Source organism: Malania oleifera, chromosome 2, assembly GCF_029873635.1.
Source record: "Malania oleifera isolate guangnan ecotype guangnan chromosome 2, ASM2987363v1, whole genome shotgun sequence".
Classification (NCBI taxonomy): Eukaryota; Viridiplantae; Streptophyta; class Magnoliopsida; order Santalales; family Ximeniaceae; genus Malania; species Malania oleifera.
In genome coordinates, this window is record NC_080418.1 from 101,511,925 (window position 1) to 101,656,103 (window position 144,179).

At 36.0% G+C, this 144,179-nt stretch overlaps 2 protein-coding genes across 7 annotated transcripts; one reads left to right on the forward strand and one right to left on the reverse strand.

Moving 5' to 3' along the window:
* The first annotated feature begins 15,388 nt into the window (after window positions 1-15,388).
* On the forward strand, window positions 15,389-53,513 carry LOC131149925 (WRKY transcription factor 1-like). 6 transcript variants are annotated; one of them, XM_058100725.1, is made up of 5 exons: window positions 15,389-15,676; window positions 17,617-18,437; window positions 18,580-18,748; window positions 18,891-19,049; window positions 52,833-53,513. In XM_058100725.1, the coding sequence occupies exons 2-5, from the start codon at window positions 17,696-17,698 to the stop codon at window positions 53,116-53,118; spliced, it is 1,356 nt and encodes a 451-aa protein (XP_057956708.1). In that variant the 5' UTR covers window positions 15,389-15,676; window positions 17,617-17,695; the 3' UTR covers window positions 53,119-53,513. The 6 variants fall into 6 exon arrangements, with proteins under 6 accessions (XP_057956708.1, XP_057956705.1, XP_057956709.1 ...); XM_058100722.1 differs by having other exon boundaries at window positions 15,419-15,676; window positions 18,888-19,049; XM_058100726.1 differs by having other exon boundaries at window positions 15,421-15,643.
* A 540-nt stretch (window positions 53,514-54,053) lies between these two features.
* LOC131149923 (scarecrow-like protein 21) lies at window positions 54,054-58,637 on the reverse strand. The gene is made up of 2 exons (XM_058100719.1): window positions 58,514-58,637; window positions 54,054-56,165 (listed from the first exon to the last, which is right to left on the reverse strand). The coding sequence occupies exon 2, from the start codon at window positions 55,862-55,864 to the stop codon at window positions 54,230-54,232; it is 1,635 nt and encodes a 544-aa protein (XP_057956702.1). The 5' UTR covers window positions 55,865-56,165; window positions 58,514-58,637; the 3' UTR covers window positions 54,054-54,229.
* Window positions 58,638-144,179: the final 85,542 nt, after the last annotated feature.

Here is a 144,179-nt window from a genome sequence, read left to right on the forward strand (position 1 = left end):
ACATGCACGTAGCATATTCTCCAATATCTGTATCATCCTTTCCGTCTATCCTTCTGTTTGAGGATGAAATGTCGTGTTAAATGAAAATTAAGAACCCATGGCTCCTTGCAAACTTTTCCAAAAACGGGATGTTAATCGTGGGTTTCGGTTTGAAACTATGGACACTGGCATGCCACGCATTCTCACTATCTCTTGAATGTATAAATCTGCCAATCTGTTTAAGGATTAGTTAACTCTAATAGGTAGAAAATGGGCTATCTTCGTAAGTTGATCCACCAATACCCAAATGACGTCCTGTCCATGTAGACAGCAATCCTGTGGCAAAATCCATCGTTATATGTTCCCACTTCCACTCAGGAATATACAGTGGCTGCAATGACCCCACCGGTCTCTGATGCTTAGCTTTCACCTGCTGGCATGTCAAACATTGTTCTACAAACTTGACAATCTCTCTTTTCATTCTGCTCCACCAAAAATACTCTCAAAGATCCCTATACATTTTAGTGCTACCAGGATGTACCGTATACAGGGATCGATGCGCTTCTTCTAGAATCACTTTCTTAATCTCAGGGTCAATAGGTACACACAACTTGGTACGGAACCTCAAGGCTCCATCATCTAAGATACTGAAATCCTGCCCTAGACCATCTTGTACTTTTCTTATAAGCTGCACTAACTCTGCCTCACTCCTCTTTGCTGCTTTGATTCTTTCCTATAGAGTCGGTTACAACACTAGATTGGCAATAAATGTCTGATGATCACCCTCTACGAGTTTTATCCCCAATCTCTCCAGATACATCTGAACCGGATGCTGTATCGCCACTGTAAATACTGATGCACCCACTGATTTCCGGCTCAAGGCATCAGTCACCACATTAGCCTTTCCCGAGTGGTAACTAATGGTGTAGTCATAATCTTTTATCAGCTCCAACCACCTCCTCTACCTCATGTTCAATTCTTTTTGTGTGAAAAAGTATTTTAAACTCTTATGATTAGTAAAAATTTCACACCTACCCCCATAAAGATAATGTCTCCAGATCTTTAGCGCGTACACCACCACTGCTAATTCCAAATCATGGGTAGGGTAATTCTTCACATACTCTTTCAACTGTCATGAGGCATAAGCTATCACTCTCTCTTGCTGCATCAGAACACAACCAAGCCTTTTATGCGATGCATCACTGTAAATCACAAAACCCTCTTCACCTAAAGAAATTGTCAATACTGGTGCAATAATGAGCCGCTGCTTCAACTCCTGGAAGCTCTACTCACATTCATTAGTCCACTCGAATTTCATCCTTTTCCTGGTCATTCTAGTCAACGAACCCAACAATTTAGAAAAAAACCATCAATAAACTTGCAGTAGTATCTAGCCAATCCTAGGAAACTTCTGATTTCCTGCATATTCTTCGATCGTACCCAATCTACTACCACCTCAATCTTACTCAGGTCTTCTAAGATACCACCCCTGGAGATCACATATCCAATGAAGGTAACGTGCTCTAGCCAAAACTCGCACTTTTTAAGTTTCGCAAACAGTTTCCTTTCCCTCAGTACCTGAAGTACTATCCTCTAGTCCAGATACTGGTGAAAGACCCTGTTCATCAAATCCATAAATATTGCAGGAGCATTTGTCAGTCTAAACAATAAAACCAAGAATTCGTAGTGGCCATACCGAGTCCTGAATGCCGTCTTTGAAACATCCTCTACTCTGACCTTTACCTAATGATACCCAAATCGTAAATTTATCTTTGAGAAAACCCGTGTCCCCTGTACCTGATCAAACAAATCATCGATGTGGGGAAGCAGGTGTTTATTCTTACTAGTCACTTTGTTAATTTCTCGATAGTTGATGCACATTGTCATCAACCTAACTTTCTTTTTCACAAATAATACTGGTGCTCCACAGGGTGACACACTGGGCCAAATAAATTCCTTGTCTAACAATTCCAGCAACTGGTCCTTCAATTCCTTTAATTCTGTCAGTGCCATTCTGTATGACGCTTTTGAAATAGGCACTGTCCTTGGTACTAAATCAATAGAAAACTCAACCTCGCGATCAGGAGGTAGTCCCAGCAAATCCTCGAAGAAAACATCAGGAAATTCCCTCACCACTAGAATATCCTCTATCCTCAACTCTCCTTCTGATACCGCCTTTACACAGGCTAAATAACCCTGACAACCCTCTAGCAACAATCATCTCGCTTGTATGGCGAACAACAACTATGGTGGGGTGCGCACACAAGACCCCACAAACCTGTACTCTTGTCCCCCTAGAGGTCTAAACACTACCTCCTTCTGATGACAATCTATACTGGCATAGTGAGCAACTAGTTAGTCCATACCCAATATCGCCTCAAACCCATGCTTATCCAAGACCACCATATCAGCTAATAAAATCCTCCCCTAAATGCATACCAGACAGTTACTAAGTACTTTGCCACGTATCCCCACAGCCCCTATCGGTGTAGCCACTGACAAATTGACACCCAATGTAATGATTCGGAAAATTAAAATGATTGAAATAATTAGGAAAAATAATAATAAATAAAATAATAAATGAACAGGTAAAGGGAATAGTATAAAATAAAAAAATAAAAAAATAAAATAAAAAAATAAATTAAATTATTAATTGATTAATTGATTAAATATTATCTAGTTGAGTTAATAAATTAATTAAATGTTATTTAATTGAATTAATTAAATTAAGTATATGATATTTATATGTTTATATATATGTGTATATAAGGATGAAGGAATATATATATATATATATATATATATGTTATATAATAAGATATAATATTATAATATATTATATTATATTATAAATTTGGATTGGATCTGGATGCTTCTCAGCATCCAGATTGAATTCTCAAATTCAACAAAGAATTCTCATGGCCGCCCCACGCTCGCCTTCGTCTCCTTCTCTCTTTCTCTCAATTTCTCGACGGGTTTGCATCGAATCGGGAAACGGAAGGTGTTGCTGGATTCTTGGTTCCGCTGCTGACATTTCTATTGGAGCAGATTTGTCATGGGAACGACTTAGGCACTGCTTCTAGGGAAAGGTAAATTTTTCCCATTTTCTCAATTTTTCTGTAAATATGTTGTTAAATCGACAATTAGACACCACCACAGGGTCCTAGTCGTCGTCGTCATCATTTTGACGTAACTAATTTTCCAATTGGGATTTTCTAGGCCCCACTCCAAAGCGAGAGTGAAATTTGGAAAATTTGGCAAATTAGTTAAATTTGTGGGTATAACTGTTAATTTGAAAATTATGACACTAGAAAATATTTAAATAATATTTTATTTATGAATAATTTAATAGAATTAGGAATTTAATTTCAGGGTCCGGGTGAGCGCCGCAGACATTTTTTCGGGGTCCCTGTTGGCGTAGTTCAAGAAATCAGGTAAGGGAAAATTATATATTAAATCAGATTTTATGAAATTAAAGGCAATAATTTATGTTATATTATATGTATGTTTTGGTGTGAATTATTAAAATGTCAGCTATGAAATTTATGTTTTCTGAGCCTAGAATTGTTGATATAGTTATGTATATGTGAAAGTGAACGAATGAAAGTGAAAAGAATTTTCTGATGAATTAAATAAGAAATGAAATGTATTTTGAGCATATAAATGTTAAATGTGAATTGACTTATTTTATAAGAAATATGTATGAATTTTACTACTAAATTGTGTGACATGAGAACCTGTGCAAATTATATGTTAAATGTATGAGATGCAAGTTAAGTAAGTAAAGTAATGAGAATAAAATATGATATGGACAATGTTGTCTGTATATGTTAAATGCAACCATGTAAAGGTACGACAGATGAAAGCCGGGTTAGCAGATTTTAGCGCATTTCTATGTGGACTAACTATAGCAGATTCTAGCGCATTTCTATGTGGACTAACAAATGACGGCTAAAGAGTGGCTGTAGTACAAAGGAATGAAATGAAAATGTTATGAAATGAAATGACAAGGAATGACAATGCAATGAAATGAAATGTGAAATGTGAATGGTACAAATGGGAAAGAGTTACTTAAAGTGAAACACAAGGAAATGTTAAGTTATGAACATGAAAGAATGTGAATGATTGAATAACGATGGAAATAATGATGTATTATGATATTAGAAGTATCTATGTATGTAAAACATGTTACGATTGGGCGAGGCATACTCTTCGCCTGTGGGCTTGCTGAGCAAGGCGAGTGCACTAGTAGCTTCAGATGTGGCAGTAGCTGTATAACGCATTAGGGCAAAGGGAACCTACTTGTATGGGCGGGTAGAATTCCTTATCCTTAGGGCCTTTTCTGGTAAACTGTTGTTGAATGCGTGAGTACGAGATTGAGTTAACACTTGAGGGCTTACTGAGTAGGGTGCGTGCTTTGGTATGCTTCAGTAGTGACCTTCGGGTTACCTAAGTATCAAAGCAGAGGGGTTTTACTTGTATGGACGGGTAATCACCCCTATCCTTGGGTAATCTCGTGGGTAAACCTTTGCATGTGATTGTTAGGTTCAGAAAATGACTTTTAGTATTATGTTAATGATTTGCAAATATTATAAAATGATATGTATAATCTCATGATGGCCACGTGTTGAGTTTAATATATTATTTCTTCCCTTACTGAGATGTGTCTCACCCGAATATAAATGTATTTCTTTTCAGGACATCCTCGAGGTCGAGCTTTGAGAGCTCGAGGTTTTTATACCATTATTGGGAAATAGAAAAAGAAAAGGGTATATTTCTATGTTAATTTTAGGGAATGTAGATATTTATATTTTATGTCTTTATGTTTTAAGGCTGTTGAGTAAGGAATGATTGTGAAAATACTGAATTGTTTTGGGAGTTATGTAGATTTATGGAAATGCAGGTGATGGATGATTTATTATAGATTATAGTTAGAATTAGTAAACTCTGGTATTATGTTATATGAAGATTATGTTTATGTTATCCGCTGCGTATATATTGGTTTATGGATTATCAGAGATTTTATCAAGTATAATGCGTCAGACCCGGGTTTAAGGGTTCGGGGCGTTACACCCAACTGCTGTGTTTCTAACCCATAAAACTTAACAAACTCCCAGGAGATAAAAGAATAAGTCGTCCTTGAATCAAATAAAGCAGTAGCTGTAAATGACAGAATTGAAACTATACTTGTCACAACATCTCCTGCTGCCTCTGCATCCCTCTGTGTCAGTGCGTAGACTCGAGCTGGGGAAAATTGGCTTTTCAAGATGATAAATAATATAGCATCCAACACTCTTCCCAAAATTCAGATTTCAAATAAACTTTCAGTTAATAGGTTTTGGGTGTTAACCAATCAACGTACTCCTTTATGGTTTCTACAATTTACATTGATCAATCAACGTACTTCCTTTTGGTTTTTGCAAGTCCCAAAAATAAATTAATCTTTAGTCTTTTAAAAATCCAATCTACATAGTATTTATGATCAAGAAATTTAAATCAACCACGCCGTTAATAAGTATGCTAGAAATCAGAGAGTAAGGGAAAGAGAGTGAGACCAAGTTTTTTACAAGGTTCGACTTATACCTAGCCTATGTCCTCACCTTAGGCAACAACCTAAGGATTCTACTAACACGTTCCTTTATGGGCGGAACACACTATTACAATCCCTCCTTCAATAGGGTGGAACTCCCTCTCCAAGCGATACCCCACGCTCGATTACAACAATCCAATAGCCCTGAACCGTCAAGAAATAAGAAACAAGAAGAAGAGTTTGTGTACAAGAATCACTCTCAGATAGAGCAAGTTAGTACAAGCATAAGCACAAAATATACTTCAACGTAAATCTCAATATAATGAAATTGAAGCTCAATGTAAATCTATCACCGGTATAATCTTTCTATGATTGAAAGATTCAAACTTGATGCTTAATTTTGGTGTGATAAGTTCAGCAAAAACTCAGTTGAAAGATCAGCAAGATGTGAACAAGATAGCCTTTGAGAATTGAGAGCACTTGAGAGTGTGTTGATTGCTAAAAATATTTCTTGGTAATAAAAATCTTTGCCTTGGGGGCTATATATAAAGTTTAAAAAGTTAATTCCTTGTTTCCCAATATTACTTGGAGTTTTTCTCAAGTTTTCACAAAGTTTGGAGCTCAAGAAACCAATTTTTGAAACTTTCCCATTTGTAATTTTTAAAAGACTCTTGAATGGTAGTCGCCTGTCCCTGGTCAGGCGCCTGTCTTGGTTTAATTTTTAAAGTCAGTGTACTGCCAGGCTCCTATCAAAACACAGTCAGTCGCCTCAATTGACAAGGTAGGCGCCTGTCTAGCTATATTGAGGCGCGTGTCACCATTTTATCTACCTCGAGCACCTTTCAGTATTTTGGTCATAACTTTTTCTATACAACTTCAAATTTGACTTCTTGGCATCAACAATAAGCTAAGAGAAAATCTAACAACTTTCATGTTGAACACCTTTCAATATAAGGAGTGTTTGATAGAAAAAAATGCTCATCAATGCAAATATGGAAAAAAATACCATAATTTGGAAAATCCTGTTTTGGTGTTTTTCATTCCAAAAATAATTTTAACCTTTTTGAAATAACTTTTGGCCTTATAAAGATATTTTCCAAGTATTTTAAAAAGTATCTAGGTCCAAGTAATTAACTTAAGAGGTTCAATGCATTTATATTGACTTTTACTCGAAGTACTCACACAAGACTTCCTTAAGACTCTAAATCCTTCAATTCTTGAAGTCTTCATGTATGCACTTGCTTTGAGTCCATCTTGTCTTGAGCTTCAACATTATTTGAGCTTCCATGATATTTGTCAAAATTTGAGCTTTGTAACACATTGATTTGATCTTTGCTTGAATAACTTGTTTGTATGTTTTCATTGTACTCTTGTGATTACTTGATCTTGAGCTTTCTAATATTTGATTCTTGAAACATTGCAACTTTGAAACATGTTAAATAACATTTTATTTGTTATCATCGAAACAAGATTAGTAAGTCATGTTAGGCTAACAATCTCCCCCTTTTTAATGATGACAAATAAGGAGCAAAAAAATGAGTAAGCCTTAAAAAGGCTCCTCCTTACAATTAAGCATCAACTTAATAATATTTGCAATATCATGATTAATTTCAATATCATGCTCAATTTTTTGCCCAAAACTTCTTCCCCTTTTAACATCAATCAAAAAGAGTAAGATATCAAGAAAAATATATAAATACCAAGACAATGAGCATATACATTAAATGTTTGAAACATAGACGATAAATTTAGAAAGCATAATTGGTATCAAATATGAATGTATTAAATTCAAAGGGAGTATTATGACTCATAACTTGTTTATGTTTCTCCCTATTTTTTTTTGGTATCATGAATTATTTTTTTTATTGGTATCATAAATTTTCAATTGGTATCATAAATTTTCAATTTGAGTTTGATATTAAAATTTCAAAAGTTCAATTGGAATTAGAATTAATGAAAATCTAAATTGGTATCATATACTTGATATGCATGATTGATATTCATATGCTAAAAAATATGATTTATTTTGATTATATTCTACTCTTTTTGATTGATGTCAAAAGCAGGAGAAGTTTTGAGCAAAAATTGAAAATTAAGTTTGGTATTGAAAACATGAATTATATTTCAAAGGGAGAGAAGTATTTGACAAATGGGAGAAGTACATGACATTGAATGACCTTGAAATTGGTATTGATATGCATGATATTGAATGATCTTAAAATTGGTGTTGATAGTAATCTTGATCTCACAAATATGTTGAAGATAATGCTTATTGAAAGAGGGAGTCTTTTTAGATCTTAAAAATATGTTGAAGATGATGCTTATTGAAAGGGGGAGTCTTTTTAAGGCTTACTCATATTTTTCTCATTATTTGTCATCATCAAAAAAGAGAAGATTGTTGGTCTTAAAAGGTTTAACATCTTATTTTGATGCTAACAAACAAAGTAAAACTTAAAATATTTGTTGAGTAATGATATTTTAGCGTTTAAGAAAGAGAATGTACTAAAAACTTATATTTCAAAGAAGGATGATCATATGAAGCTCAAATGGCATGAATTCAAAGACTAAAGCTTGAAGATAATGAGAACCTGGATATTAAAGAGAATCTTAAAGCTTGAAGATGAGAAGAAAACCAAAACATGAAGACTTAAGTGTTTAAGAATGACAAATTGCTTAGAAGTCTTTATGTAAGTGCTTTAATATTTAAATATCTTTTGAAATATTGTTGAAGCTTTTTAGAGGAAATACATGGACTTAGAGATTTATTTTAGAACCCTGAAAAATGTTTTATGAAAGACAAAAATAAGAAAGCAAAATTAAATTTGAAAACCAAAAATGAAAAATTAGAAAAAGGTCTGGTTAGCCGACTGACCAGAAATACTTTGGGTTTAGTCAGCTGACTGACAGATAAACAACAGCAAAATTAACTGTCCAGCCGACTGACTTAGTAAACTAAAACCACCCAGCCGACTGACCCATTTTGAACCGTGTCACACTAGCCGACTAATTATTTCCTGATTTTAATTTCTAGAAGACAGAAGGGTGTCAGCCGCCTGTCCAGCCGATTGACCCTGTGGAAATACACTACCCAGTTGCCTAGTCAGCCGACTGACTCCACAAGTTTTGATTTTTTAAACTCCAACGGAAAAATTTCAAAAATTGGTTTTTCAAATATGAACATTATAAAAACTTGGTGGACACTCCAAGTTACTTGGGGAATAAGGAAACTAATCCTAAAATGCCTATAAATACTCCTTTAATCCCAAGAATTCAAACACACAAGCAATCGCACAACATACTTGCATCAAATCTTTCAATTTCTCTTAAAGTTTCATATTGCTCATACTCTTGCTGGAGGGAAATCATCTGAATTGCTGAAACACCAACCTAAGGTTCTCATACTGAGCTTTCTCAAATCACAAAAGAACCCTTGGTGAATTCTACACTTGAGCTTCAATTCTATTTCTTATTGGTATTTAAATTGTTAAAGTACAAAGAGCTAAAATTGTACTAATCTACTCTGTTTTGAGAGTGCTATTGTACGTAGAGATTACTTCATATCCTTTGTAGTTTTGGGATGATTCGAGGTGTTCGGATCGTTGGCTAAGCGAGTGGATATCACTTAGAGAGGTGCTGCTCTAACCTAATTGAACGAGTGATAGAACGAGGGTATATCGTTGGAGAGGCGGGCTTTAGCCTACTGAAGGAGTGTGTAAACGGTGTTGTTCTGCCCGAAAAAGGAACTGATTTTAGTGAATCCTTTGGTGGTTTTCCAAAGGTGAGGATGTAGGCTCGGTATAAGCCGAACCTCGTAAAAATCTCGGTCTCACTCTCTCTTTCCCTTACTTTTTATTTTCAACATATATAAATTGCGTGAATGATTTAATTTTTAATCATATATACTACGTATATTTGGAAATTAAGTAAACTTAAAGTCTAATTTTGATTTGGGTTGTGGAAACCAAAAGGGAGTACGTTGGTTAAACCATACTTTCCGAAAATCATAAGGGGGTACGTTACTTGGTTAGCACCCAAAGATAAATTAACTAAGAGTTTATTTGAATTTTGAATTTTGGGAAGAGTGTGAATGTTTTGTTGAAAATCACTTTGAGAAAGCTAATTCATTATCAAAGGGATTGCATTAACAATAGGGCTGCAAACAAACAAAACATGAAATCTATATCTTATATATCTTGGTTTAGATATTGTGTTTGATTGGATAATTGGTTTGGTTGATTGATTAGTTACTTGATTGTTTAAATAGTTGTGTTGTTGATTGTATAAAAAGAACTAAGTTCTTGTGTGGTTGATAAATCAAACAAACAAGTCAAGAATTGGTTAAAAGAAATAAAAGAGGTTAAGAAGTCTTAAAAGGAATTAAGAGAAAATTTTTAAATTCAATTCACCCCCCTCTTGGGACTACGTCTTAGTTTTCATACTTGTTGATTCTTACCAATAAAAACTCATGGTCTTAAGAGATCTTCTCATGTACATTTAGTACATTTCATAGTCAATGATATAACACAAACACAAATACACAAGAGGCTTCTAAAACCATGGTGCAATTCATAAGGGTGACAATAAAATATTATATATGTTCTAATGATTCCACTCCTCCCCCTACCTCTATATATACATATGCATGTACTTGAAGAGTCTTAACAACAAAAATTTGATGGTCTTTGATCAAGACTATGTATGTGTGTGCATGTATCGATGGAATCATGTGTGCAAATTAGTCTAGAACTAATTCATTGCCCAAGTGATTGTGGTGGCAAGAATACAATGGTCGATACATATATTAAAACATATGGTGGGCATGAAAAATCAAAAGAAATTTTTTTAAAAGGAAAAAAAATAGAGCTCTAGCTTGACAAAATTACAATAGCATAAACCATCAAAATATTTATGTATTAATTACCAGTGCAATAAGACTAGGGACCAATCAAATTAAGCTCATGCTTTACGTTAAAACTTGAAGAGGCCAGAGTCCTACAAGAATATAATAGTAGACATATATTAAAGTAGGTCATGAGCATGAAATCATAAAATATATTTTCAAAAAAAAGAGATTCCACATCACAAAATTACTACAAAAGTTGAAGCTTTGAAAGTACTGTGAAACATGTGCATGCATGCACATCGAAAAGAGGGAAAATGCTGGTTGTTGACATGACAATTCACTCACTATAAGTTGCACATGGCAGGACATCTCAAGCTCTCAAATTAGAAATCTTAATTTTTTCTTTTATATTGTAGGATAGTGTTGTGTAGCTGGAGCTAGGAGACGCAAGCTGGAGACGTGGTAGCTGGAGCTAGGAGATGCAAGCTGGAGATGCGTCCGCAGCTGTAATCCGCGACCATTTATTGTAGATGAATGTAATTCCTCAAATTTTATTTATTGTGATTTACTCCAGCTATCTATAAATAGAGGAGCTATTGAGGGGTAGATACAGAATAGAGAGGAAAAGGAGAGAGCGTAGAGGAGTGAGGAAGAAAGAAGAGAGCTGCGTCTGAGAGATTGTATTTTTTTTCCCGGTTGTATAGTGAAATTGTGGTGTGCTCCGTGGACGTAGGTCGATCTTAGCTGAATCACGTAAATTTCTGGTGTCTCTCCATTTCTAGTGCTTGTTTAATGCTCATAAGGTCCTAACAGATAGAAGTTTAAGAGCATATAATTGAAATCTTGAATGTGAAATTGTGCAACTTTTTTTTTTCTTTCTCCCTTTTGGCTTGTTGAAATTGTGTCAATTTGTCAAGTTTAAATGAATCTAAAAAAATAATGAATCCTATAAAAATTCACGCAATTTTGAATCCCACCCTCAAACTTTATATTTCTAATGGCAAATTCCAATATCTATTCAATTTGAATATTATTTGTAAATATCCTAATATATTTAAAAAAAGAGCTTCGGCACTACAAAATCACTACAAATTTGAAGCTTCCAAACTTTAAAATATGTGCATGCATGCATACTAAAGAGAAAGAAAAGCTACATCCTTAGTTGTGGTCATGACAATTCTAAGCTCATCATAAGAGAAAGAAAAGGCTATACTAGTTGTTGACATGACAACTCGAAGCTCCCAAGGCCGACCTAACCATTAGGCGGCCAAGGTGTTCGCCTAGGGTCCCAAAAATTTTGGGGTCCCCAAGTTTTTTTTAATATAATAATATATTTTTGGGATCCTAATTTTTTTTAATTAAATAATGTTAACATTATTTATTATGCTTTCTTCCCATACATTGACTTTCCAACTAACAATTAAATGAAATTGTATTTTAAAATGTAAAATAAATGCAATTTAATTTTTTTTTTCAAGTCTCACTGATTTCCCAACTAACAACTTTATTATGTTTCTAACTATCTATTACTCTCATCTCTTTCTCTTAGTTTCTCTAAAAAATCTTTCCATCTCTCACACTCTCACTCTCATCTCTTGATCTCTTTATGATTTTTGCTCCGGCTCTTATGTTCATCATTTTCGGGCCTCCGATTCTCTGTAATTTTTATCAATCCTAATTTTGATTTCAATGTCTGTGCATTATTTTTATATTATTTTCACTCTGATATTTTTTTTTTCTATTTTTTCTTAGATTTTGGAAGTTTTGAGGCTAGGGCGTTGTATCCGGCAAAAATCTGATATCTCTAAAGCCTCGCTCACCGATCGATTTGCAATAATAATAATAATCAGGTTATATTGTTTCAATCTATTATTTTTATAGATTTATTAAATTTATTTTTATTTGTTTACATAATTTGCCAATTTATAGTTAGTGTTAATTTTAAAATTTAATTATGTCAACGAGAAAATATGAATCCGGATATGAAAAACGAAGAAAGAAAAAGAAAATAGAAGAATTAGTGTCATCTCAAAAGGGAGCTCTTGATAAATTTATTTTTAGTTCTAAATAAAATATAAATGAGCAAGATGAAATTTCTCTAAGAAACGAGCAATCAATTCTAAGATTGAATTAGAATCTAATAATAATAATAATAATAATAATAATAGTGATAAAGATAACATTGATATACAAGAAATGCTAACTAATGATATTTCTTTTGAAAGACATTTGAAAAATATAGAAGAAGAAAAAATAAATAATGTTGATAATATTTATAATCCAAAATATTGGGAAAATATAGATACCAAATTATAAAATTTATTAGTTGAAAAAGGTCCTATTAGGGATATTGATTTAATTTTTCTAAAAGATGAAAATTCAAGACATTTTTCAAATATATATTATATTCGAAAATTATCAAATGGAGAGAAACATGATAGAAAATGACTTATATATTCTAAAGATTTAGATAGAGTAATTTTTTTTTGTTGTAAGTTATTTGACCAAAAATTAAATAACCAACAACTAGCTAATGAAGGGTGTAAAGATTGGAAAAATCTTAGTATTAAGCTTAAAAGTTATGAAATTAGTGAAGAACGTATTTTCAATTCAATATAAGTAAATAGGCTGATTTAGAGTTAAGATTGTTCAAAAATACAACAATTGATAAAAATATGGAAGAAGAAATTAACAAAGAAAAAGAACACTGGAAAAAAGTATTATTGAGAATTATTTCTGTTGTGAAAACTCTTGCTAAAAATAATTTGACATTTCATAAGAAAAATGAACGAATTTATCAAAAGAATAGTGAGATTTTTTTTAAGTTTAATTGAAATGATAGCAGAATTTGATCCAATAATGAAAGAACATATTTGACGTTATCAACATGGTGAAATTCATAATCATTATCTTGGCCATAATATGCAAAATGAATTGATAAATTTGTTAACTCTTAATATTAAAAAGAAAATTATGAAGCAAATCAATGAAGCAAAATATTATTCAGTCATACTCGATTGCACTCCGGATGTAAGTCATTAAGAACAAATGTCCTTAATAATACGATATTTGAATCTTTGTACAAGTCCAATTAAAATAGAAGAACATTTTATAGAATTTATAAAAGTAGATGATACGTCAGGAGATGAATTTTTTAATGAATTAATAAATGTCATACAAATATTTAAACTTGGTATTGAGAATATAAGAGGGCAAGGATATAATAATGGATTTAATATGAAAGGAAAACAACAAGGTGTACAATAGAGACTATTAGATATAAATCCTAGAGCATTTTACACTTCATGTGGTTGTCATAGTCTTAATCTAATACTTTGTGATATGACTAATTGTTGTTCTAAAGTTATAACTTTTTTTGGAATAGTACAACGAATATATACATTATTTTCTTCTTCTACGAAATGATGAAAAATTTTAACCAAATATATACCAAATTTAACTGTAAAATCATTATCACAAACACATTGGGAAAGTCGAATAGAGAGTGTTAAAACAATAAAGTTTCAAACTTCTCAAATTAGAGATGTTTTACTTTAATTAGAAAAAACTAGCAATGATCCAAAAACAAAGAGTGAATCTTATTGTTTAGCAATTTATGAAATGGAAAATTTTGAATTCTTACTAGGAATGATTATTTGGTATGACATACTATTCGCTGTTAATTGTGTTAGTAAAAATTTACAATCAAAAGATATGCGTATTGATGTCGTCATTAATCAATGAAAAAGTTTTATTATTTTTCTAAAAAATTATAGGGAGAATGAATTTATATCTTCTATGATTTCAGTAAAAAAGATTACACTTGAAATGAATATTGAACCTATATTTTGTAAAAAAATATGTAATTTGTAGGAAAAAAATAATTTGATGATAATGCTAATGATGATACAACACTCTCAATTGAAGAATCTTTTAAGATTAATTTTTTCTCATATACAATAGATCAAACTATTTTTTCACTTGAGAGTAGATTTGAATAATTTCAAACATATGAGAATATTTTTGGTTTTTTATATGATTTAAAAATATTAAAATTATTAGATGAGAATACTTTAAAATGTGGAACATATTCAAATATTAATGGTTTTGATTTATTTTCAAAATTGAGAATTTTAAAAGAAAGTTTGGAAGAAACGAGTACACTAATTAAAATATTGAATTTTATAAAAAAGATAAGTTGTTTTCCAAATACATTTATTGCTTATAGAATTTTATTAACGATACCTGTGACAGTAGCTTCTGCAGAAATAAATTTTTCAAAACTTAAACTTATAAAAAATTATTTGTGATCAACTATGTCACAACAAAGATTAAATAGATTGACTATGTTATCAGTAGAAAAAGAAATGCTTGAAAATCTTGAATATAACACTTTAATTAGCGATTTTGTATCTCAAAAAGTTGGAAAAACTAGTTTTAAATAAAAATAAAAATTAAACAAAATATTAAGGGACTCTGATTCAATTATTTGCCTAAGACCCCATATTGTTAAGAGCTAGCCCTAAAAGTTCCAATAGAAATCTAATTTTTATATAAGCTTAAGAGCAAAGAAATGAAATCTTGGTTTCCTTTATATTTGTAGAAACAAATTCCAATTTCTATTCAATTTAAATATTGTTGGTAAGTATCCAATTCACACTCCCCAAAAGGCAATGAATTATTACCCATATCATGAGTTATTGTGGTTAACAATGTATCTCTTCCCGTTTATTTAAGTAAACTGAAATGCTTATCAATAATAAAAAATGAAGATATTTTTCGAAAGCTCTTAAAATATAAAAGACATCCCCATTGCCCATTGGACAAGGGCGGATATCCATTTAAATGGTGACAAATGGTACCAACTGATTTGCGGTTTTTAAAAACTAGTACATATCGACCACACCGAATCTTTCTCTCCCCCCACGCCCGAGGGCGGGAGCACATCAGTCACTGAGCTGGTCAATCTGTTTTACAAGTCAACACTTCAGAAGCATCGAACGGCTAAGATCTAAGGGGAACTTACACGCTAGAGTGAACTGATCACTGCCTCAACCAACAAAAACACAACAGATTCCTCTCTATTCTTCACCGCACACAACACCAACCTCGCTGGCAGCTCCTGCTCTTCTTCTTCATCCTGTTCCTCCTATTCGACTTGACTATGGTTGCCAGTGGCAAGCTTGAGCTTTCGCGCTCTTAGAGGCACTACCGAAGCTTGGAAGCCTTTTTCACCCACTCGAACAGATGCACCGGTGTGATCTATGGCGCTGATTCGCTTCGCGATGTCGGTAATCGGAGAATCTTCTGTCCCCTGGGAAATTGTGGGTCATAGGATCCTATGGTTTATAATTAGTGTTCTCTCTATCTTTATCTGCGACTGGAATATGTGGAAAATGTAGTCTATGAAATGGATAATTTCTCTCTCGTTCTATCCATCAATATTTTTGTTTTAGTACTAGCTATTTTTGTTGTTGTTGTTCCGGTCGTTTTTTTTTTTTTAATGCTTTGATTACTATGATTTCGATAATTTTAATACTTAGTTTGAATAATTACGTTTCAATTGGGCGAATGAACATGCTGCAGTATTTTATTTATCGCATGGTTGACTGGGAATGCTAGGGGAAGTTAGATGATTTATGAGAAGGTTTTCGAAATTCTAAATTTCAATTAAATTTCAAATATAACTTTCAAGCAAAGCTGTTCCTTGATTTTTCGCCTCTGTTTTGTATTTAATTTTTGGCTTTGAGCATTTTGTGGAAATCCAAGTTCATCATTTGCTTATTATAATCTCAATTCATATCTCGCTACCTGTTAAGATCCTTAAATTATTCTACCTCTATTCAATATTCAGAATAAACCTGTTACAGTGAATCATTGAACTTGATTTGACGAGTTGTTTAAGTTTTGAAAATTTGTTGGAGAAAGCTATGTTATATTAGCTACTTTAGATGTGAAAGCTACAGAGAAAACAATAGAGGGAAAGGAAGGTAAGAGAAGAAAAGAGATAATTTTGTTACTTTGTTTTCTTTTTCATGTTGGGAAAGTTGAAGAAATTAGAAGAGAAAAACACATAATATTTGAATTATTTTGATAACTCTATGCCTCTGAAGTTTAGTTACATAGCTGAGCTGCCAACTGTTTCTTTGGGTAAAAATGGGTACACCACAACAACTTTATGCTTGAGTTGTTGTTGTTGTTGTTGTTTTTTTGTTTTGTTTTGTTTTGTTTTTTGTTTTTTTTTTTTGTTTTTTTTTTCATGCTGAAAGTGGAATTAGCTTCATTGAAGCTAATGAAAAGTTCTGTAATAGGATTAGAGGTTTCTCAATGTTCTAGGTTCATGAGATATTAATATTTTAAAAGGCTTAATCAAGGCTCGCCTCAAGGCAAGGCATCCCTAAAATGCCTTGAGCCTCATTCTACACTACCAAATCCAAAAAGGCTGAACTATTATATGCTGAGGTTTATGCATTTGTAAAAACAAGTACCCCTTCTGCACCTTTTTATTCAAGGCTTACACATTTTGGGTGAGTGATTTTCAAGTTAGATTTGCCTTGAAAATTTTTACTCTATGTTTATAAGAAAAGAACGTCATAATATGAGTTTATTTTCTAAACTCTTGAACCTCACCCATTCCAAAATAATTGAGAGCTGAATCTTAGATCTTGAAAAATAATTTGAACTTTGTTAAGTTATAACTATTTCTTGTCATAATTTGTGCAATAAATTCAAGTTAGCAATTTTTTAATGGCCAACAAGTAGTTTGCAACTTATATTTTAGTTTTGTACATTATATTTGTGATTTTCTTCATTTTTCTTTATTTTTAAAATACATATAATTTATTTACATTTTTTTAAAATTTAAAAACAAAATTCTGAAAAGGCTTATGCTTCAACGCCTTAAGGTGTGGCTTACACCCCGACGCCTTAAGGCTTACGCCCCTACTCCTTAAGGTTTACGCCCCGACACCTTAAGGCTTACGCTTCACCTTATAAGGGTTAAAGCACCTTGCCTTATGCCTTCACTTTTTAAAACATTGATATATATATATATATGCATATAGTGATACTTTGTCTATGAGGATGTGTTGTGGGGGATAAAACAACACTCTTTGTCTAGTATCAGCTTTTTTTTGGTTAATTCTGTCATCAGTTTTGAGAAAAACTAATTTTAATGAACTGATTCTTGGAGCAAGCAGCAACAACTGCCATTAGTTTGATGCCGAGGTGAGTTCCAGCATTAATAATTTGTATCCTGACTTAGGTTAAATAATGGGAAGACTGTGTGCACCTGGGATGATGTGCTGAATTGACCCATCACCAATCGAGTCTTGTAAGTCCACATGGGTACTTCAAGTGATGGTGTGTTGGATGATGCTGCTTCTGATAGATTGGAGCAGATTCAAAACCCTGATTCCAGTGTCCATGAAGCAAAATCCAATTTAGAAGGAATCACTTGCATGGTTTACTCAGGGGATGGTGTTTTGAATGGAGTTGCTTCTGATAGACAGGAGCCGAGTCAGAGCTCTGATTCTACCATTCATGAAGCACAATCCAATCAAAAAGGAGTAAGTTGCATGTTTTCAAAAGATGTTGTGTCAGATGGGCCTGCTTCTGATGGATTAAAACAGAGTCAGACTCTTGATCCCAGGACCCATGAAAAAGAATTCAATCAGAGAGGAGCCGCTGATATTATTACATCAAGGGAGGGTGTATCAAATGCAGTTGGTTCTGATCAACTGAAGGAGGCTTGGAGCCCCAAGGCTGGGGTCCATGAAGCTCAGCCAAGTCAAGAAGCAGTCACTCCTGTAATAATCGAGAAAGCATCAGAAGATGGATATAACTGGCGAAAGTATGGGCAAAAACATGTTAAAGGAAATGAATTTATACGTAGCTATTACAAATGTACACATCCTAACTGCCAAGTCAAAAAGCACTTGGAACGTTCACATGATGGGCAGCTTACAGATACCCTATACTTTGGCAAGCATGATCATCCTAAACCTCAATTTATCTCAGTAGCCAGTGGCTCCATTCTGTCCATTCAAGAAGAAAGATCAGATGAGCTGTCAACTCATGCTGAAGGTAAGATTAATTGTGTCTCTCTTCCATACATGGAACGGTGGTGCCAGAAATATTTTGTGGGGGTGAGGCGACTACCACTCTTAGCTCCCACCAAACATACTCTCTAAATTGCTTATTTGATTGACCATCTTCGTGTTTGTAGACAAATCATCCGATGCACATGGCCAGCCATCTCATTGTATTGATCCAGCAGATAATCCTAAGCTTTCTATTGTCATAGCTAGTGATACTGATTTAGAAGGTGTGCGTTTGCAACCAAATAGGATCAGAGAGGAGGTTGATAACGATGAAGATCCCGAACCAAAGCGGCGGTATGTTAATACATGCTGATTGAATTTTCTTTATTCTGATGCATCTACATACAAACCTTCACTCAATTGCATCTCCCCCATCCCCTTTCTTCCTGCCCAACTGAACCTGCATAAAATGAAATAAAAAAATGAATTGAAGCAGGAAGAAAGACTATTATACTGTTGATGCAACTCAGGCAGATAAGCAGGCTGCTGAACCCCGTGTTGTTGTTCAGACTGAGAGTAAGGTTGACATAGTGAATGATGGGTACCGCTGGCGCAAATATGGGCAGAAGTTAGTGAAAGGCAATCCAAACCCAAGGTAATTATACACGTGTGCATGCGTCGGCACACACATATTATTTTCATAGAAACTATGGGTGTCTTTAATCAACAGTCATTATTGTTAAAGCTTGATATACATTGTTGGCCCACAACCTAATAGCTTAAGCTTTTAGGTAAAGTGGTAATCTAACATGGTATCAGAGTTGGTTACCAGGAGTTCTAGGGTTTTAGTCTCATTATGCATGTTTAAATGAAAAAATTATTGTATTCCTTTTAATGAGTGTTATCTATCGTGTGTTTTCATGTGTTTATATTTTCATGTGCTGTCCAGCTATATGTGTGGGGGAGTGTTAAAGTTTGATATACATTCTTGTCCTAGAACCTAATAGCTAAGCTTTTAGGTAAAGTGGTATCATCATCATTTTTAAATTTTAGCCTATACCTTCATTGCATGTAATCTGCTTGTGTGTCTTGGAAACTCATAATATGTGGGGGACATCTTGGGAAAGCATCCCTAATTGGATGAGCTTCTAGGCTTAGGTTTCATTTGAAGTTTTTTGGCTATGAAGTGATTGCCATGATGATCTATAGAGGTTAACCCACTATTTTTGCTTATTGTTTCCTAATCTAAAAACGTAAAATCTGTTGATGAAACAGTTGGTTATCATAGTGCTTTGTTTGCACCACACCAAAATCCTTTTCATTGTTATAGTTCATCAAAAACTCAAGTTTGTTGCATGATGATTTGGTTAGACCAGCTGCAAATTGAGCTCCAATTTTTTAAGCTAAGCCTGTGCTGGTAAATGTGCGTAAAGAAAGTCGAATAGCAAGTAAGAGAGTGAAGAAAGAGAGGCTATCCTCGCATTAGATCTCCAAGAAGCACTCAATTCACTCCAAAGTTCCACTTTAATTAAAAATTGTGCCTTAAATTGCGTATATAGGCCTCTGCCCTAGGGTTATCAATCTGAGGACCAAATTATCTGTTAGATTGCTAGTTTACCTAAAATCTTAAGCTGTTAGGTTGCAGGGCAACAATATATATCAAGTCTTAAGTCTTAAAACCCTGTTTGCATGTTGTCACGGACTCATATTAGATGTGTAGTAGGGAAATTATGCTGACGAGGATGTCAGAGATTGGACTAGAAAGCTTGTCACAGTCTCACATCGGATTTGTACTAGGAAGATCTTGGACTTATAAGGAGGGTTTGGGTTCCAACTAAGTGAAGTGCCTTTTATGGGACAAATCCATGAGGCCAGTGGGCCAAAGCGGACAATACCTCATTGAAGTTGAGCCCATGACCGTTGCATTTGGTATCAGAGCCACCTTGGGGGTATTATCATGTGAGTGGATTTGCCTTGGGGGTACTATCATGTGAGTGGATTCTACATAGAGGTGTAAGCCACTTTGACGAGGATATCAGATATTGGACGAGAGAGCTTGTCATGGTCGCATATCGGATGTGTACTAGGGAGATCACATTGACGAGGATGTCAGAAATTGGATGGGGGAGTCTATCATGGTCTCACATCGGATGTGTACTAGGGAAATCATGCTAACGAGGATGTCAAAGATTGGACGAGAGAGCTTGTCATAGTCCCACATCGAATGTGTACTAGGGAGATCTTGGGCTTATAAGGAGGGTTTAGGTTCGGGTTCCAACTAAGTGAGGTGCCTTTTATAGTACAAACTCATGAGGCCAATGGAGCAAAGTGGATAATACTTCACTAGGGTTGGGCCCAAGACTGCTGCACATGTGCAGCCCAATTGCAGATGGAGAGAGTGAAAAAACAAATGATAAACAACACTTGTTATGGGGAATGTGATAATTCTTAACAAACAAATAATAAACGCAAGGAACAAGACAAAACCTAGGACCTCTTGATAAATATAGCTTAGATACCATGTTGGATTACCACTTTACCTACAATCTTAAGCTATTAAGTTGTGGGCCAACAATATATATCAAGCCTTAACACTATTCAAAGATCATTGACTAAATAAATATAAAAAATGAAAATAAATAACTAAATATTATTCCTAAGTTAACAGCCCGCCCCCCCCCCCCCCCCGGGTGGACTTGGGACCTATGGTATTTGGTATAGGCTTCCAAAGCCCATCATAGTGTTCTACCCAGGCTATTCATTCTTTATCAGTTCTATCTCATTTGAAAGAACTTGACTTCGGTGATCTAGGAGCATACTTAGGAACACCATTACCAAAGACCTTTGAAATTAAGAGAGCTATTCTTTAGCTTCATGATCTTCATATTTGTAAGACAAGTGAGAGTGTACTTCCCTCCATCAATACAGGGAATACTTGTTTGCATATACCGCAGGGTCTACATCACAACTTGAAATCCTTGGTCTTCTTCGAAGTTTACGACAAAAGCTTTGGGGCCATAATATTACGTGACTTTCTCTTTTAGGGCTCCCAAAATAGTAAACATGAGTGGGGATCACTTATGAACCTTCTATTTTGTATTTGTAATCCCGACCGCCATATGTGGGCCATTCTTGAGATGTGGCTTATTCTTCGGTCCTGGCTTCTTATAGCATCCTCAGATATCACATTAGCACAATTCCTTGTATCAATTATTAATGAACAAATCTGTTCTCCATTTTTAACTCTAATCTGAAAAATTGTTGTTCTAGCCTCTATGAGTAAATGTGTGCTCTAGCCTCTATGAGTAAATGTGTCATCATTTTGCCCTGACTTTGTTATAGGAGGCCACATAATAGCTAGAGTCATTCAGTCTTTGAGTATCTTCTGGAGTGAGAGGATCAAAAGTTTCACATTAGATGATCGTTAGTTGTCATCCTAATGATAGAATCAAAGTTGTGACACAATTTTACAAATCTAAACCGAAGATCTCCCACATGTAGTACATGAACTCAACCAAATAAAGGTTGAGAATTATTTCATAACCCTCCAAAAGCTCACATGTAATGCTTTGCTTCCTATTCGAGGTTAACCACCTAGAGGAAGTGATTGCCTCCTTGCTATAGAACTAACATTGATTCAAAATCTGATTCACTCTATTTTCCTAGCCATCTTCATCTTTGAAGTTTCCTAAAACCCTAGTTATAGGCAATCTGGGGCTGGTTAAGGAGAAAGCATGGCATGAGGATCTTTTTGAGCCTCTCATATTTGGTGAATCAATAACATTATACTTGATCTTGTAAAGTCATCATGCATGAATTTCAGCACATTCATAGTTGATTAAATTCATTATTCAAGTATCTTGATGATTCTTATCATGCATCTTTTATTATTATAAATGAATATGAAACTCTTATACACTAGTCCTTTCTTAATTTGATAATTGCAATCTTGCCCACCAATAAATTGTAATTTTTTAGCCAAAGGATAAAGGAGATATCAAAAAGTGAAGGAGATGGTCAGAGAGAGATCTTGCAAGTGTGAGTCATTGAGAGGATTGGTGGTAGTGGCAAGGGGAAAAGCAAGATTGGTGGAAGAGTAAAGTGTCATCTAGAGGCTTTAGGAGGGACTATCGCGCGTTGATATGCTCAGGAAGCTGATGGTGTTGGATTTGGACTTTTCTGGCAATGCTGTGATTTGTCATTGTAGGGATTCTGAGAGAATTCAAAATCTAGGGAATCAGGATTTCCTATTTTAATTGAGAAGTTCAAAATTTAAGTCAAATGGCCCTAGCCTTGTTTAGGCTACCCGGTTCTACCGTGAGGGGTATGCCTGCTTGTATGTGGAAGGTGGGCAATAAATTAGTTATATTGAATTGGAGAGTTCCACATCTGATAAATTTGAGCAGTGCAGTGTGGCCCTGATTTAAGCCAACCAGGCAGGGGATGTTTGCAGTTTGAATAGAAGAGCTTTTGATGCAGATTTTGAAATGAAGCTTGACGATGCTGCCGATTGTCATGTCAAAGAAGGGTGCAGAGCAGGAACCTGAGAAACAGAACTTCGTAACTACTAACAGAATCCAGAGTTCAGTGCTAATCACAAACAGGATATTGTGGCTGAATCTGGCATGGTGTCAGCGCTTTGATATGGTAATTCCTTCACAACAAGTCCTCCCTTATCATATAAGTGCTATGAGGGGATTGAAAATATTGTCTTCTGACTAGAGGAAGAGGAAGCCTAATGTGGATAACAATAAGAGGAATCTTCTTCATAATCTGGTAAGCTAGAAGAATATGATGAGTTAGGCATCATGTTTGAATTGGAGAAAGGATTGCTGATTGATTAACTGATGGCAGCGGACCAAAAATTGGAATTGAGGATGATATTGATATTTCTAAAGACCCACAGCTGAATAATGATATTACTTCAGAGCTTCTGGTAGATTTGGTTATTATTTCTTGTTTGGACTGCAGGAGAGGGGGATTATTGATCCATGAGGTCCTTTGAGAATGCTCTGGTTGGTGTTCACTATTTGAAGGATGACGATCAATTTGGTGCGTCAAAGAGGGGTCTTTGGCCATCATTCGTTCTCTGTTGTTTCTTTTGCTGATTCCAATCCTAATATTGTCTTGACTTTGCCTTCAAACCTGCCAAGCATGATCACAAGAGCTCTGTATTCATTAAAAGTATCCTTCCTATTCCAAAACACCTGTCTAAATTTACTTATTTTTCTCTCCCATGGGGAGGAAGTTAAATAAAGGAGGAGTTATTTCTATCAGCCCACATTTTTTTTTTGTTGGGGGGTGGGTGGGGGAGAGATATGTTTGACCCTCAAGCTCTTGTAGAGGGGACGAGTATTAATTTGGTTAGTCCTCTTGAGAAATAGATTAAAGTGGGAGTTATGCCTAAGCTGTATGAGAGAAGGAAAGAAAAGATTTCGAAGAGTTGTTGAAAAACTTATCAACATTTCTTAACTATTGGGCATGGGGGTGGGGGGCGGGGGAAGAGGGAAGGTGGGTAAAGTCGTCAATATATGAAGGTGACTGGCTGGAATCTGGCAGGACTAGGTGAGGTTTAGGAAGAGAGGGTTAATCAGGGAGGTTTTTGATAATGTAGTCCTTTACAAGAAACCAACTTAAGTGTGGATGGGGGTGTTGTTAGGGGTATTTTGAGTGGTAGGTTTAAGGCTTGGGAGTTTCCCCCTTCTTAGGTAGCAGATGAGGGTATCTAATTATGTGAGTTACTCAGACTATTTAGTATTACTCTACTTGATTGATTACTGGGTTTCTTTTCACTTACTATTTATTTTCATTTTCTATTTTGCTTGAAGTTAGGGAGGGGTGAATGGTGGTTTACCCTCAGTTTATGGTCCTACCAGGCCTACTCTTCATTCATACTTTTGGGATGAATAATGCTGTTTTTGGATTTTGTTCTCCTTGGTGGTTCATAGGAAGTTATCTCAATGTAGTCAGATTAACTGCAGAGGAAAAAAGTTTTCAAATCTATTTGAGCATGCAGAATTTAGAGATTGCTTTGTTTTATTGGCCTAGGGGAGAGGGTGGTAACTGGTAACTAGTCATTCAGACTGGTTAATGGTTTGTGTGGTGAGTGAGAGGATGTATTTTCATTTTTTAATTCATGGTACTTTTATTAGGACTTTATCTTTGAGATTTTAGGTTATTATCATTTAGGTTTCTTAATTTATTTTTCCTATCTTCCTAGCATTGTGAGCCTATAAAAGGCCCCTATGTAATGTTTTTGTTCATGGTGGAATCGAGAATTAAAATCGTTGGATGTTGGTCCGCCTTCAAGTGGTATCAGAGTAAACTCTTGGTCTGACATGACAATGTTTTTGACAAGGTTCCATTTCAACTCAAGTGGCCATGGCTGTGTTTGATAGGGTTGTTGGCAAGTTTTCACTTAAAACTTGCAGGGTTCACAATTTTAACTTAAATTGCCCTGCACCAGTTCCTTGCGCCATCTCCACTCAATCTATCTTCCACAACTGTAGGAGCCACCAGAAAGAAATCATGCATCCCAAATCAGATCTCTTGATTTTCAGATCTGATTGTGCAGTCTCGAGAAAATTCATTGCGGATCCTTTCGCCATATTGAACTTTAGCTGTAGCCTATCTAATGCCCAATCGAAGACCTTCCATCTTCTTCATTTGATTGTTAATCATTGTTGTTGATGTCAGATCAAGCACAGGGAGTTTCCATAACTGCCTTTAGCAACTTCATGGAACTTCTCGGTCAATGGAGTGGAACCATGCCAGTTGTCGACCTTCATTCTTGCTGCCAACGAGCCTCACCCATCGGATTGGAGCTTTGCTCTGCAGTCAAGCTTCATCTTGGCGTTTCTGTCACCATTATGCCATGGCATCTCCGCTGGATCGTCCTAAATAGTCATAGAGACTGAGGCCCTACGGTGTCACAGTTGTTGAGTTCATCACTTCATCCCATAGCCTTACTGCCTTCGAGTGATCCCTGACTCTTATTTATTGTGATCAATGTGCCTTGGTTGAAGTGCTGTCATCATTGTTGTTGCTGTTTGTTGAAGGCCGCCTTGCTGTTTCTTGCTCGTAAGCTCAGTCGTTAAGGATCCACACCAGCTGGTTCATTTTAAGTCAGCCAGAGCCAATATAATCAGACCAAGCTGAACTGGTTCAGCACAATGGGATCAAACCTGAAAAAAAAAAAAGCAGAAGAAATATGGTTACAGAGGACAAGTTTAATCCCGTTTCTCACAAAGTAAAAAAATGCAAGTGGAAAGAACGAGTAAAAAAGCAAACCTTGGAATTGACTGCTCATGCATATTCCCTCAATTCTCAAATTGTTACTTTCCAAAATCAAATTGTCTCCAAATTCGTGCAGAAGTTTTATTCTCTTGAGTCTATGATTTCTGCTCTCTTGTCCCTTTGAACTAGATAGCGGTCTACTTGTGCCCATAATTGGCTGAATTATGGAATTAGGGTCACTTTGCTAGAGTCCATTGGAGAGGGTGATCCAGAGCTACTACCAAATTGAAAATATCTTTACCTATCAGTGTGCCTCATGAGGGAAAAATTAGTACGGCCATTCTCTGTCTCAAGGGCCTTGCTTGTACTTGGTGGCAGAGTCTTGTTCATGAGTGGTAACTTTGAAGGCAAGCCCCAATTACCAAGTGGAACCTTATGCCACATATGATGGATCCATGGAGGAAAAATTCATTCCGATCAATTATTTGTGTGAGATGCGATTCAAGTTGGGCGCCTTGACCCAACAGAATAAAAATGATGCATACATGCTTGCGTTTCAGAAATTAGTTGTCTGATGTTCTTTTGATGAAGAAGAACATGAAAGCATTATTGTATACCTTGGGGGATTTCGTCATGGATTATGTTTTGAGCTGCAATCCAACAACTTTAATTTTGCCTGATCAAGCCACTGCCTTTGCTCGAAGTTCTAAGAAATAGAGTAACATTGGAAGGATACTTGTAAGAAAACATTTGTTTCACATGAGCCACCACTTGTCTCTACCAAGCCATATGATTTGAAGCATGCCAAATCCTTCCCTATTGATTGCTATAATTTTGGGCAAGGGACATTCTTATTGCCATTGTTGTACAAAGACTCATCTTGCTATAGTAGAGACTATTGCATATCTAGACACTGGGCTTGTGTGTGGTGAGAACTCCATTGATTGTGAATGCACTTGAGAATTCTATGAAAAATGAGGAGGGAAATGTTAACTAGACTGCTAAAGGATTTGTCGAGCCAAATTCGAGGTTGAGTTCTTTTTTCCACTAGGGGGGATATTTGTTAAATAAACTGTTAGCCTTGGTGGCTACACCATCATTGTTTTTAGTGTTTTGATGATATTAACCCATATATTGTTCCTAATGTTTTCATATCTTTGTAGATCATGTTTAGTACATGTACTCGTACATGAAGTACTGGATTAAAGGCAAAGATCGGACCGAGTTGACGTGCGAATAGGAAGATCAAAAGAACACGTACTCGGAAGGACCCAAGCACAACCGGAAGATTAATTGTTAATTTATATGTAATAAGGGTTGTGTGAGTTAGGAACATTTTGTAACTTTTGCGGGTGTGCTTCTTGCATGATTTCTGAGCAAGTTGAGCCAATGCATGTATACTAGGACACTTGAGTTTATAGGATTGTACTAAGAGTCACAAACTCAATTCATAGTTTTCAAAGTTAAAATTAAAGAGTTTGTTAAAAGAATCCTAAACTCAAATATGTTTTTCAAAGGGACAAGTTTTCAACAGAAATGCTTTCCATAGACACCAGGATCGTCTTATTTGGACTTTTCTAGCAAAAGTTATGCCGTAAATACTGACAGGTGTTCAGGACTCGAGGCTGCACTACGTTAAATAACGATTGCTCGGTTTTTCCTTGCCAAAAAGCCTTTTGATGACTTAAAACATTCTTGGACAAAAGTATATGAAATATATTAAGTCTAATAAAGTTTAATACTTGTCCAAATGAGTTTCTCCTTGAATATAAGATATCTTGTTTGATAAAACACATTTGAAAGCTCGTTTTGATATCTTATATGTCAATATGCTCTTTAATGAAAATATGCTTGACTTTTTGAAGCTTTTGGACATAAGACTCGTTTTGATAAAACCGGGACTAAGTATGAAGATTTTCAAAATAACAAGATGTTGAAAACTTGTCCCTTTTAAAAACATATTTGAGTTTAGGATTCTTTTAACTAACTCTTTGATTTTAACTTTGAAAACTATAAATTGAGTTTGTGACTTTTAGTGCAATCCTATAAACTCAAGTGTCCTAATATGCATGGATTGGCTCAACTCTTACTCAGAAATCATGCAAGAAACACACCCGCAAGAGTTACAAAATGCTCCTAACTCACAAAACCCTTATTACATATAAATTAACAATTAATCTTCCGGTTGTGCTTGGGTCCTTCCGAGTACGTGTTCTTTTGATCTTCCTATTCGCACGTCAACTCGGTCTAATCTTTGCCTTTGATCCAGTACTTCATGTACGAGTACCTGTACTAAACATGATTTGCAAAGATAGGAAAACACTAGGAACCATATATAGGTTAATATCATCAAAACACTTAAAACAATGATGGTGTAGCCATTAAGGCTAACATTCTCCCCTTTTTGATGATGTCTAACTTATTACTAATTTACTTAATCTTTGCATTCGTATTTATATTTTCTATGGCTTGATATGCAAAGATAAGCTAACCTAGAACCACTAATGGGTTGTTATCATCAAAACAAGAAAATTAAGCTCACGTAGCCTCTAAGGCTAACATTCTCCCCCTTTTTTATGATGGTTTTGATGATATTAACCTATATATTGTTCCTAGTATTTTCCTATCTTTGCAGATCATGTTTAGTACAGGTACTCGTACATGAAGTACTGGATCAAAGGCAAAGATCGGACCAAGTTGACGTGCGAATAGGAAGATCAAAAGAACACGTACTCGGAAGGACCCAAGCACAACTGAAAGATTAATTGTTAATTTATATGTAATAAGGGTTGTGTGAGTTAGGAACATTTTGTAACTCTTGCGGGTGCGTTTCTTGCATGATTTCTGAGCAAGTTGAGCCAATGCATGCATACTAGGACACTTGAGTTTATAGGATTGCACTAAAAGTCACAAACTCAATTCATAGTTTTCAAAGTTAAAATCAGAGAGTTTGTTAAAAGAATCCTAAACTCAAATATGTTTTTCAAAGGGACAAGTTTTCAACATCTTGGTATTTTGAACATCTTCATACTTACTCCCGGTTTTATCAAAACGAGTCTTATGTTCAAAAGCTTCAAGAAGTCAATCATATTTTCATTAAAGGACATATTGACATATTAGATATCGAAATGAGCTTTCAAATATGTTTTATCAAATAAGATATCTTAAATTCAAGGAGAAACTCATTTGGACGAGTATTAAACTTTATTAGACTTAATATATTTCATATACTTTTGTCCAAGAATGTTTTAAGTCATCAAAAGGCTTTTTGACAAGGAAAAACTGAGCAATCGTCATTTAACATTGTGCAACCTCTAAGGCTAGCATAAACGACTAGGGAAATGTTAAATAAATTTGAAAATGAGTGGATTTTTGGGTTGAAAATTGGTTTGGGGAAGAGTGGGATTGAGACTATTAATCTTAGTTCTGATAGGGTTTTGGGGTTGACTTCCTTAGTTGGGTGTGGTATTTTAGATTGGCCTTAACCCATTTAGGAGTTTCTCTTGGTGGTAATCCTAGATCTTTAACTTTGTGGGAGCCTTTGGTAACTAAGGTAGCTCATCAACTAGATGTGTGGAAGGGCGTCTTTTATTCTCTCTAGGTGGTCATATCACCCTTATTTAGGCTTGTGTTTCTACAATTCTTTTGTATTACTTGTCTATGTTTCAAATTATTGTTGGGGCACTAATAGGATTGAGAAAATTATGGGGGATTTTCTTTGTTTAGGGATAGGGAAAGATGTATTGTTTGTGTTACTTTGCAGGTTGTTTGTCTAAGGAGAGAAAAGGGAGGGGGGGGGGGGGTGCAGGCAGTGCTTTGGTCTTGGAAAGTTGGTGTCTGAAAACATGACTTTATTGGGCAAATTTTTATTGTGGTTTCCCTTAGAGATGAACTCCCTATGGGACAAAGTTATAGAAATAAATTGGGCTTGCAAGTGAATGGTTGTTATGCAAATTTAGGTATAATTATTTAATTTTCTTCTGATAGCCCTCAGAAGGTTTATTTTTAGTAAGTGTAATAAAGTTTATATCGGTTTGAGAGAGAAATTATGTGTGTATGTGTGTGTGTGTCTGAAACTTTTCATTAATCATAATGAAACACAATACATTAGCTTATAATATGATACATTCCATTAGTCTATTACACACAAATAATAAAAACATACAATAAATTAAATGAGTTCTACTATTTTATTACTTGAAGTAACATAAATCTAATAAATGTAGACCAACAAGACATAAGCGTTAAAATGACTATATTATTATCATAAAATCTATCAATTAAAAGAAAAGTATTAACAACTTTAACAAGACAAAAATTTAGGAAGGACAGGGATAATATAGGAAGTAAATATCAAATTACCTATGCTCTTAAAATAATTAAATTTTTTTAAAACAACATTTTTCATATCAAACTGTTTATTGATGCATATCTTGTCATTTTTTTTAGAAAAATTCTGTAAGTATATAAGAAAAATTTGCTGTAACAGTCCTGTAACAATCACAGCAGCAGTGTTGTTACTGGCGTAGCAGTTGTTCCACAATGGTAGGTGGTAGCAGTACATAACAGCTGCTACAGTAGCGATTTTTTTCTCACTGATTTAGTGCTGTGTAAAGGTATTGAATGCTGTCACATATGGGCTGTGACTACTAACTAAAACCATGTTCTTGGAGGATTGTTTCCCTTCAAACATGAGGGATGTTCGGGCTTGGGATTTGGATTCATGAGTTTTTTCTTGTAAATACTTCTTAGATATCTGATTAGACCCAGTATATTTTTTCTGATACATTGTGGTATTAGGAAGGCAGAAGTTTCCTCTAAGATTGAAGGATTCATTTGGTTGATAGTTGTTAATAAAGTTAACACTAACAATCTGCTGCAGAGTAGGTGGGTCTTCTAGGGTGCATTTGCAGGCTAGGCTAAGGACCCTTAGATCATGTTTGGTGCAACGCACCAGTAAATAGGACTGGCTGAAAAGGGTGGCATAGGCCATACATGTGCACTGGGCGTGGGGGACAAAAAAAAAGGGCAATTCCTCTACACATGCTGACTTCTCTCTTATTCATGCTTGTTGTTTGTCTTCTCTGGCAAGCTCAGGCCTTCAGCAGCGGTTTCATTCTTTGTCATGAGCAGCTTGCTAGCTATCCTCCACACTTGCTCCTGAAAGATCGAGACATCTGATTCAACTCTTTGTGATCATCCCCTTCACACCATGACAAGTTGGGAAAGAAAAAGGATCTCTTCCTTCTCTCTCTTGTCTGTACTAAAAAGCCATGCACAGGTAGGTACTCTTCCATTCCCAATTCAACTCCAAATCCGCCCTTGTCCCTTCAAATGTTCGAATCATAAACACCGTCACTGAAAAAAGCACTTGATTGAATGCGTTCTTTTGCTTGTCATAAATCTCAGTCATGACAAGACCTGATATATCTGTTGGGTTTTTTTGAAACCAAAGAAGGATAATAAGAGAAGCTAATTTAGAGACTGCAGAAAACTAAATTTTATTGAGCAACAAACCATCTATTTATACAGCATAATGAAAACCTAATTGCAGAAAAATCTGCTGCATGTTGAGCATAATGGCTAAGTGCCTAAAAATTAGCATGACGAAATGGTCATAATCCTAAAGAATAGCAACAAATAAAACTGATTCAGCTTCATGAGTCACGCCAGTCAACACTCCTCCTCGACTCTGGAGCTACATATACCAAACTTCTGCCTTAAGAATTCATATCTAATCTTCGGAAGTGCCTTTGTTAGGATGTCAGCCCTTTGATTTTCTGTTTTGCAGTAGATCAACTGCACTTCTCCTTCCCTTTGTACCTCTCTTAGAAGATAAAATTTTATTTTGAAGTGTTTTGTTTTGCTATGGAACACTGGATTATTAGCAATTGAAATTGCAGCTTGGTTGTCCACAAATAATTGTGTGCCTTCTTGTTGTTCCATATGCAAGTCTGTCAAAAGTTTCCTGATCCAAAGGGCTTGATTCACAGCAGCAGCAGCAGCTACATATTCTGCTTCTGCTTTGGATTGAGCTATGATTACTTGCTTCTTAGAATACTGAAAAAATTCCAGAACCAAAGCTAAAACAATAACCTGAGGTGCTTCTCATATCATCATCACATCCAGCCCAATCACTATCAGAATAACCATGGAGACTGAAGTTTTTAACTTGACTGAATCTTATTCCATAATCAATTGTGCCCTTAACATAACTAAGAATTCTTTTTGTTGCTTGAAAATGAATTTCACTAGCACAGTGCATATACCTTGATAGCAAACTCACTGCATGCATGATATTTGGCCTGGTTGCAGTTAAATACATTAGGCAGCCTGTTAGGCTCCTGTACAAGCTTTCATCTACCTTTTTCAGCTCTAGCTTCTCTGCAAAACTTCTCCTTTTGATTCATTGGAGTTGCAGTTGGCTTGCATTCTTCCATGTTGAATTTCTTGAGGACTTCCTTTGCATATTTATGCTGCCACAGAAATATTTCATTTTGCTTTTGATGTTCCTGCATACCAAGGAAGAATGTCATCCTCCCAAGGTTAGTCATTTCAAAGACATCTTTCATTTCTTCTTTAAACTTGTCAATCAACTCCTTGCTACTTCCTGTAATGAGTAGATCATCAACATATAGAGATACAACAAGTATTTCATCATTAGTCTTCTTGATATATAAAGTAGATCCACTCGGACTTTTTTCAAAGCCTAAGTTCACTAAGTGTGCATCAATTTTGCTATACCAGGACCATGTTGCCTGTTTTAAATCATACATGGCTTTTTTCAGTCGATATACCTTCTCCTCGTGTCTTTGAAAAACAAACCCTTCAGGTTGCTCCACAAAAATTTCTTCCTCCAAGCATCCATTCAAAAAGGTTGACTTGACATCCATTTGGTGTATAACCCAGCCTTTTTGTGCAGCAAGAGCCAGCAACATCCTTATGGTATCTAACCTAGCAATTGGGCAAAATTTTCAAAAAAATCTATCCAAACATCTAAGCATATCTTTTGACAAGAAGTCTTGCCAGCTTGGTCCTAGAAACCCACTTGACTCCTGTAGCTTTCTTGTTTTTAGGTTTGTTTACCAACTCCCATGTCTGGTTCTTTTCAATCATCTTTAGCTCCTCCTTCATTGCAACTATCCACTTCTGATCAGTTGCAGGTTCTTCATACCCTGCAGGCTCCATTACAACAACATTACACCTCTGATACATGTCACAGAGTAATCTGGTTCCTCTAGCAGGTTCATCATCCATATCATCATTCTCCTCCTGAACCTCAAGCTTGTTGTCATTCTCCCAACTCCAGTTATCTAACTCAAGGAATTGAACATCCTTGCTGACAATTACTTTGTTGCTTTGTGGTATGTAGATCCTATAGGCCTTTGTATCTGAGCTATAGCCTATAAAAATCCCAGATTCTGCTTTTTTGTCCAATTTGTCTTTCTTAACTTGAGGGATGTAAGAGAAACATAGGTAACCAAATGTCTTCAGATTAAGCAGCTTTGGTTTATAGCCATACCATACTTCAAATGGAGTCTTTTTCAGCAAAGCTTTTGTTGGCAATCTGTTTAGCAGAAAAATTGTTGTATTTACAGCCTCGACCCAAAATTTATTTGGTTGCCCTTTGTCATGAAGCAAACGTTGTCATCTCCATAATTGTCCGATTTTTCCTCTCCACAACACTGTTCTGTTGAGGAGTGTAAGGTGTTGACAACTGATGTTCGATGTCTGTATCTTCACAAAACTTGTTAAATTTTTCAGAGGTATATTCAGTTCCATTATCAGACTTGATCATCTGCATTTTGCATTCGCTTTGAGTTTCAACCCAAGCTAAAAACTTCCCGAAGATGTCAATAACCTCAGATTTAAGCTTCATAAAATAAATTTAGCACATTCTTGAGTAATCATCAATGAAAGCAATATAATACTTACTTTCATTCAATGATGGTGTTTTCATTGGTCCTCCCTCATTTGTGTGTATTAATTGTAGCCTCTGTGTAGCCCTCCAAGCCTTGTTTTGTTGAAAAGGAAGCCTGGTTTGCTTCCCATACTGACAGGTAGCACATTTAGGAGGCTCCTCCTCTAATTCAGGCAAGCCTTTCACCAGATTGTTCTTCTTCATGAAAAGTAGAGCGGCATGATGGAATTGCCCCAATCTCTTGTGACAAAGCACTGTATTGCTATCTTCTTTGTGTACAACAGTTTGCTCCTCTTTCATCAAATTCAAGGCAAAGCTTTTGCCTTTCATTTGAACTTTGAACACCTCTATGCCTTTTGTATCTTTAGTCACACAGTTTTTGTCTTCAAACAACACATTACAGCCTTTCTACAACAACTGAGTAACACTAAAAATGTTTTGATTAATTTTAGGAACATATAAAACATAAAAAATTAATTTCAGACCTGTGTGGCCTTCAATCGCTACTGTTCCTTTTCCTTTTACTGCAATGTGTGCTCCATTTCCAATTCTGACTTTAGAAATAGCAGGCTTGTTAAGCTCTCTGAAGAGCTCTTGATCATAAGTCATGTGGTTTGTACAACCACTATCTATAAGCCAACTTTCTGTGGTGTTGTTGGTGGCAAAGCATGATACCACAAACAACTGCTCCTCTTGAGGTTGATCCTCAGCAGCCTTGGATTATTGTTGTTGCTATTGAGTCTTGCATATCCTTTCCATGTGCCCTAATTGACCACACTTGTGACATCTTGCATCTGGCCTCCACCAACACTTATTTTGTGGATGATTGGTTTTTTTGCAGTAGGAGCAAGGTGGATAGACTTGAGTGTTGCTGCTTTGGATATTTTTGTTGTTGCTTGCATAACTTCCAGGCTTGTTGTTTTTGTTGTTTTTTATTTTTTTATTTTTTATTTTTTGTTTTTGCCAACATTGTTGTTCTGTGATTTGGTTTGAAAAGCACCCTTCATAGATCCTTCTTGGCTCATAAGCCTCCTTTGTTTTTGTGCCTGCCATGCGTTCAACAATTCTGCCAAGGTAATGCTTGACAGATCTTTTGAGTTTTCCAAAGATGAAATTGTAGCCTCAAACTTTTCAGGAATTGTGACTAGGACCTTTTGAACAATTCTAGAATCAGAAAAATCAATACCAAGGAGTCTTACTTTGTTAACAATGTCAAGAAGTCTGTCAGAATATTCCTTGATTGTTTCTGATTATTTCATCTTTTGCATCTCAAGTTCTCGGATCAAATTTAGCACGTGCATCCCTTTGACCCTTTCATTTCCTTCGTATTCTTGCTTCAAAAAATCCCAAATTTCCTTGGCTGTTTTCAGTGTCATTATTTTGGTAAAAATGGTGGATGATTTGCCGCAAACAAGGTTGTTCTTGCTTTTGATTTTCTTTGCTTCCTTTCCTTTTGATTTTTGATTTGTGAAGAGTTGGATTGTCTGGCGGGGGAGGAACTTCATATACTTGTTCAGTAGCTTCCCATAGATCATTAGCATCAAGATAGACTTCCTTTCCAAAAGCCCGCATCTGATAATTTGTTCCATCAAACACTAGAGGTGCAATTGTAGTGAATGGATTTTCTGAATTCATTCTGAATAGGTTGTTGTGTTTGAGCTCTCTTAATCTCATAAGTCTCTCAAGACTATGGCTTTGATACCAATCTGTTGGATTTTTTTGAAACCAAAGACTATGGATAATAAGAGAAGCTAATTTAGAGACTGCAGAAAACTAAATTTTATTAAGCAACAAACTATCTATTTATACAGCATAATGAAAACCAAATTGCAGAAAAATCTGCTACATGTTGAGCATAACGGCTAAGTGCCTAAAAATTAGCTGAAGAAATGGTCATAATCCTAAAGAATAGCAACAAATAAAACTGATTCAGCTTCATGAGTCACGCCAGTTAACAATATCTATCCAATTAATTTTTCCTAAGTTCACAATATTGTATGTGTTTTTGTAATCCAACTTCATTTGGCAATTTTGATGATTTTCTTTGCAATAATGTGTGATTTTTATTAATTAATTTTTCTTGTCATGCTCTGTTTTCTAAACATTTGATTTAATGTGTTCCTTTCCTTATCATAATCTTTGTAATTGGTCAAACCCATAATTTCTGTTGGTATCAATCTGTCCAGCTCTACTGCCATTGATTTGCATTTTTCAAGCACAATCTAAGTATGGGTTTTTACAATATGAGTTCATTTGACAATCTGACCATGATTTCAGATTTGTCATCCTGAATAATTGAGCCTTCTAAGTTTTGTGAATTGTGATCATGGAAGGGTATTTTGGTCTTCTGAATTGTTGAGATTTTGATTAAATGAATGACATAACTTCAAGATAGGTCTCTCCCTCTATTTATAATACAAATTAAATACATTCTAATGACCATAATACCCTTACTAACTCTCACTAATTAACATACTAGCACACTTAATAATAATACTAAAAGACTAAAATAACCTGTAACATTCCCTCTCAAGCTAAAGCATAAGTATCATATAGTCCTAGCTTTTTACAAATAAATTTAACATGAGCAAGGTTTGGTAAACAAATCAGCGAGTTGCATATTGGACTTCACATAAGTGATATTAACGAGCGGAGGCAATATGAAGAGCATCTTGATTATTACACATCAACTCCATGGACTGAGAATGTGGAAAACCCAATTCTTCCAACATGTTCTTCAACTAAACAAGTTCACAATTAGTATGAACCACAGCTCTATGCTCTGATTCAGCACTTGACCTGGCCATCATAGTTTGTTTTTTTACTCTTCCAAGAAACCAAATTACTAGTACTTAGTTGTGGATCTTCATTCGGAAGGCGACCCGGCCCCATCTGCATCTATATATCCCTGAATATAAGTGTGACCTTGATCTCAGTATAGAAGACCTCTCCCTGGTGCACCTTTGAGATATCTCAAGATGCGAATTACAACATCCTGTGAGTTGTCCTCGGAGAATCCAAAAATTGACTCACAACACTTGTTGCAAAAGATGTGTTTGGCCAAGTGAAAAATACAGCACTTGGGTTAGAGAAAACTAGCCCCATTCACACCACCTAATTACTAAAATAACATATTCTCTTCTAACACTCCCTACTCAAGCTGGAGGTGTATAGATATCACCTAACCCCCGCTTGTAACAACAATTAGACAAGGTAGATTTAAATAAATCCTTGATGAAAACATCTGTAGATCGATATATTTGACAAATGGAGTCCTCACTTCTTCTCCAACACAGCATCCCTTACAAATAGTTGCTCCAAAACTTCAAAAGTCCCAAAATTCGTGAGGCAGCTACAGCCACAAAGCTGAAGTTGCACTAACCTAGGAGGAAGCAAAAAGGTTGATAGTTTCTGACTAGTCATGCCAAAATTGGCTTTGACAATGCAGGATGGTGCAGACAACAACTAAATACTGCAGGCACTTGAAAAGCGTGCGGACTCTCAATAATAATGAATTTGGTTGCAGCTAGAAGCATATGCAGGCATGACTAGATCATGTACACACCCAACATCATAACAATATCATCGCTGAACAATCGGTCAGAGGAAGCACCAGAACAGTCGCGTGGGTACACTAGAAACAATATATCACTGCTTTTTTTACATTAGCAAACTACATGAGCATCACAACACCCCCAAGATTTGGTCATGGCTGAGACGAGAAGAAGATGGAAACCTAAATGACTCAAACCAGAAAAGAGATTTCTGTTTTTAGAATTGACGAGGAAGAGAGAAGGAAGAGAAGTGGCTGCAACAAAATCCGAATAATCAAGTTTGGATAAGTGATAGTTCCCCACTTTAATAAAAAGTTATGTAATGTCAAAAATATTGAACTAAAACTTTGGGTAACTAGATTTTGTATTTCGGAACAAAAATGTTCCATGTTTTTGAATGTTCGTACCAATGTGGGTTGCTAGGGCTTTGGCGTCTTTTGTTAACTATGTGCTGAGCCATTTCAACCTCATTTTCCACCTTTTTTTAACCCTCTTTGTACAATGACATTTTCGTAAATTGATCCTTTTTCCAATGGCATTTTTGTGAATTGATTCTTGGATTTTTTACAACACTGCCCCAGCCTTTCTCATTAGGATCTCTAGATCTCATTCTCAAGTCCGTCTTCTTGCTTCCAATTCCCATTGCAAGTTTGCTGTTGCATTACAAGGTAAGATATATTCCCATTGCAAGTGTGCTGTTGCATTACAAGGTAAGATTTATATCCACACACACCCACCCACCCACACACACATAGACAGACACATACATACATACATCCATACAATTTTACAATCAAATCTACTGGGAAAAGAGAACTAAAAACAATTACCATAAGAATTTCATATCTGTTCTACTCAGTTCCAACCCAAAACATGTTGGCCTTTGTTGTTCCGTGCTACTATATTTGGTGGATGACCACCCATCAACAAAGTAGATTTGAAGAAGAAGAGATATTTGCCTTTTGGAATAGAAAAAGACACTGAACTTGGTTTAGTTTGATCTGTCTTGGTCTTCCGGTTTACTGATTTTATTTGGGTTTGACGATGGTCAATATTGCTCTTCAACTTGGATCAGAAAGAAGTCCGATTCTCAGTTCAACCAGTTGAACCAACCGATTTGGTTTGGTTCTGACAACACTGATTATTTGAAAATATATTTATGGGCTTCATTTCCAAGAATCCATTCTCTGATGTAAGAGACCTGAACCACATAAGCTTATTCACAATTCTGCTTTGGCACTAGATATTTCTATAGTATGTTGCTTCCTACACTAGGTAACAAGGTTTCCTCCACAAATCTACAGTCTAGTAGTAGAGCTTCGATCATTAACAGAGCCAACCTAGTCAGCGTCAAAGTCTCACATGATCTTAGAGTCTCTATTACGTTTATATATCACACTTCAGAAGAACCTTTGCGAAACAGCATCTTATGTGCTTGTTTGAGGTTTTACATAAATTGATTCACTACCCCATGACAAGGGTATGTTAGGTCTACCGATAGTCAAGTAGATCAACTTGCCGACCAAGTTCCTATATGTCATCACTTGTCATCAAAGTCCAGTCTAACATCTCTAGAAAACTTCACATCGAGATGCATATGAGTATCAACTCGTTTAGCCCTCAACATACCAGTCTCAGTAAGCAAGTCCAGGGTATATTTTGGCTGAGATTGATTCAACCCTTATTGAAGATTGATTTAATTTTTTTTTTTTTGAATCCTTTGATTGTCATTTGCAAATCTGCTTTGGTCACTGTTAATGGTAATGATATCATTAACATAAACTACTAGAAGTATCACATCTGTCTTCTATTTTTCGCAGATAAAGAAAGAGGGATAAATTTGTCAAATAAAGCTCGAGGGTATTACTTAAAACCATAAACGGCCTTACGCAGCTTACATACATTACCATCCTCCCCCTTGAGCAACTTATTTGAGAGGTTGCTCCATGCATACCTCTTCCTATGAATCTTCATACACATCCCATTGGTATAGACACCAATCAAAATAAACTGCCAGTGTGATCAATGCACGAATATAAGCATTCAACATTCTTGTCCTTGATTCAGATCTCAACCTGCGCTCATACTTACCCTTCTCTTTTGTTATCCCTCTCCTATATTTGGCCTTGGCAACCAGCCTATTGGTTCATGGTCTTCCTTGTTGAGTTTCTTTTTGGCATCTTTTGACTTGGATAACCCTAGAGACCACTTTATGGAAAAAGGACTTTGCATAGAGCAGATTTGTAAACAGGTTTTCAAATAAAACAGGAAAGGGGGATAAAATCATTAGTGCCTTATTATCGTCTTTGACCTTCACATCCTTTTTGACAAAAGTGTTGAAGATCTAACTAAATTGATTCATATGCTGATTCAGATATCCACTCTCCACCCTCTATCTAGAATCAACAATTACTTGAAGAGTAGTTTACTGGTATTGCACTTTTCCATATACAAGCTCTTCAGTTTCACGTATACATCCTTTGCCTTTCCCCTTCCTTCTTCTCAAATATGAAAGATTCTGTGGAACAAGACCAAAAGGTGATCTGTTCTGGTTCCCTCCAATCGTCTTCATCCATCTACTCTTTATATATAATTGTCTTCATCCATCTTGCTAGCTTTACCAATCATCTTCATCCTTCTTATACGATTTCTCTCCGATTAATGCCCTATGAACTTTAAATAAACTGTATACATATTTATATGTATTAGATATTTTTTTATAAAAATTATTTCTAAGATTGTACCAGCTAGTTTTGAATCAAATACATAAGAAACATGATTAGAGCAATGCATTGCTTATCAAATGTTTACAGATCTTCATGCATTCTTCATGTGTGACCTAATGTTTGTATATAGATTCCAATTAGGCATAACTCAAACTGCAAAGCTCCCACATGCAGCCTTACCTTGTATTTTTGCAAGAGTCTATTTCCACATCTTGAACTTGTAAACTCCAAGTCACACAGAAACAACACTACTGCTGCGCCAAGGCTCCCCTTCCCAATTAGGCATAATCGACTAACATTATTAAAGTTGCACAAATTCTACAGAAGACCATTCTTAGTACAATTACTCTTTGTTTTGACAAAGTTGAGTCCACACTCCACAGAGTATTCTATTAGTGACTTGTGAATATTTTTTGTAATTTCATCTTACAAATAGTCACGTGTTTACTAAGATTCTCCACTCTAGCATCGGGACACAGTCTCCTTATCATTGGTAGACAACCAATAATAAGCATTTATTTCGTATAAGCTTATAAGTTATAAAAATCTTTTTGAGAATGGGTAATGATGTAATTTGTGTAATCCCAAGAGAGGGGGGGGGGGGTGAATTGGAAATTTATAAAATTCTAGGTCAATCAAACCAGAAACGGTATACCACAACCTAAGGTTTGTCTAGACAAGTAAGAATTCAGCATATATATGAAAGGTTAGATAATTTGCACAAGTAAAAACAGTTCCAATATTTCCCAACCAAACACAATTTAATATTCAAATTCACAAGCAATAATATCCACAGGAAAGATAAGCTAGCAAATATAGTAAAGTAAAACGTGTAGGGATAGAGTGACACAAGATATGTTATCGAGGTTCGGTCAACAATGCCTATGTCCCCACCTCAAGCTCATAAGAAAGAGGATTCACTAAATGCTTGCTTAATGGGCGGAGCGACGCCGATTAAAACCCTCCGCCGATTAAAACCTCTCCTTACGGGGCAAGGTAAACCCCAGCTCAAATTTTGGGGCTGAGCCACAACCAACTACAACACCTTACAGGACGGTGCTTCTAGTTCTCCTAATCGGGTCTGAACCAATCCGGTGCACGTTACAGGCCAGTGCAATCCTCTTCCGACCACATGCCGGGAATACAACAATATTCAAAGATTTGTGTACAAAGATAATGCTGCTTAATGGAGATAATGTTAAACTATATGTCAACTCTCAAAAAATATATGAATAAATATGTGTGTGAGAGTAAGATATTTGATTCAAGATATTATATTCACTAAGTATATTTATCAAAAGATCTTTAAAGCCCTAAGAAAATATCTCACAAGATGTTTTTCAGATATTAAGCAAAGGAGATATTAGAGTTTAAGCTTGCAAAAACGTATTTGTCAAAAGCACAATGCAAGCTTTTGAATCTTGCAATAAGGATGCAAAGATTCACAAGAATATGGAGAGTTTTTCCCAAGAAATATTTATGAATAAAATATAATGGGAAGAACTCAAGCTTTCTCTCTAAAAATCAATATTCAATAATGCAAAGAGAGAGAGAGAGAGAGAGAGAGAGAGAGAGAGAGAGAGAGAGAGAGAGAGAGAGTTTAGCTTAAAGATGAATGTAAGAATGCCCACAAGATAAAGTATTCAATCAATCCTAAAGTTGCAATAACTTTGCAAATGAAGATGAAAAACACAATGCTCTCTTTCTAAGAAATATATAATCAATAGAATGCAAGAAAGAGAATCAATAATAAGCTTGTAAATGTGGGAGTATAGAAGCTGTAGCATAATAAAAAATTTCAGAGAATTTCTATGTTAATTCAAGGTGCTAATCCAACTTTGGAATGGAGTATATATAGATTCCCCAAAAATTATAACCGTTAGGGACACGGCCGGTATTTGAAAATGTTTAATTGCAAAATTAAATGTGTTTAGTGCTTAAAAATATCGGCAACCCAAGAGGGTCGGTCGACTGACATAGGCGTCGGTCGGCTGATCATGCAAAAAATTAATGCCAAATTGAGAGGGTCGGTTGGCCGAGCAAAAGGCCGGTTGGCTGACCTCTCAATGATTTTCAAAATATATTGAGGCTCGGTCGGCTGAGCACTTTGCCGGTCGGCCGGCCGTGTTAAGAGCGATTTCCAAACTTTAGTAGTTTCGGTCGCCCAGGACTGTCTTTAGGTCATTTTAGCTGGTTGGCTGAGAATGCTGAAAAAGCAAAGTCTAATGGTCGGTCGACTGAGGAAGATGTGTTTATTTTTGGTCAGTCGGCCGAGGCTTTGTAAATAGCCCAGCTATGAAGGGTCGGACAACGGAGGCATATATAACATGTTGTGGTCGGTCGACCGAGGTCTTTTAGAAACAAGGTATGCCCTAATTTTGACCTTAAAAGGATGTATCCTTGTTTGTGTAAGTATGACTTTTTAGATTAGGGGACCTAAGGTCAGTCTAAGGTCTTTGTTTGAGCTGTCATTCCTATCATGCATGAATGCATCATTATAGACCCAAAAATAAATGCATTTACAAGACAAATGAAATTGTCTTCATCCTTTGCTCTTTATGTTGCTATGCCATATCCTAGGTGACGTAGTCCTTTAGCTCCTCATGGCTTTGATAGTACCTTGACTCTGCGTGCCATCTAAGAGAAATATCTATTCAAGCACTTGATGCACAAGTGAGATACCTTGGATTTGTCATAATCAAAACGGGATATGACTCATAAAGTCAATGGGGAATTTAGGCCTTAGAGTAACATGTCATCTTGTTAATGATCCACATTAACATGATCAGTATACAATGTAAATTACTGAAATATTAGATTATACCATAGTACGCATTTGATAAAAATAGACTTCAATTTATTAATATTAGCTTTTTAGGTCATACATATCTTTTGAGGATCATGTACTTAGTAATTTTGGATGCCTTACTCTACTTGGAAGCTGCCTTTTTCAACCACAACTAGAAATTTGCTAGGGCTTTAGAAAGAAGAGAATGTACATGACCTTGGCAAGTAATACACCATGTCTTACAATTAGAACTGGTGCTTGCCCGAGATGAGGAATGAAGAACACTATGAGACTAGGAGACTGCTTGCTGGAATTGGGCACCCTGTTCAGATCATGTTCCATATGGTGGCCCACTTGGATTGCATCTCCCTTTTTATATAGTCAGAAGACAGCTAAACTGATGAAATCTGTCAGTTCAGTCCCCATCATTACATAGAGATAATCCGATCCACCCTCCATGGAAATTGGCATCTTGTCGACAAGCCATGGAATCTAGTGGTGTATTCTTCAACGGACATGGCTAACAAAATTTAGGTGAGCTTGCTGTTTGTAATAGTGGGGACCAAATATCAGATCATAGCACTTTTCACCTCTTCCCATGGTCTACTGGCAGCACCGCGTGTTTGATGGTGCTTGGCCCACTAAACTTGAGCCATGCGCTTTAATTTCTCCTATATAAACAACTTTTTCAGCTTCTCATTCAATCCATACCACCTAGAGAAACTCTCAATATTGTTTACCTGGTCAAAGAAAGCCTCTGGGTAACTCTCCATAGAAATCCCAAACATAGTCTTGCAACTCTATCCGCTTTAGCTGGTACTTGAAACAATGCTAATGATAGTAGAGTCTACTCAATAACATGTCAATGAATAGGAGGTAGGTAGTGCTTGAACACTGGAAGGTTTGAATTCTATGGTACATTTGTTTAGGCCTTTTGCTGAAAGTAGTAGCATCAATCTTCTTAGCTATGGTGATTGATTCGTCCACTTTGTTTTTCAAACTTGACATTCTTCCCGCATTCCGCACATTGGATTCATAATCTGCTGAGAAACTTTTGAACTGAGGTATCAATTCCGCATTGGAACCATTTTTACAAGATAAAAAACTGTAACTAAGGTATCTCAGTTGTCCCCTTTCTGACTCTCTCTTGCTTGCTGCCTCTTTTCTTGTGTTGTCTGCCTTTTTTTTTCGACTGCATTTTATTTTTGAATTTTTTTTCGGTCTTTAAAAAAAAAAAAAAAGAAATGTAAGAATCTAGAAAGCAGAACCAAAAGATTGGATTGTGTGTCTGATTTGGAATGGCTTGTGGTTTCGAGTAAAACTGCATCTGGATTTAGAGTGCCTTTCCTCCAGCATTGGGAGTGGCTTGATCTGACTTGGGAGCTTTTGAGAACCAACTAGGTAGTGGTGAGGGCCTGCCTTTGTGTGAATTTATACACTTGTGCATAGAACTTATGTGCAGTCAATGAAGTAGTGCTTGTAGGAATGTCAATGAGCTTCAGTGGGGAGTTTTTCCAGATAAATCTTTTGGTGATTTTCAGGGTGTTGCTTGTGGACAAAATGACAAGAGGATAGAAAATTCATGTGATACAGCAGGTGTAGTAGCATGTGGAGTTTTGGTTGGATGTGAACTTTAGGCATGAGGTCAAGCAGCACTGTCTTATTGCAATAGTGGTGTTTATTTATTGAGTTGAGTGCTGGAAATGGTGGCAGTGACTGGCAGTATGTGGACTCAGAGAGAAGGCATGAAAGGTAACAATGAATCAATGACATGCATCAGGTTTGCTGTGGTGGGAGTTGTTAGAATTGTATGATTCTCAACTTGAATTGTATGATTCATATTGTTTTAGGACAATCAATTCAAATTTTATACATGAATCGGAAAACACCATGAATCGTATGAATTGATCGATTGATCTGGGTGAATCTTAGAATCGAATTGTCCAATTCTCACTATTCAGTTCTGTCGGGTTCCAGGTGGTTCCGGTTGCTTTTAAACCCATTTAAAAAGATTTTTAACTTCTATATTTTGCACGATGACACTCTTAGAACCTTTTACATGAGTTCTGTCCTGGAAAAACAGAAAAGAAAAGACTTTTGGTTTTTATTCTGCCTCTTCTCCTCCCTCTCTTCGTTTCTGCATTATGTGAGTGCCAGTTGTGTCTACTACCATTGAGAAGGTTAGAAGGGACTTTGGAGAAGAAAACTAAAATCTGAAGATAAGAACCAGAGGACTAGACTCCAGAGTTGATGTACTATAGGTGCTTGAGCTGATTTCCCTTCAAAGTTTTATTTATTTATTTATTATTATTATTTTAATCTGTTTTGTTATTTTTGTTTATGTTTCTAATTTACTTTTTCTTCTTGTTTTAGTTGTTAGAGAAAGCCTATGCATTAAAAATGATATATATATATATATGTGTGTGTGTGTGTGTGTGTGTGTATTATTGTTATTATTAAAACCATAAAATTCATTTTTTTATTTCTTGATCCCTCCCCATAGCTTTTTTAAAGAAAGCATGACTGGTTTTTATTTTAATTGTGTTGCACTCTTATACTTACTCCATAAACATATATTTAATTTTTTACAATTTTTCTTGACATATTTTTCAGTGTATTTTAAACTTTTAAACTTATTGCTTTATTATTACATTATATTGTATAAACTATTCACCTATCAACTATTCATGGTATATCTTTTTGTATATGGCTAGTTGTTCCTTTAAGTGAATGTAGGTTTTTGAGTTAAATAGGTCATGGTAGGATTCAAGACATACAAAACTTGCTTCAAAGCAAGTGCCATTCCACTTTGCAACATGGTTGATCCATATTTGTTGAAATTTCGATGCGCTTTGCTATTTTATTTTGTTATACATGCATGTTATTTGGAAATGATTTTTCAAAATTTGTACTAAATCTTGTGATTCAATTTGATTCTCGATTCATGATTCTTTCGATTCATGATTTGAATCTCGATTTGACAACTACTGGTGGCCAATCCAGAGAGAGAGAGAGAGAGTAATCTCATGAAGGATGGGGCAAAGAAACAATTTGTTATAAAAATTTTACTCTAATTAAAAATGAAGCCTAATAATCGCTTTTATAGGAGCGAACCAACCTAAAAATAAAATTACGCAAAATCTCTAAAATAAACTGAATATCAACAATAAATAAATAAATAACTTTTTCTTTATACTAAAATTTATCCTTCTTGGACCCATGGTCTTAAATTTCCACGAAACTGTCAAAATTTTCATCGAAATTTCCGATTTCCGTCACCCTCAAAATCGAAATGGCAGTCAATTTCCGTCTTGCATAATTTCCGTCGAAATCTCAACGAATCATCCGAAATTTATTGAAACCTTGAAATTTTAGTGAAATTTGTCGAAATTTATCGAAACCTCGAGAGTGAAGTGAAAAATTTCTTTTAATTTAATTTATTTATTTTATTGAAACAAAAGGTTATCACTAGTGCTTTTGAAATTATATGAAAAAATAAACTATTCATGTCTAAATTATCAATATTTGTATAATAAATAATATTTAAATGATTTATGAATTTCATTTGCATTAACTGAATATGTTTAATGTACATTATCTTACAAACATGTTTGATACACATACTATTTTACAACTTTTCCACCTCATACAAAACATAGATGTATTTAATTTGTAATATATTAGTCTTAAAACTTATATTTTTATGTTTGTTAACCATTTCTAAAGTTTCACAAAGAATTCCATGCTTTACTACTAGTTTCCTTTATTTTTTCAAATTGAAATCAAAATCTACATCGAAATCTAAATTTCCGTCGAAATTTCCGTACTTTTGGAGCTTCGAAATTTTAGTCGAAATTGAAATTTAAGACCTTGCTTGGACCTAGGACCTGAAGTCTAGGACTAAAATTTTGGTTTTGATAGAAATTTTGACAGTCTCAATCTATGGAAAATTCTTGCTGGATAGAATTGTTGATTTTGATTTTGATTTAAAGAATTATAAAAAAATCATAATAAATATTGAATGAAACTGTGGGAAATATTAAAGTAGATGACTATGTATAATTTAGAAACAAAATAAAAAACCTCATTTTTGCTCTTTTTCTTAAATTTTTATTTCAAATATCCAAAATTTTGGTTGAAATTTTTTAATTTTCTTGAATTTCATATGAAATTTTGGGAATGCTTGAAACTTCAGCCAAAATTTTGCAAAAATGAGATTGAAACTCAATTTCATTTTGAACCCTTTTGAAATCCAAAAATTCGATGGAGATTTCATCAAAATTACCAAATTTTAAGTTTATGCTTGTGGTCAGGGATGAAGCAAGAATCTTTTTCCTGGTGGGTTGGACAAAATAAACTCTAGAAAAGATAAACTATGTGAGGAAAATTAGGCGAAGGACCAAAAGCTGTTAATAGATATAAGTCAATTGTTCAAAAAGCAAATGTGTATAACCCTCATGAAAAATTTATGTCACATATTTTTATATATCATTGTTAAGTAATTACTTTCATAAGTGCATCACTAAAGTCGTGTTTGGAAGCATGAATTATGGCCATTTTAATTTGGATTTAGTGGGTTGACTTTTGACGAAATTCAATACAATTTGGAATTGCATTAAATTTTATCCAAATCCATACGAGTCCAAACCAAGGTCCGAATTCCAAGTTCCCATAACACATGGGTTAGTATGTAATATTAAATATTTATGTTGTCAAATACAAAGTCTTCTCTACGAAAATTTCTTCTCTACGAAAATTTTGCAAGGTATCGATATTTTTATAGTAATATATTAAAATAATAAATGAGAAGATTAGTGAGTTAAAAAATAACAAGCTAAAAAATACACACTCATATATATATATATATATATATATATATTAGTGTGGGGTTGGGGAGCCTCCACATAGCTTTGTCCGTGCCTGCAGCCTTCAGCCCAGGCTTCCAAAGCCTATAAAAAACAGATTCATCGAGGCTAGTTGTTCTGCATCAGTTGTTGAATGGAGACTGGTGGTGTGAATCAGTATGCATGATTTCTCTATGTCTCTATGTTGTCTTCTTCATGAAGCTGTATGCTTTGTGTCAACTGTCAATTATCTCTATTGAAGTGTTGCAATTAAGAGGTCCATGAGATGCAGCGATTTTTCTCGGGAAAAATTGTCTCCTACCGCCATATTCCTTCTGCATTGTTGGCCTTGCTTATTAACATGTTCTTTCCTTCTATTATCTGCTATCTGGTCTTGTGTGATTCCATGATTAGAAAAAGGAATGCTAAAGCCTAAAAGTTGATCCAGTATGGGGTTGGAGGCTGGCTTTAGTTTCTTTATGGTCTTGTGTGGTTCCTTGGTTAGAAAGTGTAAGATTAACAAATGAATGTTGCTTAGTTTCTATATGGTCTTAGACTCTTAGTTATTAAGCACTTAAGGCTGCTAGATTTGATTGGTTGTCCTCTTTCAATATCCAGAGAAAGTCATTAAGTCTTATTATGTTTGTCTACTTGAGCATAGTTAGCTATTGTTGACTGGCGTGACTTATGCAGCTGAATCAATTTTATTTGTTGCTATTCTTTCGGATTATGACCATTTCTTCATGCTAATTTTTAGGCACTTAGCCGTTATGCTCAACATGTAGCAGATTTTTCTGCAATTCGGTTTTCATTATGCTGTATAAATAGATAGTTTGTTGCTCAATAAAATTTAGTTTTCTGAAGTCTCTAAATTAGCTTCTTTTATTATCCTCAGTCTTTGGTTTTTAATAAATCCAATAGATTGGTATTAGAGCCATAGTCTTGAGGGACCTGTGAGATTGAGAGAGCTCAAACACAACAACCTATTCAGAATGAATTTAGAAAATTCATTCACTACAATTGCACCTCCAGTGTTTGGTGAAACAAATTATCAGATGTGGGCTGTTAGTATGGAAGCCTATCTTGATGCTAATGATCTATGGGAAGCTGCTGAACAAGTATATGAAGTTTCGCCCCTGTCAGACAATCCAACTCTTGCACAAATCAAAAATCAAAAGGAGAGGAAGCAAAGAAAATCAGAAGCAAGAGCAACCTTGTTTGCAGCAGATCATCCACCATTTTTACCAGAATAATGACACTGAAAACAACCAAGGAAATTTGGGATTTTTTGAAGCAAGAATACGAAGGAAATGAAAGGGTCAAAGGGATGCACTTGTTGAATTTGATCCGAGAATTTGAGATGCAAAAGATGAAATAATCAGAAACAGTCAAGGAATATTCTGACTTACTTCTTGGCATTGTCAATAAAGTAAGACTCCTTGGTACCAATTTTTCTGATTCTAGAATTGTTCAAAAGGTCCTAGTCACAATTCCTGAAAAGTTTGAGGCTACAATTTTATCTTTGAAAAACTCAAAAGATCTGTCAAGCATTACCTTGGCAGAATTGTTGAACACACTGTAGGCATAAGAACAAAGGAGGCTTATGAGACAAGAAGGATCTGTGGAAGGTGCTTTTCAAGCCAAACCACAGAACAACAATGGTGGCAAACAAAAAAAAAAGAAAGAACGAAGACAACAAGCCTAGGGGTTATGCAAGTGACAACAAAAATAGACAAAGTAGCAACACTCAAGTCTTTCCACCTTGTTCCTACTGTAAAAAAACCAATCATCCATAGAATAAGTGTTGGTGGAGGCCAGATGTAAGATGTCACAAGTGTGGTCAGTTAGGGCACATAGGAAGGATATGCAAGACTCAACAACAAGAAGGAGAAGCCAAGGCTGCTAAGGATCAACCTCAAAAGGAGCAGTTGTTTGTGTTATCATGCTTTGCCACCAACAGCTCCACAGAAAGCTGGCTTATAGATAGTGGTTGTACAAACCACATGACTTATGATCGAGAGCTCTTCAGAGAGCTTGACGAGGCTGCTATTTCTAAAGTCAGAATTGGTAATGGAGCACACATTGCAATAAAAGGCAGAGGAACAGTAGCGATTGAAGGCCACACAGGTTTGAAATTAATTTCTGATGTTTTATATGTTCCTGAAATGAATCAAAAACTTTTGAGTGTTACTCAGTTGTTACTCAGGTGTTGTTTGAAGACAAAAACTGGGTGATTAAAGATACAAAAGGCATAGAGGTGTTCAAAGTTCAAATGAAAGGCAAAAGCTTTGCCTTGGATTTGATGAAAGAGGAGTAGGATGCTGTACACTAAGAAGATAGCAATATAGTGCTTTGGCTCAAGAGATTGATTGGGGCATTTCCATCATGCCGCTCTACTTTTCATGAAGAAGAACAATCTGGTGAAAGACTTGCTTGAATTAGAGGAGGAGCCTCCTAAATGTGCTGCTTGTCAGTATGGGAAGCAAACCAGGCTTCCTTTTCAACAAAACAAGGCTTGGAGGGCTACACAGAGGATGCAATTAACACACACAGATGTGGGAGGACCAATGAAAACACCATGATTGAATGACAGTAAGTATTATATTGCTTTCAATGATGATTACTCAAGAATGTGTTGGATTTATTTTATGAAGCTTAAATTTGAGGTTGCTGACATCTTTGAGAAGTTTAAAACTTGGGTTGAAACTCAAAGCGAATGCAAAATGCAGGTGATTAGGTCTGATAGTGGAACTGAATATACTTCTGAAAAATTTAACAAGTTTTGTGAAGATGCAAGCATCGAACATCAGTTGACATCACCTTACACTCCTCAACAGAATGGTGTTGTGGAGAGGAAAAACCGGACAATTATGGAGATGACAAGGTGCATGCTTCATGAAAGAAATTTTGGGCTGATGCTATAAATACAATAGTTTTTCTGCTAAACAGATTGCCAAAAAAAGCTTTGCTTAAAAAGACTCCAGGATCTACAGGATCTACATACCACAAACAAACAAAGTAATTGTTAGCAGGGATGTTCAATTCGTTGAGTTAGATAACTGGAGTTGGAAGAATGACAAGAAGCTCGAGGTTCAGGAGGAGAATATGATATGGATGATGAACCTGTTAGAGGAACCAAATCATTCTCTGACATTTATTAGAGGTGTAATGTTATTGTAGTGGAGCTCGAAGGGTATGAAGAAGCTGCAACTGATCAAAAGTGGATAGCTGCAATGAAGAGGAGCTAAAGATGATTGAAAAGAACCAGACATGGGAGTTGGTAGATAGAGCTAAACACAAGAAAGCTATAGGAGTCAAGTGGGTTTACAGGACCAAGCTCAATCTTGGTGGTTTTGTTAACAAGCACAAGGCAAGACTTGTTGTCAAGGGATATGCCCAGATGTTTGGGGTAAATTTTTCTGAAACTTTTGCCCCAATTGCCAGGTTGGATACCATAAGGATACTATTGGCTCTTGCTGCACATAAAGGCTGGGTTATGCACCAAATGAATGTCAAGTCAGCCTTTTTGAATAGATACTTGGAGGAAGAAATTTTTATGGAGCAACTTGAAGGGTTTGTTTTTCAAGAACACGAGGAGAAGTCATATCGATTGAAAAAACCCTGTATGGTTTAAAATAGGCACCAAGGTCTTAGTATAGCATAATTGATGCACACTTAGTGAACTTAGGCTTTGAAAAAAGTCTTGAGTGAATCTGCTTTATATATCAAGAAGACTGATGATGAATACTTGTGGTATCTCTGTATGTTGATGATCTACTCGTTACAGGAAGTAGCAAGGAGTTGATTGACAAGTTTAAAGAAGAAATGAAAGATGTCTTTGAAATGACAGACCTTGGGAGGATGACATTCTTCCTTGGTATGCAGGTACATCAAAAGCAAAATGAAATATTTCTATGCCAGCATAAATTTGCAAATGAAGTCCTCAAGAAATTCAACATGGAAGAGTGCAAGCCAACTGCAACTCCAATGAATCAAAAGGAGAAGTTTTGCAGAGAAGATGGAGCTGAAAAGGTGGATGAAAGGCTATACAGGAGCCTAATAGGCTGTCTAATGTGTTTAATTGCAACCAGGCCAGATATCATGAATGTAGTGAGTTTGCTATCAAGGTATATGCACTGTGCTAGTGAAATTCATTTTCAAGCACAAAATGAATTCTTAGATATGTTAAGGGCACAATTGATTATGGAATAAGACTCAGTCAAGTTAAAAACTTCAGTCTCCATGGTTATTCTGATAGTGATTGGGCTGGATGTGATGATGATATGGGATGCACCTCAGGTTACTGTTTTAGCTTTGGTTTTGGAATTTTTCATGGTGTTAAGAAGCAAGAAGTCATAGCTCAATCCACAGCAGAAGCAGAATATGCTGCTGCTGCTGCTGCTGTGAATCAAGTCCTTTGGATCATGAAACTTATGACAGATTTGCATATGGAACAACAAGAAGGCACACAAATATTTGTGGACAACCAAGCTGCAATTTCAATTGCTAATAATCCAGTGTTCCATGGCAAAACAAAATACTTCAAAATTAAATTTTATCTTCTAAGAGAGGTACAAAGGGAAAGCGAAGTGCAGCTAATCTACTGCAATATAGAAAATCAAAGTGCTGACATCCTAACAAAGGCACTTCCGAAGATTAGATATGAATTCTTGAGGCAGAAGCTTGGTGTATGCAGCTCTAAAGTCAAGGAGTGTTGACTGACGTGACTCATGAAGCTGAATCAGTTTTATTTGTTGCTATTCTTTAGGATTATGACCATTTGTTCATGCTAATTTTTAGGCATTTAGCCGTTATGCTTAACATGTAGAAATTTTTCTGCAATTTGGTTTTCATTATGCTGTATAAATAGATAGTTGTTGCTCAATAAAATTTAGTTTTCTGCAGTCTCTAAATTAGCTTCTCTTATTATCCTTAGTCTTTGGTTTCTAAAAAATCCCACAGCTATTGAAGACTGTTTGGTTGTTTCTTTGTCCCTTCTGAGCACATGATGTTGCAATACATGTTGTAAGGAGGTTTTTTTTTTCAAGATGTTCATAATATAATTGGATTTCAAAAAGTTGACATACTTGAATGATGATAATGGACATAGTTTTATTTTTGCAAGTCATCAAGTAGACCCATCCTACTTTTTGAGTTTTGCCACATTGGAGCAGCTCATTTTATGCTGTTAAACCGTTGTGAAGGATTAAGAGGAGATTATTCTAATTTCTTTTGTTGAAACACAGCTAACAGTCCACTTGGTGCATTCTATATTTAGAATTTTACCTGTCATTGCAAGTCTCATTAGATTGGCTATTGGGTTTTATTATTCTCTTGCTGAACTAAAGTTCTGCTCTCATGTTCTGCAGGAGTTACTACAGGTGCTCAAATATGGGATGCCCAGTCAAGAAGCATGTGGAGAGGGCATCTCATGATCCAAAAATAGTTATTACTACTTATGAGGGTCAACATGACCATGATATGCCTCCTGCGAGGACAGTGACCCAAAATTCTAATGCAACAGCTTTGAACAGTGAGTCAAGAGCTAAGGCAGAAGAGATAGGTGGCCACGAGGTCGTCATTCATTATAGTTTGCATCCTGAAGGTAGATCAAATGAGCAGCGAGGACCTGGTGCAGAACCCGTCCAAGGCTGAACCTTATTGATTCCAGTAGTTCTGGACCATTTGAATTCTTAAATGTAGGTGTTAATTTATAGTAGGATGGGTGTGGGTGTGGGGGTGTACGCCCCGTATATTTTAGTTGAATAATGACTCCCATGACTGGGCTACAGAGGACTAGTAGGCTGCTAGCTGGTGTGTGGAAGTACTATGCTCATGTATCTAAGATCAGAGATGTACGTGCCATTGTAAGATTGGATTTAGAGCAGTTGTCCTTCTTATTGCATTGCTGCAATGGTCTTCTCCGTCTCTTTGCACCGAGGCCTGTTATATTTACTATTTCATTAGCCTATATAAGTTGAAGGGTTTTTTAGAAAGGGTGATTGTAACGGCATTGCCAAAGTTTGGAAGTAAAAAGTATATTATGTTAACTTTTTTTTCCCCTTCTACCAGAATAGCATATATATTTTTTTCCTTTTATTTTAGTAACATGTTTGAATCTTGCTGCTCCTCGAGAACCAAAGAACATTATGCCCTTCCAGTTTCTAAGCCTAACCAAAAGTTTTGGGAAACGAAGAGGTATACATTAAATGAACCACGAATTCTGGGCAGGAAAAATGGGTTTTAAATACACAGCCTTTTTACGTCTTTGCTCGGGCCTCTTCAATAGAAAGCATATTTCACCCACAATTTGTAGTTTGAAATGCACGCGCGAACCATCACAAGGTCTCATCTGAAAACCTGATTTGGAAACAACGGAAAATCCATGGGCTGGGCAAAAGTTAACAGCCTCTTAAGAAAGTGAAGCATCGAGCCTTGGATTTAGAATTGTCCACCTTTCAAGTCTCAGAATGATGCAATTCAACAACAGTGAATACAATTTTTATATTTTGCCTTGTCCAGTTCCAGCCTCCCCACACTCGATCACAGCATTTATTTTTCATCTCAACCAAATACCAGAGTCCAAGCAATTGAAGAGTCTCAAAAGGACCAAAAAGCTAATTTTAATTGATAAAGGGTACACAATGGATGGCAGGGTCTTCCCTCCAAATTCTTGTAAGCTCTTAACAGCTAACAAACAGCAGGAGAGGAAAGAAAGGTTCCACTCAAGTTACAGACCTAGGGAAGTTGCAGGTCAAGTCCAGTTTTATTTCCATGCACAGGACGCAACTAAATCTCTATCCATCCAACCAAGATACAGAGCTCCATCTCTCTCTTCAAGCCGATACTTATCACAATAGTTCTCCAGCAGTCTTTTGATTGTGGCATTCACCAAGGAGCTCAGTGGGTATGGAGTAAATCCTGCCATTGCAAACCGCAGCTTCCACTTCCCCAGAAGCTCATGCCGCTCCACCCTCTCAGCCCCCTCACAGGCTATTATATTAACAACATCCCTGGCCAGGCAATGCTGTTCAATGTTGATTCGTTCCTTATGTTCCCTTGGAAGAGTCACATCAATTGATTCAAACATGGCAGTGTAGTAGTTCAGTGTCTCAAGAAATCGTGGGAAGAATGGAGCTGTGTTTGTGTTAGACTCTTGCTCAACAAGGGTCACTACCTTCGGTGACAGGCCCTTCACCAGCCTCAACAGCCGGTCTCTGTGATTCTGGGTGCTGACACTCTCATCTGGCATGTGGTGCAGCATGAAAGCAAAATTCACAGCCAGAGCTTCCCCTGGTTGAACTCTGAGATTCTTGAGCTGAACGTCACAGCCAGCCATGGCAGCTGCATGGAACTCAAATGGCACCTTAAATGACTCTGCAAGCTTGGATAGCATTTTCCCCACAATATTGAGACCACCTCCGCGGGCATAAGCAGATGTGGAATCATCAATACCAGTTATGCGGATATGGGGCGGTCCACCAGGTCTAGCTGCAAAGGCCTGTATTAGAGTTATCCACTGACTCCCCTGGGCTATTTGAAAATCAATTATGTGGACTCTCTTTTCATCTTTCATGGCTTCTGCAATGGCACCATTCGCAGACATGTATCCAAATTTGAAGTAGGGGCAGACCTCATAAAGAATGTGCATGTAGGATAGGAGCTCATCGCTTGCTGGCTCTTTGCATCGCAAAGCTTTATAGATTGTGGTCCCTGAGGATGAAAGCCTCGCTACAAGGCCTTCCAACATATATGCTCCCAACCTTTGAATTGGTTCACCAGAAACGGACACCATTTGACGTAACTCAGCCATCAACCATTCTGCTGTCAATATATCATTATCTGAGAGTGCTTTTGCACAGGCAATGAGAATCTGTCTCAAATCCCCCCTTGGGATCATCTGTCTCCAGCTGTTTATATCTGATGACGTTATGCTGGTCTCTCCTTGGAAGGAACTGTCATAACTGTTGAGAACATCACAATCAGGTCCCAGCATAGCATTTTCCAATTCTCTCAGCTTATGCCTCAGGTCATTGGCATCATCAGTTATGCAGGATCCACTTACTGGAGAGCTATTGTTGTTGTCCGGTGAATGGTGTGGATCAACTTGGCAAGAATGAGAATCTTGCTGTGACATGGGGCTTCCATTGGGTGAGAAACTGATGGTGGATGGAGACTTGTGAACATGGTAACTGCCAGTTGCGAAGGATGATTCCAGTGTGCAGTACTGCTGGCTTGAAGATAGACTAGAGAAATTGGTTCCATAGTTGCTGTTGTTATAGCATAGTTGGTGGTCTACTGTTTCAAACCGAGGCAAGCAGTAGGCCTCTACCTCTTGCGCTGGCTGATAGTACCTTCTCTTGGACATGCCTAAAATTCTATGCTGCTGTGATGCTTGCATTGAAGCATAGCCTACTGAAGCTGTCTGCCTGGTACGTGTTTAGCTGGCTAATCTTCCAAATCTTTATTGGGAGGATCATTCTCCAATCCAAACAGTAAAAGCATTTTTCAATGAACTGTTATTGATTAGTAATTAGTTTTGGCATCACAGTAGCAAAATAGAAGCCCTATTTTCCTTGGACAGGTAGATGTTTGATGATAGCAGACCTCGATTTCACTAAAATAAGCTACATCATAGGCTTTAAAAGTTGCCAATTAACTTCTTCACAAAAGAAAGCATATCAACAGAGAACAAACATCATCTGGCAAAAAAAAGAAAGGGCAACAAGATCAATGTGACTTTATTGAAGTACTGAGAAAAATGAATGAAAATCCCCCTTAACAAAATTAAACCAACGTAAGTAGTGCTGGGAATATAAGAAAATCTTTAAATTGGTTGTCCATTAAGCAATTTCCTCTGCAAGCAGGCAGTGAGGAGAATGAAGTCAATTTGTTGTTTGCCCACCCCTGTTGAGAGGAAATAATATAAAAGGTTGTCCATGTTGTCATAACTGTCACATTGATGCATGTTCCAATCCATGATCAAGTGATGATAAACAATCCAGTTCATTGATGGTCAAAAGTATACTGAGTGCTTGTTTTAGGACACAACCTACCTTTTTAGCACAATCTTTCAGTCAATTACATCCAGATGCGGAAATCTAAAACGCATAAATCATCAGTGTAGAAGAGAATACCAAGGCATAAATCACCAGAGGTACAGAAGCATCAGGCTTATCAAAAACTAATGGTAGGCAATGCACAACACAGGTCAAAGAACATTTCCCTTGCACAAGATACTCTCTCCAAAGCAAGATTTCTTATTCCTCCACTCCCACCAAAAACAATACAAAGAAAATAATAGTAGCTGCCAAGTTTTGAAATTTTGCAACATAAAGTTTTGAAAGATGGGCAAAGACAGTAAACCTCAATCTCTTTATCAACCATAATTAACTGTCCCTGTCATTATATTCTCACTTACTCTTCCCTCATTTTATTTATCTTCTGTTAAAAGCTTTGGAGAAGCGTTTTACAACCTTTCAAGGACTTTGTAGAAATCAAATCCTCACCTACCTAGACTGCTAACCCTCTTCAGGTTATCCATTTCTACTAAAGCCACGCTTATATGTTCCAGGGTTGTCTAGTCATGTCTAATACAATAGTCAACTTCAAGTCTGCATATTAATTTCCTAACATCAATATCCACATGTCACGTTTACATGTGCTACCAATATTAAATCAACAGGGCACCCTTTTTCCGCCAAAATGGGGGAAAAATCTAATCGGTTGGTTCACTTTCAGACACAATGCAAATTCAAATATATAATCCCAACAGAAAATGGAAGTTCTCTCCTCTTCATGGATTATAATAAAATTTGAATGCATCTTAAACAGATGAAAATTGATATGCAAAAAATTTCCGCAAACTGAGGAATTAAGGGTTCTTGAGTAATCATATAAAGCTCGTGTGCAATAACAGGTGATAACCACTCAGGTAACAAATGGGATGAAGATGAACTGTAAAATTTTAATAGGTCAAAATATAATTGGTTAGTAGAAACTTAAAGGCTTGAAAACAATACAGTTGAGACCTCTCATTACCTCTTCCCAACCAAGATAAAATTTCCACCGACTTTTTGCAGTGAAAATATAATACGTTTAAAAAGAGAGGCATGAACCTAAGGAGATCCTATAGGTAAAAAAGTTGGAAACTCAATTGAATGATCCCACCTACTTGATCTGTCATGTTCTTTTCTTTCAACAGGTAATATTATATGAGTGGTCCCGCCCTCCTATGTGTACACACACACACACACACACACACACACACACACACACACACACACACGTATGTATTAAAGCAAATTTGAAACAAAATTATGAAATCGGTAACTTCAAATTTGCTAAAAATGACTTGTAAATCCATTGAGTTTAAAAGAAGAGATAATTTTCTGTGTCTTAAGTGAAGCTCTTGTAGCATAAACACAAAGTAATACTCTTGACATTTGCGCTCTCCAAGGGGGGCTGAACTTACAAAATGGATCTATCACCCCATATGAGAAAAGAATGTCAACTACATTTCAACCAAAATACTGAGTCATGTCTTCATTCTTACGTAAGGAAAATACTCAGAACTTCAGAGAGATGAATTCATCATTGAAGCAAGGTATTTGAAAAAGAGGATGGATGTTACCAGTTGCGATTCCATTTGTCTCAAAACACAATGACACTCCACAAACAAGCAAACTATTGAAATCCCATGAGTAAAAATCAAGATGAGACCCACTGCAACCACCAACAGAGGTTCTCAAAACAGAACACATAAACGCAGACAGAAATCTTAAGAAAAAAAAAATTTCCACTTTCCACAGATCTATCGCCAACCCATTTCAGAAACGCTGAAAAAACCAGGAAATTAAAACTGTAGGTCGAGTTTTCGGTCCCAAAAAATTCAAAAAAAAGAAAAAAAAACCCAGCAATTACGTCAAAGTTTCGGAAAACCAGTTCCTCATCATATCAGGAAACAGAGTTCGAAAACAACAATAACAAATGAATGCTGAAATAGCTTCAATTTCAGCACAAAATTAGTCCTTGTATGGACAAAACCCACCTTCGTTGCGGAATCTTGTGTTTCGTCTACAAATCCAGCTGAAAACAGATTGCCCCGAGAGAGAGAGAGAGAGAGGGAGAGAGGGAGAGGGAGGGAGAATGAAAAGTATAATTGTAGGAGTGGGAGTGAAAGGAAAGCCGAGTCTTATAAAATCAGTGGATTAGTTAAAAGGCCTTTCAAAAGGCCCTTCAATTTGATTAGAACTACGGCGATGCCACTGAGAAATTATTGTTCCAACCCCCAAAAGCTAAATGAGACAATGCTATGAATGATGTAGTGAATGATGTATATTCGTAGGTTAACATGTGGTCACAATATTTTACTAAGACTGCCCTCACACTTAAAGTCAACATTCCCATAGATTGTTATAGCTATGAGTTGGCTTCAAACATTTATGAGAGAGCATGACATGATTCAATCGTTGTCCAAGTTTAACTCTTTATTTAATATTTAAAAATTATGATATAATTAATATTTTTGGTTTACAAACAATATTTTAGAATAAAAAAAATTATTTTAATTATTAGGGATACCTGTATGGATAGAAATTGATCACGTGATAAGTGTTTTATTATTACATGACAAATTCGATATGAGGTGTACGATGAAAGAATCATTTTCTCATATAATAGAATTTAATTATTTTATATCCTACTAAATTGAAAAATAAAAAGAATACAAATGTGAGAAGACCCATATTTTAATGGGTTGGTATGAAATAAATTGCAAGTGGCTTCCTTCTTTCATGGACCAAAAGACCCAAAAGAAAAAAAAAAATTTACTTTGGTCAGAGATGGGAGGCCGATCTTCCCAAATCAACTGAAAAGTTATCTTCTCATTCTACCCGTTGGGTCAACAATCAAGGGCGGGAGAGGGAGAGGGAGAGGGAGAGGGAGGGGTTAAGACCCAAACACCACAAACTAACCCTAGAATGGTCGGGGGCATTATTGTAATTGAAAGGGAGAGAGAGCAGGGCGTGGGGATTGGAAGACGAGACCCACACGGTGGAGCAGTGCAGAGGGGGCCAGAACACCTAACTTTTTTATTTTTGAAGCTTTGAATGAAGGGGGGAAAGTAGTGACTTCCAATTCGGCTAACATGTGCGCTTCTCTTCTCTTTCATCCCCATGGCCCATAACAATACTAAAATGCAAAATGCGTTTTTATTTTTTATTTTTATTGCATAAGAACTCTAACTACTAACGAGCCCTTCAAGTCCCCTGATGTGACACCAAATCTACGGATCAATGTCCCCCGCCCCCAGGTCTCGCTGATCAAAACAAAGTCCGGATGCGGACACGGCTTCCGTGCATCAGTTGGACGTTCGGCTAACCCGATCCCTGGGATACATCTCCATTATCATCCACGGTCCCCGCTGATTGACCGAATGCAAAATGCTCTTTCATCCTATCTTAACATTGTCCTATTATATTCTATATTACATTTTTCCTTTTCTCAGTCATGTTTAAATAATTTCTTTGTTAATATATATATATATATATATATATATGTACGTATGTATGTATAAAAAAATATATGCCCATAAGAATTTTTATTTTTTATTTTTGTATAATAATAGTGTAAGCAATCCTTGTTTGGAATCGGAGCACAAGCCATTTAATAAACTTTCTTTAAAATTAAGGGGATGATTTTGAGATATTGGCTTGAAATTGATATACGGAAATGTATGTTGACAATAGATAGAAAAATAAAGTAATGAGGTTATATTTTATTTACAGAGCGCCTAATCTTATGAGTAGAGGAGTTATAATATAAGAATTTTATAGTTTGTATAAAACAATATGTTATCATCATAAATAAAAAAATAATCTAAAACCTTTTTTATGAATTTATAATTAAGAATAGATAAGAAGCAATTATTCTTAAATTTCATCATGAGAAGTCTATTCTTTTCATATTTTATTTTGAATGGAATAATAAGAATTGGATAAGGAATACCTATTGTCACATTTATAATTGTACTTTATGTTATTTCTAAAAGTACCTATTCAACAAACTAAAATGACCTAAGAAATAGCATAGTTTTTTTTTTCTTTCCTTTTTTGTTTGAAGGTTTCTTTTTGTTAATTAGACATGGCCTCACAATTAATATTCATAAAAACAAGAATGTGTTTATAAATTGTGATGGTAGAACATTAGTATGGTGATCAATGACATTAACTTAGGTCTTCTTTCTTTTTTGGGGGGTTGGGGTTAGTCGCTAGTCTATTTTTTAGGTTTATACAAAGAAGAACGATAACATAAATATGAATGAATTACATTATCTTATGCTCTCTCTCTAGGGGATTTTTCTATAAATTGTAATCTTGTATATAGACAAAAGATAATAATGCACTTTAGCAATGAAGTACAATAATAAAACATAAATGGATTACATTATCTTGTCTCTTTCTTTCCTTTTTCTTGTTTGTTTGTTTGATTGATTGCCATCTTAGGGTAAGATTTTACCACCTAATCTTAGAAAATAGCATTGTATGTATGTATTTAGACAAACACAAGCATGTGTACTCAAAGCTCATACATCATAATTTTGATAATAGAAACACCTATAGTTTATTTATCAAAGTGCTAAATTTTATTTATTTATTTTTTTTGAGAAATTTTTTTTTTTGCCATTTTGTTTATACTTGATAGTTAAGTAATGTTTTCTTCCAATCAATTTTGTATTATGTGCATGCAAGCATATAAACATATGACAATGTGTTTTTTTCTTGTGTATGTGCAAGCATGCGTACATGTATATTTGTATGTATGCATTTAGAGGTAGACCCAAGTTGGGCAAGTAATGTGGAGCAGTCTAACAATACATCTATATTTATGTTTACACATATATCATAAAAAGTTTTTTTTTTTAATGAGAAAGTTTGAAAATTCTTCAAAGCTCCAAACCTATTTTTCTAAAGTTTTAAAAATTTTAGTTTAATAATATGTAATCCATTTAAGCCTTCTTCCTTGAAAAATGGTAAATGAATAATTTGTATTTTTCTTATATATTTCCTTTTAAAACTTCTACGCCACAAGATCTTCCTATATATATATATATATATATATATATATATATATATATATATATATATATATAACTACAAACTGTATAGGATAGACTACAAAATTTTTTTTTCTCTAATTTACAAGATTGTAAACAATTTCCTTCGACAATTTGAAGGCTATTAAATCCTTACTATCTCATTCCAAGTTATTTTACAACAACAAACTAGGTAAAAGAGTCAAAGATAAACATGTCTCATGAGTGAGTATAGGTTGTTTTGTAACGCCCTGACCCCCCATGTGGGGCCGAGGTGCTACTTTAGTAATGTTTGTATACCTGATATCACATTTGTTATATAATTGCAGTGGAAGTAAATACAACATTCTCCAAAATCCATTACAAGAGTTCTAAACTACTTTTATATATAATAGTCCCTTATTATCCATATTATAACTCATTAAAACAGTACAAACAAAAACAACTCAATACATATACTATACTTCTAACTCAGCCCCTCTAGTATGCTATGCATGATTCCTGGTGTATCCTGAAAAGATCATTTGTATATTAGGGTGAGACACTTTTTAGTAAGGCAGATTAAGTTAATATTAGTGTGGCCAATATGAATTTTAGTGTATACAGAAAATATTCCATTCTCCATTTAACCGAAAATTACAGTTATACATTATACTCACTCTGCACAGTTAAAAATACCATTTTCATTTCCATCATATAAACCAGTTCAGTAAACAAATAACACCATTTACATAAATCAACATATATGCATAAAAGACACCCCCTGGGACTAAACACCATTTACTTCCATCATGGTATAGGTTGTGTGGCTCGAAGGCTGAACTTAGTCCTAGGGGATCAACCCAGACTACGTCAAAGTGTCCATCTACTAATACACCTGCAGGCATCCGCAACCCAGTGCAGGTCCGATTTCCTTACCACTTCCTAGTCCGGACCCCAGGAAAGGTACACCCTCTACTGAGGCTAATCGGCTGAAACCACCCTATACCTCTCTATCCGATGTGGACGCACATGGCCAAATAATAATTCCCTAGCAACGGTACTGTGCTCATAATACAATTGATCCTCAGGGTTTTTAAAGCTTATCATGCATTTTAAGTAATGAAAACAATAGTTTAAATCTCATTTTGTACAAAACCTGCCATTTAATAATACCCGGTCCCCGCCCGTCACATAATACCTATTCCCCGATTGTCAAATACCAGTAGGCTCTCAGCTGTTAAACAAAACCTTGGCCCTCGGCTGTCAATTATACCCGGCCCCCGGTCGTAAAGTAAAACTTGGCCCTGACCATCATATAAAACTCGGTCCCCGGCAGTCACATAAAACCCAGCCTGCAGCCGTCATATAACTACCTAGCATTTTTCACAAACAATTCCAGTATTTTCATAACCATACACAGATTCATTTAATTATAAAATAACCCCCAAATATTATTCACCTGCCACACGATTTCAGTATTTAAACGTAGTGCATAAATAATCAACAAGTACCTTATAATATATTTAATTGATAAACAACCATTCACTGTCCATATTATTCAAAATACCATATCATATATCCTAGGTTTGAAAAGTCCATTTTGAATGGTTGGTTTTCGAAATAACAACTGAAAACATAAATATACATATATACGAAGCAGTTTGAGTTGTTCGACTTTCATAAAATCCTGACTTAATTTAATCCCCTTACTTATTTACTAAGAGAGTTTCTACAACGCTCCTAAAGCCTACCCTATGGCGATACGAAGTTCAAAATCTTGAAACCACATCTTTCCCAATTTAATCAACTCAAATCCCAAATTAACAACCATTAAACATCCCTAGGCCATTACACCCCACTTAACTAATTACATGCTAGACAGATAGCCCATTTCTACCCTTACCTCAACTTTGGAGTGGTGTCTAGAAAAATCAAAAATCTACTCTACTAGACTTGTAGAGAAACGCCCTAGATCCTCGTGGTAACTTTCGATCGTCGATTTAGGCGACGAACGGTGAGAAATCGTAGAGAAAGGGGGAGGGGGTACGAGTTTAGAGAGAGAGAGAGAGAGAGAGAGAGAGAGATTTAGGTTTCTTAATGAAGAATAAATTTTAAGACCTTTTTATAGGCCGTTGACTCGGCCAACTTCGTCGATGAAATGGAGCCTTTGTCAATGAGTTGAAAAAGGACGTTCGTCAACGAAAGAAGGGGTTCATCGACGAACCTTAAGCTTGGAATTTTCTGTCGTTTGGGATTTTTTTGTTGACGATGCCTGAACTTCATTGACAAGACACAGAAGGCCACTCGTCGCTGAAAACAGGGGATTTGTCGATGAGTCCTACTGCTTTGCCCTTTTTAAATTTTTCTTCCTTCTTTTTTTATTTATTTCCTTTATTTTCTAGGTTCAGGTTTCTACAATCTCCCGCTTCATAAAAATTTCGTCCTCAAAATTGCTAACTGTTACCAATAACATCCTTAATTCATAATCCATCTTTATAGAAGAGTTGGTAGCCACCCACATAGCGGCTCCGTCCCAAGTTTATTAAATACCCTCACTTATGATGGAGGAATACTGTGGTTGCACACAATATCTTGAGAGATTACAATATCAAACAAAACTCCCCCAAAGACCATTCATATACGAAACTGTAAATAACTCACAAAACTACACAACCTACAAAAAAAAAAAAACTAACACTTACCTATCTAGTGCTGAAACTCTTTGAAAAGCTGTGGGTATTTTTTATGTATTTTTGTTTCTAATTCTCAAGAAGCCTCCTCTACTGCATGATTATGCCACAACACGTTTACTAACGGTATGTCCTTAGTACGTAATTCCTGTATTTTTCGATCCAGAATCTAAACTGGTACCTCTTTGTATGTCAGAGCATCCCTGATCTCCAAAGGCCCACAACTTATCACGTTTGAAGGATTTGACATGTACTTCCTCAACACTGATACATGGAAAACATTATGAACTCTGGACAACGATGGGGGTAATGCCACTTGATAGGCAATTGGACCAATCCTTTCCAAGATCTCGAATGAACCAATGTACCTAGGGCTCAACTTACCCTTCTTCCCAAACCTCATCACCCCTTTCATCGGAGCAATTCTTAAGAATATCATATCACCAATATCGAACTCTAACTCTCGTCGGTGAGTAACAGCATAACTCTTTTGCCGATTCTGCGCTGCTTTAATCCTCTTCCTAATAAGCTCGACCTTTGCAGAGGTCTGTTGAACTAATTTCCACCCCAAAATCTACCGCTCGCCTACCTTATCCCAGTACAACGGAGATCGGCACTGGCGACCATACAAAACCTCATATGGTGCCATCTCGATACTGGCCTGATAATTGTTAATATACGCAAACACAACGAGCGGTAGCTAGCAAATCCAACTATCCCCAAAATCTAGCACACATGCTTACAGCATATCCTCTAGAATCTGAATGGTCCTCTCGGACTGCCCATCTTTCTGCAGGTGAAATGTGGTACTAAAAGTGAGTTGAGATCCCAAGGCTTTCTATAAAATCTTCCAGAATCGAAAGGTGAACCATGGATCTCAATCTGAAACAATACAAACCGGGAAGCCATGAAGTCATACAATCTCCTGCACATAAAGCTTTGCCAGCCTATTCATAGAATAACTGACTTTCACAAGAATGAAGTGCGCAACATTCGTCAGCGGATCCACTATTATCCAAATGGCATTCTGTCCATGCACCACTGAAGGCAATCCCTATACAAAATCCATCGAGATATGCTCCCATTTCCACTTAGAGATATCAAGTGGTTGCAGTGGTCTTATTGGCCTTCGGTGCTCTGGTTTTATCTACTAGCATGTCAGACACTGTTCCATGAATTTGGCAATCTCCTTCCTTATGTTACTCCTCCAGAAGGATTCTTGCAAATTTCTATGCATCTTTGTACTTTTCGGATGAATAGTATATAGAGAGCGATGAGCCTCCTCCAAAATCATTCTGGTGTAAAATCTGAGAACTCCATCCTTAGAAACATTGGAGTCTTGTTGCTGCTCACTCTGTACTTTCTCCACAGTTTCCATTAGCTCTGCGTATTTTGTTTGAGCGGTTTTAATTTTCTCCTCTAAGGTTGTTTTAATTATCAAATTGGCTATGATCGCATGTGGATCCCCGTTCACTATCTCTACACCCAACCTGTGACGACTTGCTTAATTTCTACATTTTTTTTATAATAGTAAAAATTGATATAATAAACCCGATAGATCATAGTCAACCAGAACTTGTGGGTACCAGGGATACATCAGAATACAGTACGAAAGCCTAAGTAGCAGGAAAAATGAATCATAAACACCTCATAATACCATATACTTAACACCATACATCACAATACCAGAGTTACTACATTCATTGGGATTATATTTACAACCCAAAAGAGGTCCTAGGGCCAGTTCCCACAAAATACATCTGACCTTACCAAAACACTTACCCTTCAAGAAAGGGCAGACATGCTGTAACTACCTTAGTGGAGCTTTATCCGCTCTCCAATCAGGAGCTCCTGAAATGTTCATATAATTCGGGGTGAGACACCTCTCAGTAAGGGAAATAAACTAATACTAGCATGTCGCAACATGAGTATTTCTGTGATCTACATAAAATCCATACATAAACATATTACTATAACTATCTGTATCATATTTGGGAAAAACATATATACTCATATCAAAGTAGAACGTACTGGATTTTCATAAGCATAATTCATCATATATAATTTTAATACAAAAACAACCCTGGATGGTTACTTGGTTGTTGTCATGTATTACCCCTACATGATTGGGTTGAGTGGCCCGAAGGCGGGACCTGACAATGGTTGGCCGATCACTATCAAGTCAAAAGTACAATCTGTAAGTACAATGGGTCTACTAGACCTGGTCCATACACCAAGGGCGCCAACACTTCTTATAAACCACATCGACTATCAGTCCTCACGTTGCCCCGTATGACAGCGATAACACAATATCATAATGATCATGAACACATAGCTACGGTACCAATCAAGTGCTAGCCTAAACCAAGCCAACCAGGTTATGATAACGTATAACATATAATCAAACTGTGATACATGAATATTTCATACTAATAATTGCCAAGTTAATATCATCACATCATTTTGCATATGTATATATCGTGAAAAATCCTCGGCCCATACACCGACATTTCATATTTTACCATTCACGGCCCATACGCCATCATATCATATTCATAGCTTGGTCCGTACACCAAAAAATTATAACCATAGCTCGGCCCGTATGCCGGTAAATCATATCCATAGATTGGCCCGTACGTCGGCAAATCATATCCATGGCCCGGCCCGTACGCCAGCAAATCATGTCTATAGCTTGACCCATATGCCATCATATCATTTTTAAAACTCTGTATTGTTAACATTTTCCCATAATACAGTAATTCATAATAAGTTTCACTTATGCCACACATAATAGGTTTCACATATATTGAGAACATATCATCATTTACAGCAGTATTTCTCAACATAATGCATATATAAATATATTTATTTTCTTAAAATCAAATGCTGTAATATCATACATATATTTTCATAAAATAACTAGCTCAGTTTATCCCCTTACCTGATTCCTGAAAAGCCCCTAAAATAGTCAATCCAACCCCCAATGGGTTCCTCATTCAACAACCTAGAAACAACATTTTCCAGAATAAAAATTCAGTATTTCTACGCGTACTATGTTTTCTACAACTACAGGGAAGGCCAAATACTGAATAAAAGCCTTACCCTGAATTTGGGATGAATTTCAAACTCATTCCACCGACAATCCACTCCAGTAGATATGCAGAAAACTTCTCCAATAGTGTCGTGGTGGCCTCAGATCGTCAAACCGACAAAGGATCGGCTTGAAATCCTAGAGAGAAATAGGAAAAATCGAAAGGAGAGAGAGAGAGAGAGAGAGGATATTATTTTAAGTGAATTTTGCTAAAATATAAAGTTTAAGGCTATGTATACATTGGCCTTCGTCGACGAGGTCAAGAAGACAATTCGTCGATGAACTCTCCCCTCATCAACGAAATTCAGAATTGCCAAAAACATCCCCTTGGTACTTTCTCATCGATGAAACGCTACCTCGTCGATGAGCCCCTTATGTGCTCTCGTCGATGAGCCCCTCATGTGCTCTCATCGACGAATCCCTGTGTTCATCGACGAGGCCATATTTTGTTAGCTTTGGTGTATTCCCAAGAGGAGGGGGGGGGGTGAATTGGAATTTAAAAACTTTTTCCTAGGTTAAATGAAATATCTGTATAATACAACCTAGGGTCGATCTATATAATTCCAAATGCGCAGATATATGAGAGATGCCGAAATTTAAATCAAGCGCATCATTCACACAATAACACACATGCGCAGTGAATATAAAGTGTGGAAATGTAAATAAACACACAATATGTTATAGGGGTTTGACCAATTATGCCTACGTCCCCGCCTCTAACTCGCAAGCCCAAGGATTCCACTAAAGGCTCACTTAAGGATGGAGCGGCACCGATTACAACCAGGTCAATTAGCGAGGTTGACCTCAACCTACACTTTAATAGGATGGTGCACCTAGATTTCCTAATTGGGTCTAAGCCAATTCGGGACTATTTCAAAGGGCTAGTCTCCCTCTTCAGGCCTGTTCTTGGAATACAACATTTTTGCTCAATCAATAGAATGGTGCAGTGATTATGCTTTCAAGTAAAGCAGATGTGTACCTAGATACGCTCAGTCACATACACCACAATATGATTTAATATGTAAGCTCAATGTGGTTTAATATATTAACTCTCAAAATAGATTTACCATCGGTGTAATCACTGCGTGAGAGTGCAATCACTACAATCTTTCTATCACAAGATGTATTCAATCTAAGTGCTCAAACAAAGACATTAACCAAACAATATATATATATTTCAATTAGCAGATTTTCTCAATAGTATGATGCTCAAGTAATGTATATGTTTAGTTTGCAAAAGATATATAATCTTTGTATTCAACAAATAATATATTAGTCAATGAATATTGCAACAAAGATCAATATCACATAAACAAATATCTTTTCAAAATTATATCAAAATAAATCCCACAAGATATTTGGAAATGTTTTGAAGAGATTTTGCAATCCAAAAAAAAAAAAAATACAAACTTCACAAGATGTTGCAATGAATGTGCAATACTCGGAACTTTAATATATAAGTCTTCTTAGGAGAGACTCATTAACAAAGTCCCCTAAGAAAACTTAGGTTCGGCTCTCAAGAAAATTGAATCAATCAAACAGAGCAAGGAGAGCAAACCTATAGAACAACCACACTTAAACACACTTACAAAGAAGTTTGAGTAGTAAGATCAGGTAAGAATAAGTGTACGAGGCTAACAAATGAGTATTATGGGTTTTTGAATTTTCAAAGAATTTTCCCTAATCAAATCTACTAATCTCTTGCTAATAATCCCAAATAAGGGGGTATTTATAGACACCCCATGAATTATGATTGTTAGGAACTTATTGAGAATTATTAGGAAAGTTTTGAATCATTTTAAAATAATTAACCCTGTTTAAAAAAGTTTAACCGCAGTAAAAATTAAGTCTAACCCAAGAGCACCGGTCGACTAGGACAAGTTCGGTCAACTAAAGTTCTTGGGGTTCGGCCAACCAGGCAAAAAATGAACTACCTGTTTGGTTGAACGAATATGTATGTCCGAGGTGATTATTCAATATGTTCAAGCTTCGGTCGATCAAGAAGAAAATGAACTATGGTCTCTGTAGACTGGACTTACATGTCCAGATGTGATTTTTAATTTTCACGAGGTTCGGTCAACTAGGTTGATTTGAACTAAGCCTGTTGGTCTACCAGACCATTGGGACAACTCCCGAGGACCCTCGGTCGACCAGACTATTGGTATACAATTTTCTCTTGGTTGACCAGGAATTCAAAGTGTTAACTTCTGAAGGGTTCAGTCGACTAGGGCCATTTGAATTGTCATAGCTCGGTTGACCGGGCTGCGGTCAACATGTTGACCCAGACCCCATTCGGTAGACCAGGGTAGAATGAACTGCACAGGTTGGTCGACCGAAGGTGCCCATTTTGTGCAATTCAGTCCTTTATCATGCAACAAACACTCTAAACAAAAGTATGACATGTACAAGTGAGTGTGTGAGTGTCCTCGGGTCTTTTCTAAACCTTTTTCAAAACACCATAAAAATTCAATGTCGGTCGACTGGTAATCCCTAAGGTCTTTCTAAGGACATTTTCAATTTGAGTTTACACATTACATCATGCAGGTGATGTATGCAATTATTACAATCAAAGCACTATTTACTATTACAGACCCTTTAAATGATAATGAAATAAAGTACAACATGTATAGGGTCTTCTAACTTTAAGCTTTAATGTGCCATCAATATATCTACTAGTATAGACCTGCACATGAACTAGATATCCATTAAATACATGAGTATTTGTCATTATCAAAACCAAGATATGACCCATAGGGTCAACAATCTCCCCCTTTTTGATGATGAAAAATACTTGCCGTACTTCTCCTGCTTTTGGCAACAGTAAATAGGGCCAAATGAGTTAACACTCAAGGCAGTGGGTAAGTTTTACATTTATACGTTATGAATTTTGGAAAGATTTTTTAAAAAAAAAAATTTCTGTAGAGTGCCGTTTGTAAATCGGACTTTCCAAAATAAATCCTACATAAATGTAACCTGTTTGAGTTTATATATCCTAACAGTTTATCCACAACTACTTTAACAGTTCAGTATGGTCCATCAATCAAGTATAAATTTCAATATCATCATGAAGTGGACAAAGGAAGTGGCCATTACAAGTCATAATCAATACTCATTAAGTCTAATATGATCATGCTATAGATATAAGAAATGTTCACACAAGCAATAATCAACACTCACAAAGTCTAAGGCAAGAAAACATGACAACAATGAAATTAGTTGCTAATACTTGTTAAATTTTATTTGAGAGCTCCCCCTAAATTTATGCAAATTATGAAACATCTAAGAAGCATCTCTACTGTGCATTAGACTTGTTAGCTACTTATAATGATATTAATTATGAGAGTTCATTAGGTTTTTAACATAGTATAAGTAATGGAACAAATCGGACTCACAAAGTAAAACCAGTTAATAGTATGAGCCCAATGAGCTTGGTGAGTTATAATTCTCTTCTCAAGGATGGGTCTTAAACTCCTCGATATAGTCTCAGGCATACATAAGTGTATTTATGCTCAAGAATGAATTTCATTTAAGCACTTCCATCATATGTTCATTCTTCTTAGTATTACTTAACATGCAAGAGATTTTAGGCATTAATTTCTTACTGATTTATTCTAAGATTGGACTTAAATTCCCATGTATATTTGCATGCACGCTTACTTGAATTAAGCTCAAAGATGATGTTCTCTTAAGTGCATTTCTTATATACTCATCCTATCAAATAAATTCAGCATGCAACAAATATTAATCATTCAGCGCATATGCATGACATATTGCATTTCATTTTTAAAGCATGATAGTCAATTAAGACTATACTCAAAGTTATGCAATTTTGAAATTCATGTATGTATATAATAATAAAGAGGCAAGAGGAAAAATAGTTTGTTTTGAAATTTGATCTTGCCAAAAGTTAATGTAGATAAATATATATACGTATATAATTATAATATACATCCCCTTTTTAATGTTTACAAAATGGTGTTGGAGGTTGCTTGCTAGAAAAATAAGATTTTAATTTAAAGCAAGCAAGTACAAGTTTTTTAGTTTGTCCATTAAGTGCATACTAAAATATAACCAGAAAGCCAAAACCATAATGATCCTAAGAATTCAACAATTACATACACGATCATATGGAAAATACAAACAATTGTGGCGATATAAACATGCTTCAGACTATGATTTTCAATAAAAACATTTCATTCAATCACATGCCACAATGAGTTCACAATAGATCTAAGCTAAACATATTTGTGAGCAAAACAAAATAGGATTTCATATTTAGATGCTCCCCTTTTCAATTTGTGTATGTGCTTAGATTCTTTAACTACTTATACTAATTAAAGATTAATTTCATTATGCTTAGTAGTATAAGCCATCAATCCAAATCTTTAAAATCAACTATACTGAGTATTTGTCAATTACATGTTATCATTTGATTAGTATAGTTGTCCCTATAGACAATAGATGCATCAGAAGATATATATTAAGGCATGCAATAATGTTCATGACCCAAGAACATTTCATATCAAAACATAAGCCTTTAAGCACTAGATATAATGTCTTGGGTATTCTCAAGAGCCTCAACATTTAATAAATGAAAGTATGCATATGGATCATTTATGCGCTTCCTATAAGGAAGGATCTGAGCCTTTTTGAACTGTTGATGATTAAGCTAGGATGAAGATTAATTATCTACTTAATTTTTCACTCATCATTTCAAAAATATTTTAAAGCTAATTTCATCATAATCATCTTTAACACAAGGTTTTGGTTTAGGAAAAATCCTGTCGAAATTTTGGTAGCATGTCATCTGTAAATTGAACATTTCCCAAATTTTTATGCACCAAAACCCGATAGATTCAAGCAATCAATTCAAAATAGTATTTTAAGCATGCGAGACCCTATAATCCACTACCAGCATGCAATTCTCATCAACTGCATCCGCCATGCAAGAGGCTTTCAACACAGGCATGCAATCTAGTAGTATAATCAATAGATGATACAAAAGATAAACTATCCATTATAAGATATACTCATTTAACGCATAATGAATAGTAGGAATTCAGTGCTTTTCATATGAAGGCATATGGGCATGAAAGACAAAAATTCATGAGAGCATTTAATGTATATATATTCATGAAGAGAAATGCTCCCCCTGAGTTATGCACTTATTCAATTTATGCCTTTTTCATTTTCTAGTTCTTTAGCCAAGTGTTCTAAGATTTTTGATGATATTTGCTTGGATTTGGATGAATAGGTTTAGAGGACCAAACAGTCACAATAGATATTTCTTTAAGTGAGCTAAGCCAGTATTGCCTCTATTGATATGAATTTCGATATGTGTGAGAGGCACAAGTTAGAATGACTTTCAATTTAAAAGTACACATGCATAGGTCTACTTGAATTTTATGCATTCATCTAGATTGAAACCTAGGCAATCAAGTTAGTCATTCAACTCATCTCTAAGTATATAAACCTCTAAAGGATGTGACTTAATAATTTGAGAGCTTGTGAAGTGAAAATGAGTAAATACTCTTGACAATCAAATTATCATTTAGTTTAGAAAAGTATTTAGAATGAGTGGACATTTTCAAAAATGTTTTTGTGCTTAGTAATCATGTCCATGCTTGGGCAAAGAGCATATAGGATATGTGAATATTGTGAACAATGCTCTTCGAAGAATGGAAAGTATCCTATAAATATAATTACAATCTAAAGCAAGGATACAAGTAGATAGGTGAAACCTTACCGAATATGATCATGGTTTGATAAGGATTTTCTATGAAGGGGATAGGTGAATCAAGATTAGAGGATTTAAATATTAAGCTCAAAGGGAATAATTTGATTTAACAATAAAATACGAATTCCCAAGTGGATGCCTCTAATTTTGATTGTGTGAGGGATGTCTTATTTATTAGCCCAAGATAGATATGAAATTTATTATCGTTGCTTATACCTAGAGTGATGACTAGGTCTTGACTAATGAGATTAGGATAAAAAGATATAATGCAAGACGAGATCCCTAAAGCTCAAATATGTACAATGGACAAAAGTATGCTTAAACTTGTGATTTTCATGTTAGCTTGGGTTAAGCATTTTGACTTAAATACCAGGCATACATGCCATGTCCATATGGAAGTGGATAAAGATTCTTAGTATAATAAGATAGGTGAGTGCGTATACTAAGATTTTCATTTTAAGCAACAACCACTTCCCCAGCCTACATTCATCACAACCCCCTAAACCTAAACCTAAGATCTAAGGAAGCATTAAATAATTAAATAGTATTAATTTAAATCCATTTTTCCTTAGATTCTACGGGGTTCGCTTTGCTAATTATCCATTTCATTTCCTTATCTAAGCCTCTGACACTTTTAAGTAAACAATTAAACCATACATGCCACATAGTTTTGCAAAATAAGCAGGTATTGAATTTTCATGAAGGGATATGCTTATTTATTCTATTTTTACTCAAAGAGGCATGAAAATTTTGACGACAATGGGATTTATAAAATGAACCCTTTTTAAACGATTTATTTATTTTAACTCCAAAGGGTTTATTATGATTATTCTTCTCATTTTTAGCTTTGAGTGTAAATCTAGAATAATAATCTATTTCTTCATCTAAGTAAGCAATTTTCAATATTTTCTCAATCTTTTTCTTTTCAAGAATAGCATGAAAATTTTCCAACCCCTTTAATTATTTTGCTATTCTTTTGTTCTCACTCTTCAAAAATATTTTATGCTTAGAAACTCTAACTAGAAACTTGTGCATTTTCAATAAAATCTTTTCTAGTTTTTCATGCGACAACATGCTTTTAATATTCAATTCAGCACATGATTCATCAAAAGATATGTCATAGTTATTTATGAATCATTGCATGCATGTTCAACAGTATTATCATAAGGAATATTTGAAGATTCATCATATCACACAACATAGCATTCAACATAAGAATCATCACACACATCATCACAAGAATCATCAAACGAGCGAGAGTGAGAATCATATACCTCCTCGTTGATTTCTAGCTCATGATTTACCTCCTCTTGATCATTTGAGCTTGGAGCATTTGAAGGAGTTACAATCTCTATCTCCTGGGATTCTCCATATTTCTTTTCTAATTCATCCTAGGTTTCCTGTGCACTACGACATGCCATGATCTTAAGAAGGATGTTAGAGTCCAAAGCACAATATAATAGTTCCATGGCATATGAATTTGCATGCATCAAGATAATATTATTTTTGTTAGGCATAAAAATTCCTTTGACATTCACCTGCCAAGCCCTTCAACTCATAAATTTTATAAATATGCTCATTCTAATTTTCCAGGTGGTGTAATTGACACCACAAAACAATGGAGGACTAGTATGTGATTGTCCCTCTCCGAATGGGGATACACCAATTTGAGCCATTGCGATCTTTTTGCAAAAATGTTTAAGTCTAGTGCAACGAGGCTCTGATACCAATTGTTAGCTTTGGTGTATTCCCAAGAGGGGGGGGGGGGAGTGAATTGGAATTTAAAAACTTTTTCCTAGGTTAAATGAAATATCCATATAATACAACCTAGGGTCGATCTGTATAATTCCCAATGCGCAAATATATGAGAGGTGCGGAAATTTAAATCAAGCGCATCATTCACACAATAACATACATGCACGGTGAATATAAAGTGCGAAAATGTAAATAAACACAAGATATGTTATCGAGGTTCGGCCAACTTTGCCTATGTCCCCACCTCTAGCTTGCAAGCTCGAGGATTCCACTAAAGGCTCACTTAAGGGTGGAGCGGCACCGATTACAACTAGGTCAATTAGCGGGGCTGACCTTAACCAACACCTTAACATGATGGTGCACCTAACTTTCCTAATTGGGTCTAAGCCAATCTAGAAGTATTTTAAAGGGCTAGTTTCCTTCTTCAGGCTCATGCCTAGAAAACAACATTTTTTGCTCAATCAATAGAATGGTACAGTGATTATGCTTTCAAGTAAAGCAGATGTGTACCCAGATATGCTCAGTCACATACACCACGATATGATTTAATATGTAAGCTCAATGTGCTTTAATATTTCAACTCTCAAAATAGATTTACGATCGGAGTAATCAGTGCGTGAGAGTGCAATCACTACAATCTTTGTATCACAAGATGTATTCAATCTAAGTGCTCAAACAAAGACATTAACCAAACAATATATATATATATATATATATATATATTTCAATCAGCAGATTTTCTCAATAGTATGATGCTCAAGTAATGTATATATTTGGTTTGCAAAATATATATAATCTTTGTATTCAACAAATGATATATTAGTCAATGAATATTGCAACAAAGATCAATATCACATAAACAAATATCTTTTCAAAGTAATATCAAAATAAATCCCACAAGATATTTGGAAATGTTTTGAAGAGATTTTGCAATCCAAAAACAAATACAAACTTCACAAGATATTGCAATGAATGTGCAATACTCGGAAGTTTAATATAAGTCTTCTTAGGAGAGACTCATTAACAAAGTCCCCTAAGAAAACTTAGGTTCGGCTCTCAAGAAAATAAAATCAATCAAACAGAGCAAGGAGAGCAAACCTATAGAATAACCACACTTAAACACACTTACAAAGAAGTTTGAGTAGTAAGATTAGGTAAGAATAAGTGTAGGAGGCTCAAAAATGAGTATTATGGGATTTTGGATTTTCAAAAAATTTTCCCTAATCAAATATGCTAATCTTTTGCTAATAATCCCAAATGAGGGGGTATTTATAGACATCCCATGAATTATGACCGTTAGAGACCTATTAGGAATTAGTAGGAAAGTTTCAAATCATTTTAAAATAATTAACCCTGTTTAAAAAAGTCTAACCGCGGTAAAAATTAAGTCCAACCCGAGAGCACCGATAGACTAGGACAAGTTCGGTCAACTGAAGTTCTTGGGGTTTGGTTGACTAGGCCAAAAATGAACTGCCTATTCGGTCGACCGAATATGTATGTCTAAGGTGATTATTTAATATGTTTGAGCTTCGGTCGACTAGGAGGAAAATGAACTATGGTCTCTGTCGATTGGACTTACATGTCCAAATGTGATTTTTAATTTTTGTGAGGTTCGATCAACCAGAATGATTTGAACTAAGCCTATCGGTTGACTAGACCGTTGGGACAACTCCCGAAGGCCCTCGGTCGACCAGATTGTTGGTATACAATTTTCTCTCAGTTGACTAGGAAGTCAAAGTGTTTACTTCCGGAGGGTTCGGTCGACCGAGACCATTTGAACTATCATAGCTCGGTCGATCGGGCTGCGGTCAACATGTTGACCCAGACCTCGTTCGGTTGACCAGGGCAGAATGAACTGCATAGGTCGGTCGACCGAAGGTGCACATTTTGTGCAATTCAGTCCTTTATCATGCAACAAGCACTCTAAACAAAAGTATGACATATACAAGTGAGCGTGTGAGTGTCCTAGGGTCTTTTCTAAACCTTTTTCAAAACATCGAAAAAATCCAGTGTCGGTCGACCGGTAATCCCTAAGGTTTTTCTAAGGACATTTTCATTTTGAGCTTACATATTATATCATGCAGGTGTTGCATGCAATTATTACAATCAAAGCCCTATTTACTATTACAGACCCTTTTAAATGATAATGAAATAAAGTACACATGTATAGGGTCTTCCAACTTTAAGCTTTAACATGACATCAATATATCTGCTAGTATAGACCTGCACATTAACTAGATATCCATTAAATACATGAGTATTTGTCATTATCAAAACTGAGATATGACCTATCGGGTCAACATATCTTATTTTCCTTTTTTTACCCTTATTTAAATAGTATAATTTCTCTGGGTCACTACATTCTCCCATCCTATAAAATTTCTTCTTCGAAATTTGCTATTCATGTGATTCATCATCTCTTAAACAAAATGGTCTACTTATTTTATTACTTACCCTTACTTATGGCGGAGGAATAATGTGGTTACATTCTAAGTCCTGGGAGATTACATATACAAAAGAAAATTCTCCCAAAACTAAAATGCTACTTACTAACCAACTATTTCATGTACCTGCAAAAGAAATATTACCCAACTACTCACATTTCACCCGGTTAAACTTCTTGGAATAGTTGTGGATACTTTTGCCTTATTTATTCCTAGGACTCCCAAAAAGCTTCTTCTACCGCATGATTTCTCCACAAAACTTTTACCAGAGGAATCTTCTTGTTATGTAATTCCTGCACTTTTCTATCCAAAATCTGTACTGGCACCTCTTCATAAACTAGCAAATCACTAAGCTCCAATTCTCCATAACTAATCACATGAGAAGGGTCTGGGACGTACTTCCTTAGCATAGATACGTGGAATACGTCGTGCATCCTGGATAATACAGGTGGCAAAACTAGCCTATAGGCAACCAGCCCCACTTGCTCTAGAATCTCAAACGAACTAATAAACCTAGGGTTGAGTTTACCTTTCTTTCCAAACCTCACAACTCATTTTAATGTTGCTGTTTTCAAAAATACATGATCACCAACATCAAATTTCAAATTCCTGCGGTGATTATCAGCATAACTCTTCTGTCGGTCCTGAGCTGCACTAATCCTATCTTTGATGAGTCGAACTTTATCACGTGCTTGCTATACCAGCTTTGGCTCCACAACTTGCCGCTTACCCATCTTATCCCAAAATAAAGGAAAATGACATCTCCTACCATACAGTGCTTCAAACGGTGCCATGCCAATGTTGGTCTGATAACTATTATTATATGCAATTTCCACTAGCGGCATGAACTGAGTCCAATTAACCCCAAAATCTAATACACACACTCGAAGCATATCCTCCAATATCTATATCGTCCTCTCAATCTTCCCATCTGACTGAGGATGGAATGCCGTGCTAAAAGACAACTGAGACCCTAGTACTTCCTGCAAACTCTTCCAAAATATGACATGAAATGTGGGTCTCGATCTGACACAATAGATACTGGAACCCAATGAGAACGAACTGTCTCTTGAATGTAAATCTCTGCTAAACGATTAAGGGAGTAACTGATCTTGATAGGGAGGAAATGGGCGGTCTTAGTCAATCGATCTACTATCACCCAAATCGCATTCTGGCCTTGCGATGTCAGTGGCAGCCCTAAAACAAAGTCCATGGATATATGATCCCACATCCACTATGGGATAAATAGTGGCTGCAACTATCTTGTCGGCCTCTAGTGCTTAGCTTTTACCTACTGGCACGTCAGACACTGGGCTACCTACTCGGCGATCTCTTTCTTCATACCACTTCACCAATACGACTCCCTCAGATCCCTATACATCTTCATATTACTGGGATGAACTGTGTACAAAGATCCATGAGCCTCTTCTAAAATAGTTTTCCTGATATCAGCATTGGAAGGAACACATAACCTAGAACGGAACCGCAAAGCTTCATCATCTGATAAACAAAATTCCTCCCCCTGACCATTCTGCACTCTAACCGTCACCTCTGATAATTCTGGATCATCTTTCTGAGTGGCTTTAATCCTTTTTTGCATAGTAGGTTGTACTATTAAACTGGCAATACATACTCGGAAATCACTCTCAACTAACTTTATACTGAGTCTCTCCAAATCCATCATGATCGGATACTGGATCTCCATAGTTGCCAACGTTGGTTCCCTAAACTTCCTGCTCAACTTATCAGCTACCACGTTTGCTTTCCCTGGGTGGTAACTAATAGTGTAGTCAAAATCTTTAATACGCTCCAACCACCGTCTCTGTCTCATATTTAATTCCTTTTGAGTGAAAAAGTACTTCAAACTCTTATGATCAGAGAAAATCTCACACCACTCGCCATACAGGTAATGCCTCCAAATCTTCAATGCGTTTACTACTATAGCCAATTCAAGATCATGGGTAGGGTAGTTCTTTTCATATTCGTTCAACTGCCTGAAAGCATACGCTACCACCCTGCTATGCTGCATCAATACACAACCAAGTCCTTTCAAGGACACATCACTGTAAATGACATAACCCTCACCCCTTGACGGGATGATCAGCACTAGCACCGTAACAAGCCTCTGCTTAAATTTCTGAAAACTCTGTTCACAGCTATCGTCCCACTCAAATCTGACATTCTTCCTAGTAAGTCATGTCATAGGCCCCGATAACGCTGAGAAATCCTAAACGAAATGATGATAATACCCAACTAGCCCCAAAAAACTCCTGATCTCCTAGGCGTTCCTTGGTCTAGCCCAATTTAGTACCGCCTCAATTTTACTAGGATCTACAAAAATACCATCTCCCAAAATATTATGCCCCAAAAACACGACCTTTTCAAGCAAGAATTCACATTTGCTGAATTTGGTGTACAACTTCTTTTCCCTGAGCGTCTGTAGAACTTGCCTCAAGTGCATCTTATGCTCCTCATAACTCCTCGAATAGACCAGTACATTGCCAATGAAAATAACAACAAACTGGTCTAAATATTGGTGGAAGACTCTATTCATCAAGTCCATAAATACTGCAGGAGCATTCGTCAAACCAAATAGCATAACAAGAAATTCGTAATGCTCGTACTTGGTCCTGAAGGCCGCCTTTGAGACGTCTTCTGCTTTCACTTTTACTTGATGATAGATTGATTTGAGGTCAATCTTCAAATACACCTGTGTACCCTAGAGCTGATAAAACAAATAATCTATACGGGGTAGAGGATACTTGTTCTTGATTGTCACTTTATTAATCTCCCTATAGTCTATACACATCCTCATGTACCCATCCTTCTTCTTCACAAATTGAACTGGGGCTCCCCATGGAGATACACTAGGTCGTATAAAGCCCTTATCAAGCAAATCTTGCAACTGATTCTTCAATTATGCAAACTCCGCTAGTGTCATTTGGTAAGGTACTTTAGAAATTGGCGCTGTACCAGGAAGTAGGTCAATAGGAAAATCTGCCTCACAATTCGGTGGCAATCCTGGTAACTCATCAGGAAACACATCTGTAAATTCTTTCACTATCGGTGTATTAGTAAGCTTTATCTCATTCTCTGACATTTCCTTCACGAAAGCCACGAATCCCTGACAGCCACGTAGTAGTAGTCTCCTCGCTTGAATAGCTGAAACTAACCAAGGCGGGAATTGCACTCGCGACCCTATAAACCTGAATTCTGCTTTTCCTGGAGGTCTGAATATCACTTCTCGTGAATAGCAATCTATGCTAGCGTAGTTGAACGCTAACCAATCCATACCAAATATGACATCAAACCCGTGCATGTCCAGCACTATCAAATTAGCGGACAAGGTCTTCCCCTGGATATCAACTTGACAGCCTTAGAGTACCTTTCTACACCTTACTGCTGACCCGATCGGTGTCAACAGTTCAATATCTAATGATTGTGTGTCTGCTCCATATAGTTTAGCACACCTCATAGACACAAACAAGCGTGTGAAACATGAATCAAATAATGCAATAACTTTAAAAGAAAACATACTAACCATACCTGTCATCACGTCACCGGCTGTCTCAGCATCACCCGGCGTCAGAGCGAACACTCTGGTTGGAGCTATATTCCTCTGCTAGCCCCTACATGGTGCCTTATAGCCTCCCTAGTATGGTCTAGGAGCAGGAGCTGCATTTGGTGGTGCAGGGCAGTCTAGCACCATATGCCCCTATTTATTGTAACAATAGCAGACAACTCCATTTACTTGAAACTCTCCCCAGTGTCTCCTCCCACAAATCTGACAGACTGGAGGACTCTGCACTGTCTGGACCTTACGACCTCTAGTCTCCTGCCTCCGTCCTCTGCCATGGTTTCCTCTCCTCCAGTGACCCGGCCTATGACTCTGCTAATAGCCTGTAGATGTAGATCTCTTCTTCTATTCCTACTCCTTTGCATCCATACACTCACCGACCTCCACCAAGGCTGCTCTATTGACAAGCTCAGCAAAATCCTAGATTCTTAGCACTACCACCTGCTTAAATATGCTTCGCATTAAACCTCTTTCAAACTGTCTCGCCCTTTTCACCTTATTAGGCATAATATACGAAGCGAAGCGAGAAAGCTCTATAAATTGCGCCGCATACTACTGGACCGATAAATGTCCCTCCTTCAAACTCAGGAACTTCTCCACTTTAGCCTCCCTAATAGTAGCTGAAAAATATCTATCAAAGAATAACCCTTTAAACCGATCTCAAGTCATGGCTATCGGCATTGTCTTCTGCTGCTCCAGAAGTTTCACAGTAGTCCACCACCTCTTGGCCTCCTCTGTCAGTTTATAGGTGGCAAAAAGTACCCTTTGTTCTTCCATACTTTGCAACACAGCTAAAACTTTCTCAATCTCTTGCATCCAATTCTCGGTGGCTGCAGGATCGACTCTTCCTGAAAATGCCAGAGGATTCATCTTCATAAACTTCTCTATGGTGCCCCCATGGCCTGCAGACAGACCACCTTGCTCCTTGGAACTCCTAGCGATCTCAGCCATAACCTGCTGAGCCATGCTACGTAAGACTACGTCAAAATCGGTCCCGACTACACTCGAGGGCCCTGATCCATCACCGCCACTCGAATAGGCACTACCTCCTCCTAGATCCATCCTTAAAAACAACAAATGTAACTTAGAAATCCTATCCTTATAATTCACTCGCCAAATCTAACCTCTTATCTTAACATCCTCACCTTATTCCTAGCCCCAGTCCTACATTCTAGGAACACAACCCGACGATAGTTTACTATGATTTTCCTGAAATCGTCACTCTAGGAAAAACACAGAAATCACCACAGAAGTCTTGCCTCTAGACTGTCGAACAACTCCTCAAATTATTTACCTATACTTTGGTATCGTTCCGCTGCATTCTAAAATCTATAGAACCTAGCAACCTAAGCTCTGATACCAAACTATGATGACTTGCTTAATTTCCACATTTTTTTCCATAATAGTAAAAATTGATATAATAAACTTGACAGATTATAGTCAACTTGAACCCGTGGGTACCAGGGATACATCAGAATACAGTACGAAAACTTAAGCAGTAGGAAACATAAATCATAAACACCTCATAATACCATATACTCAACACCATACATCACAATACCTGAGTTACTACATTCATTGGGATTATATTTACAACCCAAAAGAGGTCCTAGGGCTAGTTCCCACAAAATACATCCAACCCTACCAAAACACTTACCCTTCAAGAAAGGGCAGACTAGCAGTAACTACCTCAGCAGAGCTTTATTCGCTCTCCTATCAGGAGCTCCTGAAATATTCATATAATTCGGGGTGAGACACCTCTCATTAAGGGAAATAAACTAATACTAGTTTGTGGCAACATGAGTATTTCTGTGATTTACATAAAATCAATACATAAACATATTAATATAACTGTCTGTATCATGTATGGGAAAAACATATATACTCATATCAAAGCAGAACGTACTAGATTTTTCTCATATAATTTTAATACAAAAACAACCTTGGATGGTTAGCTGGCTATTGTCATGTATTATCCCCACATGAATGGGTTGTGTGGCCCGAAGGCTGGACTTGATAATGGTTGGCCGACCACTATCAAGTTAAAAGTACATTCTATAAGTACGATAGGTTTGCCAGACCTGGTCCGTACACCAGGGGCACCAACACTTCTTATAAACCACATCAACTATCTGTCCTCACGTTACCCCATACGACAGTGATAACATAATATCATGATGATCATGAAAACATAGCTACGGTACCGAGCAAGTCCTAGCCTAAACCAAGCCAACCACGTTCTAATAACATATAACTTATAATCAAACTATGATACATGAATATTTCATACTAATAATTGCCAAGTTAATATCATCACTTCATTTTGCATATGTATATATCGTAAAAAATCATCGGCCTATACACCGGCATTTCTTTTTTTACCATTCATAGCCCGTACGCCATCATATCATATTCATAGCTCAGTTCGCACGCCAGCAAATTATAACCATAGCTCGGCCCATACGCCAGAAAATCATATCCATAGCTCGGCCCGTACGCTGGCAAATCATATCTATAGCTCAGCTTGTATGCCGACATATCATATTTAAAACTCTGTATCATTAACATTTTCCTAGAATACAGTAATTCATTATAAATTTCACTTATGCCACACATAATGGGTTTCACATATATTGAGAACACATCATCATTTATAGCAGTATTTCCTAACATAATGCATATATAAATATATTTATTTTCTTGAAATCAAATGCTGTAATATCATACATATATTTTCATAAAATAATTAGCTTAGTTTATCCCCTTACCTGATTCCTGAAAATCCCCTAAAATAGTCAATCCAACTCCCACTGGATTCCCCATTCAACACCCTGGAAACAACATTTCTCAGAACGAAAATTCAGTATTTCTACGCGTACTACGTTTTCTACAACTACATGGAAGGCCAAATACTGAATAACAGCCTTACCCTAAATTTGGGTTGAATTTCAAACTCGTCCTACTGACGATCCACTCCTGCAGATATGCAGTGAACTTCTCCAGGAGTGTCGTGGTGGCCTCGGATCGTTGAACCAACAAAGGATCGGCCCGAAATCCTAGATAGAAGTAGGGAAAACCAGAAGGAGAGAGAGAGAGAGAGAGAGAGAGAGAGAGAGAGAGAGAGAGAGAGAGAGAGAGAGAGAGAGAGAGAGGAGATTATTTTGCGTGAATTTTGCTGAAAAATCAAGTTTTAAGGCTATTTATACACTGACCTTCGTTGACGAGCCACATTACCTTGTCGATGAGGTCAAGAAGACAATTCGTCGATGAACTCTGCCCTCGTTGACGAAATTCAGAATTTCCAAAAACATCCCTTCGGTACTTTCTCGTCGACAAAACGCTACCTCGTCGACGAGCCCCTCATGTGCTCTCGTCGACGAATCCCTGTGTTCGTCGATGAGGCCATATTTTATTTTCCTTTTCCCCCTTATTTAAATACTATAATTTCTTTGGGTCACTACACAACCTCTCTAGGTCCATCCTGATCTGATGCTGTATAAAAACCGCTGAAACTGATGCACCCACCGACTTATGACTCAAAGCATCGACTACCATATTAGCCTTTCCTGGGTGGTAACTAATGGTACAATCGTAGTCCTTAATCAATTAAAGCCATCACCTCTGCTTCATATTCAATTCCTTCTAGGTAAAAAAGTATTCAAGGCTCTTGTGATCAGTAAAGATCTTGTACTTTTCACCGTATAGGTAGTGCCTCCATATCTTTAATGCATAAACTACTGCTGCCAACTCCAAATCATGTGTGAGATAATTCTTCTCGTACTCCTTGAGTTGGCGAGAAGCGTACGCAATAACCTTTCCTTACTGCATTAAAACACACCCAAGTCTTTTCTAAGATGCATCACTGTAGATCACAAATCCACCCTCTCCTGATAGAATGGTCAATATTGGAGCAGTGACTAGTCGTTGCTTCAATTCTTGAAAACTCTGCTTGCATTTACTAGTCCACTCAAACTTTTTGTTCTTCCTCGTAAGTTGTGTGAAGGGACTTGATAGCCTTGAAATCCCCTCCACGAACCGGTGATAGTATACTGCCAAACCTAAGAAACTTTTAACCTCGCGCACGTTCTTCAGTCTCATCCAATCAACTACAACCTCCACTTTTCTTGGGTCCATTGAAATTCCCTCCCTGGACACTACATGTCCCAGAAATGCAACCTATTCTAGCCAGAACTCGCATTTCTTAAATTTAGCATAAAGTTTTTCTTCTCTCAGCACCTGAAGTACTATCCTAAAATGTTCCTTATATTCCTCTAGGCTCTTTGAGTACACCAGTATGTCATCAATAAATACTACCACAAACTGGTCCAAATACTAGTGGAAGACTCTGATCATCAGATCCATGAATACTGCAGGAGCATTTGTCAATCCAAATGGCATAACCTGGAATTCATAATGGCCATATTGAATTCTGAATTCTATCTTCAGAATATCTTCCACCCTAACCTTTACCAGATGATACCCAGATCACAGATTGATCTTAGGGAAAACCTGCATGCCCTTTAGCTAGTCAAACAGATTGTTAATTCAGGGAAATAGGTACTTATTCTTCATTGTCACTTTATTAATCTCCCTGTAGTTGATGCATATCCTCATTGATCCATCCTTTTTCTTTACAAACAACACTGGTGCTCCCCAGGGTGATACGCTCGGTTTAACGAACCCTTTGTCAAAAAGTTGCTGCAGCTGCTCCTTTAACTCCTTTAGTTTAACTGGAGCCATTTTGTATGGCGCCTTAGAAATTGATGTTGTCCTTGAATTTAATTCGATGGAAAACTCCACCTCTTGATCAGGAGGCAATCCCGGTAGGTCCTTAGGAAAAACATTCGAGAACTCCTTTATCACTAGGATATCCTCTAGTTTAAGTCTTTCCTTCGGTGCTTCTTTTATAAATGCAAGGTACCCCTGGCCAACCTCCAAAAGTAGTCTCCTTACCTAAATCGCTGAAATGGTCCGTGGTACAGAGCGCACACACAACCCGACGAATTTAAATTCCTATTCCCCTAGAGGTCTGAATACTACCTCCTTTCTATAGTAGTCAATGCTTGCATAACTGGATGCTAGTCAGTCCATCCCCAAAATGACGTCGAACCTATGCATGTCAAAAATAATTAGGCTAGTAGGCAATGTTCTCTCTGGAATTTTCACTAGGTTGTCTTTGATCACCTTACTACATACCACAACTGACTCTACCACAATGACAACATCGAACTCGGCATCTAACAGCTGAGTCTCTACCCCGCACAATTTAACCAATCCTCGAGCTACGAAAGAGTGCAGTGCACCTGAATCAAACAACACTATCATCTGTTTCTAGTTTAAACTTAATCATATTAACGTATCGGCCCCTAATCACAATATCGAGACTAACACATACTCACCCAATCCTAAATTTCCTACTTAAGTTTCCAAGTTCCAGTCTCTCAACCCAAATACAAAACCATTGATGGATTTACCATGATTTTCCTAAAATCATCATTCTAGGAAAAATACAGAAGATCGTCAAAGGATTTCTGCCTCCAAGCTTCTAGACCAAGACTCGCCTAATATACCCATCCCTATCCTATCTCAACCTATACTCTGGTAATCATTAATCATCCAAGTTTGCAAAACCTAACAAAACTAGGCTTTGATACCATCGGTAACGCCCCTACCATCATGTGGGGCCCGAGGTGCTATTTTAGTAACATTTGTGTACCTGATACCACATTCATTATATAATATCAGCGGAAGTAAATACAACATTCTCCAAAATCCATTACTAGAGTTCTAAACTACGTTTATACACAATAGTCTCTAATTACCCATATTACAACCCATTAAAATAGTACAAACAAAAACAACTCAATCCATACACCCCACGTACATATACTATACTTTTAACTCAGCCCCTCTAGTATGCTATGCATGATCCTTGGTGTATTTTGAAAAGATGATTTGTATATTGGGGTGAGACACTTCTCAGTAAGGCAGATTAAGTTAATATCAGCATGTCTCCAACATGAATTTCAGTGTATGTAGAAAACATTCCATTCTCCATTTAACTGAAAATTACAGTTATATATTATACTCACTCTGCATAGTTGAAAATACCCTTTTCATTTCCATCATATAAACCAGTTCAGCAAACAAATAACACCATTTACATAAATCAACATATATGCATAAAAGACACCCCTTAGGACTAAACACCATTTACTTCCACCATGGTACGGGTTGTGCGGCCCAAAGGCTGGACTTAGACTTGGGGGATCAACCTAGACTAAGTCAAAGTATATCTACTAATACACTTGCAGGCATCTGCAACCCAATTGCAGGTCTGATTGCCATACCACTTCCGAGTCCGGATCCTAGAGAAGGTACACACTCTAGTGAGGCTAATCGGCTGAAACCACCCAACACCTCTATCCAGTGTGGGCGCACATGGCCAAATAATAATTCCCCAGCAACGATACTGTGCTCAAAATACAACTGGTTGTTAGGGTTCCTAAAACATATCATGCAATTTAAGTAATGAAAATAGTAGTTTAAATCTCATTTTGTACAAAATGTGCCATTTAATAATGCCCGGCCCCCGACCGTCACATAATACGTGGCGCCCGGCCATCAAATACCACTCGGCTTTCAGCCGTTAGAAAAAATCTCAGCCCTCGGCGTCAATTATACCCGACCCCCCACCGTCAAGTAAAACTCAGCCCCCATCTGTCACATAAAACTAGGCCCCCGGCCGTCACGTAAAACCTGGCTTGCAGCTATCATATCAATATCCAACATTTTTCACAAATAGTTCCAGTATTTTTACAACCATACACAAATTCGGTTATAAAATAACCCCCAAATATTATTCACCTACCACACGATTTCAGTATTTAAACGTAGTCCGTAAATAATCAACAAGTACCTCATAATATATTTAATTAATAAATAACCGTTCACCGTCCATATTATTCAAAATACCATATCATATATCCTAGGTTTGAAAAGTCCATTTTGAATGGTTGGTTTTCAAAATAACAACTGAAAACATAAATATACATACATACGAGATTGGTTCGACTTTCATAAAATCCTGACTTAACTTAATCCCCTTACCTGTTTACTAAAAGAGTTCCTACAACGCTCCTAAAGCCCACCCTACGATGATACATAGCTCAAAATCTTAAAACCATATTTTCTCCAGTTTAATCAAATCAAATCCTAGATTAACAACCATTAAACATCCCCAGGCCCATACACCCCATTTAACTAATTACATGCTAGATAGATAGCCTATTTCTACCCTTACCTCAACTTTGGAGTGATGCCTAGAAAAATCCAGTTCAAAAATCTACTCCGCTAGACTTGTAAATAAATGCCCCTAGATCCTCATGGTAACTTCCGATCACCGATTCGGGCAACAAACGGCGAGAGAGAGAGAGAGAGAGAGAGAGAGAGAGAGAGAGAGAGAGAGAGAGAGAGAGAGAGAGAGAGAGAGAGAGAGAGAGAGAGAGATATTTAGGTTTCTTAATGAAGAAGAAATTTTAAAACCTTTTTATAGGCTGTTGACTCAGCCAACTTCGTCGAAAAAATGGAGCCTTCGTCAACGAGTTGCAAAAGGAAGTTCGTCGACAAAAGAAGGGGTTCATCGACAAACCTTAAGCTTGGAATTTCCTGTCATTCGGGATTTCTTCGTCAACAATGCCTGAACTTCATCGACGAGACACAGAAGGCCACTCATCGATGAAAACAGAGGATTCATCGACGAGTCATACGAATTTGCCCTTTTTAAATTTCCTTCCTTCTTTTCTTATTTATTTCCTTTATTTTTTGGGTTCGGGTTTCTATATGTTTTGAATGAAACATAAGGAAACGATTACAAGCATTTACAACCAATTATTATTAACTCAATGAAAAGGCTTGCTAAGACTTTTCATATTGGTGTTATAATTAAGAGAATCGTAAGGTCCTTACCTTAAAGGTGGGACACTAAAATTGTAGCTATAACTAAGGCAAGGGACTTGAATTCACTTTCTTTATATGAGCCGATTGACTCACTAATCACTCATGAAATGAACAAGAATATCATTAACACATCTTTTGTGCAAGAAAAGAAGAAGATTGCTCCTAAGGCTGTAGAATCATGTAATTGCTCTAGAGAGGAGAGTAATGAAGAGCTAATAGCTAATATGGTCGAGTACTTTAAATGAAAAGGAATCAAATGGAAATTCCTCAAATACGTCCTATAGAGAAGATAATAAGAAAAGAGAAGAAAACACATGTTTTGAATGCAAAAAACAAGGAAATTTCAAATCAATATCTCCACTATACAAAAAGAGACGAAGTAGGGAAAAGAGGAAGAATTTCATGATCATCTTCTAGTGCGAATAAGAGGCATCAGACAATGACCATGAAGGCATCATAGAAGAAACTATGAACTTATGTCTTATGGTAGATATTCAAGAAGACCAAGAGGTAATGAACAATGCTTCTATAACTCTAGATGATACATGTGATGGTCTGGAGGTCCTATGTTGCAAATATCTCAAGTTAAAGTAAAAATTTCTGATTTAGAAATTGAAAATGTTAAGTTAAAAGAAGCAAATCAAGAAGAACATGAATGTTTTGAGATCCAAAAGATCCAACTTCAATTTGAAAATTGAGTGTTGAAAAATAAATTGAAATGTTGTAAAGATCAAATTAATAAATTGAGATTTGAAAATGACTTACTTAAAAAAGGGATAATTTTTTAAAAAGAGAATATGGATTTCAAGTCAAGGAATTTGAAAAATGAAAGACATGTAGAAAGAGAAAATTGATATTTTAAGTGATGGAAGCGATGAGTTACATAATTAAGTAATTGATTTGCAATATCACCTTAAGGGTTTGCTGTCAAACCATTTTCTCAAGAGGTTTTGAAAAACCAAGAAGTTAAAGCATCATCTAGATAACCAAATGCAAAATCTCCCAGAAGGATAAAATTTCCAAGAAATAGTTCATCTTTGACCAAATGTAATTTTTGCAAGAATAAGGAACATTTAAAAAAAAGATTGCTTTAAACAATAACATGTGTTTACCCAAGGCAAATAAAAATGGGTTCAAAAGGACTGTCATTCTAATGTAGAATGATCCAACCTATAATGACCTGCCTATTTTTCCATATATATTTCTTTTCCATATAATAACATACATAATAATCCTCCTAGGCTGTCATAGTCATGATCAACCTGGAGCCATAGGTACCAGAGATATATCTGTCATACTACTCTGATACTTAAGCAGCGGGAAACATAAAATTCCATACATGCCATAAACACTAGAAACCATACTAGAGTTGTACTGAATCTATCATATATATATACATACATCCTAAAAGACCAAAACTTATCCTAGGGTTATAACCCAAAAATTCATTTGACCCTAGCTTATCCACTTACCTAGCAGACAGGGTAGCTTAATCCACTTCTATTGCTGCGGGGCCCTATCTGCCCTCCTAGCTGGATTTCCTAAAATGATTGTAGTGCTGGGGTGAGACACCTCTTGGTAAGGGAGATAAACTAATATCAGTGTGTGACAACATGAGTATTGTTCGTGATATACATATAAATAGTACATAAGTCATAACTGGTATAAACAGTTGTACCATATCTAAATAAAACACGATTTATCATAACATAACTTAACATACTAAATTTCTATACTTAGAAAATCATTTTATATAAAAATATCATACTTGAATTATTACCTAGGATAGATTGCTAGTTAGCTATTGTCATGTCTTGCCCACCACATGACAGGGTTGTGCGGCTCGAAGGCGGGACCTAGCAATGGTTGGCCGACCATGCTAAGTCAAACATAGGTGTGTAAGTACGAAGGGCCTGTTCCACCTATGCTGGACTACCAGGGGAACTATGACACTCCCATAAAGCCACATCGACTGCCATCTCCCACACTCTACATAAGATGTGTGGTAGCACTAACATATTCATGATTGTGAACATATAGCTACGGTACCGTTCTTTATAAAACTAAACTAAGCTATCCGGGTTCTGATAACAAATAATACATTCCATATTAAAACATAACTGTTTCCTAATTCATAGGAATATTTGACATAAACATATTTTATGATTTCTTACATATCATACATAATCACGGTATCAACACCAAGATAATTCATAACATAAAAATCATAGCATTTATGCCGGCATAATTCATAACATAAAAATCATGACATTTATGCTGGCATAATTCATAATGTAAGAATCATGACATTTACGCCGATATAATTCATAACATAATAAACATAATTTCTTGCACTTTTCAATATAATTTTAAAACCATAGTTCCTGTATTGTTTTTAGAGTTTTCCTGAAAACTGCTATAACATGCTTATCTTAAAAAACTCATAATATTTAAATAGAGCATAATCTTCATGGAAATATTATACTCATGCCACACAAATGTACATAGCCTTATAAACTCATAATTAATTCTAAAATCATATTTCCAAATAAAATGTGTTAAAATTATTTTTCTGTTCAACAACATCATTCCCAAACATATATCTATATCATCTATATTTTTTTTCAAAATAAATGTTGTATAATGATAAATAATTTCATAAAAAAGGCTGACTTAATTTACCCCCTTACTTAACTTACTGAGAAGCCCACAATTTAAACCAAACCTACACCCGTGTGTTCCCCAGTACAACACCCTGAAATTACATTTTCCCCAACAAAATTTCAGTATTATACTATCTAAAGCATTTTTCTCAGTCTAGAAACACTAAATAACTTATAAAACCTAAAATAACCAACATACCCAGATTTTGGGATGGTGCCCAAGTTGGCTAACCAACGAACTACTCTAGCAGGTTTGAAAAGAATCTTTCTAGGAGTAGCGTGGCAGCTTCTGATTGTCGAACCGGCAAGAATTGAAGTCGGAAATGAAGAAAGGAGGGGGAGAAAAAAGTTAGAGAGAGAGAGAGAGAGAGATAGAAACTTGCTGCATGAAATTTCGCTAAAATCTTGAGCTTGGTATATTTATAAAACACGAATTCGTCGACAAGACACGTCACCTCGTCGACGAGTCCATGAAGGGAGTTCGTTGATGAACACTTATTCCTCATTGATGAGTTTTAGTCCCTGAAATAAGCACTCTCAGTAATGTCTCATCGACGAGACACGCATCCCCGTCAACGAGCCCAAGAAGCCTATTCGTCGATGAGCACTCTACACTCGTCGATGAGACCCTACTGAATATTCTTTTGAAAAATCCTTTTCTCTCCTTTCTTTTATTATTTAATTACTATAATTCTTCGGGTCTCTTTATTCTCCTCTCCTTATAAAATTTCGTCCTTGAAATTTACTATCTGTATTGAACACCATTCTTTGAGGAAAATGGACTACTTATTTTATTACTTACCCTCACTTATGGCGGAGGAATACCGTGGTTACATTCAGGGTCCTGGGAGATTAAAAATACATAAAAGAAAATTCTCCCAAACCAAAATGCTACCTACTTACAAAAAATTATCACATGTACTAACTAACCTGCACAAAAGGAACTTAATATACTTACCTACATCTTTTCCTGATTACCGTTGATCCCCACTAAAATAGATACGGGTATTTCTATCGTATTTCTCATTAAGCTCCCATGAAACTTCTTCCACCGCATGATTCCTCCATAGAACTTTTACTAATGGAATTCTCTTATTACGGAATTTCTATTCTTTTCTATCTAAGATCTGCACTAGTATCTCCTCATCAACCAGTGAATCTCTGAGTTCTATCTCTATATAACTGACCACCTGGGAGGGATCTGGGATGTATTTATTCAGTATAGAAACATGAAACACGTTATGTATTCTAGATAAAACTGGTGGTAAGGCTAACCAGTAGGCAACTGACTCCACTCTCTTAAGTATCTCGAAAGGGTCAATAAACTTAGGGCTCAACTTACCCTTTCTCTCAAACCTCATAGTACCTTTCAATGACACTATCTTCAGAAATACATGGTCTCCTACTTTGAATTTCAGTTTTCAGTGACGATTATCTACATAACTTTTCTTTCGACTCTTAGTTGCACTGATTCTTTCTCTAATAAGATGGACTTTATCATATGCCTGCTACACAATTTCTGGTCCCAAAACTCGCCTCTCACCTACCTCATCCTAGTATAAAGGAGAACGAGATCTCCTACCATATAACGCCTCATAAGGTGCCATGCCGATATTGGTATGATAGCTATTATTATATGCAAACTCTACCAGTGGCAAATACTGGGTCCAACTACCCCCAAAATCTAGCACACATGCCCGTAGCATATCCTCTAATATCTGAATCATCCTCTCTGACTGCTCATCCATCTAAGGATGAAATTTCGTGTTGAATGATAACTAAGACCCTAGAGCCTCTTGCAAGCTCCTCCAAAACCGTGACGTGAAATGTGGGTCTTGGTATGATACTATAGACACTGGCACACCATGTGACCGTACTATCTCTTGAACATATATTTCTACCAGTATGTCTATGGAGTAGTTAACTTTAATAGGAATAAAGTGAGCAGTCTTCGTCAGTCAATCTACGACCACTCAAATAGCATTCTGTCCCTGTCGTACCGGTGGTAAACCCGTCACAAGTCCATAGAAATGTGATCCCATTTCCACTCCGGGATGTAGAGTGGCTATAGCTGGCCTGTTGGTCTCTGGTGCTTAGTCTTTGCCTGCTGGCACGTCAAACACTGCTGCACAAATTTGACAACCTCTCTCTTCATTCCGCTCCACCAGAAATACTCTTGCAGATCCCTATACATTTTAATGCTACCTAAATGTACCATGTACAGGGACCTATGAGCCTCCTCAAGAATCGTCCTTCTAATATCCTCATCTGTAGGCACGCATAATTTGGTATGGAACCACAGAGCTCTGTTATCAGAAATGTTGAACTCCTCTCCCTGTCAGTCCTACACCTTCTCTATCAACTCCGTCAATTCTACGTCATTCTTCTAGGCTACTTTGATCTTTTCATATAGTGTAGGTTGCACCACCAGGTTGACAATAAATGCTTGGTGATCATATTCTACTAATTCCATGCCAAGCCTCTCTAAGTCCATCTGGATCAGACGCTGAATTTCTAATACTAACAACATTGCTATCATGGACTTTCGGCTCAGCGCATTAACCCACATTTGCTTTACCTGGATGGTAGCTGATGGTACAATCATAATCCTTGATGAGCTCTAACCATCTTCTTTGCCGCATGTTCAACTTTTTCTGTGTGAAGAAGTACTTTAAACTTTTATGGTCTGAAAATATTTCACATCTCTCTCTGTACAGATAATGCCTCCAAATCTTCAGTGCATGAACCACTGCAGCCAATTCTAGATCATGAATGAGATAATTCTTTTCATATTCTTTTAATTGTCTAAAGGCATATGCTACTACTCTGCCATGCTGCATCAATAAACATCTGAGCCCCCTTAAAGACGTGTCACAGTAGATCATGTAACCATCACCTCCTGATGGAATAGTCAATACTGGCGCAATAATGAGCCTTTACTTCAATTCTTGGAAGCTCTGCTCATAACTATCGTTCCATTCAAACTTGGCATTTTTTTTGGTTAGTCATATCAAAGGCCCCGATAACGCTGAGAATCCCTTTACAAACTGACGGTAATAACCTGCTAGTCCTAAGAAACTCCTGACTTCCTGAACATTTCTCGGTCTGACCCAATTCACTACTACCTCTATTTTGCAGGGATCTACATAAATTCCATCCCCTGATATAACATGCCCCAACATCGAAATTTCTCTAAACAGAATTCACATTTGCTAAACTTGACATACAATTTCTTTTTTTAAAGCATTTAAAGTACTAGCCTTAGGTGCATCTCATACTCCTCAAAACTCCTCGAGTAGACCAGTATATCATCAATGAAAACCACAACGAACTGGTCTAAATACTGGTTAAAGATTCTATTCATCAAATCCATGAATACAGCAAGAGCATTCGTCAGACCAAATGGCATAACTAGAAATTCATAATGCCCATACTTGGTCCTGAAAGTTGTCTTCGAAATATCTTCAGTTTTGACTTTCACCTTGCTAGCTTTGGTGTATTCCCAAGAGAGGGGGGGGGGTGAATTGGAATTTAGAACCTTTTCCTAGGTTTGACCAAAATAGCAGCAATACATTGATAACCTAGGGTTTATCTATGTAGTTCCAAATGCGCAAATAAATATAACATGCAGAAATTAAAATCATACGCAGCATTCGCCAGCTATAACATACATTACAGAATGTAAATTGCAGAAAGGTAAACATTGCACACAAGATATGTTATCGGGGTTCGGCCAATTGTGCCTACATCCCCGCCTCTAGCTCGCAAGCCCGAGGATTCCACTAATGGCTCACTTAACGGGTGGAGCGGCTGTAACACCCCGACCCCGAGGGGCCTGGGATATTAACTTTTTACTACTGATTTACAGCGGAAGCAAATAAACTCGATTCTTATTAAACCGGAGCGCTAATTATTCATGTTACAATCACTTATTTCAAAAGAAGAAAATTACACAAACGTAAATATCTGAAATCATACTAATGTTTCTAATTAATCTTTATTTTTCTAATCCCCACCCGCATGCTTGCTAAGCCTGATTTCCGACATGTCCTTCAGAGTTATCTGAAATAAAATATGATTGGGGTGAGACGACGCTCAGTAAGTATATAAGATTATTATTAGTGTGTGGCCAAAATGAACTTTTAAAGAATTTCGTAAAATAATATTTAATACTATAACTTCAAGACTGCTTTTAGAATAAACATAAATTTAAAAATTTCTGCATAAAACTTTTGTCATCAATTTCAACAGTAAATTTTTACAATCATATACTATAACTGCTAAATTAAACTTTTAACTTTAAAACTGTAAAAATATTTAATGATAAACATACATATACTTTTCCTTATACGTTTTCCTTAGATCGTCATTTAAGTACCAAAATGATTCTTTTCACGTAAACTTACACTTTTCCTTCAAATCATCAGTAACTTTGTACACGTAATTAAATATGTATAAATATATATTATAAAAACCCACCCTTAGGCCTGTTTGTCGTAAGTCATGTTTACCCCCATGACTGGGTTGTGCGGTCCGAAGACTGGACTTAGCTGGCTGGCCGACCAAACTAAATCAACGTACGTAAACTTTAAGTGAGATTTTCCTTATTAAGTCCTGGTCCGGAACCAGGTGTGCACTTAGGAGAAATCCACTAACATAAATAACCACTCTGTAAACAGTGTGGGTGCACTCTGATCCGTATAAACTTTAAGTTGCGGTACCGAGCATCTGTAACTTTGAACTTTCATTGCCATAAGGGGTTTGAAAATCATCTTATTATAATTTATGCAATTTAAAATAATATCGTGAAAATCTCATCTTTACTCATATTTACATAAAAAATGTAACGTAGAAATAAACTCATGCCACACAATTTTTGTGTTATAAATATATATAATTTTATTTTTGAATAGAAAGAAATGCTGAAAATTTACCCGAGGGGATTGGAACATTTCTTAACCCAAAAATAGATGCAAGTATATTAAAGATAGAACTGGTATAATTAAATATGCGTAAAAATAAACTTATGGACATTTTGTGGAACTAAGTAACATAATTAAAATTTACGTACATAATAAACTCGGGTATGAATTTAAAATAAAAAGAAACTAACATAATCAAAATTTACTTACCTTCTTCTTTTACCGTGTGCTACGAACACAATAACTATCTTTAAGATATGAGATCGGAAAGAGTGGGTGAGTGAGAACTTACTCAAAATTCTCACTCCACCACAAATTCTTTCACTCACTAATCCTTCTCTTCCTTAGAAAATTGTTGTGAAAAATGAAGGTTGAGAGCTCCCTATTTATAGGAAAATTTTGGGGAAGAAATGGAATTTATAAAAGTGTAGGGAGATGGGTGAAATTATAATTTTTAAAAATTAAAGAATGGGCAAGGGATGGGCAAGGTATGGGTTGAGTATGGGATAGGGATGGAGGCCATGTGGGAGTGCTTGCCACCATTCCCACTAAATAATTTTTTTTAATTAATTACTTACCTAATTAATTAATCAATAACTTAATTAATTATTCTATTATTTTATTATTATTTTTTCTAATCATTATTATCATTGTTATTAATTTTAAACTACTTTTAGTATTTATTTATTTTATTATTTATTTTTGAACAAGAATTAAATTTAAATTTTAAAAACTCATGTGGGCCCCACATGGTCTTGTGGGCCCCACACAACTTCGAGACCCGAATGGATCCTACGTAACTCGAATAACTCTTATACGATTTTATGCATCCTACATAGCTTTGAGACTTGTGAAAATCTCCATACGGCTTCGGGACTCATGTGGGCCCCACACAGTCTTGTGGGCCCCACATATGATACCTATATTATTATTATCTTATTATGTATTTCGACAAATTATGTCTGTCAAAACGCTATTTTATGTATATATACTTATTTACGTGTACAAATAGTGTCTATCCTGTTTATCCTATGAAATTCCATTTTGACCAGGCCGACCTCCAGGGAGCGACTGAGCCGCAATGGTCTCTGAGCACTCGCTAAGACAAGGTCTTTCTTAGGTATCAAACATGGAATCAAGGATCCTACAGAAAAACACTTCTGTATTGATATTAACTTAATGACTATTTTTATTATTTTATTATTATTGTACTTTAATCATATATATATATTTTTGGGTCATCACAATCTCCCCTCCTTATAAAAATTTCGTCCTCGAAATTTGCTAATTTAAAATGAGTACTGTATAATTGGTTTGCGCTATTAGAAAGAGTAAATCGATTAATGATTTAATTAAGTCTTAGAATAGATTAAGAGTCAATTTGACGAAGTATTTTATTTTGGGAATTGAAGTGTGAATCGTCGGTCTAATAGTGGTTGAAATGGAAAAGAAATTCAGAAGATGTGGAAAAGGATAATTATATATATTTATATATATTATACATGTCCTATAAATAAATAAAAATATATGAGATCTGGCCTTTAGAGCCTTAGATCAACGTCAACATCTATCGCAGTACTAGCGGTGTCACTGCTAACCGCTTGGGTTCTTTCTTGGCAGAGTTGACCTCTTATAATGTCGCCGGCTTGGGTCGGAAAAAGGGAGAGGACGCCCATTTGTTCGGCGAAGGAGGAAGAGCTGCTCTCTTCCCGAGTTATTGGTGGCCCATATATGAGTCTCATTGCGAATCGGGTTTCCTTGAAATGGTGAAGTAGGCCAGCATTATCCGAAACCCTTAGTGTGGTGACTGCGATATTGCCATTGTAAGGGATATGGCTCATTGGTGAGATATTAGTTGTAAGTTTCACAGTCGGAATATTCTCGATAGGGAAGAGGGTTGGAAGAATGGCAGGGGCACTGCTTGGGTCGGTAGTGGCGGAGGAAGTGATATGGAGAATTGTTGGGGCAGTAGTTGAAATAGTGGCTTCTCCAATTGATCCCCGCCTACGCCTACGTTTCTCAAACCAAAAGCGTATATTTTTCGGCTCGATTGGACCATACCGACCGAAGCCTGGTCAAACTGCTGACTTTCCAGCAGTTCGGATGCCTGAGGAGTTTTGAACTCTAGGGGTTCGGTCGCCCGACCTCTCATATATTTGCCTACTAAGTCCAATTTTTAATTCAATTCTTTCCCCTGATAATGTAAGTGATTTTGAGGACTTTGTGCACAACGTGTAGGAACCTAGGGTCTTTTCAAGTACACCTAAAAACCTGGTGTCGGTTGACCGAAGGGTGCCCTAAAGTCATTCAATCCCTATGGTCAAACTACTGTCTTTTTGAGAGCTTACAAATACTTACATGCATGACATGTAAAGATTATTACAGACCGATATCCTAATTACTATTACAGACCCAAATAATATAAATTACAACAAGAAGATAGTCTTTAGGGTCTTCAGTCTTCAAGTCTTCATGTGCCATCAAATGATCTTGTTATTATGAACCTGCACACAAACTTGGTAGACATTAAATACTAAGAGTATTTGTCATTATCAAAACCGAGTGTGATGTATAAGGTTAACAATCTCCCCCTTTTTGATAATGACAAATACACTATGCAAAAAGTGGGTACAATCTTGGAAGGCTCCCCCTAACAATATGCATAATGTATATCAATGCAAATTATTTTTCATTTAAGTTCAATTCAATAGGTTAACCCAATTTTTGCCCCTACATCTCCCCCTTTTGGCAATAGCAAAAAGGGTCATAAGAATGACAGTTCAAGGCAAGAACAATGGGTAATAAGCATTGTTATACACAATAAGTTTGGAAAGTTTTGGAAAAAATTTCGGCAGAGTGCCATTTGAAAATGGGACTTTCCAACACAGATCCTGTATAAACAATGACCTGTTTGAGTTTATAAATTCTAACAGTTTATCCACCACTACTAAAATAGTTCTAGTATGATCAAAATATAAATATTACTATCAACATGCAAAAGATATGATAGTTATGCATTTCATGGCACAAACGAATTCGTGGAGTATAAAACAATGATGGGTTTAGCAATTAAGCACATAAACTCTATAACTTGTCATTTAAATGATTTAAATGACATAAGAAACGTAATTAAACCAGAATTATCCACAAATCATAGCATTTTAAATCATATCATAAGACCCGTGAAAAATTTGAGTTTAAAGCACACGACATATGATACCAAATAGACGGTTTTAGCATAAAACAATCTAACTAATTCGCATGCATTTTTATGTGAAGTTGCTGAACCAGTTATGCATTTTTAAAAACATATATGTATATGTGTAGATATATATATATATAAAATTTATATCCCCCTTATGATGTTAGCTTAAACTATTAGGGGTTGCTTGACCAAAAAAAAAAAAAAGAACCTCTTATTTTAAAACAAGCAAGCAACATTTTTTCTAGTTTTAGCATTTAAGTACATTCATAACATAACCAAAAAAATACAGCCATGTAAATCCTAAGAATATAGCACATTCAAAACAAGGATTTTATGGCAAAACAAATGATTGTGGCAATAATAAATATCATGCTTTAAATTAAGATTTTCAATAATATTATTTCATTTAAGCATATGCCACAATATAACTTAAAGCACATCTAAGCCAGAAAAGGTGTTGGTGAGCATAACATGATAGAAAATTTAATTTTAAATGCTCCCCCTATCAATTTGAGTATGAGCTTAGATTCTTTAACTACTTATACTATCCAAGGATTAATTTCATTTTGCTCTATAGTATAAGCCATCAATCCAAATCTTTAAAATCAACTATACTGAATATTAATTAACTCTATTTATCCCTATCAGTATAGTTGTCCCTATAGACCATACACGCATCATAAAAGTATATATATAAGGCATGCAAAACATTTCATGACCCAGGAACATTACATATCAAAACATAAACCTTTAAGCACTGGATATAATGTTCAAGGATACTAGAAGAGCCTCAATATTTTAAAAGGTGAAGTGATGCATATGGATCATTTATGCGCTTCCTATAGGGATGGATCTGAGCCTTTCTGAACGATTGATGATTATGCTAGGATGAGGTTTAATTTTCTATTTGGTTTCACTCATCCTTTCAAAAATGTTTTAACATTAATTTTATCATGATCATCTTTAGCACAAGGTTTTATTTTAGAAAAATTCCTGTCGAAATTTCGGCAGCATGCTGTCTATAAATCGGATATTTTCCCATAAAACCTGTACCTAATAGATTCAAGCAACCAATATATAGTTCAATTTGAGCATGCAAGAACCTATAATCCACTACTAGCATGCAATTCACATCAACTGCATCTACCATGCAGGAGGCATTCTAAACTAAGCATGCAATCAGGTAGTATAATCAACTCAAGATATTCAATATAACTCAATAGAAGTTCGTGCTAGAAAAATATAAACTATCCATTAAAGAGATTATAACCATTCATTAAATCATGGATAGTGCTGCAATGCGATATACAGATAAGCATAAAGGCATAAACAATATACAGATATGAGAGCATTTTAATTTATATTGATATGAAGAGTAAAAGCTCCCGCTGAGTTCTGCGCTCAACACATTTAATGCCTTTTTCATTTTCTAATTTCTTTAGCCAAGAGTTATAAGATTTTCAATGGTTTAATCTTGGCATGAATGCTTTAGGATTATTGGACCAACAATCACAAAGAATATTCATTAAGGTGATAAGTCTATGTCTGCCTCTTTTCTTATGAATCTAATACATGTGAGAGGCATAAGTTTGAATGAATTTTAAATTTAGCTCATCACGCATAGGTTTCTTTTAAATTTCATTTCATAATCTAGATTTGAAACCTAGTGCAAATAATTTTAGCCATTTAACACATCTTTAAGTATATGAAGCTCTAAAGGATCTGATTTTATGAATTGAGAGCTTGTAGGACAAGTAAGGAATAAATACTCTTAACAGTTGAATTTCTATTAAGTTTAGAAGAGTATTTAATATGAGTGAACATTTTCAAAAATGTTTTCATGCTTAGTAATGATGTCTAAGTATGCACAAAGAGCGTCTGGGAGAGTATGAATTTTGAAAACAACTATTTGAATAGTGGTATGTATCCTTTAGATATAATTATAATTATGAAGCAAGGATACAACTGGTGAGTAGAAGGGACCTTACCGAATATGAACGTGGTTTGGTAAGGATTTCCTACGGATGGGATGGTGAACCAAAATTAGAGGATTTACAATTTAAACTCAAAGGGACCAATCCCCTAGTGGATGCCTCTAATTTGGTTATAGCTATGAGAAACACTCAATATATATTAGTCATTTGTGATTAATAGTGCTTTAAGCCTAGAGTGATGACTTGATTTTGATTTAGGCATTTCATATTCAAAAGTGAGTTTAGGGTATAGTGATATAAGATATAAGATGGATCCCTAACACTCAATCCATTGCAATGGACAACAATGGCTCAACTTAAAGTATTATATTTAAGCTTGGGTTAAGCTTTTAGAATTAATTACTAGGCAATTATGCCATGTCCATTTGGAAGTGGATAAAGGTTCTTAGCATAACAGGATAGTGTTTAGTGAGTGTGTGTACTAAGATTTTCATTTTAAGCAACAACCACTTCCTAAGCCTGCAATCATCACGACCCTCTAAACCTAGAAACTAAGGACAAAATGACTCCATTTTTCCTTAAGTCCTACGGGGTTTGCTTTCATGATAAGCCATATCATTTTCTTATCCAAGCCATGGGCATCTCAGATGAATAATTATGTTTAATGTGCCCATTTCTTTTGCAGTGTAAGCAAGTTATTTATGTGCGTGATAGAGTATGCTTTTTGATTTTATGTTTCAACGAAGAATCATGATTGTGGGATTTATAATATGAATCCTTTTCAAAAGATTTATTTTTTTCAGCTCCTAAGGGTTTATTTGAACTGTACTTCTTAGATTTAAAAATCATTTCAGAATGATTGTCAATTTTTCTTTCTATGCAGATGATTTTCAAGACCTTTTTAATCTTTTTCTTCTCAAGGATAGTATGATATTCCTGCGATTTTTCTAATTGTTGAGCTATCCTTTCATTTTCATTTTTGAAAGATACCTTCTTCTTGTTCACCCAAACTAGAAACTTATTCATTTTCAATAAAGCATTTTCCAGTTTTTCACACGAAGGCATGCTTTCATTTATCAATTCAGCACATGATTCATCAAAAGAATTAACACAATAATTTTCACATGAATCATTGCATGCAACAACAACAGTATTTTTACAAGGAATACCAGATGATTTATCATACAATATACGACAATATTTTTCACAAGAATCATCACGTGCATCAATGACAAGATTATCACAATATTCAATAGATGATTCAACACATGATATTTCAAAAGCTTTAGTATAAGAATTATCACATGAATTATTAACAGAATTATTATAAAATTCAACAGATGATTCAGCATTGAAATATCACAACATTCATCACAAGAATCATCAAACGAGCTAGAGTGAGAATTATATACCTCCTCGTTCATTTCTAGCTCATGATTTGCCTCCTCCTGATCATTTGAGCTTGGAGCATTTGGAGGAGTTACAATCTCCGTTTCCTAGGATTCTCCATACAGCTTAACTCAGATCTCCTGTGCACTACCGCAAGCCATAATCTCATGAAGAATATTAGTATCTAAAGCATACTACAATAGAACCATGGAATATGAATTTGTATGCATAAAATTAATATCATTTTCTATTGGCATACAAATTCCATTAACAATCACCCGCCAGGCTATCCAATTCATTGATTTTATGAAAACACTCATTCTAATTTTCCAAGTGGTGTAATCAACACCACAAAATAATGAAGGACTGGAAGGTGACTGTCCCTCATCGAATGGGGATACACCAAAATAAGCCATTGCGATTTTTTGCAAAAACGTTTAAGTCTAGTGCAACGAGGCTCTAATACCAATTGTCAGCTTTGGTGTATTCCCAAGAGGGGGGGTGAATTGGAATTTAGAACTTTTTCCTAGGTTTGACCTAAATAGCAGCAGTACATTGACAACCTAGGGTTTGTCTATGCAGTTCCAAATGTGCAGATAAATATAACATGCAGAAATTAAAATCATATGCAGCATTCACCAGCTATAACATACATGTGCAGAATGTAAATTGCAGAAAGATAAACAGTGCACACAAGATATGTTATCGGGGTTCGACCAACTGTGCCTACATCTTTGCCTCTAGCTCGCAAGCACGAGGATTCTATTAATGGCTCACTTAACGGGTGGAGCGACACCTAATACAACGAGGTCAATTAGCACAGGGTTGACTTCAACGTTTACAAACTCTCCTTGCGGGGCAGAGAAGACCCTAGGTCAAATTCACAGGGCTAACTCCAACCTGATCCTTCCGGGCTAGATCAAACCCCCTCAAGCCACTCCTAGAAATACAACAATATTTTTCCTAATCAAACTGGTACAGTGATTATGCTTTCATGTAAAGCAGATATGTACCCAAATACGCGCAATATAATTAATCAACCACACATCAACAATGTAGGAAATGTAAGCTCAATGATGTGTATTTTTGTGCAAGCTACACTCAACAGGATATGATCGCTAATATGCTCAAGAGTATTCACAACAAGCAGTATCTTAGAATCAAAACTATTTCAATAGCACATCAATATTCCAAGTATGCAAATCAAATAATCAAACTTGTTCAAAAAGATTTTCCTCAATGAAATAAGCACAATACTAGTTTGAAAATGTTTTTTTTGTTTGAAAAATATTTGCATAACAAAAATCCAAGCTATTGGACACTTGCATTAATAATGCAAATATCCTAAGCATACTAGGTTATCCCAACACAAGATTTATAGTATGAAAATCTGTGGGATAAACTCCCCAAGAATAATATCTCACTCACACAAGCACACTAGGAGTATTAGCAATGCTACCTAGCAATGACCCAAGCAAGAACTCTCACAAAGCTAAGATTAATCAATGGAATGAAAGTGTGAGAGTGTTTGGAAGTATTATAAGTAAAATGGGATTTTTGGGTTTGAGAGAATTTTGGCTAATGATTTTTCTTAATCTTTTGCTAATCCATACAAATGAACCCATATTTATAGGCTAGGGCAAAATTATGACCGTTGGGGACTTTTTGGGAATTATTAGAAAAGATTCAAAATGTTTAAATGCACTTAACCCAACTTAACCCATTTTTACCTCAGTTAAATTAATTTTAACCAGTCGAGGTTTGGGTGGCTAAACCTTGGTTCGGTCGCTCGAACAGACTCATTTAGAAAAGACCTTAAGAATAGCTCGGTAGCCCAAGTGAAGGTTCAGTAGCTCAAATGAGAGTTAGAAAGTTTGCTTCGTAAGTTCGGGTGCCCGATCCTTTGTTAGGTCGCCCGAACTCTTATGTTCGATAGCCCAAGGCTCATTTTGAACTATATAGTTTGGTCACCTGGATTGGTGAAAAGCATTTTGACATGGTTCGGTTGCCTGGGGGAGGTAAGGTCAATACAGGTTCGGTCACCTGAAGCTTGGTCAAATTGTTGATTTTCTAACAATTCGGGCGCCCGAGGAGTTTTGAACTCTAGGGGTTCGGTCGCCCGAACTCTCATATATTTGCCTATTAAGTCCAATTTTTAATTCAAATATTTTCCTTGATAATGTAAGTGATTATGGGGACTTTGTGCACAATGTGTAGGAACCTAGGGTCTTTTCAAATATTTCCCCTAAAGCCATTTGTTCCCTATGGTCAAACTACAGTCTTCTTGAGAGCTTAGAAATACCTATGTGTATAACATGCAGAGATTATTACAGACTGATATCCTAATTAGTATTATAGACCCAAATAATATAAATTACAATAAGAGGATAGTCTTCAAGGTCTTTAGTCTTCAAGTCTTCATGTGCCATCAAATGATCTTGTTATTATGAACGTGCACACAAGCTTGACCGACATAAAATACCAAGTGTATTTGTCATTATCAAAATCGGGTGTGAGCTATAAGGTCAACACACCTAGTGGTACCTCACCTGAGGTCGATCTTGGAATAGACTCGTGTATCCTAAAGCTGATCAAATAAATTTTCTATACAGGGTAGAGGATACCTGTTCTTAACTGTTACTTTGTCTATTTCCTTGTAATCTATGCACATCCTCACAGAAGCTTCCTTTTTCTTCACAAATAACATTGGAGCTCCCTAGGACGATACACTAGGTCTGATAAACCCTTTATTCAATAAATCCCTTAATTGATCCTTTAATTCTCCTAATTCTGCTGAAGCCATTCGGTAAGGAGCTTTATAAATCGGCGTCATCCCTGGAAATAAGTCGATAGTAAAATCTATCTCAAGGTCAGGAGGAAACCTAAGTAATTCTTCTGGAAATACATCTAGGAACTCCTTAACCATTGGTGTACTGACAAGTTTCAATTCATTTTCCGTCACCTCCTTTACATAAGCAATAAACCCCTGACATTCATCCAGAAGTAGTCTTCTCGCCTGCATGGTTGACACTAACTGAGGTGGCGATTGCACCCTAGTCCCACAAATTTGAATTATGGCTTTCCTGGTGGTTTGAAAATCACCTCTTTCATATGACAGTCGATACTTGCATGGTTAGTAGCCAACCAGTCCATACCCTATATTACATCGAATCCATGCAAATCTAACACAATTAGATCAGCTGGTAATACTCTCTCCTGAATTTCTATTGGGTAACCACTGAGCACCTTATAACACCTCACCACTGACCCTATTAGTGTTGCTACTGACAAGTCAACATCTAATAACAGTGTCTCAACAACAGCCAATATAACATATCCCATAGACACAAAAGAGTGAGTGGCACCTATATCAAATAAAACAATAGCTTGATATGTAAAGTAGTAAAGGTACCTATCACAACGTCATCTATGGCCTCTGCGAGTCCTGGCATCACATCATAAACCCTCGCTGAGGCTACATTCCTTTACTGGCCTCCATGAAGCACTTCACAACCTCCTTGGTGCGGTCTGCGAGCAGGTGCGGTACTAGATGGTGTAGGGCAATCTCATACTAAATGTCCCGGTACACCACATCGATATCAGATGCCTCTCCCAGCTCGACACTCTCCCAAGTGTCTCTTTCCACATGTCTGAAAAACTGGGTAGATCTGCATACCCTGAGTCTCACGACCTCTATCCCATGCCATAGTTACCTTTATTCGCTCTGACTAGATCCCTGCTGATAGCCTGAAGGTGTGGACCTCTTCTTTTATACCTGCTCCTCTGCACCCATCCGCTTATCGGCCTCAGCCACAGTTGCTCTGTCTACCAACTTGGCAAAGTCCTGCACTTTCAACACTGCCACCTGCTTATAAATTTATTGCCTCAAACCTCTTTCAAACTGCCTTGTCTTCTTTGCCTCATCGTATATGATGTACGGGGTGAAGCGGGACAACTCTATAAACCTCGCCATGTATTGCTGGACTGACTGCTGTCCTTACATCAGATTTAGGAACTCCTTCACTTTGGCCTCTCTGATAGTGGCTGAAAAATATCTATCGAAGAACAAATCTTTAAACCGGCACCAAGTCATGGCTATAGGCACCGCCCTCTATTCCTCCAATAATTTTATCGCAGTCCACCATCTTTCAGCCTTTATTGTCAGTTTATAGGTGGCAAATAAAACCCTCTGCTCCTTCGTGCACTACAGCACTGCCAAAACATTCTCTATTTCCTGCATCTAGTTTTTGGTGGTTGTAGGATCTGCTCCTCCTGAAAATGCTAGTGGATTCATCTTTGTGAATTTCTTTATCGTACACTTGTAGCTTGCAAATGGGCCTCCCTGCTCTCTGGAGCTCTGTGTGTTCTCAGCCATACCCTACCGAGCCACACTGCGTAATACTTCATCTGAATCAGCTCCACCTGCACCTGAGGGCCCTGCACCTTTACTACTGCTCGTATGAGCAGTGCCACTATCCGGGTCCATACTGAATGATAATAAACATAGCTTAAGGACCCCATCCTTATAATTTACATATCTAACCAAAACTCATATTATCCCTTCTATCTTGACATCCTTATCTTAATTCAAGATTCAATTCTACACTTTAGAAACACAACCTGACAATAGTTTACTATGGTTTTCCTAAAATCGTCACCCTAGCAAAGACACAGAAACCACCACGGAAGTACTGCCTCCAACTGCAAAACAAAACCTCAAATCTTTTTCTAGTACTCTGGTATTGTTTCCGTTGCCTCGAGAGTCTACAGAACCTAACAACCTAGGCTTTGATACCAAACTGTAATGACCTCCCTAATTTTCGATGTATATATATATATATATATATAATTTTCCATATAATAACATACATAATAATCCTTCTAAGCTATCATAGTCATGATCAACCTGGACCCATGGATACTAGGGATATATCTGTCATACTACTCTGATACCTAAGCAGCGAAAATATAAAATTCCATACATGCCATAAAACAATAGAAACCATACCAGAGTTCTACTCAATTTGTCATATATATACATATATACATATATACAAAAAGACCAAAACGTATCCTAGGGTCATAACCCAAAAATCCATCTCACCCAAGCTCATCCACTTACCCTACAGACAGGATAGCTTAGTCCACTTCTCCTGTTGTGGGGCTCTATCCGCCCTCCTACCTGAATTTATTTAAATGATTGTAATGCTGGGGTAAGACACCTCTCAGTAAGGGAGATAAACTAATATCAGTATGTAGCAACATGAGTATTGTTTGTGATATACACATAAACAGTACATAATTCATAATTGGTATAAAAAATTGTACAATATCTAAATAAAACATGATTTATCATAACATAACTTAACATACTAAATTTCTATACTTGGAAAATTATCTTATATAACCATATGATACTTGAACTATTACCTAGGATAGATAGTTAGTTAGCTATTGTCATATCTTACTCCCACATGACAGGATTGTGCGGCCTGAAGGCGGGACCTAGCAATGGCTGGCCGACCATGCTAATTCAAACATAGGTGTGTAAGTATGATGGGCCTGTTCCACCTATGCTCGACAACTAGGGGAACTACGACACTCCCATAAAGCCACATTGATTGCCATCTCCCACACTCTACATAAGATGTGTGGTAGCACTAACATATTCATAATCGTGAACATATTGCTACAATACTGTGCTTTATAAAACTAAGTTAAGTTATCCGGGTTCTAATAACATATAATACATTCCATATTAAAACATAACTGTTTCATAATTCAGAGTAATATTTGACATAAACATATTTCATGATTTCTTACATGTCATACATAATCACAGCATCATCGCTGGCATAATTCATAATGTAAAAATCATGACATTTACAACGGCATAATTCATAACATAAAAATCACGACATTTACGCTGGCATAATTCATAACGTAAGAATCACAACATTTATGCCGACATAATTCATAACATAATAAACATAATTTCTTGCACTTTTCAACATAATTTTAAAATCATAGTTCTTATACTGTTTTTATGGTTTTCCTGAAAACTGTTGTAACATGCTTATCTTGGAAAGTGCATAATATTTCAATATAGCATAATTTTCATGAAAATATTATACTCTTGCCACAAAAATGTACATAGCCTCATAAACTCATAATTAATTCTAAAATCATATTTCCATATAAAATGTATTAAAATTATTTCCCTGTTCAACAACATTATTCCCAAACATAGTTCTATATCGTACATATTTTCCTAAAAATAAATGATATATAATGATAAATAATTTCATAGAAAAGGTTGACTTAATTTATCCCCTTACTTGACTTACTGAGAAACCCACAATTTAAACCAAACCTACACCCGTGTGTTCCCTAGCACAACACCCTAAAATTACATTTTCCCCAACAAAATTTCAGTATTATACTATCTAAAGCATTTTCCTTGAAACACCAAATAACTTATAAAGCCTAAAATAACCAACTTACCCAGATTTTGGGATGGTGCTCAAGTTGGCCTAACCAACGAACTACTCTAGCAGATTTAAAGAGAATCTTCCCAGGAGTAGCGTGGCGGCTTCCGATCGTCGAACCATCGAGCATAAAATCCAAAAATGAAGAGAGAAAGAGGGGGAGACGAAACTTAGAGAGAGAGAAAAAACTTGCTGTATGAAATTTCGCTGAAATCTTGAGGTTGGTATATTTATAAAATATGGATTCATCGACGAGGAATGTCACCTCATCGACGAGTCCACGAAGGGAGTTCGTTGACGAACACTTATTCTTCATCGACAAGTTTCAGTCCCTAAAATCAGCCCTCTCGGTAATGTCTCATCGACGAGACACACGTCCCTGTTGACAAGCCCAAGAAGCCTTTCGTCGATGAGCACTCTACACTCGTCTACGAGACCCTGCTGAATATTCTTTTGAAAAATCATTTTCTCTCATTTCTTTTATTATTTAATTATTATAATTCTTCAGGTCTCTACACAACCACTATTAGATAGAACTTTTTTTTTATATATATATATATAAGTAGATAGAGTAGTGAAAAGTGGTTTTAACTATCTGTCCAAGAGAGTTTAGGTATGTGACCTTTAGTGACAACAACAAAGGTCAAACCATCGATGATGGTGTGATTGGCAATAATTCACACATATTAATTGAAAATTTTTTATTGGTTGATGGACTTATGCATAACGTATTGAGCAGTAGTCTACTTTGTGACAAATGTATATGTATATACTTCACTAAGATTGGATGTTCTACACCGAATGAAGATAAATAGTTATTATTTGATGCTCCAAGAGAAGGAAATGTTTATATCATTGATTTGACCAAATCTTTCAAGAATAAGTGTTTTGTTTCTATACATAAAGATTTGCATCTTTGGTATAAAATATGTCAATAGTCATTTTTTACCCTACAAGACAAAATGCCAAGTTGAACATATGAAAAAGTTAATGCAAAATGTAGAAAAGGAATAAAAATCAACTAAGGTGGTTAATCGACCACTTTGGGTGGTTGATTGACCCCTTTCCCACCAAATTTATCTTGGCACCCTAATTGGTGGTTGACTGACACCTTCAGACAGTTGGTAGACCGTGAAAAAAATTTGAAATTCAAGTTTACTTGTGATTGAATGGAAACTTTGGGCATGCCACATGTCTCCTTGATGCCATGTCAAGTTACAATATTGATAGTTCATGGTTGGTAGTTAATAGAAGTTATTTTTGAATTTGAATTTTATTTTCAAATTCAAAAGAAGTTTTCCCTCCCTTCCATTAGAGATCTATAAAGGGACCTCCTTAAGGATAGAAATGTGTACGTCTAAGTGGGGGCAATGAGAGATTGCTCAAGTGAGATAGGGGGTTTTGCAAAAAAGTATTTCCTACTATTGTTGTTAAAAGCATTTTGGGTGTGACTTGAGAGAGAGGGCTTATCCACTTGATCAGCGAAGTGATTTCATCCTTAAGGTCAATGCCTAACCCTTCTCCTTCTCAATTTTTATTTTTTTCTTCATGAATGTTGGAACCCATGATCCATGAATGTTTATTTATGTTAATAATTATATTTGTTTGGTTTTGAAATCTTCATAGGTTTCTAATTATATTCTATTAGTGTTAGAATGTTTCATTTTCAATTCCATAAGAAAAAGCATGTTAAAATGTTACAAAATTGCATATATATATATATATATATATATATATATATATATATATTTTATTCATGAATGTTGGAACCCATGATCCATGAATGTTTATTTATGTTAATAATTATATTTATTTGGTTTTGAAATCTTCATAGGTTGCTAATTATATTCTATTGGTGTTAGAATGTTTCATTTTCAATTCCATAAGAAAAAGCATGTTAAAATGTTACAAAGTTGCATATCTATATATATATATTGGGTTCCTCAAACGATCTACTGGCATGTTTAGGTGATAGACTGCCACCCTGTCATTTGAAAAAGTAGTCATTGGCTACCAAGCAGTTAACTGCTCCTCTACAAGTGGTCGACCATTAAATTCCAAGAGTACATTTTTTGCACCTTCTTTTTTAATGATTTCTTCTAAGATTATTCATGTTTTTGGGTCTCTACACTCATTATAGTTCTGTAGTTCGCCGAGTTTGCTTGGTGTTTAGATGAAGGTTTTTATGGTTTTTCCATTAAAAAAAATTCAGCTTTTTCTTTTCAAAAAGCAAATTCACTCAAGTTTTTTCCCTAAAGTTTTCAAGTTTTACCAAGTTTTTTTTCGTGATTCCTTGGAGTCATACATCCATAATGTGGCTTTTGGATGCCCTCCAAGTTTTTAAAAATGATTTCAAGGCAGGTTGTGGGTTTTCAAGTTGTTACTATAGAAAATCATTTTTTCAAAGTAATCACCTATGAAGTAGCTTGAGGGTGGAAATACGTTTTTTTTAATGTGTAAACTTGATTTTAATCTTTTTTTTACAGAGTGTTTGTTGAAAAATTAGTTTTCTAATCAAGAAACAAGTCCTTTTTTATTAAGGTTTCAACAAACCAAGACCCATCTTGGCCGCACCCAACACATACATGTCAAAAACTTCCAATAGAGTTCCCAACCGATTAGTCTCAATTAAAGCATTTCTAGCTAAAAACATGTCATTCACATACAACAGATACATCACTTCATACATCACTATCACCCTCTTCCCAACTGGAAACCTCACCAATTTATACCTGAATGGTGGTCTGATAGTGCACATGGACCCACCAATGTCAACTTTGCCCTGATTCTGTTGCTCCACTTGCATCATATGGCCATTCATACCGTGATACTGTTGACCTGCGATGGAACTCCCCACATTTCTAACCTGAGTCTCTAACTCCCCCTGAATAACATGATTGCTGCTGCTGTTGCTGCTGCAGTTTTCTGGCATTTGTTTCTCTTCCTTTACCTAAGTACGTTGCCTCATGACTTTAACAAAAAAAGTCATGTCCTTGATCACCCCTTTGTTTGCCACAAGATCACCCAGCTTGCACCCACCTTTCTTATAACCCAGAATGATGTACTTTCCGGACATAACACCAAGCCCAGATCCTTTATCACTAAAATAGTGCATCAGTGGATATCCACTCACAACCGAGTAGTCTATCACAAAACCTACCCACAATTCACTTGCAACTTTCCCATCTAGCGATACCTTTGACAATCGGTCACACGAGAAACGTGCCGTACTCACCGACTTCACGAAGAAGTAACCTGTAAGCCATGCATATGATTTGCCCTACTCATAAAACTCCTTGAACAAAACCAGCGTACTCAGTCCCAATGGCTGACACGAGGATTTCTCTCTTGGTCTAGTACTCCACCTCAACCACAATACTTCAACATTAGGCTTATGCCACATGAGATAAACCAAGACCTTCCGTGATACATTCACGAAAAACATATGTCTATCCTTTGATACTATCATCATCAGTCCCTAAACATCTAAATACATGTAGTCATCCATATCCTTCAATTGCATATGCCACAAAGTATCTAATTCAGATTCAACAGTTGTAACGCCACATACAATGGTAACACCCTGCAATACATAGATATTTCCCGCTATCTTTTCTCCTTTCATCATTATCGAGTCGCCTTCACACACTTTCATTTCTCCTTTTTAAGACTTGTAACAAAATCCATTAAAGTCTAAAATACCCAATGAAATAACATTCTTTCCTAGACCCTCAACATGCCTTACATCATATATGGTTCTTACAACACCATCATACATTTTGATTTTGACATTTCCAAAACCAAGTATTTTGCATGAAATATTATTTCTCATCAAAACATAACTAGTATTAACTGACCTGTAGGTGTTAAACCATTTTCTATTTGCTGTTATGTGATAAGAGCATCCAGTATCTAGGATCCAAGAATCATCCGTGAGGCACTTATGAAATACATAGTATATCCCCATCATTGCACTCTAAATCTTCTTCCACTACATTTTCAGATCTTGACGAACCTTGCTGATTTTCAAAATTCCTTTCTTCTACTCTAGACATTCCAGTCTTATGTGCCCAATTTTATCGCACTTAAAACATTTCAAGTCCTTCTTCTTCTTCCCGAATTACAAACGAGATTTTCTTTGGGACCTATGTCTCCTATGTGCTTGATTAATTTTCACAACAAGTCCTTCACCATGTGAAGCTTCATTGCTAATCATTTTTCTTTGATGAAAACCAAGCAATGCACTTGTCTCCTCTTCCAAATTCAGGCTATCCTTGCTCCATGTAGGAGTTGTAACCAAATTCTCATAAGTTTGAGACATAGGTAGGGAATTTAATAGCATCAATGCTTTGTCTTCCTTCTCAAAATTTACATCAACACATGCCAAATCACTTACAATTTGGTTGAAAATGTTGATATGTTGGTTCAAATTTGAACCCTCAACCATCTTAAGCCAATACAACCTTTGCTTAAAAAAAAGTTTATTCGACAAGGATTTAGACATATACCGGGTTTCTAACTTTCTCCACATAGCCACTGGAGAATCCTCCTCCATCACATGATAGAGAACTTCATTGGCCAAACACAAGCGTATTGTAGAAACAACCTTTGCTTCTAATTCTCCCCATGTTGCCTCATCCATTCCAACCGTTCAACGCCAAGTAGAGCCTTTGCCATCCCTTGTTGCACAAGTATATCCTTCACTCTCCTCTGCCATAAACTAAAGTTCCTAATTCTATCAAACTTGACGAATTCAAATCTTGCAGAAGATGATCCCGAAGCCATATCAACAATCACTTTGATTCCAATTTGTTGTAATAATGGATCGGATAAGTAGGATGCACAGCGGACAAATACGAAACAAGAAAATCAAACTCAACCAAAAAACATGAAATAACAAGCACAACAACAAGATGTACATGGTTCATCAAAGCCTACATCCACGGAAGTCATCGACACACAAATTTCATTAAGAATTTGAGAATACACAATACACTTCAAAATGATCTCTCTCTTTACTCACAAGACACTTATATAGGGATAAATAGACTTTCTTTGAGGGTTTCCCTCCAATTACCCAACAAACCCAACGTTCAAATTCAAAATTCATAAAAACTGCTCATAGCCCAGGCATATTCGTTGACGAGCACATGGGATTCATCAACGATCCATAGAAGACCACTCATCAACAAGAATAGGGCATTCGTTGACAAGTCTAGAACTCTAAGATTTTCCTACTCTCAAGATCTACTCGTCGACGAGCACAGGGCACTCGTCGACGAGTCCCTGCTATGTTTCCTGTTGTCCTAACATGACTTTAAAGTCTTATTTTGATGATAAAAAATCAAGGTGAATTTAACATGTTGTGGTTTAAGTAATGATGTTTCAGGAAATTAAGTATATGATGTTCCAAAGTTCAAGTATTAAGAGTCCAAGATCACAAGTGATTATTAAAAGCTCATACTCCAACAACAAGTGATCAAAAGGAAGTTTAAAGGTCAAAGACAGACAAATCTTATGGAAGCTTAAAGGATATTGAAGTTCAAGACAAGATGGACTAAAAGAAAAGATATACATGAAGACTTAAAGTTTATAACGTTTTAAAGTCTTAAGGAAGTCTTGTGTAAGTACTTCATTTAAATATCAAAAATGAATGCTTTGAAGGTCATTAGGGTTAATTATGGACTTAAAGACCTTATTATGAAAACCATTGAAAATATCTTTCAAAAGTATCAAAACATGTTGGCAAGAGTTTTTGGAAACAAGGTTTAAAAATAGTGTTTTAACTGTTCAGGCTACTGACCCTTGACTAGTGAGGAGATTGACATTTTTGCTGAAATAAAGTTGGGAAAAAGAATAGGCTCAGTCGACTGACCGCTGAGAGCTCAGGCGACTAACCCCATACTAATTTTGAAAAAACGCTGAAATTCAAAGATCAGACGACTGACCTTGACGAGTTTAGTTGACTGACCTTTGTAATGGTTAGTTTTAAAACAACGTTTAAATGTTTCCAAAATGAGTTGCCTGTGCCACAAACTTTGTCAAAACTTGGGAAACACTCCAAGTGACTTGGGAAACACAAAAATATGACTTTTTAGCTCTATAAATACATGATTTCTCAAATCAAATTAAAATACCAAGAATTGAAAATCTGATTTCAAGCCTATATTGCTCATACTCTCTCAAAGCCTTCTTGCACGCATCTACTTGTTGAGATTTTCTGAGAATTACTGAGTTATTGTTCACCAATCTCTGAGAAAAACTTCTAAATTTTGAATCAATTAAAGAAGATCCTGGTGATATACTCTTTGAGCTTCAATTCTATTCTTCATTAATATTTACATTGAAGTATTGGTTAGCTATGCTATATCTTGTACTAATCTGCTATGTTTGAGAGTAATTTTTGTATGCAAGAAATAGTTTTTGTTTTCTTATTTTCTTGATGGTTTAGGGCTGTTGAAACATCGTACCGAGCATAGGGTATTGCTTGGAGAGGAAAGCTCCAACCTATTGAAGGAGTGTTGTAAAAGGTTTACTCCACCCGTAAAGGAGTGTTATAGTGGAATCCTTAGGAAGAGTGCCTAAGGTGAGGATGTAGGCGGGTATCGCCGAACCTCGTAAAAATCTCGGTCTCACTATCTTCCTTGCTCTCTTTAAATTTCAGCATATATAAACTATGTGGGTGTGAATTAAATTGTTGAAAATTGATTTGCCCATGGGATTTGCAAAAACCGAAAGGAAGTTCATTGGTTATTCAATATCTATTGCAAACTGTAAGGGAGTATGTTGATTGATTAACACCCAAAGACTCATTGATTCATTGGTTAATCAAACTTATTTAATTTCTGAATTTTGGATGTTTGGTTGAATTCTTTCATATTGAAATCAATTCTATCTTATTGAGTAGATTGAAATATTCAAAAGTTGAAAGTATTACATTGTGAATTCATTGGTTGGGTGTTGTTTGAAATTACTGCAAGATCAAGTTTATATACTCATTCAGAGTCTTAAAATTTGAATTCGTTTTTCAGTTGGTCCAGTGATTAAAACTTAAACAATACATTTGTGATTGTTGAATATAAAAAGGTTGTGAAAGAATTTACAAAAAGATTCTTTAAAAAAGTTTTATAAACCCGATTCACCCCCCCTCTTGGGACTACACCTTAGTTTTCATTGCCCCTTCATATTTTTCTTCCTTCTTTGTTTACGAACTCCAAAGTATAAGAGACATACCATAAATGACAAACTTGTTTTTGAAAATATTTTTAGAACTATAAATGGCTTGATTCCTTCAGTGGAGGATATGTGGGAAATCTACCTCGGTGGATTCAGCCACAACTAAGAAACATTCAATGTTCTCTATTAGCCTTAGTGGAAAAATACTCACAATTGATATATTTTGATGATATCAACCTATTTAGTAGTTCCAAGTTAACCTATCTTTTCATATCAAGTTAGTATTGGTAAAAATGGCAAAGACATCAAGGCACTTGATTAAATGCAAAGATTGAGTAGAAATTCAAGTATGAAAGATAAAAGTGGACACTCACTCGGAAGAACTCAAGCACATCCAGTAATGTCATAATGTAATAGGGAGTGTTTGAGGTAGGAACTGTTGTAACTCTTGCAGTATCATTTCATGCAAGTTCATTGAACAAGAGTTGAGCAAATGCATTACATATTAGTTTATAGAGTATTTAGGATATCACCAAATCATAAGTGTCATACTGATGAGTTTTCCAAGAACAAAACAAAAAGTTTTAAGAAAATATCCTATACTGACTATGTTTTCATAAGGGACAAGTTTTAAATGATCTTAGTATTATAACCTTTTACATACTTGGTCCCGGTTGGGTTAAAACCGTGATTAAGCACCTAAATATCAAGTTTGCGAAGAAACAAGGCAAGACATCGACGGTTTGGTCCTAGTGCTTCAACGGATTCAGGAAGAGAGTTAAATGGATTTTAACGTAAATGAAACCGTTCATGATTTAAGCAAACCGTCCACAGTTTAAGGGGAAACCGTCAACGGTTTTGGGAATCCATCGATGGTTTGTGTCTGGATTCTAAACCTAACAGCTATAAACAGTTAGTTTTCAAAGTATTAAATTATTTTCTAAAGCCAACAACCATAAAACGACTAGTACTCCAAATGGCCTATAAATACAAGGCTAAAGACTTGTTCTATGATTGATCTTAGCGATTAACATCTATTGAATATAATTCACAAGGACTTTGCATTTAGTTCATCACCTCAAGTGCTCAATATCGCTCTTGTTCTCTAATCTTGTTGTGATTTATTACTTTGAGAGATTAGTGTGAGGTTTTCATTGTATTAGATATCAGCTCATTCAAGGAGCTTTGTTTGTAAATCATCTTCATCTTGTAAGGATTCTTTGTGAACCAAGTGTTAAAGGATTTGTTCCCTTGTAAAGTCTCTATGTGAGCAAAAGGGTTTTTTTTTTTTTCCCATGAGAAGGCTTTGTGTGAGCAAAAGGGATTTTTTCTCGTGTGAAGGCTCTGGGTGAGCATTAGGGATTTGTTCCTTTAGAAAGGCTCTGTGTGACCGTAAAGGGATTTATTCACTTGTGGTATAAAGGCTTCTCTGTCCTTGAAGGAGATCATGATAGTGGATTGAGAATCCTTGAGTGTGTCTCAAGGTGTGAATGTAGGCAAGGGGCTGAACCAAATTAATATTGTTTGTTGATATTTTCTTCCTTACTCTTTATTTTACATCTTGTGCATGATTTACATTATATTGTGATATAATCATTTGTATCTTGTCAAGATTTTATATTTTGTAGAGAAAAGAAAAAATACGCAAAAGAGTCTATTCAGCCCCCCTCTAGACTTGACTTTAGGGACAACAATTGTTGTCAGAGCAAGGCACTTATATTATTAGAGTAATTTCTAGAGCGAAAAGATCAATGACATATATAGTGGATATACTTCTTCCCAAGGACAATCTGTGGATAGACCACCAATGTTCATTGACACCAAGTATTCATCATGGAAGAATAGAATGACCATCTTCATTCAGTCACACGATCTTTATATGTGGGAGGTTATCACAAATGGAAATTTTATCTTCACCAAGAAAAATGAAAAAGATGAAGACATACCAAAATCAAGAACGAAGCTTTCAATAAGTGAAAGTGGTTAGTATGGCTCAATTTTAAAACCAAAAATTTTTCTTTACTGTGCTTTGAGTGATGATGAATATAATCGTATTTGTGGACGTGAAACCGCAAAAGAAATATGGGATAACCTCGAAGTTACATATGAAGGTACGTCCCAAGTTAAGTAGTTTAAAATTTACATGTTATTTAATGAGTATGAAATGTTTAAAATAGATGAAGGATAAAAAATCACATCCATGTTCACTTAGTTCACACACATCATAAATGGATTAAAAGCACTTGGTAGAACTTATTCTATAGAGGATGATAATGTGCAAAAAGTTCTTTGATCTTTACCTGAGTTATGGCATGCAAAATAAACTGACATTGAAGAAGCAAAGGATCTAACCAAAGTCTCACTTGATGAGTTAATTGGGTCGATTATGACCTATGAAATTAAGAAAAACATGACTTTGGATTCGGAGAAGCCTAAGAAGGATATAAGTATTGCATTAAAATCATCTAGTTCAAATTAAAAATAAATGCTAGAAGAAGATGAAGATAATGAGGATGATATAGCATCACTCACAAGAAAATTTAAGAAATTTCTAGTAAAGAGATGACAATTTGGTAAGCAAACTGGAAGAAAGGAAGCAAGCAAAAATGATAGCATTAGGTACTACAACTGTAAGAAGGCTGGGCATATAATGACGAATTGTCCCTTGAACAAAAACAAAAGGAAATATCAACAAGAGGATTATAATGCCATGATGGCTACTACTTGGGATGAAATCGATAAACTTTCCACCGATGATGAAATAGAGGAAGAAGCAAATTTTTTCTTCATGACTGACGTACAAGAGGAGGTAAGTTCTAATGACGATGAACTTACCTATGATGAAATAGTGATCAGATGTACTAAATTATTTGAAGAAATAATTGTGATCAAAAGAAGGAACAAAAATCTTGGAGAAAAATTGTCAAAATGCAAACAAAAGGAACCTTGTCTCTATTCCAACTTGGAAGGAGAAAATAGTTCCTTTAAGAGGCAAAATGAGGAGCTTATTACAAATGCTGAAGATTTAAAAATTCAAATTAAAAAAATTTTACAAGAAAATATCCTCTTGAAAAAGAAAAATGAATATTACGGTAAAATCATTTATAAATTCCCAAAAGGAAAAAAAAAAAAAAAACTTCAATAAACTATTAGGAGCCCAAAGAAATAGTCTTTACAAAAAAGATTTGGGTCATAATGCCTCTTATAATTCCCATGATCATATTAATGTCTCATCAAATAGGGCAAATAAGTCAAATCCTTCACATGCAAACAAGACTTGATTGTATTGTGAAAGGAAAGGTCACATCCATCACACTTGCCCCTTTAGAGGTGCTAGAGGCAAAGAAAGGAAACCGTAATGGGTAGTTAAGAAGTCAAACCCCTTGGGACCCAAGGAAGAATGGGTACCAAAATGAATTATCTAATTTGTAGACTTTTGCTTCCTTAGAACATAAGATTAGTTGATTGAGTGATGCTAGGTATAACATACATAGGTAAAAAGGGATAGAGATGACTCAGTACACCTATATAGTACTAAATTAGAGACATTTATCACAATTTCTATGGATAGCACTCAAGGTGTAAAATCCCAGTTTACTTGTAATAATTGCTTGATTACCATGTTGAGGACTTTAGAGAATCAAGTCAATATGATGAGTTAAAATGTTAAATCTAATATGATCCTTAAACTGTATATATCCTCATTGATTGGTCACTTTTTTTAAATGAAAGTATTGGTTATAGTTTGTGGGATGAAGTAGCATGGATACACTCACAAGGTCTATACTTAGGCTTGTTCTTTAGGAATAGATTTTTGGGCGACAATAGAAATGATTTGAGAAACTTGTATTTCTGAGATGAAAAACCTAAGTCATCTACTTTTGAATAAAGTCTCAGAAGCATGCCCACAAAATCCACCTCTTATAAACAAGAGGTGTCTTCCTTGGTTATATGAACATATGATGGTATAACTTATGAATATGCATAGTCAGCGTATTTCTTGCATAAAACCATTGCTAATACGAAAGTTAATCTATTACTTTAGATGGTTTGGCTCTGCACCAAACTGTCGACGATTTCAAGGGAAACAATCAATGGAAATCAACCGAGGCAAGTTGACATTTTGGTTTAGCACATACTCACTTCACTAACCTGGAAACTGGTCTTAATAAGCTTTTAGGGCATTTTAAGCAAAATGAGTAGTACCTCTCTTTTTTATGATGATCAAAGGGGGAGAAGTTATGCGGTGTTATGTGTGTGGGGGAGAAGTGTATTGTAGGATGGTGTATTAAGTACAAATATGTAATGCTGGTCAAAATGTTTTTTATGAAATGTTCAAATTTGTTGCTTAAACTGTTTCTTAATGAAAGTTCAGCTTGCTTGTCGTTTTATTTGAAATGAACTTTCTAGTTTGCATAATTGCATGTTATAGCTCCAATGAATATGAAATATCGAGTTGAATGATTTATTTATGCCTTATATGCATATAGCAAGGAAGAATAAAATTTCATCTTATTCAATAATATGCATAAATTAAGGGGGGATCTTGAAATTATATCTTACGAGAACACCAATGGTTTTCCATCAATTAAAAAGGGAGAGATTGTTAGCCTTAGTGGCTACATAATCCTAATTGTTGTATTTTGATGATAACAACCCATTAGTGGTTCTAAAGTTAACTAATCTTTGCATATCAAGCTATGATAGGTACAATTTCAAATGCAAAAATAAAGTAGATTCTTAACAAGTTCAACGTCATAAAAAAAAGGGGAGATTGTTAGCCTTAGTGACTACATAACCACAATTGTTATATTTCGGCGATATCAACCTATTTAGTAGTTCCAAGTTAACCTATCTTTGCATATCAACTTAGTATAGGTACAAGTGGCAAAGACATGAAGGTACTGGATTAAATGCAAAGATCGAGTATACATTCAAGTAGGAAAGATCAAAGTGGACACTCACTTAGAAGAACTCAAACACATCCATTAAAGTCATAATGTAATAGGGAGTGTTTAAGTTAGGAACTACTGTAACTCTTACAGAATTGTTTCACGCAAGTTCATTGAGTAAGAGTTGAGCAAATGTGTTGCATATTATTTTATAGAGTATTTAGGATATCACCAAATCATAAGTTTTATACTTATGAGTTTTCAAAGAACAAAACAAAGAGTTTTATTAAAATATTCTATACTGACTATGTTTAAATAAGGGACAAGTTTTAAATGATCTTAGTATTATAACCTTTTATATACTTGGTCCCGGTTGGGTTAAAACTATGATTAAGCACTTAAATATCAAGTTTGTGAATAAACAGGGCAAACCGTCGATGGTTTGGCTCAGGTGCTTCGATGGTTTAAGGTAGTGAGTTAAATAGATTTTGGCCTCAATGAAAATGTTGACGATTTGAGGGGAAATCGTTAACAGTTTGGGGAAACTGTCAACGGTTTGAGTCGGGATTCTAAACCCAATGGCTATAAATAGCTAGTTTTTAAAGTATTAAATTTTTTTTTTCTAAAGCAAATGACTATAAAACGAATAGTACTCCAAATGGCCTATAAATATAAGGCTAAAGACTTGTTCTATGATTGATCTTAGTGATTAACATCTTTTGAATATAATTCACAAGAACTTTACATTTAGTTCATCATATCAAGTGCTCAATATCTCTCTTAGTCTCTAATCTTGTTGTGATTCATTACTTTAAGAGATTAGTGTGAGGTTTTTATTGTATTAAATATCAACTCATTCAAGGAGCTTTGTTTGAAAATCATATCCATCTTGCAAGGGTTCTTCGTGAACCAAGTGTTAAGGGATTTGTTCCCTTGCAAAGTATCTGTGTGAGCAAAAGGGATTTGTTTTCGTGAGAAGACTCTGTGTGAACAAAAGGGATTTGTTCCCATGTGAAGGCTCTAGGTGAGCATTAAGGGATTTGTTCCCTTGGAAAGGCTCTGTGTGAGCGTAAAGGGATTTGTTCCCTTGTATTGTAAAGACTTCTCCATCATTGAAGGAGATCATGGTCGTTGATTAAGAATCCTTGAGTGTGTCTCAAGGCATTGACGTAGGCAAGAGGCTGAACCACGTTAATATTATTTGTTGAGCGTTTCTTCCCTACTCTTTATTTGACATCTTGCGCATGATTTACATTATACTGTGATATAATCGTTTGTATCTTGCAAAGATTTTATATTTTTTAGAGAAAATAAAATACACAAAAGAGTCTATTCAACCCCCCTTTAGACTCGACTCTAGGGCCAACATTTTTTTTCTTTCTTTCATTTTTCTCTTTGTTTGTTTTGTTTAATTTAAATATTTGTTGAGGCACCAACTAGTGGGATTCCTATGGGGCCTACATCTTTGTATGAATTCCATAAAAGCCTTGTTAATGGGGAAATGATGTGAGAATCTCAAAATTTGCAGCAAATGAATAAAATAAAACTAGTAGAGGTTGGTTGATCGCTTTCTGCAAGCGATTGACCGCCTAATGGTGCAACCCTAATTTTAGGCTATTTTCAAAATTTTCTTCAAGTTAATAATTTTTAAGTGGAACACACACACACACACACCACAGGGCAAGTACCTTCTTAAAATGGATGCTTTAGGGCGCTAGGTCTTTTAAATCTCAAATTAAAGAGATTTAAAAGCCTACCTTATCTATTCGCAAAGGTACTTCTGAATCGAATCTTTTGAAAAATAAATGTTTTACTTTATTTTACCTTTTAAAAGATAAAATAAAGTGACGACTTTGATTCTAATAAAATGGGTAAGTAAGATAACCTAAGGATGGTTATGTTACTTGCTTTGGTTTATACAAGTCACCATATGTTGGTAACCCAAAGCCGGTCTTCTAAACCCAACGTAAAAAAAAAAAAAAAAAGATTAGGTCACATAAATTTTAAATTTGTCTTGAATGCTTCTAAATATGATATATTAAGATGGTTGTCTCATTTTGATTCACAAAATTATACCACATGTGATGCATGTGTCAAAGGGAAACACACACAAAACTTTTAAATTGATACATTTAGATATTTTTGGTCCTATGCAAACCCTTAGTATGGGTGGAAAAGATTTACCTTGGTTATTATAGATGATTTTTCAAGATTCACATGGAACATATTTCTAAAATCCAAGGATGAAACATTTAATAACTTTTCAATGTTTTGTAAAAAGTATCCAAAATAGATTAAGTTTTTAAATTATATCCCTAAGAACTGACGATGGTAAAGAATTTGAAAATAGGAAATTTGATTCTTTTTGTGCAAAGTATGAAATTTCACATAATTTCTATGCATCTAGAACTCCATAACAAAATGGAGTTGTTGAGAGGTGAAACTCTCATTGAAATGGATTGTACCATGTTGAATGACAAAACTCTACTTAGGTACTTTTGGATCGAGGTTATTAACACAGTTTGTCACACTATTACTAGAATTATGCTTTGACCTATTTCCCTTAAAACTCCTTATGAGCTTTTATTTGATAGGTAGCCTAATTAATGTATTTTTAGGTATTTGGTTGCAAATATTTCATTTTAAATGAACATCACCGGAAACGCAAATTTAATTCCAAAAGTGATGAAGGTATACTACTTGGATATTCCAACACTAACAAAACATATCGAATATTTAACAAGAGAATTATGGTGGTTAAGGAAAGTGTTGATGTTAAATTTGATGAATTATCCACTAGAGACATTGTAGATTCTGTAGGTGAAGAAGCGAATAATTCTTCGCTTAAAAAAAAAAAAGAATAGATGAAACTGTTGGCCTAACTAGACTTTTCAATCTTGTTTTGATGATAACAAATGAAGATGGTTTAACGTGTGTTGTTGAGTAACTTTATTTTAGGTATACATAACTCAACACTTACATTTGCCATGGAAGCAAGCTAGAAATCAAAGACAAATCAAAAGAAAGCTTCACTGAGTATTTAAAGACAAATGAAAAAGCTCAAAGACCAAAAGGGACTTGAAGTCAAGAAGATCATCAAGAGACTTGAAGATTTAGTACTCAAAAGCCATATTTAGAAAAGCTGTTTGTAAGTACTTCGTATCAAATATAATTTAGAAAATATGAAACTCTTTAGGGGATATTTATGGACTTAGAGACCTATTTTAAAATCTTGGAAAATGTTTCTTTGACCTTGGTGACTAGTCTTGACCTCCTTTTTATGTGCTCTCCTACAAAAGAAACCTCTTAGCTTGGCCATTTTCATGCTACACCATACGTTGGCTACCAAAGAAAGAAGATTTTCTTTTCTACCCTATGCTCACTAACTCTACAATATCTTTATGGTTTTCCATATACACATTGGAGATGTGCTTCCTGACAAGATCTAAACCAAAACTTACAATGAACACACAATCTCACTTCCATGAAAATTCAATGCACAGAACAAGGTTGGCCTTGTACTCCCATACCTCCCAAATGTAGCTCTCACACCCTACCTTCCACATCTATTCTTGTACCTAAAGAAAAAACTCTTAAACACTTTCTAATCATGTGCAACACTTGGAAGAGCTTGCCATGACTAATGCACGCATGATGGACAACCTGATCTAGCAAATGAAGAGATTCTGATCTTAGTGCAACGTCACCTTCTGTCTCATGGCCCTAATATTTGACCTTTCTTTACTTCTTGCTTGGTCTATACGAATAAAATATTTTCTCTTGTTTCTATTACTATTGGTACTCTATGTTTACTTTTCTCTTAGGACAAAAAAAGGAGAAGATACATTGTGTATTACTATGTGTATGACTTATGTCTTTTGGATACTGCTACTACTGTTACCTCTCATATATACTCTTGATGTGTGCTAATGAATGAATATATTTATATATTGCTGTGATGGTAGTTTGAAGTACTTACCTTCATAAAATTTAAACTTGATTGCCCAAGGATGACATATAGGCAAAGCTTACTTTTACCATGAGGAAGTTCACAATTAGCATCATTTGTTTAGGCTCTATGCCCTAGTTATGGGTGTTGTTCTTACATGTCACAGTTGCATTTTTACCTTTAGAAATGCCATGAGTGTGGTGTTCATAGGATTCATCCTCACATCATTATTTTCACTTCCAAAACATATCTTAGTTGTGCACCAATATATATGTCTGTGATTTTATAGATATGAAATTTATAGGTGCGTATGTGCATACGCATGCCATATACACACATAGATGTGTGTGTGTGGGTAGGCATGTACCATGGTAGATGTGCAAATGTATGTGTAGCATGTTTGAATTTCATATGAACATGAACAAAAAAGAAGAAGAAGTAAATATGTATTTACATTTAAAAGAATAAAAGCGCTATAAGAATTTTCGAAAGGATAAAAGTATCCATTTAGAAAAATATTAATTTAACATTCCACAAAAACCATCACAATATTTTGGTAAATATATAAAAGATATATAACAAGGAGACTCTATTTAAGCTCCAAAAATACGCACCCCACTTTTAATTTATCATGTATTAAATGGTAATTTTCATCCTACAAGTTAAAAACTTATTGTGTTTTTGTGGCTCATATACTTGATGGATTACAAAAACAAGGAAGAAGACATAGTGGAAAATCATATGTGCTAAGGAGCAACAGGGAAATAGTCGACTATTTAACTGAAACAGTTGACTATTTGGCTTGAGAATTCAAACAATTTACATTCTATATATATCTAAAACAATCGACGGTTTGGCCCAATCAGTCAACGGTTTGGCTTGGGACAACTTGCGTAGATTTTGAATATTTGGACATTATTTTGGTTAGGTTTTGGGGGGAAACCTCCGAGGAGGCTTATATATACATAGAATATGTTGTATATAGTATGCCAAGTGAGTCAAGTGTGGTTGAGAGAGAATTGAGAGGATTCTGGTATTGCCCTTTTAATTTACACAAGATATGGTGAATCCTTGCCATTTTCTCCCGCAGATGTAGGCATTGTTGAACCATGTAATTCTCCGTGTCTTTGTGTTTTTTATTGTTTTATTTACTTCCTGTGGTTGTGGATTGTTCTATATATTCACCATTAGATTGATGTAGTGTGTGTTTGATTTTTTACACACACACACACATATATGTGTGTGTGTGTGTGTGTATTCTCCTATGCATATTGGGGGTATTAGAGCATTGTTGTAATGACCTCTGCATCTTCATTTGCAAAATTTGACATTGTCAAGTTTGATGGAATCGATAATTTTGGTTTGGGGTAGAGAAGGGTGAAAGATCATTTGGTGCAACAAGGCATGGTGAAGGTCATATACAGAATTCAACCGAATAACATGGATGAAGTGATTCGGAATGAATTGGGGCAACGACAATATTAACCATCCGACTTTGTTTGGGTGATGACGTGTTGTATCACATCATGGATGACGATTCTACGACATCAGTTTAGTGAAAACTGGAAAGTCGATATATGTCTAATGGTCCATACAAATTTGCAAATGTAGTGGAAGGAGACTAAAAAAGCAGTGATGGTGATATGCTATGTGTTTCATCGCGTTCGGAGTGCCTCATGGATGATTATTGGATCCTAGATACCATATGCTTTTATCACATGACATCAGATAGAAAATGGTTCAACACCTACAGGTCAGTTAGTACTGATTGTGTTTTAATGGGAAATGATATTTCATGCAAAATACTTGGTATTAGAATGTTAAAATCAAAATGTATGATGGTGTTGTAAGAACCATATGTGATGTAAGGCATGTACCGAGTCTAAGGAAGAATGTTATTTCATTAGGAACTTTAGACTTTAACAGGTATAGTTACGAGTCTGAAAGTGTAGAAATGAAAGTGTGTGAAGGTGACTTTATAGTGATGGAAGGAGAAAAGATAGTAGGAAATATCTATTCATTGCAGGGTGTTACAATTGTAAGTGGAGCTGCAGCTGTAGAATCTTGGTCAAATATTTTGTGGCATATGCAGTTAAGGCATATGGGTGACAACATGTATTCAAATGCTTGGGGACCAGTGAGGATAGCATCACAAGGCAGACATATATTTTTCGTGGGTGTATCACGAAAGGTCTTAGTTTATCTCATGTGGCACAAGCCCGATGTTGATGTGTTTACCTGGTTAAACTTGTGGTTGAGGTGAAGTACCAGACCAGGAGAGAGATCCTCAGGTCAGACATTGGGGCTGAGTACGTTGCTTTCGTTTAAGGAGTTTTGTGAGCAGAGCAGGTTATATACAGGGCTTGTAGGGTGCTTCTTGGTGAAGTCAGTAAGTATGGGCGTTTATCATGTGACCGATCGCCAAAGGCATCGCTAGATGGGAGACTTGCAAGTGAATTGTAGGTAGGTTTTGCAGTAGACTACTCGGGTGTGAGTGGATGTCCATTGGTGCACTATTCTATTGATGGAGGATCTAGACTTGGTGTTATGTCCGGAAAATATATCTTTCTAGGGTATAAGAAAGGTTAGGTGCAAGTTAGGTGATCCTATGACAAACAAAGGGGTGATTGAGGACATAGATTTTGGTGAAAAATTCATGGTGTAGTGTACTCAGGTAAAGGAAGAGAAAAAAATGCCAGAAAACTGCGAAAGCAGTAGACAAGTAATTCAGGTGGAGTTAGAGACTCAGGGCAGAAATTCAGGGAGTTCTATCTCGAGTCAATAGAATCATAGTATGAATGGGCATGTGATGCAGGGGGAGCAATAAACTCAAGATAGAGATGACATTGGTCATATTGCAGAAAGTTTCAGCTCAGGAGACCAGCAGAATCACAGTGGGCCCATGTGCACTTTCAAACCACCACTTAGGTATAAATTTGCCATTCTGGTGTTATATGCATTCATTACTACCAGCAGTAAGGTTCCTACTATTTTTCAAGTTGCAATGCATGGCAAAGGGAAAAATAGGTGGATGAGTGTTATGCTGATGAAATGGAAGTATTACATATGTACCAGGTGTGTGAGTTGGTGAGGCTTCCAGTGTGGAATAGGGTGATAGGATATAATGGAGTGATGTATCTATTGTGTGTGAATGACATGTTATTGGCTGGAAAGACTTTGGTTAAGGCTTATCAGTTCGGAACTATATTAAAAGATTTTGACATGAAGGTGTTGGGTACGACTAAGAAGGCTATTGGTTTGAAGATTCACATGGACAAGGCTGTAGGGAGTTTGGTGTTATCTCAAGGTGGTTTTTGTGGATGGAATTGCATGGTGACTTTGTTTGCCGTCTCAAGGGGGTTCTTTAGAGAATCACTATGAAACATCTACAACTCGGTACCCAAGGACGGGCTATGTTGTCCGGGATATGTCAAAGGTCCTCCATGATGATGCAATGGGGTGTTTCGACAGGCAACATAGTGAATCGTCAATTGTGAGATTTGTTGAAGACTATATAGGGGGCTTTGGTGATAAAAGGCTTGCAGCAGCATTTGTGTCCATTGTTATGGAAAGGCCTTATTGGAAGCCTAAGGTGAAGGCTTTAGGTGTTGCATCTATAACTGTATCGTGGTTGATGGTAGAAGCTGAACCTGCCATCTGTAAGTTCAAGCGGCGTTGCTTGGACTTGGTGTTTGTCTCCAATTGCTAGACGGGGTATGGTCCCAACTTAACGTCCCAAGATCAAGGTGAAGCAACGAGCTATGTTTTCAGGTTCTCTTAAGGGGCGTATACTCGCCAAGGTGGAGATTGTTGTGTTTTTGTGGCTCATATACTTGATGTATTTCATAAATAAGGAAGAAGACATAGTGGAAAATCACATGTGTTGAGGAGTAGCAAGAAAACAGTAAACTATTTGGCTAAAATGGTCGACTATTTGGCTCCAGAATTCAGACAATTTACATTCTGTCTGAAACAGATGACTGTTTGGTCCAATTAGTCGACGATTTGACTAGGGACAGCCTGCGCAGATTTTGAATTTTGAATATTTGGATGTTATTTTGGTTGGGTTTCGGGGGGAAACCTTCGAGGATACTTATATATACAAAGAATTTGTTGTATATAGTATGTCAAGTGAGTCAAGTGTGGTTGAGAGAGAATTAAGAGGATTCTTGTATTGCTTTTCTAATTTACACAAGAATATAATGAATCCTTACCGTTTGCTCCCGTGGATGTAGACATTGCCGAACCACGTAAGTCTCTATGTCTTTATGATTGTTATTACTTTAATTTACTTGCTGTGATTGTGAATTGTTCTGCATATTCACCATTAGATTGCTACAGTGTGTGTTTGATCTTTTACATAAATATATATATATATTCCACCGTGCGTATTTGAGAGTTTTTACACAACAAAACTAAAAAAAGAAAAAGAAAAAGAAAGATAAATTAGTCAACCATTGCAAAAATAAAAGATTATTATCATTTAGTGCATGAAAATATATATATATATATATATATAGAATGTCAGGATTTTTTATTTTATTTTTTCTTGAGGAGTACTTTCCCCGTAATAAATTAAAAAACATATCACCCCTTCTCGGGGATAAAGATCTCATCTTTCGCAGTGGAATTTAGTAACAGCTCGAATGTGAAAAAAATGGGGGAGCAGCAGTACTAATGGATTCCTTTGAAATTAATATGTATGGGAATCAATGCGCCAAGGTTTAAGAAAATATGGAACCCTGTTGGTTCTTTGTCGCCCCTAAAGTCACTTCCTCATGGCCCACCCCTTCTTATCTCCAGGGCCTCTTTTTCGATGCCCTCACCATGGCCTTCCTCATCAGTAGAGAGAGACACAAGGCTGTAGCTTAAAGCTAGCTAGCTAGCTAGCTAACATGGCTTTTAAGTAAAGCTACAAGTACTTCATATATATATATATATATATATCTGTGTGCGTGTATTGGGCAGGGCATAATTGGCCTCCACCGCCCATTGCCATGGCTTACTTTCTCACATGAATAATTTAGACATGTGTTTCCAGCTTACATATGGCTTTGCAATGTGTCATGCATTGTGGTTATGTATATATATATATATATATATAGTTTTGCAATGTGTCATGATTTTTTATTTAAATAGTTTGGATTTGGATGAAATTTAGTTTTAATCCAAATTCATAGATATCTAAATTGAAAGTTCTGAACTCCAAGCTCACAAACACTTGACAAGTGTATTTTGGTCTTTTGAATAGTCTATTTTTTATAAATTATAATATAAATGTGAAAAATATAATTGTAATTTAACGAGTCTTAGTCATTTGAAGCAATTACACTTACGTGGCGGGACAACTTTTTTGACAAACAGCACAAATGATTGCCATCTATATAAGCACAATTTTGACACCTCGATACTAAAATTCTCCACAAGATCAAGTCAATATCACTGTACCCATCCAGAGGAGAAGAAATTGATTCTTTGGAATGGAAAAACTAGGGCAGGACCAAGATCGAAAATGCTATTAGACCACCCAAAAAAAAAAAGAAACCCTAAAAGAGGTGGCGTCCCCCACGGGCACTACACTGCATAGAACCCTTTCCATGACAAATAGGGTCCATTTATAAGTACGCGCATGCTCAGTGTCCGCGACACTGAGGGTTGAAGGGCCCATACGCATTCCGAGGTTCATGTCTCAAACCCTCAAAGTTCAATGGAGCAAAAATGACAAAACCAGAGGCATGATTAAGCTTGGCTTTCCATGCATTTTCCCCGACCCCCATGTCACGGCCGACCATGTTGTTTCCAATAGCTCAATTCCATTTGCATGTACGGGCTTTTTTGAAAGCTTGACTCAACCTATATTCCATCACACCTGCCTAGGTTTTGTCTTGGCCTTCCAAAACTGCGAAGTGGGTCCTCATGCCTCTGCATGTTGAGTCTCTTGTAGGTCCTTCTCACCCCTTCGTCTCTCTCTCTCTCTCTCTCTCTCTCGGACCTCAATTTTGAATTCCTTTACCTCAAATTTTGGACTTCTCTTGTTAATTGCATAGGGGATGTGATATGTCCTTTAACATGGGAATCTAAGTTAACTTTTATGGGTTATAACATGATTTAGTTAATTCATAATAGAACAAGTACATGGTAAAATAGAATGCATGGTGGGTCAATCATTAATGCTGTCTCTATTAGTAATTGCATGAATTATTGGGTTTGGACATTTCTCCTATGTGCAGAAATGTCTTCAACCCTTTAGTCCATTTTATTTGAGCTCTTTATTAGATTTTCTAGAGGTATTTTTACATCTCATTTAAGTAAAGAAAATTCGGGTTGATAGTGTAGAATTCCATTAGAAAAGTGAGAGAAAGTGTGTGGTAGAAAGATGGAGAAGCAAAAGAAAAAATTTGAGTTTTTTCTATAGTGGGCAATTTTGATCAACCAACGATTGTATGGTCATCCTTGGTCCGATCTAGCTATGTTTTTGTTAATAGATAGAGGTCTTATAGACGCTGGTTTTGAAAAGTCGGATTGGTCATCCAAGCACTCTAGCATTAGATATTAGATTTTGAATAATAATTACGTTGAGAAAATATGGGTTTTTGCAATATTATGCAGTTTTGATCAACCAATGATTGGAGGCTCATCTGTGGTCCGATCGAACTGATTTTTTGTCAGTAGATAGAGGACTTAAAGTCTTTAATTTTGAACGGTCGGATTGGTCACTGTAGCGTCATATATTGGGTTTGAGTAGTAACCATGTTTTTGGTGAAATTATCAACTTTCTCTCTTTGATTTTTAAGATCTCTTGTTGTTAGCTAAAAATAGAGTTATGTACTCGTTGCGATAGCTAAAAATTGAAATCTTGTACCCAAACTTTTATCTTAGTGAAGTTTTTGAGTGGACTCTCAAGTCCCGTGATTTTTACCCTTTGATTTGAAAGGGTTTTCCAAGTAAAATTATTTGTCTCATGTGATTGGTATTTGTGATTATTTTTGGGCTGATATTATGTTGCTAAAAACTTACATTTTTGTGCTATTGTCATATAATAAGAACTTATTTTGTTAATTGGAAGAGAAAGAACTTCGTTTGTGCTTCCATGATTTTTTGATAAGTTTTGTTTCTTCCCAACACATTGGTATCAGAGCTAGGTTCGATGTTCTTGTGTAATTATGGATGTTAGCATAAGTCGAATGATTCTTTTGAATAACACAAACTATCAATTGTGGCAGAATTAAATGAAAGACTTTATATTTGTGAAGGCTTTGCATCTTCCTATTTTTGCTACTCAAAAGCCTGAACTTAAGACTGACGAGGAATGAGAATTTAAGCATTGGCAGGTGTGTGGTTTTATTTGGTAGTTTGTTGAGCAAAATTTTTAGAATCACATTGATCAAGAGACACATACGCGTACTCTGTGGAACAAACTAGAAAACTTATATGCTTCAAAGATTGGAAATAATAAGATTCTTGCTTAAAAAGATGATGCAACTGAAATATAAAGACGGGACATATGTGGCTGATCATCTGAATGAATTTTAAGGAGTTATAAATCAGTTACTTGGTATGGGCATTAATTTTGATGATGAAATTATAGGGCTTTGGTTGCTTGCTACCCTACCAGATTCTTGGGAAACATTTTAGGTTTTACTTATCAATTCTACCTCCAATGGTGTTATGACTATGGAATTTGTTAAGAATGTTGTGTTGAGTGAAGATGTGAAAAGGAGGTCTCAGGGTTCTTCCTCACCATTTTAGATCCTAGTTACTGAGAATATGGGAGAAGTAAATACAGAAGCAAAAAGGGTAGAGATGAAAGTCGAGATCAAGATACAAAAATATTGAATGTCATCGTTATGGCAAAATGGGTCATATCAAGAAATACTATTACAAATGGAGGAGAGATAAGAAGGGTGGTAGTGTTAAATAAGAGAAGAAAGATTGCGAAAGTACTGATCGTGTTGCTACTTCTACCTCTGATGATCTGGTGGTTGTTTATGATGAGAATATGATCAACCTAGCATGCGATGAGACAACTTGGCTGATAGATACATGTGTTTCACTTCATGTCACTTCACGCCTAGTAATTTTAGGGTAATGAAGATGGGCAATAACGACTTGTCATAGGTTGTTGGCCTCAGAGATGTCAGTTTGGAGACTCACAATGGAACAAAGCTGAAGCTCAGAAATGTCAAGCATGCACCAGATATCCATTTGAATTTGATTTAAGCAAGAAAGCTCAATGATGAGGGATTTTGTAACATCTTTAGTGTTGGTCAGTGGAAATTGACTAAAGGCTCCTTCGTTATAGCTCGAGGAAAGAAGTGTTCAAATTTGTGTTTGATGTAGGCTTCAATTTCCAGAGGCATTGTTAATGTGACAGAAAATAAAAACTCAATTGAGTTATGACATAAACGACTTAGTTACATGAGTAAAAAAATCAGGCTTAACTATTTAATGAGGAAGAGTCAACTTTCTGGTTTAAAGGGTGCTACACTGAAGAACTGTGCTCATTGCTTGGCTAGAAAATAGAAAAGAGTCTCATTCAAGAGTCACCCTCCTTCAAGAAAATCATATTGTTGCATAGTGGTGCACTTTATTTCGTGACTTTTATTGATGAACATTCAAGAAAACTTTGGGTCTATGCCTTGAAAACAAAATACCAAGTACTTGATGCATTTAAACAGCTTCAAGCCTCAATTGAGAGGCAAATAGGGAAGAAATTGAAGTGCATTAGTTCTGATAATGGTAGTGAATATAGTGGACTATTTAATTAGTATTGTTGACTTCAGGGAATCATACATTAGAAGACACCTCCTAAGACACCAAAATTGAATAACCTGGATGAAAGAATGAACTTAACACTGAGAGAGTCAGATGTTTGCTTTTAGATGCAAAGTTTCCTAGTTCATTTTTGGTTGAAGCCTTATATACAGTGGCACATGCAATTAATATGTCTCCTAGTGTTCCTTTGTAGAGTGATGTTCCAGATAAAGTTTGTTCTAGCAAGGACGTCTCTTATGATCACCTATATGTGTTCAAGTGCAAAGCATTTTTACTTGTTTCAAAGTTAGATGCTAAGACTCGTCAATGTGTCTTTCTTGCTTATGGTCAAGATGAATTTAGGTACAGATTATAATTGAAAAGAAGCTTTTAAGAATCAGAGGTGTAGTTTTCATTGAGGATTAGACCATTGAAGAAATTGATAAGGAAGAGAAGATAGTTCCATGGAACAGTGATAACTTGATCGGTATGGATCCAATTCCTTTAACCCCTTTTCCAAATCCAATTGAGATGACATGCAAGAAGATGTTGATGATGACCAATAGGATCTAGGTGAACTTAATGCTCCCATGGATGATGTTGTGGTTGATCAACCCTAAGCACCTATGAATCCACTAGCAATTCCACTTCAGAAGTCTACTAGAGACCGACATCCTTCTACGAGGTATTCTTTTGACCAGTACGTTCTTTTAACTGATGGAGGAGAATCAGAGTGTTATGAAGAGGCTATGGAAAGTGACTACAAATATCAGTAGATTGATGCTATGAAATATGAACTTAAATCTTTGCATGACAACCATACATTTGAGCTGGTGAAACTGCCTAAGGGTAAGAGAGCTTTGAAAAAGTGGTGGGTTTACAGGTTGAAGCACGATCATAATTCTTTAAGTCCACAATACAAATCCAAATTGGTCATTGAGGGTTTTAGTCAGAAAAGGGGATTGATTTTAAGGAAATATTTTTTTCGGTTGTAAAAATGTCCTTTATCTGACCTATATTGAGTTTGGTAGCTTACTATGATTTAGAGGTTAAGCAATTGGATGTGAAAATTGCTTTTCTTCATGAGGACTTGAAAGAAAAGTTTTATATAGAGTAGCTTGAGGGTTTTAGTGCACAAGGAAAATAGGACTATATGTGCAAATTGAATAAGAGCTTGTATGGCTTGAATTAGGCTTCGAGATAATGGTATAAGAAGTTAGAGTCTATTACTGGGGGAGCATAACTAAGGCCACTTCTGATCATTGTGTTTTTGTGCAAAAATTCTATTATGGTGATTTTATTATTTTATTTCTTTATATGTTGATGATATGCTTATTTTTGGTTGTAATGCTTCTAAAATTGACATATTGAAGCAAGAATTGAGTAAGTCCTTTGTGAGGAAGGACTTGGGACTGACAATGCAAATCCTTGGTATAAGGATAACACGTGATAGAAAGACCAAGAACTTATGGTTATCACAAGAGAAGTAAATTGAAAAAGTACTTCAAAGGTTCAACATGGACAAAGCTAAAATGGTGAGCACTCCTCTTGCTACACACTTTAGATCAAGTGTCAAGCAAAGTTCTTCCATAGAAAAAGAGAAGGAAGACATGCTGAAAGTTCCTTATGCTCCATCCGCGAGTAGTTTGATGTATGCAATTGTATGCACAAGACTTGACTTAGCCTATTTTGTTGCTACAGTCATTCGATTTCTTTCTAGCCTAGGTAAAGAGCATTGGAATGCAAAGTGGATTATGAGATATCTTCAGGGCACCTCCAACTTAAAAATTTGTTTTGGTAATAAGAAACCTGTTCTATTTATACATATTCTGATATGGCTGGTGATATTGACTCTAGAAAATTTACTTCGGTTTACTTGATCACTTCTACAAAGGGAGTTGGGGCTTGGCAATCCAGATTGCAAAAATGTGTTGCATTGTCCATTACGGAGTTGAAGTTTATTGTAGTGACTGAAGTGTGCAAGGAGTTGATTTGGATTAAGAGATTTATGCAAGAACTTGGCTTTGCACATGAGAGGTACGTGTTGTTTTGTGATAGTTAAAGTGTTATTCATCTTGGTTAGTGCCAACTCCCCTCACCATTTAGGGTTGACCATGCATTGATTTGGAGCTTGTGTTGACTTTTTGAGTCCTATCTCATTTTTATTATGACAAATACAAAGTATCTAACCAATGCCTTGAGTTTGTGTGCAGGTTCATATTAGTGAGATCATATGATGGCATGAGGTGACTTGAAGAATAAAGACCCATAATAGTCATTTATTATAATTTGTATTATGCTTAATTTAGGTCTATAATAGTAAAGTAGGAATGGTCTATAATAATTGATGCATGTCATGAATGGTAGGAACTGTAACCTCAAGACCATAGGGAACCATAGGACCTTAGGGATCACCAAAGGTTGACCGACACTGGATTTTTTTCTCAGTCGGCTCTCAAAGACCTTAGACTAACCATAGGTCCCACAATATTGCATGAAAAAGTCCCCCATAATCTTAGAATTAATTATCATGATAATAGGGACAACTTCATAATAATAATAGGACTGAAATGCACAGAGTTGGCATGTTCAGTCGACCAAACCCCAACACTCTAAGCACTTCTGACGACCAACCTCGAAATAAGCAGCAGTGCCCTAGTTGACCGAACTGACACGTGGGGAAATCCCAACGCCTTGGTTGACCGAACTTTTAGTAGAAAATTGATTTGGTTGTCTGAACATCCAAGTTTGGTCAACCGAACCTCGGAGGTTCTGAAAATTGCCTTAAGCCTGGTCGACGATCTTCCCAGTGCAAATTCATCCTGGTCGATCGAACCATAGAAATGGTCGACCAAACCTCTCGAGTTGCTCAATTTTTACCAAGGTTAAACTGAGTTATTTTTAATTAAACTCAATTAATCTTTTTCCAAAATACCCAGTGTATCCCCAACGACTATAATTTTTTCCATCTCTATATATAGGTCATCATTTGCAAAAATTAAGCAGAGATTAGAGATTAGGTTAAATTCATTTTTCTCTCTAAATTTCCTTGAGCATACAAGCCTATGTACTCCACCCTTTTTATTCCTTTGAAAAATCAACCTTGGTGAGAGTGTCTTGAGTTATTCCATAAAGTTCCTACGTGCTTATACTCTCATATAAGTGTATTGATTTTTGATTTTAGTGAGAGTAAGCCTAGAGGTCTTCCCTAATGATTTAATTCATAAATTCATTTGTGGGGAAACCTTCTTAAGCCTGTGAGTCTTTGCACTCTCATTGCAAGACTCAAAATCTTGTCTTGTGTTGTGAAGAAAAATACATTTGACAAGCTTGTTTTTACAAATATCTCTTATGCTCAATATTTTCGAAAAACATTTTTGAGATATTTGATCATTCTATTGGAAATCTTTGAAACCCTATTTGTGATTGAGATATATTTATATATATTGTTTCAAAGATCGATTGATAATACACTCTTGCACTTGATTGCTTAGTGACATTAACTTGAGTGTTATTACAGACGTATTTGCATGGAACTTATAGTTCTTATATTGTTGATGTGCATTAGTTAATGCTTGTGCGTATTGGTACATATATGCTTGTGTAGAAGCATTTTATTTGTATGCCAAATTTGAACCGATTGATTGTATTCCAAGCGTGGGCCTGAAGAGGGAGACTTGCCTTGGTAAAAGTCTTAGATTAGCTTTGACCCGATTAGAAAAGCTAGGTGCACCATCCTGGTAAGGTGTAGTTGTAGGTTGAGGTCAACCAAGTGAGTTGTGGTGGAAACCCTCTTACTTGTAAGCTCGAGGCATGGACAAAGGCAGTATTGGCCAAACTCCGATAACATATCGCGTGTGCACTTTACATTTCAGCACTTTATATTTACTACTCATGTATGTTATTCTCAAATATCTATGAATGCTGCGCATGATTTAATTTCCGCACATTATATTTATCTGCGCATTTGGAATTGCATAGATAGACCCTAGGTTGTGTATATACTGCTACTGGATAGTTTAACTTAGGAGATAAATTTTTAAAATACCAATTCTACCCCCGCTTGGGAATACACCAATTCCAACAACTTGTTTAATGCTTGCTGATTTTTGAAATAAAATGCATCTAATGCATGTATGTTGTTGAAAAAATTCAGAGTAAAACTAGTGTGAACTGATTGGATATTAGTGTGATTCATACTTTATTAATATCAAAAGTGAGTTTATATGAATATGTTGTTTTAAAATGTGAAAATCAGTTTGGTTGAAAGTAGATGATTTGAATTCTAAATTTGAGATGCTTTAAATGCTTGAAATAGAAAATAAGGAAAGAAAATTACAGAGAAATAGTGGAGAAATAGAAGAATATAGGGGAGAGAAAGACGAAAGTAAAGGAGAGAGTGAAATGTTTATAGAGAGAAGTGGAGGAGAGAACAAAGTTAACAACTTAGAGAGAGAGAGAGAGAGAGAGAGAGAGAGGGAGAGGGAGAGGGAGGGAGAGAGGGAGCAATATAAGTGGCTAGAAAGTAAAGGAACCAGAGATCTAGTGGCCAAAAAATAAAGTAACCAGAGATTTGGTGAGCTTTAGAGGTCAAAATGGCAGCCAGCGTGTCGACCAGTGGTGGCGGAAATGTTGGGCAATGGAAGTAGTCCGCCACCATCAGCCACTTCCCCTACACACAGGCATGAGAATGAAAGGAAGAGAAGGAGGGAAAATCTCGATTGGTGATACGTTGTGCATGCCACGTGTCGGCCAATGATACACCCATCTTTAAAAAAAATAAATAAATTTGGTTGCCCATTTTTATATGACTAAGTCAGTTGACCCATCCACCTCTTAGTGACCAAACTTGAACAAGTCAAGCAAGCCCAACCCAAGATCTTTTTTAAAAATGTATATGTTAGCCTTAGTGACTACATAATCATATTTAATATGTTTTGATGATATTAACCTATTTGTAGTTCTAAGTGTAATCTATCTTTGTAGATCAAGTTAGTGCAAGTACAAGTGGCAAATCAAGAAGGTACTAGATCAAATGAAAAGATCAGACTGAGTGGATATTCAAGTAAGAAAGATTAAGGTGGACACTCACTTGGAAGAACTCAAGCACATCCAACAAAGTCATAGTATAATAGGGAGTGATTTGAGGTAAGAACTATTGTAACTCTTGCAGTATTGTTTCAGGCAAGATCATTAAGAAAAAGTTGAGCAAATGCATTTTAGATTAGGTTATAAGTATATAGGATATCACTAAACTCTTAGAACAAAACTTTTTAAGTTTTCAAAGAACAAAAACATAGAGTTTTGTACAAATATCCTATACTTGCCATGTTTTAATAAGGCATAAGTTTTAAACAATCATAGTGTTGTAAATCTTTCATATACTTGATCTTGGTCAGGTTAAAACCTCATTTTTGCACCACTCAAATTCCTCTCTTGAATTTCTTGAAACACCCTTTAGTATTTGGAGCAAAACGTTTGTTAGAGAACTCCAAAATAGGCGATCTTGGTATCTATGGAAAGTTAAGAAAAAATCCTACGAGTTTTATGTTGAATATTTTAATAGATAAGAAGGTTTAGATAATGAAAAAACAAAACAAACCATCGAAAGTTTGGCCAGGTGCATCGGCAATTTTAGGCAGAGAGCTGAATGGTATTTTGTTTGAGGAAACCATCGATGGTTTATGGGAAACTATCGACGGTTGGCATCGGGATTCAAGCCCTGTTAACTTTGGTGTATTCCCAAAAGGGGGGTGAATTGGGTATTTAAAAATTTCTCCCCTAGGTTCAACTAGTTCAGCAAACATTCACAACCTAGGTCTGTCTACCCAAATGTGCAAATAAGTATAATATGCAGAATTTAAATCATGTGCATCATTCAAACAATAACATACACGTGCGGTAAATTTAAAGTGCATAAATATAAACAGACACACGATATGTTATTGAGGTTTGGCCAACTGTGCCTAAGTCCCTGCCTCTAGCTTGCAAACTCGAGGATTCCACTAATGCTCACTTAACGGGTGGAACGACACCTAATATAACTAGATCAATTAGTATAGGACTAACCTTAACCTTTTCAAATTATCTTTACAGGGCAGAGAAGGCCCTAGGTCAAATTCATAGGGCTGACCCCAACCTAATCCTTCCGGGCTAAATCAAGCCCGCTCAGGCCGCGCCTACAAATACAATAGTATTCTTCACAAAATAACTAGTACAATGATTATGCTTCTCAAGTAAAGCAGATATGTACCCAATACGCACAATATAATCAATCAACCACACATCAACAATATAGGAAATGTAAGCTCTGTGGTGTGATTTTGTGCAAGAAACACTCAACAAGGTATTATCACTAATATGCTTAAGAGTGTTCTAATCAAGTTATTTCTTTGAAACAATATATATCAAATCTCAATAATAATAAGGGTTTCAAAGATGCTGTAAATATTCAAAACAATTCAAAATATTTTCTTCAATGTAATATGATCAAGAGTTGCTTGAAAGAATAGAATGGCTTGTAGAAAAATGTTTTTGCACAACAAAATCAAGCTATAGGAATCTTTTTAATGACAATGCAAAGATCCATAAGCTAATGAGTTTTTCCTAACACTAGATTTATCAAATAAAAATCTGTGGGAAAACTCTTGCTTGACTCCCCAAAAATAATGTCAAACAATCAACTAAACAAATGGGAGTATTAACACTATCTAATGAACACAAGGACAATCAATAAACTCTCACACTATCAAGATGTATCAAGGGAGTGAATATTTGAGAGTATTTTGGGAAAAATGTGATTTTGAGATAGAGAAGATTTTTACTAATGATTTTGGCTAATCTCATCTTAATCTTCACAAATGAACCCATATTTATAGACAAGGTAAAAAATATAATCGTTTGGGACATATTGGGTATTATTAGAAAAGTTTCAAAATGCTTAAGCACATTTAACCCTCATTAACTCAATTTTACCTCAGTTAATTTATTTTTAACCCGGCGAGGTTCGGGTGGCTTAACAATGGTTGGGTTGCCCAAACAGATACAGGAATAAAAGGTATTTAAATAGGTTCGGTTGCCCGTGTCATGCTTCAACAACCTGAATCAAAGTCACTAGCCCTTGTTCGTAACTTTGGGTGCCCGGTCATAGGGTCGGTTGCCCGAACTCGTGTGTTTGGTCACCTGGGGCTCAATTTGCACTAAATGGCTCAATCGCCCGAGTTGGTGAGGAGTCCCTTTCAAGGGGTTCGGGCGCCCGTGAACAGTACACACAAAATAGTTCGGTCGCCTGGGAGCCCAAGTCAACTGTTGACTTCTCAACAGTTCGGGTGTCCGAGGAGTTTTGAACTCCCGGGGTTCAGTCGCCCGAGCTCCCTTAATTTCCTTAGAAATATTCGATTTAAGCATATTTTTAACACTCTTGTATTTTGTATGATATATGTGAGTGTGTTGGGACCTAGAGTCACATTAGGGTCTTATTGAGGCTGTTTTGAGATAGTCCCAAAAATTTGATGTCGGTCGATCGAAGGGTGCCCTAAGGTCATTGAGTCTCTATGGTCATTCTACGGTCATTTTGAGCTTACAAAACCTACATGCATGACATGTAGAGATTATTACAGACCGATATCCTAATTACTATTAAAGACCCAATAACATTACAACAAATAATAAATGTGTCGGGTCTTCACTTCTCTTCAGGTTGCGACATGCCATTATATAAACTTGTCAATGATGACCTGCACACAAACTTGGCAACCATTAAATACCAAAGTATTTGTCATTATCAAAACTGGGAATGACCCATGGGGTCAACAAGCCCCAATGACTATAAGCGGTTAGTTTTCAAAGTAATTAATTATTTTATTAGTCCATTCGCCATAAAATGGCTAGTAGCTCATTTTGCCTTTAAAAACAAGTCCAAAGACTTATTTAAAGATTTATTTTAGTAATAATATATCATTTGCAAGCACACTTCATTTAGTTCATCATCTTTGTGTTTAACTTCTCTCTTATTCTTTAATCTTAGTGTGACACATTACTTTAAGAGAGTTGTGTGAGGATTTTGATTGTATCAATTATCAACTCATTCAAGGAGTATTTGTTTTGTAAATCGTTTTCATGATCTTGTTGTATTAAGGTTCTTGGTGAACCTAGTTCAAAGGTTCTTGGTGAACCAAAGTGAGAGGGTTTTTGGTGAGCTGAATTGCAAGAGTTCTTGGTGAACCTTTCTGGAAGGCTCTTGGTGAGCGAAAGGGATTTGTTCTTATGGTATAAAGGCTTCTTTACCGGTGAAGGAGTTGTGTTAATGGATTTTGGACAACTTAGGTGTGACTCAAGGTGTGGATGTAGGCAAGAGGCCAAACCACGTTAACATCGGTGTTGAGCTTTTCTTCCCTTCACTTTAATTTATATCTTGTGCATGATTTATTTTCCGTATATTGTGATATAATCATTTGTATCTTACAAAATTTTATATTTTGTAGAGAAAGCAAAAATAAGTGAAAGAGTCTATTCACCCCCCCTTTAGACTCAACTCTAGGGCCAACAAGTGGTATTAGAGCAAGGCGCTTAAATTATTGGAGTAACTTCTTAAGTAGAAAGATCAAAAGGCGTATTTGGTGGACACCTCAATTTCTTAAGGGGAATCAGTAAACTAAGTATCAGAGTTCAACGACACCAACTACATCTTGTGAATAAATTGAATGATCATCTTCATTTAAGCATACAACTTGGATTTATGAGAGATCATCTCAAATGGAGACTTCTCCTTCACAAATAAAAATGACAAAAATGAGGATATTTTGAAGACTGTAATGGAGCTATCAATGAGGGAAAAGAGGTTAGTACAACTGAATTTTAAAGCAAGACATTGTCTTAACTATGCATTAAATGATGTTGAATATAGTCGTATTTGCAGATGTGAAACAACAAAAGAAATGTGGGATATGCTTTAAAACACCTATAGAGATGCATCTCAAGATAAACAATAAAAAATATGCATGCTAGTTAGAGAATATGAGATGTTTAAAATAAATGAAGGTGAAGAAATTACATCCATGACCACTTAGTTCACACACCTCATAAACAACTTAAGAGCACTTGGTAGAACTTATTCATTAGAAGATTACATTCAAAAAGTTCTCCAAACTTTAACCGAGTCATCAATAACCATTAAAGAAGTAAGAAATCTAAAGAAGCCTAAGATAGAAATAGGTCTTGCCTTAGATTCATCTAGTGTTACTCACCAAGACATAGATGAAGATAGTGAGGATGATAGCGCATTTTTCATAAGAAAGCTTAAGAAACTCTTAAGTAAGAGAAGGTAACAAATAGGAAGAGAAAGTCAAGCAATGATAGATTTGAATGTTGTGATTGCAATAACACCGAGCATGACATGGTAAATTGCCCTCTGAATCAAAATGAAAGGAATTTTCAAAATGGGGATCATAATGCCTTGAATGATGCTACTTGGGATGAAGTTGATGGATTATCCACCAATGATGAAATAAAGAAAGAAGCACATTCTTACTTCATGGCAAATGAACAAGAGGAAGTAAGTTTGGATGAGGATGATTATGCTCCCTCGTATGATGAATTAAGGATCACATGCACTAAAATATATGATGAATTAGTTGTGATCAAAAGAAGGAACAAAAATCTGGTGGAAAATTTGTCAAAATGCAAACTAAAGGAATCTTGTCTTTGTTCCCCCCTAAAAGAAGAAAATATCTCCCTAAAAATGAAAATTGAGGAGCTTACCTCAAACGTTCAAAAAGAGCATGAAAATTTTCAAGAAGAAATAGGAAATTTGAAATATCAAATTGAAAATATTTTAAAAGAAAATTTTATCTTGAAAAAGAAAGATGGAGATCATGCTAAACTATTGACAAATTCACAAAAGAAAACCCCAATAAGCTCTTAGGAACCCTGTTAGCTTTGGTGTATTCCGAAGAGTGGGGGTGAATTGGAAATTTAAAACTTTCCTAGGTCAAATTCAAATCACAATTAGTATTT

Bases quoted from the DNA above. Each gene is read 5' to 3' on its own strand.
- LOC131149925 (XM_058100722.1), top strand. From the start codon at position 17,696: ATGGGTACTTCAAGTGATGGTGTGTTGGATGATGCTGCTTCTGATAGA. The intron at 18,438-18,579 runs GTAAGATTAATT...TCGTGTTTGTAG, and splicing joins GCTGTCAACTCATGCTGAAG to ACAAATCATCCGATGCACAT. The intron at 18,749-18,887 runs GTATGTTAATAC...AATGAATTGAAG, and splicing joins GATCCCGAACCAAAGCGGCG to CAGGAAGAAAGACTATTATA.
- LOC131149923 (XM_058100719.1), bottom strand. From the start codon at position 55,864: ATGCAAGCATCACAGCAGCATAGAATTTTAGGCATGTCCAAGAGAAGG.